Below are 121,896 nucleotides of genomic sequence, written 5' to 3' on the forward strand. Positions count from 1 at the left end.
TTGCAGTACTTTGCCGTACTTTGCGTACTTTGCAGTACTTTGCCGTACTTTTCAACTACTGTGCAGTACTTTGCCACTACTATGCAGTACTTTAGCGTACGTTGCCATTACTTTGCAGTACTTTGCCACTACTTTGCAGTGCTTTATCAATACATTGCATTGCTTTGCCATACTTTGCAACTAATTTGCGGTACTTTGCCACTACTTTGCCGTACTTTGCCACTACTTTGCAGTAACTTGCCGCCCTTTGCAACTACTTTGCCGTACTTTGCCACTACTTTGCAGTACTTTGCCCCTATTTTGCCGTACTTTGCCACTACATTGCCGTACTTTACGACTACTTTGCAGTACTTTGTTGTACTTTGCCACTAATTTTCAGTACTTTGCCACTACTTTGCAGTACTTTGCCGTACTTTGCGTACTTTGCCGTACTTTGCCGTACTTTGCCGTACTTTTCCACTACTGTGCAGTACTTTGCCACTACTTTGCCGTACTTTGCCACGACTTTGATCTACTTTGCCACTAGTTTGCCGTAATTTTCCACTACTTCGCAGTAATTTGCCACCAATTAACGGTACTTTACCGAACATTGCCGTACTTTTCCACTACTGTGCAGTACTTTGCCACTACTATGCAGTACTTTGCCATTACTTTGCATTACTTTGCCACTACTTTGCCGTACTTTGCCACTAGTTTGCCGTACTTTGCCACTACTTTGCATTACTTTGCACAACTTTACCGTACTTTGCCACTACTTTGCCATACTTTGCCACTACTTTGTAGCACTTTGCCACTACTTTGCCGTACTTTGTCACTACTTTGCTGTACTTTGTCACTACTTTGCCGTACTTTTCCACTGATTTGCATTCTTTTGTCACTACTTTGCTGTACTTTGCCACTACTTTGCTGTACTTTGTCACTACTTTGCAGTACTTGGCCACCACTTTGCCTACTTTGCCACTACTTTGCAGGACTTTGGCACTACTTTACCGTACTTTGCCACTACTTTGCTGTACTTTGCCATTACTTTGCAACACTTTGCCACAACTTTGCCGTACTTTGCCAATACTTTGCCGTACTTTGCCATTACTTTGTAGTACTTTGCCACTACTTTGCCGTACTTTGCCTCTACTTTGAAGGTACTTTGCCACTACTTTGCAACACTTTGCCACTACTTTGTCGTTCTTTGTCACTACTATGCAGTACTTTGCCTCCACTTTGCCGTACTTTGCCACTGCTTTGCATTACTTTGGCACTACTTTACCGTACTTTGCCACTACTTTGCTGTACTTTGCCACTACTTTACAACACTTTGCCACTACTTTGCCGTACTTTGCCACTACTTTGCCATTACTTTGTTGTACTTTGCCACTACTTTGCCGTACTTTGCCTCTACTTTGAAGGTACTTTGCCACTACTTTGCAACACTTTTCCACTACTTTGCATTCCTTTGCTACTACTTTGCCGTACTTTGCCTCTACTTTGCAGTACTTTGCCACTACTTTGCAGTACTTTGCCACTACTTTGCCGTACTTTGCCACTACTTAGTATTACTTTGCCACTACTTTACCGCACTTTGCCTCTACTTTGCAACACTTTGCCACTACTTTGCAACACTTTGCCACTACTTTGCCGTACTTTGCCACTATATTGCCGTACTTTGCCTCTACTTTGCAGGTACTTTGCCTCTACTTTGCCACTATTTTGCCATACTTTGCCACTACTTTGCAGTACTTTGTTGTACTTTGCAACTACTTTGCAGTACTTTGCAACTACCTTGCATTACTTTGAAATACTTTGCCACTGCCTTGCAACAATTTTGCCACTACTTTGCCAAACTTTGCCACTATTTTGCCGTACTTAGCCACTACTTTGCAGTTCTTTGCCCCTACTTTGCCGTACTTTGCCACTACTTTGCCGTACTTTGCCACTACTTTGCAGTACTTTGTTGTACTTTACCACTACTTTGCAGTATTTTGCCTCTTCTTTGCAGTACTTTGCTGTACTTTGCGTACTTTGCCGTACTTTGCCACTACTTTACCGTTGTTTGCCATTACTTTGCCGTACTTTGCCACTCCTTTGCATTCCTTTGTTACTACTTTGCCGTACTTTGCCATTACATTGCAGTACTTTGCCTCTACTCTACAGTACTTTGTCGTACTTTGCCACTTCTTTGCAATATTTTGCCAGTACTTTGCTGTACTTGTTGTACTTTGCCACTACTTTGCCATGCTTTGCCACTACTTTGCACTAGCTTGCCACTAGTTTGCAGTTTCTTTCAACTAATTTTCAGTAATTTGCCACCAATTAACGGTACTTTGCCGTACTTTGCCACTACTTTGTAGGACTTTGCCTTTTTTACTCTAGTTTGACGTACTTTGCCACTACTTTGACGTACTGTGCCACTACTTTACATTATTTTGCAACTACTTTGTCGTACTAAGCCACAACTTTGCCGTACTTTGCCACTAATTTGCAGTACTTTGCCACTACTTTGTCGTACTTTGCCACTACTTTGCATTACATTGCCACTACTTTACCGTTCTTTGCAACTACTTTGCCGTACTTTGCCCCTACTTTGCCATACTTTGTCACTACTTTGGCGTACTTTACGACTACTTTGCAGTACTTTGTTGTAATTTGCCACTAATTTGCAGTACTTTGCCACTACTTTGCAGCATTTTGCCGTACTTTGCGTACTTTGCCGTACTTTGCCGTACTTTTCCACTACTGTGCAGTACTTTGCCACTACTATGCAGTACTTTACCGTACGTTGCCATTACTTTGCAGTACTTTGCCACTACTTTGCAGTGCTTTATCATTACATTGCATTACTTTGCCATACTTTGCAACTACTTTGCGGTACTTTGCCACTACTTTGCCGTACTTTGCCACTACTTTGCAGTAATTTGCCGCCCTTTCCAACTACTTTACCGTACTTTGGCACTACTTTGCAGTACTTTGCCCTATTTTGCCGTACTTTGCCACTACTTTGCCGTACTTTAGGACTACTTTGCAGTACTTTGTTGTACTTTGCCACTAATTTTCAGTACTTTGCCACTACTTTGCAGTACTTTGCCCTACTTTGCGTACTTTGCCGTACTTTGCCGTACTTTTCCACTACTGTGCAGTACTTTGCTACTACTTTGCCGTACTTTGCCACGACTTTGATTTACTTTGCCACTAGTTTGCCGTAATTTTCCACTACTTCGCAGTAATTTTCCACCAATTAACGGTACTTTGCCGTACTTTGCCTCTACATTCTAGTACTTTGCCGTACTTTACTACTATGTTGCAGTACTGTGCCACTTCGTTGCCGTACATTGCCACACCTGTGCAGTACATTGCCCCTATTTTGCCGTACTTTGCCACTTCTTTTCGTTACTTTGCCACTACTTTGCAGTAATTTGCCGTACATTGACACTACTTTGCTGTACTTTGCCACTACTTTGCATTACTTTACCACTACTATGCAGTACTTTACCGTACGTTGCCACTACTTCGCAGTACTTTGCCATACTTTGCTACTACTTTGTAGTACTTTGCCATTACTTTGCAGTACTTTGCCACTACTTTGCCGTACTTTGCCTCTACTTTGAAGGTACTTTGCCACTACTTTGCAACACTTTGCCACTACTTTGTCGTACTTTGTCACTACTTTGCAGTACTTTGCCTCCACTTTGCCGTACTTTGCCACTGCTTTGCATTAATTTGGCACTACTTTACCGTACTTTGCCACTACTTTGCTGTACTTTGCCGCTACTTTACAACACTTTGCCACTACTTTGCCGTACTTTGCCACTACTTTGCCATTACTTTGTTGTACTTTGCCACTACTTTGCCGTACTTTGCCTCTACTTTGAAGGTACTTTGCCACTACTTTGCAACACTTTGCCACTACTTTGCATTCCTTTGCCACTACTTTGCCGTACTTTGCCTCTACTTTGCAGTACTTTGCCACTACTTTGCAGTACTTTGCCACTACTTTGCCGTACTTTGCCACTACTTAGTATTACTTTGCCACTACTTTGCCGTACTTTGCCACTATATTGCCGTACTTTGCCTCTACTTTGCAGGTACTTTGCCTCTACTTTGCCACTATTTTGCCATACTTTGCCACTACTTTGCAGTACTTTGTTGTACTTTGCAACTACTTTGCAGTACTTTGCAACTACCTTGTATTACTTTGAAATACTTTGCCACTGCCTTGCAACAATTTTGCCACTATTTTGCCAAACTTTGCCACTATTTTGCCGTACTTAGCCACTACTTTGCAGTTCTTTGCCCCTACTTTGCCGTACTTTGCCACTACTTTGCCGTACTTTGCCACTACTTTGCAGTACTTTGTTGTACTTTACCACTACTTTGCAGCATTTTGCCTCTTCTTTGCAGTACTTTGCTGTACTTTGCGTACTTTGCCGTACTTTGCCACTACTTTACCGTTATTTGCCATTACTTTGTCGTACTTTGCCACTCCTTTGCATTCCTTTGTTACTACTTTGCCGTACTTTGCCATTACATTGCAGTACTTTGCCTCTACTCTACAGTACTTTGTCGTACTTTGCCACTTCTTTGCAATATCTTGCCAGTACTTTGCTGTACTTGTTGTACTTTGCCACTACTTTGCCATACTTTGCCACTACTTTGCACTAGCTTGCCACTAGTTTGCAGTATCTTTCAACTAATTTTCAGTAATTTGCCACCAATTAACGGTACTTTGCCGTACTTTGCCACTACTTTGTAGGACTTTGCCTTTTTTTACTCTACTTTGACGTACTTTGCCGTACTTTGCCGTACTTTTTCACTACTGTGCAGTACTTTGCCACTACTTTGCCGTACTTTGCCACGACTTTGATCTACTTTGCCACTAGTTTGCCGTAATTTTCCACTACTTCGCAGTAATTTGCCACCAATTAACGGTACTTTGCCGTACTTTGCCTCTACATTCTAGTACTTTGCCATACTTTACTACTATGTTGCAGTACTGTGCCACTTCGTTGCCGTACATTGCCACACCTGTGCAGTACATTGCCCCTATTTTGCCGTACTTTGCCACTTCTTTTCGTTATTTTGCCACTACTTTGCAGTAATTTGCCGTACATTGACACTACTTTGCAGTACTTTGCCACTACTTTGCATTACTTTACCACTACTATGCAGTACTTTACCGTACGTTGCCACTACTTCGCAGTACTTTGCCATACTTTGCTACTACTTTGTAGTACTTTGCCATTACTTTGCAGTACTTTGCCACTACTTTGCAGTGCTTTGCCATTACTTTGCATTAATTTGCCGTACTTTGCAACTACTTTGCCGTACTTTGCCACTACTTTGCCGTACTTTGCCACTACTTTGCAGTAATTTGCCGCCCTTTGCCACTACTTTGCCGTACTTTGTCGTACTTTTCCGTACATTGCCACTACGTTGCCGTACTTTGCCACTACTTTGCCGTAGTTTGCCACTACTTTGCCGTACTTTGCCACAACTTTGCAGTACTTTGCCACTACTTTGTCTTACTTTGCCACTAATTTGCAGTACTCTGTCACTACTTTCCAGTACTTTGCCGTAGTTTGCCACTGCTTTGCCGTACTTTGCCAATACATTGCCGTACTTTGCCACTACTTTGCCGTACTTTGCCACTACACTGCCGTACTTTGCCACTCCTTTGCATTCCTTTGCCTCTACTTTGCCGAACTTTGCCACTACTTTGGCTTACTTTACGACTACTCTGCAGTACTTTGCCACTACTTTGCCGTACTTTGCCAGTACTTTGCAGTAATTTGCCGCCCTTTCCAACTACTTTACCGTACTTTGGCACTACTTTGCAGTACTTTGCCCTATTTTGCCGTACTTTGCCACTACTTTGCCGTACTTTAGGACTTCTTTGCAGTACTTTGTTGTACTTTGCCACTAATTTTCAGTACTTTGCCACTACTTTGCAGTACTTTGCCGTACTTTGCGTACTTTGCCGTACTTTGCCGTACTTTTCCACTACTGTGCAGTACTTTGCCACTACTTTGCTGTACTTTGCCACGACTTTGATCTACTTTGCCACTAGTTTGCCGTAATTTTCCACTACTTCGCAGTAATTTGCCACCAATTAACGGTACTTTGCCGTACTTTGCCTCTACATTCTAGTACTTTGCCATACTTTACTACTATGTTGCAGTACTGTGCCACTTCGTTGCCGTACATTGCCACACCTGTGCAGTACATTGCCCCTATTTTGCCGTACTTTGCCACTTCTTTTCGTTACTTTGCCACTACTTTGCAGTAATTTGCCGTATATTGACACTACTTTGCAGTACTTTGCCACTACTTTGCATTACTTTACCACTACTATGCAGTACTTTACCGTACGTTGCCACTACTTCGCAGTACTTTGCCATACTTTGCTACTACTTTGTAGTACTTTGCCATTACTTTGCAGTACTTTGCCACTACTTTGCAGTGCTTTGCCATTACTTTGCATTAATTTGCCGTACTTTGCAACTACTTTGCCGTACTTTGCCACTACTTTGCCGTACTTTGCCACTACTTTGCAGTAATTTGCCGCCCTTTGCCACTACTTTGCCGTACTTTGTCGTACTTTTCCGTACTTTGCCACTACGTTGCCGTACTTTGCCACTACTTTGCCGTAGTTTGCCACTACTTTGCCGTACTTTGCCACAACTTTGCAGTACTTTGCCACTACTTTGTCTTACTTTGCCACTAATTTGCAGTACTCTGTCACTACTTTCCAGTACTTTGCCGTAGTTTGCCACTGCTTTGCCGTACTTTGCCAATACATTGCCGTACTTTGCCACTACTTTGCCGTACTTTGCCACTACACTGCCGTACTTTGCCACTCCTTTGCATTCCTTTGCCTCTACTTTGCCGAACTTTGCCACTACTTTGGCTTACTTTACGACTACTCTGCAGTACTTTGCCACTACTTTGCCGTACTTTGCCAGTACTTTGCAGTAATTTGCCGCCCTTTCCAACTACTTTACCGTACTTTGGCACTACTTTGCAGTACTTTGCCCTATTTTGCCGTACTTTGCCACTACTTTGCCGTACTTTAGGACTTCTTTGCAGTACTTTGTTGTACTTTGCCACTAATTTTCAGTACTTTGCCACTACTTTGCAGTACTTTGCCGTACTTTGCGTACTTTGCCGTACTTTGCCGTACTTTTCCACTACTGTGCAGTACTTTGCCACTACTTTGCTGTACTTTGCCACGACTTTGATCTACTTTGCCACTAGTTTGCCGTAATTTTCCACTACTTCGCAGTAATTTGCCACCAATTAACGGTACTTTGCCGTACTTTGCCTCTACATTCTAGTACTTTGCCATACTTTACTACTATGTTGCAGTACTGTGCCACTTCGTTGCCGTACATTGCCACACCTGTGCAGTACATTGCCCCTATTTTGCCGTACTTTGCCACTTCTTTTCGTTACTTTGCCACTACTTTGCAGTAATTTGCCGTACATTGACACTACTTTGCAGTACTTTGCCACTACTTTGCATTACTTTACCACTACTATGCAGTACTTTACCGTACGTTGCCACTACTTCGCAGTACTTTGCCATACTTTGCTACTACTTTGTAGTACTTTTCCATTACTTTGCAGTACTTTGCCACTACTTTGCAGTGCTTTGCCATTACTTTGCATTACTTTGCCGTACTTTGCAACTACTTTGCCGTACTTTGCCACTACTTTGCCGTACTTTGCCACTACTTTGCAGTAATTTGCCGCCCTTTGCCACTACTTTGCCGTACTTTGTCGTACTTTTCCGTACTTTGCCACTACGTTGCCGTGTTTTGCCACTACTTTGCCGTAGTTTGCCACTACTTTGCCGTACTTTGCCACAACTTTGCAGTACTTTGCCACTACTTTGTCTTACTTTGCCACTAATTTGCAGTACTCTGTCACTACTTTCCAGTACTTTGCCGTAGTTTGCCACTGCTTTGCCGTACTTTGCCAATACATTGCCGTACTTTGCCACTACTTTACCGTACTTTGCCACTACACTGCCGTACTTTGCCACTCCTTTGCATTCCTTTGCCTCTACTTTGCCGAACTTTGCCACTACTTTGGCTTACTTTACGACTACTTTGCAGTACTTTACCACCACTTTGCAGTACTTTGCCGTACTTTGCGTACTTTGCCGAACATTGCCGTACTTTTCCACTACTGTGCAGTATTTTGCCACTAATATGCAGTACTTTGCCATTACTTTGCATTACTTTGCTATACTTTGCAACTACTTTGCCGTACTTTGCCACTACTTTGCAACACTTTGCCACTACTTTGCCAAACTTTGCCATTACTTTGCCGTGCTTTGCCACTACTTTGCAGTACTTTGCCACTACTTTGTCGTACTTTTCCACTACATTGAAGTAATTTTCCACCAATTTACGGTACTTTGCCGTACTACTTTGCCACTACTTTGTAGTACTTTGCCGTATTTTACAATTACTTTGCCGTTATTTGCCATTACTTTGCCGTACTTTGCCACTACTTTGCATTCTTTTGCCACTATTTAGCCGTACTTTGCCACTACTTTGCAGTACTTTGCCACTACTTTGCAGTACTTTGCCACCATTTTTTCGTACTTTGCCACTACTTTGCATTATTTTGCATTACTTTACCGTACTTTGCCACTACTTTGCCGTACTTTGCCACTACTTTGTAGCACTTTGCCACTACTTTGCCTCTACTTTGCCACGACTTCGCTGTACTTTGTCACTACTTTGCAGTACTTTGCCACCACTTTGCCGTACTTTGCCACTACTTTGCATTACTTTGGCACTACTTTACCGTACTTTGCCACTACTTTGCTGTACTTTGCCACTACTTTGCAACACTTTGCCACTACTTTGCCGTACTTTGCCACTACTTCGCCGTACTTTGCCATTACTTTGCAGTACTTTGCCACTACTTTGCCGTACTTTGCCTCTACTTTGAAGGTACTTTGCCACTACTTTCTACACTTTGCCACTACTTTGCCACCACTTTGCCGTACTTTGCCACTGCTTTGCATTACTTTGGCACTACTTTTCCGTACTTTGCCACTACTTTGCTGTACTTTGCCAATACTTTGCAACACTTTGCCACTACTTTGCCCTACTTTGCCACTACTTTGCCTTACTTTGCCAATACTCTGCAGTACTTTGCCACTACTTTACCGCACTTTGCCTCTACTTTGCAACACTTTGCCACTACTTTGCAACACTTTGCCACTACTTTGCCGTACTTTGCCACTATATTGCCGTACTTTGCCTCTACTTTGCAGTACTTTGCCTCTACTTTGCCACTATTTTGTCATACTTTGCCACTACTTTGTCTTACTTTGCCACTAATTTGCAGTACTCTGTCACTACTTTCCAGTACTTTGCCGTAGTCTGCCACTGCTTTGCCGTACTTTGCCAATACATTGCCGTACTTTGCCACTACTTTGCCGTACTTTGCCACTACACTGCCGTACTTTGCCACTCTTTTGCATTCCTTTGCCTCTACTTTGCCGAACTTGGCCACTACTTTGGCTTACTTTACGACTACTTTGCAGTACTTTGCCACTACTTTGCAGTACTTTGCCGTACTTTGCGTACTTTGCCGAACATTGCCGTACTTTTCCACTACTGTGCAGTATTTTGCCACTAATATGCAGTACTTTGCCATTACTTTGCATTACTTTGCTATACTTTGCAACTACTTTGCCTTACTGTGCCACTACTTTACATTATTTTGCAACTACTTTGTCGTACTAAGCCACAACTTTGCCGTACTTTGCCACTAATTTGCAGTACTTTGCCACTACTTTGTCGTACTTTGCCACTACTTTGCATTACATTGCCACTACTTTACCGTTCTTTGCAACTACTTTGCCGTACTTTGCCCCTACTTTGCCATACTTTGTCACTACTTTGGCGTACTTTACGACTACTTTGCAGTACTTTGTTGTAATTTGCCACTAATTTGCAGTACTTTGCCACTACTTTGCAGTATTTTGCCGTACTTTGCGTACTTTGCCGTACTTTGCCGTACTTTTCCACTACTGTGCAGTACTTTGCCACTACTTTGCAGTACTTTGCCACTACTTTGCAGTGCTTTATCATTACATTGCATTACTTTGCCATACTTTGCAACTACTTTGCGGTACTTTGCCACTACTTTGCCGTACTTTGCCACTACTTTGCAGTAATTTGCCGCCCTTTCCAACTACTTTACCGTACTTTGCCACTACTTTGCCGTACTTTAGGACTACTTTGCAGTACTTTGTTGTACTTTGCCACTAATTTTCAGTACTTTGCCACTACTTTGCAGTACTTTGCCGTACTTTGCATACTTTGCCGTACTTTGCCGTACTTTTCCACTACTGTGCAGTACTTTGCCACTACTTTGCCGTACTTTGCCACGACTTTGATCTACTTTGCCACTAGTTTGCCGTAATTTTCCACTACTTCGCAGTAATTTGCCACCAATTAACGGTATTTTGCCGTACTTTGCCTCTACATTCTAGTACTTTGCCGTACTTTACTACTATGTTGCAGTACTGTGCCACTTCGTTGCCGTACATTGCCACACCTGTGCAGTACATTGCCTCTATTTTGCCGTACTTTGCCACTTCTTTTCGTTACTTTGCCACTACTTTGCAGTAATTTGCCGTACATTGACACTACTTTGCAGTACGTTGCCACTACTTTGCATTACTTTACCACTACTATGCAGTACTTTACCGTACGTTGCCACTACTTGGCAGTACTTTGCCATACTTTGCTACTACTTTGTAGTACTTTGCAGTACTTTGCCACTACTTTGCAGTGCTTTGCCATTACTTTGCATTACATTGCCGTACTTTGCAACTACTTTGCCGTACTTTGCCACTACTTTGCCGTACTTTGCCACTACTTTGCAGTAATTTGCCGCCCTTTGCCACTACTTTGCCGTACTTTGTCGTACTTTTCCGTACTTTGCCACTACGTTGCCGTATTTTGCCACTACTTTGCCGTAGTTTGCCACTACTTTGCCGTACTTTGCCGTACTTTGACACTACTTTGTCTTACTTTGCCACTAATTTGCAGTACTCTGTCACTACTTTCCAGTACTTTGCCGTAGTTTGCCACTGCTTTGCCGTACTTTGCCAATACATTGCCGTACTTTGCCACTACACTGCCGTACTTTGCCACTCCTTTGCATTCCTTTGCCTCTACTTTGTCGAACTTTGCCACTACTTTGGCTTACTTTACGACTACTTTGCAGTACTTTGCCACTACTTTGCAGTACTTTGCCGTACTTTGCGTACTTTGCCGAACATTGCCGTACTTTTCCACTACTGTGCAGTATTTTGCCACTAATATGCAGTACTTTGCCATTACTTTGCATTACTTTGCTATACTTTGCAACTACTTTGCCGTACTTTGCCACTACTTTGCAACACTTTGCCACTACTTTGCCCTACTTTGCCACTACTTTGCCTTACTTTGCCAATACTTTCCAGTACTTTGCCACTACTTTACCGCACTTTGCCTCTACTTTGCAACACTTTGCCACTACTTTGCAACACTTTGCCACTACTTTGCCGTACTTTGCCACTATATTGCCATACTTTGCCTCTACTTTACCGCACTTTGCCTCTACTTTGCAACACTTTGCCACTACTTTGCAACACTTTGCCACTACTTTGCCGTACTTTGCCACTATATTGCCATAATTTGCCTCTACTTTGTCTTACTTTGCCACTAATTTGCAGTACTCTGTCACTACTTTCCAGTACTTTGCCGTAGTTTGCCACTGCTTTGCCGTACTTTGCCAATACATTGCCGTACTTTGCCACTACTTTGCCGTACTTTGCCACTACACTGCCGTACTTTGCCACTACTTTGCATTCCTTTGCCTCTACTTTGCCGAACTTGGCCACTACTTTGGCTTACTTTACGACTACTTTGCAGTACTTTGCCACTACTTTGCAGTACTTTGCCGTACTTTGCCGTACTTTTCCACTACTGTGCAGTACTTTGCCACTACTTTGCAGTACTTTGCCACTACTTTGCAGTGCTTTATCATTACATTGCATTACTTTGCCATACTTTGCAACTACTTTGCGGTACTTTGCCACTACTTTGCCGTACTTTGCCACTACTTTGCAGTAATTTGCCGCCCTTTCCAACTACTTTACCGTACTTTGCCACTACTTTGCAGTACTTTGCCCTATTTTGCCGTACTTTGCCACTACTTTACCGTACTTTAGGACTACTTTGCAGTACTTTGTTGTACTTTGCCACTAATTTTCAGTACTTTGCCACTACTTTGCAGTACTTTGCCGTACTTTGCATACTTTGCCGTACTTTGCCGTACTTTTCCACTACTGTGCAGTACTTTGCCACTACTTTGCCGTACTTTGCCACGACTTTGATCTACTTTGCCACTAGTTTGCCGTAATTTCCCACTACTTCGCAGTAATTTGCCACCAATTAACGGTATTTTGCCGTACTTTGCCTCTACATTCTAGTACTTTGCCGTACTTTACTACTATGTTGCAGTACTGTGCCACTTCGTTGCCGTACATTGCCACACCTGTGCAGTACATTGCCCCTATTTTGCCGTACTTTGCCACTTCTTTTCGTTACTTTGCCACTACTTTGCAGTAATTTGCCGTACATTGACACTACTTTGCAGTACTTTGCCACTACTTTGCATTACTTTACCACTACTATGCAGTACTTTACCGTACGTTGCCACTACTTGGCAGTACTTTGCCATACTTTGCTACTACTTTGTAGTACTTTGCCATTACTTTGCAGTACTTTGCCACTACTTTGCAGTGCTTTGCCATTATTTTGCATTACATTGCCGTACTTTGCAACTACTTTGCCGTACTTTGCCACTACTTTGCCGTACTTTGCCACTACTTTGCCGTACTTTGCCACTACTTTGCAGTAATTTGCCGCCCTTTGCCACTACTTTGCCGTACTTTGTCGTACTTTTCCGTACTTTGCCACTACGTTGCCGTATTTTGCCACTACTTTGCCGTAGTTTGCCACTACTTTGCCGTACTTTGCCACAACTTTGCAGTACTTTGACACTACTTTGTCTTACTTTGCCACTAATTTGCAGTACTCTGTCACTACTTTCCAGTACTTTGCCGTAGTTTGCCACTGCTTTGCCGTACTTTGCCAATACATTGCCGTACTTTGCCACTACTTTGCCGTACTTTGCCACTACTTTGCCGTACTTTGCCACTTCTTTGCATTCCTTTGCCTCTACTTTGCCGAACTTTGCCACTACATTGGCTTACTTTACGACTACTTTGCAGTACTTTGCCACTACTTTGCAGTACTTTGCCGTACTTTGCGTACTTTGCCAAACATTGCCGTACTTTTCCACTACTGTGCAGTATTTTGCCACTAATATGCAGTACTTTGCCATTACTTTGCATTACTTTGCTATACTTTGCAACTACTTTGCCGTACTTTGCCACTACTTTGCCGTACTTTGCCACTACTTTGCAACACTTTGCCACTACTTTGCCCTACTTTGCCACTACTTTGCCTTACTTTGCCAATACTTTGCAGTACTTTGCCACTACTTTACCGCACTTTGCCTCTACTTTGCAACACTTTGCCACTACTTTGCAACACTTTGCCACTACTTTGCCGTACTTTGCCACTATATTGCCGTACTTTGCCTCTACTTTGCAGTACTTTGCCTCTACTTTGCCACTATTTTGCCATACTTTGCCACTACTTTGTCTTACTTTGCCACTAATTTGCAGTACTCTGTCACTACTTTCCAGTACTTTGCCGTAGTTTGCCACTGCTTTGCCGTACTTTGCCAATACATTGCCGTACTTTGCCACTACGTTGCCGTACTTTGCCACTACACTGCCGTACTTTGCCACTCCTTTGCATTCCTTTGCCTCTACTTTGCCGAACTTGGCCACTACTTTGGCTTACTTTACGACTACTTTGCAGTACTTTGCCACTACTTTGCAGTACTTTGCCGTACTTTGCGTACTTTGCCGAACATTGCCGTACTTTTCCACTACTGTGCAGTATTTTGCCACTAATATGCAGTACTTTGCCATTACTTTGCATTACTTTGCCGTACTTTGCCAATACATTGCCGTACTTTGCCACTACTTTGCCGTACTTTGCCACTACACTGCCGTACTTTGCCACTCCTTTGCATTCCTTTGCCTCTACTTTGTCGTACTAAGCCACAACTTTGCCGTACTTTGCCACTAATTTGCAGTACATTGCCACTACTTTGTCGTACTTTGCCACTACTTTGCATTACATTGCCACTACTTTACCGTTCTTTGCAACTACTTTGCCGTACTTTGCCCCTACTTTACCATACTTTGTCACTACTTTGGCGTACTTTACGACTACTTTGCAGTACTTTGTTGTAATTTGCCACTAATTTGCAGTACTTTGCCACTACTTTGCAGTATTTTGCCGTACTTTGCGTACTTTGCCGTACTTTGCCGTACTTTTCCACTACTGTGCAGTACTTTGCCACTACTATGCAGTACTTTACCGTACGTTGCCATTACTTTGCAGTACTTTGCCACTACTTTGCAGTGCTTTATCATTACATTGCATTACTTTGCCATACTTTGCAACTACTTTGCGGTACTTTGCCACTACTTTGCCGTACTTTGCCACTACTTTGCAGTAATTTGCCGCCCTTTCCAACTACTTTACCGTACTTTGCCACTACTTTGCAATACTTTGCCCTATTTTGCCGTACTTTGCCACTACTTTGCCGTACTTTAGGACTACTTTGCAGTACTTTGTTGTACTTTGCCACTAATTTTCAGTACTTTGCCACTACTTTGCAGTACTTTGCCGTACTTTGCGTACTTTGCCGTACTTTGCCGTACTTTTCCACTACTGTGCAGTACTTTGCCACTACTTTGCCGTACTTTGCCACGACTTTGATCTACTTTGCCACTAGTTAGCCGTAATTTTCCACTACTTCGCAGTAATTTGCCACCAATTAACGGTACTTTGCCGTACTTTGCCTCTACATTCTAGTACTTTGCCGTACTTTACTACTATGTTGCAGTACTGTGCCACTTCGTTGCCGTACATTGCCACACCTGTGCAGTACATTGCCCCTATTTTGCCGTACTTTGCCACTTCTTTTCGTTACTTTGCCACTACTTTGCAGTAATTTGCCGTACATTGACACTACTTTGCAGTACTTTGCCACTACTTTGCATTACTTTACCACTACTATGCAGTACTTTACCGTACGTTGCCACTACTTGGCAGTACTTTGCCATACTTTGCTACTACTTTGCAGTACTTTGCCATTACTTTGCAGTACTTTGCCACTACTTTGCAGTGCTTTGCCATTACTTTGCATTACATTGCCGTACTTTGCAACTACTTTGCCGTACTTTGCCACTACTACTTCCGTACTTTGCCACTACTTTGCAGTAATTTGCCGCCCTTTGCCACTACTTTGCCGTACTTTGTCGTACTTTTCCGTACTTTGCCACTACGTTGCCGTATTTTGCCACTACTTTGCCGTAGTTTGCCACTACTTTGCCGTACTTTGCCACAACTTTGCAGTACTTTCCCACTACTTTGTCTTACTTTGCCACTAATTTGCAGTACTCTGTCACTACTTTCCAGTACTTTGCCGTAGTTTGCCACTGCTTTGCCGTACTTTGCCAATACATTGCCGTACTTTGCCACTACTTTGCCGTACTTTGCCACTACACTGCCGTACTTTGCCACTCCTTTGCATTCCTTTGCCTCTACTTTGCCGAACTTTGCCACTACTTTGGCTTACTTTACGACTACTTTGCAGTACTTTGCCACTACTTTGCAGTACTTTGCCGTACTTTGCGTACTTTGCCGAACATTGCCGTACTTTTCCACTACTGTGCAGTATTTTGCCACTAATATGCAGTACTTTGCCATTACTTTGCATTACTTTGCTATACTTTGCAACTACTTTGCCGTACTTTGCCACTACTTTGCAACACTTTGCCACTACTTTGCCAAACTTTGCCATTACTTTTCCGTACTTTGCCACTACTTTACAGTACTTTGCCTCTACTTTGCCGTACTTTTCCACTACATTGAAGTAATTTTCCACCAATTTACGGTACTTTGCCGTACTACTTTGCCACTACTTTGTAGTACTTTGCCGTATTTTACAATTACTTTGCCGTTATTTGCCATTACTTTGCCGTACTTTGCCACTACTTTGCATTCTTTTGCCACTATTTAGCCGTACTTTGCCACTACTTTGCAGTACTTTGCCACTACTTTGCAGTACTTTGCCACCATTTTTTCGTACTTTGCCACTACTTTGCATTATTTTGCATTACTTTACCGTACTTTGCCACTACTTTGCCGTACTTTGCCACTACTTTGTAGCACTTTGCCACTACTTTGCCTCTGCTTTGCCACTACTTCGCTGTACTTTGTCACTACTTTGCAGTACTTTGCCACTACTTTGCCGTACTTTGCCACTACTTCGCCGTACTTTGCCATTACTTTGCAGTACTTTGCCACTACTTTGCCGTACTTTGCCTCTACTTTGAAGGTACTTTGCCACTACTTTCTACACTTTGCCACTACTTTGCATTCCTTTGCCACAACTTTGTCGTACTTTGTCACTACTTTGCAGTACTTTGCCACCACTTTGCCGTACTTTGCCACTGCTTTGCATTACTTTGGCACTACTTTACCGTACTTTGCCACTACTTTGCTGTACTTTGCCAATACTTTGCAACACTTTGCCACTACTTTGCCCTACTTTGCCACTACTTTGCCTTACTTTGCCAATACTTTGCAGTACTTTGCCACTACTTTACCGCACTTTGCCTCTACTTTGCAACACTTTGCCACTACTTTGCAACACTTTGCCACTACTTTGCAACACTTTGCCACTATATTGCAGTACTTTGCCTCTACTTTGCAGTACTTTGCCTCTACTTTGCCACTATTTTGCCATACTTTGTTGTACTTTGCAACTACTTTGCAGTACTTTACAACTACCTTGCATTACTTTGACGTTCTTAACGTACTTTTCCGTACCTTGCAGTACTTTGCCACTAATTTGCCATACTTGGCCACTACTTTGCACTACCTTGCCACTAATTTGCAGCACTTTTCCACTACTTTGCAGTAATTAGCCATCAATTAACGGTACTTTGCCACTACTTTGCAGTACTTTGCCGTACTTTACAACTACTTTTCCGTTATTTGCCATTACTTTGCCGTACTTTGCCACTACTTTGCATTTCTTTGTCACTACTTTGTCGTACTTTGCCACTACTTTGCCGTACTTTGCCACTACTTTGCCGTACTTTGCCACTACTTTGTCATACTTTGCCACTACTTTGCATTCCTTTGCCACAATTTTGTCGTACTTTGACACTACTTTGATGTACTTCGCCACTGCCTTGCAACACTTTACCACTACTTTGTCACTACATTGCCACTACTTTTTCACTACTTTGCATTCCTTTGCCACTACTTTGTCTTACTTTGCCACTACTTTGCCCTACTTTGCCACTGCCTTGCAACACTTTGCCACTACTTTGCCAAACTTTGCCACTACTTTGAAGTACATTGCAACTACTTTGCAGGACTTTGTCACTGCTTTGCCGTACTTTGCCACTACATTGCAACACTTTGCCACTACTTTTCCAAACTTTGCCACTATTTTGCCGTACTTTGCCACTTCTTTGCCGTACTTTGCCACTACTTTGCAGTACTTTGCCACTACTTTGCCGTACTTTGCCACTACTTTGCAGTACTTTGCCACTACTTTGCCGTACTTTGCCACTACTTTGTATTACTTTGCTACTACTTTACCGCACTTTCCCACTACTTTGCAACACTTTGCCACTACTTTACCAAACTTTGCCACGACTTTAGAATACTTTGCCACTACTTTGCCGTACTTTGCCACTAAATTGCCATACTTTGCCACTACTTTGCAGTACTTTGTTGTACTTTGCAACTACCTTGCATTACTTTGCCGTTCTTAACGTACTTTGCCGTACCTTGCAGTACTTTGCCACTACTGTGCAGTACTTTGCAACTACTTTGCCGTACTTTGCCACTACTTTGCACTATCTTGCCACTAGTTTGCCATACTTGTCCACTACTTTGCAGTATCTTGCCACTAGTTTGCCATACTTGTCCACTACTTTGCAGTAATTTGCTACAAATTAACGGTACTTTGACACTACTTTTTAGTACTTTGCCGTTCTTTACAACTACTTTTCCGTTATTTGCCATTACTTTGCCGAACTTTGCCACTACTTTGCATTTCTTTGTCACTACTTTGTCGTACTTTGCCACTACTTTGTCGTACTTTGCCACTACTTTGCCGTACTTTGCCACTACTTTGCAGTACTTTGTTGTACTTTACCACTACTTTGCAGTATTTTGCCTCTTGTTTGCAGTACTTTGCTGTACTTTGCGTACTTTGCCGTACTTTGCCACTACTTTACCGTTATTTTCCATTACATTGCCGTACTTTGCCACTACTTTACAGTACTTTGCCGTACTTTGCCACTACTTTGCAATATTTCGCCAGTAATTTGCTGTACTTGTTGTACTTTGCCACTAATTTTCAGTAATTTGCCACCAATTAACGGTACTTTGCCGTAATTTGCCACTACTTTGTAGTACTTTGCCTTATTTTACTCTACTTTGACGTACTTTGCCACTACTTTGACGTACTTTGCCACTACTTTTCCGTACTGTGCCACTACTTTACATTATTGTGCAACTACTTTGCCGTACTTTGCCACAACTTTGCAGTACTTTGCAACTACTTTGCAGTACTTTGCCACTATTTTGCCGTACTTTGCCTCTACTTTGAAGGTACTTTGCCACTACTTTGCAACACTTTGCCACTACTTTGCATTCCTTTGCCACTACTTTGTCGTACTTTGTCACTACTTTGCAGTACTTTGCCACCACTTTGCCGTACTTTGCCACTGCTTTGCATTACTTTGGCACTACTTTACCGTACTTTGCCACTACTTTGTTGTACTTTGCCACTACTTTGCAACACTTTGCCACTACTTTGCCGTACTTTGCCACTACTTTGCCTTACTTTGCCATTACTTTGCAGTACTTTGCCACTACTTTGCCGTACTTTGCCTCTACTTTGAAGGTACTTTGCCACTACTTTGCCGTACTTTGCCACTGCTTTGCATTACTTTGGCACTACTTTACCGTACTTTGCCACTACCTTGTTGTACTTTGCCACTACTTTGCAACACTTTGCCACTACTTTGCCTTACTTTGCCATTACTTTGCAGAAATTTGCCACTACTTTGCCGTACTTTGCCTCTACTTTCAAGGTACTTTGCCACTACTTTGCAACACTTTGCCACTACTTGGCATTCCTTTGCCACTACTTTGCCGTACTTTGCCTCTACTTTGCCGTACTTTGCCTCTACTTTGCCGTACTTTGCCACTACTATGCAGTACTTTACCACTACTTTGCCGTACTTTGCCTCTACTTTGAAGGTACTTTGCCACTACTTTGCAACACTTTGCCACTACTTTGCATTCCTTTGCCACTACTTTGTCGTACTTTGTCACTACTTTGCAGAACTTTGCCACCACTTTGCCGTACTTTGAAACTGCTTTGCATTACTTTGGCACTACTTTACCGTACTTTGAAATTACTTTGCAGTACTTTGCCACTACTTTGCCGTACTTTGCCTCTACTTTGAATGTACTTTGCCACTACTTTACAACACTTTGCCACTACTTTGCCGTACTTTGCCACGATATTGCCGTACTTTGCCTCTACTTTGCAGTACTTTGCCTCTACTTTGCATACTATTTTGCGATAATTTGCCACTACTTTGCAGTACTTTGTTGTACTTTGCAACTAATTTGCAGTACTTTGCAACTACTTCGCAGTACTTTGCAACTACCTTGCATTACTTTGACGTACTTAACGTACTGTTCCGTACCTTGCAGTACTTTGCCACTACTTTGCCGTACTTTGCCACTACTTTGCACTACCTTTCCACTAATTTGCAGCACTTTTCCACTACTTTGCAGTAATTTGCCATCAATTAACGGTACTTTGCCACTACTTTGAAGTACTTTGCCGTACTTTACAACTACTTTTCCGTTATTTGCCATTACTTTGCCGTACTTTGCCACTACTTTGCATTCCTTTGCCACTAATTTGTCGTACTTTGCCACTACTTTGCCGTACTTTGCCACTACTTTGCCGTACTTTGCCACTACTTTGTCGTACTTTGCCACTACTTTGCATTCCTTTGCCACAATTTTGTCGTACTTTGCCACTACTTTGCCGTACTTTGCCACTGCCTTGCAACACTTTGCCACTACTTTGCCACTACTTTGCATTCCTTTGCCACTACTTTGTCGTACTTTGCCACTACTTTGCCCTACTTTGCCACTGCCTTGCAACACTTTGCCACTACTTTAGCAAACTTTGCCACTACTTTGAAGTACATTGCCACTACTTTGCAGTACTTTGTCACTGCTTTGCCGTACTTTGCCACTACTTTGCAACAGTTTGCCACTACTTTTCCAAACTTTGCCACTATTTTGCCGTACTTTGCCACTTCTTTGCCGTACTTTGCCACTACTTTGCCTCTACTTTGCCGTACTTTGCCACAATTTTGCCATACTTTGCCACTACTTTGCAGTACTTTGTTGTACTTTGCAACTACCTTGCATTACTTTGCCGTACTTAACGTAATTTGCCGTACCTTGCAGTACTTTGCCACTACTGTGCAGTACTTTGCCACTATTTTGCCGTACTTTGCCACTACTTTGCAGTACCTTGCCACTAGTTTGCCATACTTTTCCACTACTTTGCAGTAATTTTCTACCATTTAACGGTACTTTGACACTACTTTGTAGTACTTTGCCGTACTTTACAACTACTTTTCCGTTATTTTCCATTAATTTGCCGTACTTTGCCTCTACTTTGAAGGTACTTTGCCACTACTTTGCAACACTTTGCCACTACTTTGCATTCCTTTGCCACTACTTTGTCGTACTTTGTCACTACTTTGCAGTACTTTGCCACCACTTTGCCGTACTTTGCCACTGCTTTGCATTACTTTGGCACTACTTTACCGTACTTTGCCACTACTTTGTTGTACTTTGCCACTACTTTGCAACACTTTGCCACTACTTTGCCGTACTTTGCCACTACTTTGCCTTACTTTGCCATTACTTTGCTGTACTTTGCCACTACTTTGCCGTACTTTGCCTCTACTTTGAAGGTACTTTGCCACTACTTTGCCGTACTTTGCCACTGCTTTGCATTACTTTGGCACTACTTTACCGTACTTTGCCACTACCTTGTTGTACTTTGCCACTACTTTGCAACACTTTGCCACTACTTTGCCTTACTTTGCCATTACTTTGCAGAAATTTGCCACTACTTTGCCGTACTTTGCCTCTACTTTCAAGGTACTTTGCCACTACTTTGCAACACTTTGCCACTACTTGGCATTCCTTTGCCACTACTTTGCCGTACTTTGCCTCTACTTTGCCGCACTTTGCCTCTACTTTGCCGTACTTTGCCACTACTTTGCAGTACTTTACCACTACTTTGCCGTACTTTGCCTCTACTTTGAAGGTACTTTGCCACTACTTTGCAACACTTTGCCACTACTTTGCATTCCTTTGCCACTACTTTGTCGTACTTTGTCACTACTTTGCAGAACTTTGCCACCACTTTGCCGTACTTTGCAACTGCTTTGCATTACTTTGGCACTACTTTACCGTACTTTGAAATTACTTTGCAGTACTTTGCCACTACTTTGCCGTACTTTGCCTCTACTTTGAATGTACTTTGCCACTACTTTACAACACTTTGCCACTACTTTGCCGTACTTTGCCACGATATTGCCGTACTTTGCCTCTACTTTGCAGTACTTTGCCTCTACTTTGCACACTATTTTGCGATAATTTGCCACTACTTTGCAGTACTTTGTTGTACTTTGCAACTACTTTGCAGTACTTTGCAACTACTTTGCAGTACTTTGCAACTACCTTGCATTACTTTGACGTACTTAACGTACTGTTCCGTACCTTGCAGTACTTTGCCACTACTTTGCCGTACTTTGCCACTACTTTGCACTACCTTTCCACTAATTTGCAGCACTTTTCCACTACTTTGCAGTAATTTGCCATCAATTAACGGTACTTTGCCACTACTTTGAAGTACTTTGCCGTACTTTACAACTACTTTTCCGTTATTTGCCATTACTTTGCCGTACTTTGCCACTACTTTGCATTCCTTTGCCACTAATTTGTCGTACTTTGCCACTACTTTGCCGTACTTTGCCACTACTTTGCCGTACTTTGCCACTACTTTGTCGTACTTTGCCACTACTTTGCATTCCTTTGCCACAATTTTGTCGTACTTTGCCACTACTTTGCCGTACTTTGCCACTGCCTTGCAACACTTTGCCACTACTTTGCCACTACTTTGCATTCCTTTGCCACTACTTTGTCGTACTTTGCCACTACTTTGCCCTACTTTGCCACTGCCTTGCAACACTTTGCCACTACTTTAGCAAACTTTGCCACTACTTTGAAGTACATTGCCACTACTTTGCAGTACTTTGTCACTGCTTTGCCGTACTTTGCCACTACTTTGCAACAGTTTGCCACTACTTTTCCAAACTTTGCCACTATTTTGCCGTACTTTGCCACTTCTTTGCCGTACTTTGCCACTACTTTGCCTCTACTTTGCCGTACTTTGCCACAATTTTGCCATACTTTGCCACTACTTTGCAGTACTTTGTTGTACTTTGCAACTACCTTGCATTACTTTGCCGTACTTAACGTAATTTGCCGTACCTTGCAGTACTTTGCCACTACTGTGCAGTACTTTGCCACTATTTTGCCGTACTTTGCCACTACTTTGCAGTACCTTGCCACTAGTTTGCCATACTTTTCCACTACTTTGCAGTAATTTTCTACCATTTAACGGTACTTTGACACTACTTTGTAGTACTTTGCCGTACTTTACAACTACTTTTCCGTTATTTTCCATTAATTTGCCGTACTTTGCCTCTACTTTGAAGGTACTTTGCCACTACTTTGCAACACTTTGCCACTACTTTGCATTCCTTTGCCACTACTTTGTCGTACTTTGTCACTACTTTGCAGTACTTTGCCACCACTTTGCCGTACTTTGCCACTGCTTTGCATTACTTTGGCACTACTTTACCGTACTTTGCCACTACTTTGTTGTACTTTGCCACTACTTTGCAACACTTTGCCACTACTTTGCCGTACTTTGCCACTACTTTGCCTTACTTTGCCATTACTTTGCTGTACTTTGCCACTACTTTGCCGTACTTTGCCTCTACTTTGAAGGTACTTTGCCACTACTTTGCCGTACTTTGCCACTGCTTTGCATTACTTTGGCACTACTTTACCGTACTTTGCCACTACCTTGTTGTACTTTGCCACTACTTTGCAACACTTTGCCACTACTTTGCCTTACTTTGCCATTACTTTGCAGAAATTTGCCACTACTTTGCCGTACTTTGCCTCTACTTTCAAGGTACTTTGCCACTACTTTGCAACACTTTGCCACTACTTGGCATTCCTTTGCCTCTACTTTGCCGTACTTTGCCACTACTTTGCAGTACTTTACCACTACTTTGCCGTACTTTGCCTCTACTTTGAAGGTACTTTGCCACTACTTTGCAACACTTTGCCACTACTTTGCATTCCTTTGCCACTACTTTGTCGTACTTTGTCACTACTTTGCAGAACTTTGCCACCACTTTGCCGTACTTTGCAACTGCTTTGCATTACTTTGGCACTACTTTACCGTACTTTGAAATTACTTTGCAGTACTTTGCCACTACTTTGCCGTACTTTGCCTCTACTTTGAATGTACTTTGCCACTACTTTACAACACTTTGCCACTACTTTGCCGTACTTTGCCACGATATTGCCGTACTTTGCCTCTACTTTGCAGTACTTTGCCTCTACTTTGCACACTATTTTGCGATAATTTGCCACTACTTTGCAGTACTTTGTTGTACTTTGCAACTACTTTGCAGTACTTTGCAACTACTTTGCAGTACTTTGCAACTACCTTGCATTACTTTGACGTACTTAACGTACTGTTCCGTACCTTGCAGTACTTTGCCACTACTTTGCCGTACTTTGCCACAACTTTGCACTACCTTTCCACTAATTTGCAGCACTTTTCCACTACTTTGCAGTAATTTGCCATCAATTAACGGTACTTTGCCACTACTTTGTTGTACTTTGCCGTACTTTACAACTACTTTTCCGTTATTTGCCATTACTTTGCCGTACTTTGCCACTACTTTGCATTCCTTTGCCACTAATTTGTCGTACTTTGCCACTACTTTGCCGTACTTTGCCACTACTTTGCCGTACTTTGCCACTACTTTGCATTCCTTTGCCACAATTTTGTCGTACTTTGCCACTACTTTGCCGTACTTTGCCACTGCCTTGCAACACTTTGCCACTACTTTGCCACTACATTGCCACTACTTTGCCACTACTTTACCGTACTTTGCCACTACTTTGCCTTACTTTGCCATTACTTTGCAGTACTTTGCCACTACTTTGCCGTACTTTGCCTCTACTTTGAAGGTACTTTGCCACTACTTTGCCTTACTTTGCCACTGCTTTGCATTACTTTGGCACTACTTTACCGTACTTTGCCACTACCTTGTTGTACTTTGCCACTACTTTGCAACACTTTGCCACTACTTTGCCTTACTTTGCCATTACTTTGCAGAAATTTGCCACTACTTTGCCGTACTTTGCCTCTACTTTCAAGGTACTTTGCCACTACTTTGCAACACTTTGCCACTACTTGGCATTCCTTTGCCACTACTTTGCCGTACTTTGCCTCTACTTTGCCGTACTTTGCCTCTACTTTGCCGTACTTTGCCACTACTTTGCAGTACTTTACCACTACTTTGCCGTACTTTGCCTCTACTTTGAAGGTACTTTGCCACTACGTTGCAACACTTTGCCACTACTTTGCATTCCTTTGCCACTACTTTGTCGTACTTTGTCACTACTTTGCAGAACTTTGCCACCACTTTGCCGTACTTTGCAACTGCTTTGCATTACTTTGGCACTACTTTACCGTACTTTGAAATTACTTTGCAGTACTTTGCCACTACTTTGCCGTACTTTGCCTCTACTTTGAATGTACTTTGCCACTACTTTACAACACTTTGCCACTACTTTGCCGTACTTTGCCACGATATTGCCGTACTTTGCCTCTACTTTGCAGTACTTTGCCTCTACTTTGCACACTATTTTGCGATAATTTGCCACTACTTTGCAGTACTTTGTTGTACTTTGCAACTACTTTGCAGTACTTTGCAACTACTTTGCAGTACTTTGCAACTACCTTGCATTACTTTGACGTACTTAACGTACTGTTCCGTACCTTGCAGTACTTTGCCACTACTTTGCCGTACTTTGCCACAACTTTGCACTACCTTTCCACTAATTTGCAGCACTTTTCCACTACTTTGCAGTAATTTGCCATCAATTAACGGTACTTTGCCACTACTTTGTTGTACTTTGCCGTACTTTACAACTACTTTTCCGTTATTTGCCATTACTTTGCCGTACTTTGCCACTACTTTGCATTCCTTTGCCACTAATTTGTCGTACTTTGCCACTACTTTGCCGTACTTTGCCACTACTTTGCCGTACTTTGCCACTACTTTGCATTCCTTTGCCACAATTTTGTCGTACTTTGCCACTACTTTGCCGTACTTTGCCACTGCCTTGCAACACTTTGCCACTACTTTGCCACTACATTGCCACTACTTTGCCACTACTTTACCGTACTTTGCCACTACTTTGCCTTACTTTGCCATTACTTTGCAGTACTTTGCCACTACTTTGCCGTACTTTGCCTCTACTTTGAAGGTACTTTGCCACTACTTTGCCTTACTTTGCCACTGCTTTGCATTACTTTGGCACTACTTTACCGTACTTTGCCACTACCTTGTTGTACTTTGCCACTACTTTGCAACACTTTGCCACTACTTTGCCTTACTTTGCCATTACTTTGCAGAAATTTGCCACTACTTTGCCGTACTTTGCCTCTACTTTCAAGGTACTTTGCCACTACTTTGCAACACTTTGCCACTACTTGGCATTCCTTTGCCACTACTTTGCCGTACTTTGCCTCTACTTTGCCGTACTTTGCCTCTACTTTGCCGTACTTTGCCACTACTTTGCAGTACTTTACCACTACTTTGCCGTACTTTGCCTCTACTTTGAAGGTACTTTGCCACTACGTTGCAACACTTTGCCACTACTTTGCATTCCTTTGCCACTACTTTGTCGTACTTTGTCACTACTTTGCAGAACTTTGCCACCACTTTGCCGTACTTTGCAACTGCTTTGCATTACTTTGGCACTACTTTACCGTACTTTGAAATTACTTTGCAGTACTTTGCCACTACTTTGCCGTACTTTGCCTCTACTTTGAATGTACTTTGCCACTACTTTACAACACTTTGCCACTACTTTGCCGTACTTTGCCACGATATTGCCGTACTTTGCCTCTACTTTGCAGTACTTTGCCTCTACTTTGCACACTATTTTGCGATAATTTGCCACTACTTTGCAGTACTTTGTTGTACTTTGCAACTACTTTGCAGTACTTTGCAACTACTTTGCAGTACTTTGCAACTACCTTGCATTACTTTGACGTACTTAACGTACTGTTCCGTACCTTGCAGTACTTTGCCACTACTTTGCCGTACTTTGCCACAACTTTGCACTACCTTTCCACTAATTTGCAGCACTTTTCCACTACTTTGCAGTAATTTGCCATCAATTAACGGTACTTTGCCACTACTTTGTTGTACTTTGCCGTACTTTACAACTACTTTTCCGTTATTTGCCATTACTTTGCCGTACTTTGCCACTACTTTGCATTCCTTTGCCACTAATTTGTCGTACTTTGCCACTACTTTGCCGTACTTTGCCACTACTTTGCCGTACTTTGCCACTACTTTGCATTCCTTTGCCACAATTTTGTCGTACTTTGCCACTACTTTGCCGTACTTTGCCACTGCCTTGCAACACTTTGCCACTACTTTGCCACTACATTGCCACTACTTTGCCACTACTTTACCGTACTTTGCCACTACTTTGCCTTACTTTGCCATTACTTTGCAGTACTTTGCCACTACTTTGCCGTACTTTGCCTCTACTTTGAAGGTACTTTGCCACTACTTTGCCTTACTTTGCCACTGCTTTGCATTACTTTGGCACTACTTTACCGTACTTTGCCACTACCTTGTTGTACTTTGCCACTACTTTGCAACACTTTGCCACTACTTTGCCTTACTTTGCCATTACTTTGCAGAAATTTGCCACTACTTTGCCGTACTTTGCCTCTACTTTCAAGGTACTTTGCCACTACTTTGCAACACTTTGCCACTACTTGGCATTCCTTTGCCACTACTTTGCCGTACTTTGCCTCTACTTTGCCGTACTTTGCCTCTACTTTGCCGTACTTTGCCACTACTTTGCAGTACTTTACCACTACTTTGCCGTACTTTGCCTCTACTTTGAAGGTACTTTGCCACTACGTTGCAACACTTTGCCACTACTTTGCATTCCTTTGCCACTACTTTGTCGTACTTTGTCACTACTTTGCAGAACTTTGCCACCACTTTGCCGTACTTTGCAACTGCTTTGCATTACTTTGGCACTACTTTACCGTACTTTGAAATTACTTTGCAGTACTTTGCCACTACTTTGCCGTACTTTGCCTCTACTTTGAATGTACTTTGCCACTACTTTACAACACTTTGCCACTACTTTGCCGTACTTTGCCACGATATTGCCGTACTTTGCCTCTACTTTGCAGTACTTTGCCTCTACTTTGCACACTATTTTGCGATAATTTGCCACTACTTTGCAGTACTTTGTTGTACTTTGCAACTACTTTGCAGTACTTTGCAACTACTTTGCAGTACTTTGCAACTACCTTGCATTACTTTGACGTACTTAACGTACTGTTACGTACCTTGCAGTACTTTGCCACTACTTTGCCGTACTTTGCCACAACTTTGCACTACCTTTCCACTAATTTGCAGCACTTTTCCACTACTTTGCAGTAATTTGCCATCAATTAACGGTACTTTGCCACTACTTTGTAGTACTTTGCCGTACTTTACAACTACTTTTCCGTTATTTGCCATTACTTTGCCGTACTTTGCCACTACTTTGCATTCCTTTGCCACTAATTTGTCGTACTTTGCCACTACTTTGCCGTACTTTGCCACTACTTTGCCGTACTTTGCCACTACTTTGCATTCCTTTGCCACAATTTTGTCGTACTTTGCCACTACTTTGCCGTACTTTGCCACTGCCTTGCAACACTTTGCCACTACTTTGCCACTACATTGCCACTACTTTGCCACTATTTTGCATTCCTTTGCCACTACTTTGTCGTACTTTGCCACTACTTTGCCCTACTTTGCCACTGCCTTGCAACACTTTGCCACTACTTTAGCAAACTTTGCCACTACTTTGAAGTACATTGCCACTACTTTGCAGTACTTTGTCACTGCTTTGCCGTACTTTGCCACTACTTTGCAACAGTTTGCCACTGCTTTTCCAAACTTTGCCACTATTTTGCCGTACTTTGCCACTTCTTTGCCGTACTTTGCCACTACTTTGCCTCTACTTTGCCGTACTTTGCCACAATTTTGCCATACTTTGCCACTACTTTGCAGTACTTTGTTGTACTTTGCAACTACCTTGCATTACTTTGCCGTACTTAACGTAATTTGCCATACCTTGCAGTACTTTGCCACTACTGTGCAGTACTTTGCCACTATTTTGCCGTACTTTGCCACTACTTTGCAGTACCTTGCCACTAGTTTGCCATACTTTTCCACTACTTTGCAGTAATTTGCTACCATTTAACGGTACTTTGACACTACTTTGTAGTACTTTGCCGTACTTTACAACTACTTTTCCGTTATTTTCCATTAATTTGCCGTACTTTGCCTCTACTTTGAAGGTACTTTGCCACTACTTTGCAACACTTTGCCACTACTTTGCATTCCTTTGCCACTACTTTGTCGTACTTTGTCACTACTTTGCAGTACTTTGCCACCACTTTGCCGTACTTTGCCACTGCTTTGCATTACTTTGGCACTACTTTACCGTACTTTGCCACTACTTTGTTGTACTTTGCCACTACTTTGCAACACTTTGCCACTACTTTGCCGTACTTTGCCACTACTTTGCCTTACTTTGCCATTACTTTGCTGTACTTTGCCACTACTTTGCCGTACTTTGCCTCTACTTTGAAGGTACTTTGCCACTACTTTGCCGTACTTTGCCACTGCTTTGCATTACTTTGGCACTACTTTACCGTACTTTGCCACTACCTTGTTGTACTTTGCCACTACTTTGCAACACTTTGCCACTACTTTGCCTTACTTTGCCATTACTTTGCAGAAATTTGCCACTACTTTGCCGTACTTTGCCTCTACTTTCAAGGTACTTTGCCACTACTTTGCAACACTTTGCCACTACTTGGCATTCCTTTGCCACTACTTTGCCGTACTTTGCCTCTACTTTGCCGCACTTTGCCTCTACTTTGCCGTACTTTGCCACTACTTTGCAGTACTTTACCACTACTTTGCCGTACTTTGCCTCTACTTTGAAGGTACTTTGCCACTACTTTGCAACACTTTGCCACTACTTTGCATTCCTTTGCCACTACTTTGTCGTACTTTGTCACTACTTTGCAGAACTTTGCCACCACTTTGCCGTACTTTGCAACTGCTTTGCATTACTTTGGCACTACTTTACCGTACTTTGAAATTACTTTGCAGTACTTTGCCACTACTTTGCCGTACTTTGCCTCTACTTTGAATGTACTTTGCCACTACTTTACAACACTTTGCCACTACTTTGCCGTACTTTGCCACGATATTGCCGTACTTTGCCTCTACTTTGCAGTACTTTGCCTCTACTTTGCACACTATTTTGCGATAATTTGCCACTACTTTGCAGTACTTTGTTGTACTTTGCAACTACTTTGCAGTACTTTGCAACTACTTTGCAGTACTTTGCAACTACCTTGCATTACTTTGACGTACTTAACGTACTGTTCCGTACCTTGCAGTACTTTGCCACTACTTTGCCGTACTTTGCCACAACTTTGCACTACCTTTCCACTAATTTGCAGCACTTTTCCACTACTTTGCAGTAATTTGCCATCAATTAACGGTACTTTGCCACTACTTTGTTGTACTTTGCCGTACTTTACAACTACTTTTCCGTTATTTGCCATTACTTTGCCGTACTTTGCCACTACTTTGCATTCCTTTGCCACTAATTTGTCGTACTTTGCCACTACTTTGCCGTACTTTGCCACTACTTTGCCGTACTTTGCCACTACTTTGCATTCCTTTGCCACAATTTTGTCGTACTTTGCCACTACTTTGCCGTACTTTGCCACTGCCTTGCAACACTTTGCCACTACTTTGCCACTACATTGCCACTACTTTGCCACTACTTTGCCGTACTTTGCCACTACTTTGCCTTACTTTGCCATTAATTTGCAGTACTTTGCCACTACTTTGCCGTACTTTGCCTCTACTTTGAAGGTACTTTGCCACTACTTTGCCTTACTTTGCCACTGCTTTGCATTACTTTGGCACTACTTTACCGTACTTTGCCACTACCTTGTTGTACTTTGCCACTACTTTGCAACACTTTGCCACTACTTTGCCTTACTTTGCCATTACTTTGCAGAAATTTGCCACTACTTTGCCGTACTTTGCCTCTACTTTCAAGGTACTTTGCCACTACTTTGCAACACTTTGCCACTACTTGGCATTCCTTTGCCACTACTTTGCCGTACTTTGCCTCTACTTTGCCGCACTTTGCCTCTACTTTGCCGTACTTTGCCACTACTTTGCAGTACTTTACCACTACTTTGCCGTACTTTGCCTCTACTTTGAAGGTACTTTGCCACTACTTTGCAACACTTTGCCACTACTTTGCATTCCTTTGCCACTACTTTGTCGTACTTTGTCACTACTTTGCAGAACTTTGCCACCACTTTGCCGTACTTTGCAACTGCTTTGCATTACTTTGGCACTACTTTACCGTACTTTGAAATTACTTTGCAGTACTTTGCCACTACTTTGCCGTACTTTGCCTCTACTTTGAATGTACTTTGCCACTACTTTACAACACTTTGCCACTACTTTGCCGTACTTTGCCACGATATTGCCGTACTTTGCCTCTACTTTGCAGTACTTTGCCTCTACTTTGCACACTATTTTGCGATAATTTGCCACTACTTTGCAGTACTTTGTTGTACTTTGCAACTACTTTGCAGTACTTTGCAACTACTTTGCAGTACTTTGCAACTACCTTGCATTACTTTGACGTACTTAACGTACTGTTCCGTACCTTGCAGTACTTTGCCACTACTTTGCCGTACTTTGCCACAACTTTGCACTACCTTTCCACTAATTTGCAGCACTTTTCCACTACTTTGCAGTAATTTGCCATCAATTAACGGTACTTTGCCACTACTTTGTTGTACTTTGCCGTACTTTACAACTACTTTTCCGTTATTTGCCATTACTTTGCCGTACTTTGCCACTACTTTGCATTCCTTTGCCACTAATTTGTCGTACTTTGCCACTACTTTGCCGTACTTTGCCACTACTTTGCCGTACTTTGCCACTACTTTGCATTCCTTTGCCACAATTTTGTCGTACTTTGCCACTACTTTGCCGTACTTTGCCACTGCCTTGCAACACTTTGCCACTACTTTGCCACTACATTGCCACTACTTTGCCACTACTTTGCCGTACTTTGCCACTACTTTGCCTTACTTTGCCATTAATTTGCAGTACTTTGCCACTACTTTGCCGTACTTTGCCTCTACTTTGAAGGTACTTTGCCACTACTTTGCCTTACTTTGCCACTGCTTTGCATTACTTTGGCACTACTTTACCGTACTTTGCCACTACCTTGTTGTACTTTGCCACTACTTTGCAACACTTTGCCACTACTTTGCCTTACTTTGCCATTACTTTGCAGAAATTTGCCACTACTTTGCCGTACTTTGCCTCTACTTTCAAGGTACTTTGCCACTACTTTGCAACACTTTGCCACTACTTGGCATTCCTTTGCCACTACTTTGCCGTACTTTGCCTCTACTTTGCCGTACTTTGCCTCTACTTTGCCGTACTTTGCCACTACTTTGCAGTACTTTACCACTACTTTGCCGTACTTTGCCTCTACTTTGAAGGTACTTTGCCACTACGTTGCAACACTTTGCCACTACTTTGCATTCCTTTGCCACTACTTTGTCGTACTTTGTCACTACTTTGCAGAACTTTGCCACCACTTTGCCGTACTTTGCAACTGCTTTGCATTACTTTGGCACTACTTTACCGTACTTTGAAATTACTTTGCAGTACTTTGCCACTACTTTGCCGTACTTTGCCTCTACTTTGAATGTACTTTGCCACTACTTTACAACACTTTGCCACTACTTTGCCGTACTTTGCCACGATATTGCCGTACTTTGCCTCTACTTTGCAGTACTTTGCCTCTACTTTGCACACTATTTTGCGATAATTTGCCACTACTTTGCAGTACTTTGTTGTACTTTGCAACTACTTTGCAGTACTTTGCAACTATTTTGCAGTACTTTGCAACTACCTTGCATTACTTTGACGTACTTAACGTACTGTTCCGTACCTTGCAGTACTTTGCCACTACTTTGCCGTACTTTGCCACAACTTTGCACTACCTTTCCACTAATTTGCAGCACTTTTCCACTACTTTGCAGTAATTTGCCATCAATTAACGGTACTTTGCCACTACTTTGTAGTACGTTGCCGTACTTTACAACTACTTTTCCGTTATTTGCCATTACTTTGCCGTACTTTGCCACTACTTTGCATTCCTTTGCCACTAATTTGTCGTACTTTGCCACTACTTTGCCGTACTTTGCCACTACTTTGCCGTACTTTGCCACTACTTTGCATTCCTTTGCCACAATTTTGTCGTACTTTGCCACTACTTTGCCGTACTTTGCCACTGCCTTGCAACACTTTGCCACTACTTTGCCACTACATTGCCACTACTTTGCCACTACTTTGCATTCCTTTGCCACTACTTTGTCGTACTTTGCCACTACTTTGCCCTACTTTGCCACTGCCTTGCAACACTTTGCCACTACTTTAGCAAACTTTGCCACTACTTTGAAGTACATTGCCACTACTTTGCAGTACTTTGTCACTGCTTTGCCGTACTTTGCCACTACTTTGCAACAGTTTGCCACTGCTTTTCCAAACTTTGCCACTATTTTGCCGTACTTTGCCACTTCTTTGCCGTACTTTGCCACTACTTTGCCTCTACTTTGCCGTACTTTGCCACAATTTTGCCATACTTTGCCACTACTTTGCAGTACTTTGTTGTACTTTGCAACTACCTTGCATTACTTTGCCGTACTTAACGTAATTTGCCATACCTTGCAGTACTTTGCCACTACTGTGCAGTACTTTGCCACTATTTTGCCGTACTTTGCCACTACTTTGCAGTACCTTGCCACTAGTTTGCCATACTTTTCCACTACTTTGCAGTAATTTGCTACCAATTAACGGTACTTTGACACTACTTTGTAGTACTTTGCCGTACTTTACAACTACTTTTCCGTTATTTTCCATTACTTTGCCGTGCTTTGCCACTACTTTGCCGTACTTAGCCACTACTTTGCATTCCTTTGCCACTACTTTGTCGTACTTTGCCACTACTTTGCCGTACTTTGCCACTGCCTTGCAACACTTTGCCACTACTTTGCCAAACTTTGCCACTATTTTGCCGTACTTTGCCACTACTTTGCATTACTTTGCAACGACTTTGCCGTACTTTGCCACTACTTTGCTACTACCATGCAGTACTTTGCTGTACGTTGCCACTAATTTGCAGTACTTTGCCACTACTTTGCCACTACTATGTAGTACTTTGCCGTTCGTTTCCACTCCTTTGCCACTACTTGGCCACTACTATGCAGTAATTTGCCGCACGTTGCCACTGCTTTGCAGTACTTTGCCACAACTTTGCTGTGCTTTGCCACTACTATGCATTACTTTGCCGTAGTTTGCCACTAATTTGCAGTACTTTGCCGCTAGTTTGCGGTACTTTGCCGTGCTTTGCCGCTACTTTGCCGTACTTTGCCACTGCCTTGCAACACTTTGCCACTACTTTGCCACAACATTGCCACTACTTTGCCACAACTTTGCATTCCTTTGCCACAACTTTGTCGTAGTTTGCCTCTACTTTGCCGTACTTTGCCACTGCCTTGCAACACTTTGCCACTACTTTGCCAAACTTTGCCACTATTTTGCCGTATTTTGCCACTACTTTGCATTACTTTGCAACGACTTTGCCGTACTTTGCCACTACTTTGCTACTACCATGCAGTAATTTGCTGTACGTTGCCACTACTTTGCAGTACTTTGCCACTACTTTGCCACTACTATGTAGTACTTTGCCGTTCATTGCCACTCCTTTGCCACTACTTGGCAACTACTATGCAGTAATTTGCCGCACGTTGCCACTGCTTTGCAGTACTTTGCCACTACTTTGCTGTGCTTTGCCACTACTATGCATTACTTTGCCGTAGTTTGCCACTACTTTGCAGTACTTTGCCACTAGTTTGCGGTACATTGCCGTACTTTGTCACTACTTTGCCACTACTTTGAAATAATTTGCCACCACTTAACGATACTTTGCCACTACTTTGTACTACTTTGCCACTACTTTGCAGTACTTTTCCACTGCTTTGCCTTACTTTGCCAATACTTTGCCGTACTTTGCCACTACTTTGCCGTACTTTGCCACTATTTTGCATTGCTTTGCCACTACTTTACCGTACTTTGCCACTACTTTGTCGTAATTTTCCACTACTTTGCCATTCTTTGCCACTACTTTGCAGTACCTTGCCACTACTTTGCCGTACTTTTCCACTACTTTGTAGTACTTTGCCGTACGTTACAACTACTTTGCCGTTATTTGCCACTACTTTGCCGTACTTTGCCACTACTTTGCAGTACCTTGCCACTACTTTGCCGTATTTTTCCACTACTTTGCAGTAATTTGCCACCAATTAACGGTAATTTGCCGTACTTTGCCACTACATTGTAGTACTTTGCCCTACTTTACCACTACTTTGCTGTACTTTGCCACAACTTTGCAGTACTTTGCCACTACTTTGTCGTATTTGCCACTACTTTGCAGTACTCTGTCACTACTTTGCAGTACTTGCCACAACTTTTCAGTACTTTGCCACTACTTTGTCGTACTTTGCCACTACTTTGCAGTACTCTGTCACTACTTTGTCACTACTTTGCAGTACTTTGCCGTAGTTTGCCAATACTTTGCCGTACTTTGCCAATAATTTGCCGTACTTTGCCACTACTTTGCCGTACTTTGCCACTACGCTGCCGTACTTTGCCACTACTTTGCCGTACTTTGCCTTTACTTTGCCGTACTTTGCCACTACTTTGCATTTGTTTGCCGCCTTTTGCTACCAATTTGCCGTACTTTGCCATACTTTGCCACTCCTTTACCATACTTTGCCACCACTTTGCCGTACTTTGCAACTGCTTTTCAGTACTTTGTCACTACTTTGCAGTACATTGCCACTGCTTTGCCGTACTTTTCCACTACTTTGTAGTACTTTGCCGTACATTGCCACTACTTTGTCGTACTTTGCCACTTCTTTGCAGTACTCATCCACTACTTTGCAGTACTTTGCCGTACTTTGCCACTACCTTGCCGTGCATTGCCAATACTTTCCCGTAGTTTGCCACATCGTTGCCGTACTTTGCCGCTACTTTGCCGCTACTTTGCCGTACTTTGCCACTACTTTGCAGTATTTTGTCACTACTTTGCAGTTCTTTGCCGCCTTTTGCCACTACTTTGCTGTACTTTGCCACCACTTTGCCGTACTTTGCCACTACTTTGCAGTACTTTGCCGTACTTTGTCACAACTTTGAAGTAATTTGCCCCACTTAACGGTACTTTGCAGTACTTTGCCGCTACTTTGTACTACTTTGCCTTACTTTGCCACTTCTTTACCGTAATTTGCCATTACTTTGCCGTACGTTGCCACTACTTCGCCGTATTATGCAACTACTTAGTCTTTGTCGAACTGTTCCTCTACTTTGCAGTAATTTGCCACCAATTAACGGTAGTTTGCCACTACTTTGCATTACTTTGCCACTACTTTAGAGTACTTTGCTACTACTTTCCAGTACTTTGCCACTACTTTGCCATACTTTGCCACTACTTTGGCATACTTTGCCACTATTTTGCCGTACTTTGCCACTACTTTGCAGTACTTTGCCACTACTTTGCAGTAATTTGCCGTACGTTGCGTAGTTTGCCGTACTTTGCCCTACTTTGCCACTACTGTGCAGTACTTTGCCACTACTTTGCAGTATTTTGCCGTACGTTGGGTAGTTTGCCGTACTTTGCCGTACTTTGCCACTACTGTGCATTACTTTGCCACTACTTTGCGTACTTTGCCACTACTTTGCAGTACCTTGCAACTAGTTTGCCGTACTTTTCCACTACTTTGCAGTAATTTTCCACCAATTAACGGTAGTTTGCCGTACTTTGCCTCTACTTTGTAGTACTTTGCCCTACTTTACCACTACTTTGCCGTACTTTGCCACTACTTTGCCGTGCTTTGCCACTACTTTGCCGTACTTTGCCACTACTTTGCCGTACTTTGCCACTACTTTGCCGTACTTTGCCACTACTTTGCATTACTTTGCAACGACTCTGCCGTACTTTGCCACTACTTTGCCACTACTTTGCCACTACTTTGCAGTACTTTGCCGTAATTTGCCACTACTTTGCAGTTCTTTGCCTTGCTTTGCCACTACTTTGCAGTGCTTTGCCACTACTTTGGAGTATTTGCCACTACTTTGCAGTACTTTGACGTACTTTGCCACTACTTTGCCGTACTTTGCTACTACCATGCAGTACTTTGCCGTACGTTGCCACTACTTTGCAGTACTTTGCCACTACTATGCAGTACGTTGACGTACGTTGCCACTACTTTGCAGTACTTTGCCACTTCTTTGCACTGCTTTGCCACTACTTTGCCGTACTTTGCCAATACTTTGCAGTACTTTGCCACTACTTTGCCGTACTTTGCCACTACTTTGCATTACTTTGCAACGACTTTGCCGTACTTTGCCACTACTTTGCTACTACCATGCAGTACTTTGCCGTACGTTGCCACTACTTTGCAGTACTTTGCCACTACTTTCCTACTACTATGCAGTACTTTGCCGTTCGTTGCCACTACTTTGCCACTACTTGGCCACTACTATGCAGTAATTTGCCGCACGTTGCCACTACTTTGCAGTACTTTGCCACTACTTTGCTGTGCTTTGCCACTACTATGCATTACTTTGCCGTAGTTTGCCACTACTTTGCAGTACTTTGCCACTAGTTTGCAGTACTTTGCCTTACTTTGCCACTACTTTGCAGTTCATTGCCTTACTTTGCCACTACTTTGAAATAGTTTGCCACCACTTAACGATACTTTGCCACTACTTTGTACTACTTTGCCACTACTTTGCAGTACTTTGCCACTGCTTTGCCTTACTTTGCCACTACTTTGCCGTACTTTGCCACTACTTTGCCGTACTTTTCTAAGATGCAAAATAGTAGAAAAATGGTGCAAAATGAGAATATAAAATGCAAACTAGTGGAAAAGTGGTTGAAGATGTGAAACTTGATTGCACAATAATGGAAAACTGGTGCAAAGTGTTAAATTTGAGTGCAAATTAGTGGAAAAGTGGTACAAAGAGTGAATCGAGAGTGCAAAGTAATGAAGAAGTGATGGAAATTGTGAAACTGGGGTGCAAATTAGCGGAAAGTGTGAATCTAAGGTGTTAAGTACTGCAAAAGTGGTGCAAAGTGTGAAACTAGAGACCGAAGTAGTGGAAAAGTGGTGCAATGTGTGGAGCTAGAGTGAAAAGTAGTGGAGAAGTGGTGCAGTGCAAAGTGTGAAACAAGGGTGCAAACAAGTGGAAAAGTGGTGAAAGATATGAAACTGAAGTGCAAATTAGTGGAAAAGTGGTGCAAAGTTTGAAACTAGAGTGAATATAATGGAAAAGTGGTCGAAAATGCGAATCTAGAGTGCAAAGTAGTAGACAAATGGGTGCTATTGTGACACTGGATGGCAATGTAGTAGAAAAGTGGTCGAAAATTTGAATCTAGAGTGCAAAGTCGTCGAAAATGTGAATCTAGAGTGCAAAGTAGTAGAAAAGTGGCTGAAAATGTGAATCTAGAGTGCAAAGTTGTTGAAAATGGGTGCAATTGTGACACTGGAGGGCAATGTAGTGGGAAAAGTGGTCAAAATTGTGAATCTAGAGTGCAAAGTAGTAGAAAAACGGGCGCAATTGTGACACTGGAGGGCAAAGTAGTGAAAAGGTGGTCGAAAATGTGAATCTAGAGTGCAAAGTAGTAGACAAATGGGTGCAATTTTGACACTGGAGGCAATGTAGTGGAAAAGTGGTCGAAAATGTGAATCTAGAGTGCAAAGTAGTGGAAAAGTTGTCGGAAATGTGAATCTAGAGTGCAAAGTAGTAGAAAAGTGGTTGAAAATGTGAATCTAGAGTGCAAAGTAGTAGACAAATGGGTACAATTGTGACACTAGAGGGCAAAGTAGTGGAAAAGGTGTCGAAAATGTTAATCTAGAGTGCAAAGTAGTAGAAAAATGGGTGCAATTGTGATACTGGAGGGCAAAGTAGAGGAAAAGTGGTGCAATGTGCGGAGCTAGAGTGAAAAGAGCTAAACTAGATGGCAAATTAGTGGAAAGTGGTACAAAATGCAAACCGAGAGTGCACAGTAGTAGGAAAGTGATGCAAATTCTGAAACTGGGGTGCAAATGAGCGGAAAAGTGGTGCAAAGTTTGAATCTAAGCTGCAAAGTTGTAGAAAAGTGGTGCAAAGTGTGAAACTAGAGTCCAAATTAGTGGAAATGTGGCGCAAAAGGCGAATTTAAGGTACCAAATAGTGGACAAATGGTGCAAAATATGAGATTTGAGTACAAACATGTGGAAAAGTGGTGCAAAGTTTAAAACTAGAGTGAAAAGTAGTGCAAAAGTGCTGAAAGTGCGAATCTAAGGTGCAAAGTAGTGGAGATGTGGTGCAAAGAGTGAAACTTGAGAGCAAAGTAATGGAAAAGTGGTGCAAAGTGTGAAACTAGAGACCAAGGCAGTGGAAAAGTGGTACAATGTGTGGAGCTAGAGTGAAAAGTAGTGGAGAAGTGGTGCAGTGCAATGTGTGAAACAAGAGTGCAAACAAGTGGAAAAGTGGTTGAAAATGTGTATTCAGAGTGCAAAGTAGAAGAAAAATAGGTGCAATTGTGACACTAGAGGGCAATGTAGTGGGAAAGTGGTGCAAAGTGTGAAACTTGAGTGAAAACTAGTGAAAAAGCGGAGCAAAGAGATAAACTAGAGGGCAAATTAGTGGAGAGTGGTACAAAATGCAAATCGAGAGTGCAAAGTAGTGGCAACATGATGCAAATTCTGAAACTAGGGTGGAAATGAGCGGAAAAGTGGTGCAAAGTGTGAATCTAAGCTGCAAAGTTGTGGAAAAGTGGTGCAAAGTATGAAACTGGAGTGCAAATTAGTGGAAAAGTAGTTCAAAGTCCGAATCTAAGGTTCCAAATAGTAGAAAAATGGTGCAAAATATGAGATTTGAGTGCAAACATGTGGACAAGTGGTGCAAAGTTTAAAACTAGAGTGAAAAGTAGTGCAAAAGTGGTGCAAAGTGCGAATCGAATGTGCTAATTAGCAGAAAAGTGGTGAAAATGCGGATCTATAGTGCAAAGTAGTGCAGAAGTGGTGTAAATTGTGAAACTTAAGAGCAAAGTAGTGAAAAGTGGGTCCAATTGTGACACTAGAGGGCAATGTAGTGGAAAAGTAGTGCAAAGTGTCAAACTTGAGTGAAAACTAGTGGAAAAGTGGAGCAAAGAGCTAAACTAGAGGGCAAATTAGTGGAAAGTGGTACAAATTGCATATAGAGAGTGCAAAGTAATGGAAAAGTGATGGAAATTGTGAAACTGGCGTGCAAATGAGCAGCAAAGTGGTGCAAAGTGTGAAACATGAGTGCAAACTTGTGGAAAAGTAGTGCAAGTGGAAACTGGAGTGCAAATTAGTGGAGAGTAGTTCAAAATGCGAATCTAAGGTTCCAAATAGTGGGAAAGTGATGCAAAATATGAGAGTTGAGTGCAAACATGTGGAAAAATAGTGCAAAGTTTGAAACTAGAGTGAAAAGTAGTGGAAAGAGGTGCAAAGTGCGAATGTAAGGTGGAAAGTTGTGCAAAGTGGTGCAAAGTGCAAATCTAAGGCGCAAATTAGTAGAAAAGTGGTGCAAAATACGAATCTATTGTGCAAAGTAGTGGAAAGGTGGTGCAAATTGTGAAACTTGAGTGAAAACTAGTGAAAAAATGGAGCAAAAAGCTAAACTAGAGGGCAAATTAGTGGAAAGTGGTACAAAATGCAAATAGAGAGTGCAAAGTAGTGGGAAAGTGATGCAAATTCTGAAACTGGGATGCAAATTAGAGGAAATGTGGTGCAAAGTGCGAATCTAAAGTTCCAAATAGTGGAAAAGTGGTGCAAAATATGAGATTTGAATGCAAACATGTGGAAAAATGGTGCAAAGTTTCAAACTAGAATGAAAAGTAGTGGAAAAGTGGTGCAAAGTGCAAATCTATGATGGAAAGTAGTGGAAAGTGTGTCAAAATGCGAATCTATAGTGCAAAGCAGTGGAAAGTTGGTGCAAATTGCGATCTTGGGTGCAAAATAGTGAAAAAGTGTGGCAAATTGTGACATTTGAGTACAAACTAGTTAAAAGTGGTTCAAAGTGTGAAACTAGAGAGTTAGTCGAAAAAAGTGGTTCAAAATGCGAATCTAGAATGCAAAGTAGTGGGAAAGTGACGCAAATTCTTAAACTGAGCAGCAAATGAGCGGAAAAGTGGTGCAAAGTGTGAATCTAAGCAGCAAAGTTCTGGAAAAGTGGTGCAAAGTGTGAAACTAGAGTCCAAATTAGTGGAAATGTGGTGCAAAGGGCGAATCTAAGGTACCAAATAGTGGACAAATGGTGCAAAATATGAGATTTGACTACAAACATGTGGAAAAGTGGTGCAAAGTTTAAAACTAGAGTGACAAGTAGTGCAAAAGCGGTGCAAAGGACGAATCGACGGTGCTAATTATTAGAAACGTGGTGCAAAATGCGGATCTATAGTGCAAAGTAGTGGAGAAGTAGTTCAGAGTGGGAAACTTGAGAGCAAAGTAGTGGAAAAGTGGTGAAAAGTGTGAATCTATGATGCAAAGTAGTGACAAACTGGTGCAAAGAGCGAATCTAACTTGAAATGTAGTTGGAGGGTGGTGCAAAATTCAAATCTAAGTTGCAAATTGTTAGAAAAGTGGTGCAAAATGTGATCCGGTGTGTAAAGTAGTGAAAAAGTGTAGCAAATTGTGACATTTGAGTACAGACTAGTGAAAAGTGGTTCAAGTGTGAAACTAGAAGGTAAGTCGAAGAAAAGTGGTCGAAATGTGAATCTAGAGTGCAAAGTAGTAGAAAAATGGGTGCAATTGTGACACTAGAGGGCAATGTAGTAGAAAAGTGGTGCAAAGTGTGAAACGTGAGTGAAAACTAGTAGAAAACGGAGCAAAGAGCTAAACTAGAGGGCAAATTAGTGGAAAGTGGTACAAAATGCAAATCGAGAGTGCACAGTAGTGGGAAAGTGATGCAAATTCTGAAACTGGGGTGCAAATGAGCGGAAAAGTGGTTCAAAGTGTGAATCTAAGCTGCAAAGTTGTGGAAAAGTGGTGCAAAGTGTGAAACTAGAGTCCAAATTAGTGGAAATGTGGTGCAAATGCAAATCTAAGGTACCAAATAGTGGACAAATGGTACAAAATATGAGATTTGAGTACAAACATGTGGAAAAGTGGTGCAAAGTTTAAAACTAGAGTGAAAAGTAGTGCAAAAGTGGTGCAAAGTGCGAATCGAAGGTGCAAATTAGTAGAAAAATGTTGCGAAATGTGGATCTATAGTGCAAAGTAGTGGAGAAGTGATTCAAAGTGTGAAACTTGAGAGCAAAGTAGTGGAAAAGTGGTGCAAAGTGCGACTCTACGATGCAAAGTAGTGAAAAAGTGGTGCAAAGAGCGAATCTAACTTGACATGTAGTTGGAGGCTGGTGCAAAATTCAAATCTAAGGTGCAAGTTATTAGAAAAGTGGTGCAAAATGTGATCCGGGGTGTAAAGTAGTGAAAAAGTGTAGCAAATTGTGATATTTGACTACAGAATAGTAAAAAGTGGTTCAAAGTGTGAAACTAGAGGGTAAGTCGCAGAAAAGTGGTTCAAAATGCGAATCTAGGATGCAAAGTAGTAGAAAAATATGTGCAATTGTGACACTGGAGGGCAATATAGTGGAAAAGTGGTGCAAAATGCGAATCTATAGTGCAAAGTAGTGGAAAGGTGGTGCAAATTGTGATCTGGGGTGCAAAGTAGTGAAAAAGTTTGGCAAATTGTGATATTTGAGTAGAGACTTGTGAAAAGTGGTTCAAAGTGTGAAACTAGAGGGTCAAGAAAAGTGGTTAAAAATGCGAATCTAGAATGCAAAGTAGTATAAAAGTGGTCGAAAATGCGAATCTAGAGTGCTAAGTAGTAGAAAAATGAATGCAATTGTGATACTAGATGGCAATGTAGTAGTAAAGTGGTGCAAAGTGTGAAATGTGAGTGAAAACTAGTGGGAAAGTGGAGCAAAGAGCTAAACAAGATGGCAATTTAGTGGAAAGTGGTACAAAATGCAAATTGAGAGTGTAAAGTAGCAGGAAAGTGATGCAAATTCAGAAACTGGGGTGCAAATGAGCGGAAAAGTGGTACAAAGTGTGAATTTAAGCTGCAAAGTTGTAGAAATGTGGTGCAAAAGGCGATTCTAAGGTACCAAATAGTGGACAAATGGTGCAAAATATGAGATTTGAGTACAAACATGTGGAAAAGTGGTGCGAAGTTTAAAACTAGAGTGACAAGTAGTGCAAAAGCGGTGCAAAGGACGAATCGACGGTGCTAATTATTAGAAACGTGGTGCAAAATGCGGATCTATAGTGCAAAGTAGTGGAGAAGTAGTTCAGAGTGGGAAACTTGAGAGCAAAGTAGTGGAAAAGTGGTGAAAAGTGTGAATCTATGATGCAAAGTAGTGACAAACTGGTGCAAAGAGCGAATTTAACTTGAAATGTAGTTGGAGGGTAGTGCAAAATTCAAATCTAAGTTGCAAATTATTAGAAAAGTGGTGCAAAATGTGATCCGGTGTGTAAAGTAGTGAAAAAGTGTAGCGAATTGTGACATTTGAGTACAGACTAGTGAAAAGTGGTTCAAGTGTGAAACTAGAAAGTAAGTCGAAGAAAAGTGGTTCAAAATGCGAATTTAGAATGCAAAGTAGTAGACAAATAGGTGCAATTGTGACACTGGAGGGCATTGTAAGTGAAAAAGTGGTGCAAAGTGTGAAACTTGAGTGAAAACTAGTAGAAAGAGGTGCAAAGTGCGAATGTAAGGTGGAAAGTTGTGCAAAGTGGTGCAAAGTGCAAATCTAAGGCGCAAATTAGTAGAAAAGTGGTGCAAAATACGAATCTATTGTGCAAAGTAGTGGAAAGGTGGTGCAAATTGTGAAACTTGAGTGAAAACTAGTGAAAAAATGGAGCAAAAAGCTAAACTAGAGGGCAAATTAGTGGAAAGTGGTACAAAATGCAAATAGAGAGTGCAAAGTAGTGGGAAAGTGATGCAAATTCTGAAACTGGGATGCAAATTAGAGGAAATGTGGTGCAAAGTGCGAATCTAAGGTTCCAAATAGTGGAAAAGTGGTGCAAAATATGAGATTTGAATGCAAACATGTGGAAAAATGGTGCAAAGTTTCAAACTAGAATGAAAAGTAGTGGAAAAGTGGTGCAAAGTGCAAATCTATGATGGAAAGTAGTGGAAAGTGTGTCAAAATGCGAATCTATAGTGCAAAGCAGTGGAAAGTTGGTGCAAATTGCGATCTTGGGTGCAAAATAGTGAAAAAGTGTGGCAAATTGTGACATTTGAGTACAAACTAGTTAAAAGTGGTTCAAAGTGTGAAACTAGAGAGTTAGTCGAAAAAAGTGGTTCAAAATGCGAATCTAGAATGCAAAGTAGTGGGAAAGTGACGCAAATTCTTAAACTGAGCAGCAAATGAGCGGAAAAGTGGTGCAAAGTGTGAATCTAAGCAGCAAAGTTCTGGAAAAGTGGTGCAAAGTGTGAAACTAGAGTCCAAATTAGTGGAAATGTGGTGCAAAGGGCGAATCTAAGGTACCAAATAGTGGACAAATGGTGCAAAATATGAGATTTGACTACAAACATGTGGAAAAGTGGTGCAAAGTTTAAAACTAGAGTGACAAGTAGTGCAAAAGCGGTGCAAAGGACGAATCGACGGTGCTAATTATTAGAAACGTGGTGCAAAATGCGGATCTATAGTGCAAAGTAGTGGAGAAGTAGTTCAGAGTGGGAAACTTGAGAGCAAAGTAGTGGAAAAGTGGTGAAAAGTGTGAATCTATGATGCAAAGTAGTGACAAACTGGTGCAAAGAGCGAATCTAACTTGAAATGTAGTTGGAGGGTAGTGCAAAATTCAAATCTAAGTTGCAAATTGTTAGAAAAGTGGTGCAAAATGTGATCCGGTGTGTAAAGTAGTGAAAAAGTGTAGCAAATTGTGACATTTGAGTACAGACTAGTGAAAAGTGGTTCAAGTGTGAAACTAGAAGGTAAGTCGAAGAAAAGTGGTCGAAATGTGAATCTAGAGTGCAAAGTAGTAGAAAAATGGGTGCAATTGTGACACTAGAGGGCAATGTAGTAGAAAAGTGGTGCAAAGTGTGAAACGTGAGTGAAAACTAGTAGAAAACGGAGCAAAGAGCTAAACTAGAGGGCAAATTAGTGGAAAGTGGTACAAAATGCAAATCGAGAGTGCACAGTAGTGGGAAAGTGATGCAAATTCTGAAACTGGGGTGCAAATGAGCGGAAAAGTGGTTCAAAGTGTGAATCTAAGCTGCAAAGTTGTGGAAAAGTGGTGCAAAGTGTGAAACTAGAGTCCAAATTAGTGGAAATGTGGTGCAAATGCAAATCTAAGGTACCAAATAGTGGACAAATGGTACAAAATATGAGATTTGAGTACAAACATGTGGAAAAGTGGTGCAAAGTTTAAAACTAGAGTGAAAAGTAGTGCAAAAGTGGTGCAAAGTGCGAATCGAAGGTGCAAATTAGTAGAAAAATGTTGCGAAATGTGGATCTATAGTGCAAAGTAGTGGAGAAGTGATTCAAAGTGTGAAACTTGAGAGCAAAGTAGTGGAAAAGTGGTGCAAAGTGCGACTCTACGATGCAAAGTAGTGAAAAAGTGGTGCAAAGAGCGAATCTAACTTGACATGTAGTTGGAGGCTGGTGCAAAATTCAAATCTAAGGTGCAAGTTATTAGAAAAGTGGTGCAAAATGTGATCCGGGGTGTAAAGTAGTGAAAAGTGTAGCAAATTGTGATATTTGACTACAGAATAGTAAAAAGTGGTTCAAAGTGTGAAACTAGAGGGTAAGTCGCAGAAAAGTGGTTCAAAATGCGAATCTAGGATGCAAAGTAGTAGAAAAATATGTGCAATTGTGACACTGGAGGGCAATATAGTGGAAAAGTGGTGCAAAATGCGAATCTATAGTGCAAAGTAGTGGAAAGGTGGTGCAAATTGTGATCTGGGGTGCAAAGTAGTGAAAAAGTTTGGCAAATTGTGATATTTGAGTAGAGACTTGTGAAAAGTGGTTCAAAGTGTGAAACTAGAGGGTCAAGAAAAGTGGTTAAAAATGCGAATCTAGAATGCAAAGTAGTATAAAAGTGGTCGAAAATGCGAATCTAGAGTGCTAAGTAGTAGAAAAATGAATGCAATTGTGATACTAGATGGCAATGTAGTAGTAAAGTGGTGCAAAGTGTGAAACGTGAGTGAAAACTAGTGGGAAAGTGGAGCAAAGAGCTAAACAAGATGGCAATTTAGTGGAAAGTGGTACAAAATGCAAATTGAGAGTGTAAAGTAGCAGGAAAGTGATGCAAATTCAGAAACTGGGGTGCAAATGAGCGGAAAAGTGGTACAAAGTGTGAATCTAAGCTGCAAAGTTGTAGAAATGTGGTGCAAAAGGCGATTCTAAGGTACCAAATAGTGGACAAATGGTGCAAAATATGAGATTTGAGTACAAACATGTGGAAAAGTGGTGCGAAGTTTAAAACTAGAGTGACAAGTAGTGCAAAAGCGGTGCAAAGGACGAATCGACGGTGCTAATTATTAGAAACGTGGTGCAAAATGCGGATCTATAGTGCAAAGTAGTGGAGAAGTAGTTCAGAGTGGGAAACTTGAGAGCAAAGTAGTGGAAAAGTGGTGAAAAGTGTGAATCTATGATGCAAAGTAGTGACAAACTGGTGCAAAGAGCGAATTTAACTTGAAATGTAGTTGGAGGGTAGTGCAAAATTCAAATCTAAGTTGCAAATTATTAGAAAAGTGGTGCAAAATGTGATCCGGTGTGTAAAGTAGTGAAAAAGTGTAGCGAAATGTGACATTTGAGTACAGACTAGTGAAAAGTGGTTCAAGTGTGAAACTAGAAAGTAAGTCGAAGAAAAGTGGTTCAAAATGCGAATTTAGAATGCAAAGTAGTAGACAAATAGGTGCAATTGTGACACTGGAGGGCATTGTAAGTGAAAAAGTGGTGCAAAGTGTGAAACTTGAGTGAAAACTAGTAGAAAAGTGGAACAAAGAGCTAAACTAGAGGGCAAATTAGTGGAAAGTGGTACAAAATTAAAACCGAGAGTGCAAAGTAGTGGGAAAGTGACGCAAATTCTTAAACTGAGCAGCAAATGAGCGGAAAAGTGGTGCAAAGTGTGAATCTAAGCAGCAAAGTTCTGGAAAAGTTGTGCAAAGTGTGAAACTAGAGTCCAAATTAGTGGAAATGTGGTGCAAAGGGCGAATCTAAGGTACCAAATAGTGGACAAATGGTGCAAAATATGAGATTTGACTTCAAACATGTGGAAAAGTGGTGCAAAGTTTAAAACTAGAGTGACAAGTAGTGCAAAAGCGGTGCAAAGGACGAATCGACGGTGCTAATTATTAGAAACGTGGTGCAAAATGCGGATCTATAGTGCAAAGTAGTGGAGAAGTAGTTCAGAGTGGGAAACTTGAGAGCAAAGTAGTGGAAAAGTGGTGAAAAGTGTGAATCTATGATGCAAAGTAGTGACAAAGAGCGAATCTAACTTGAAATGTAGTTGGAGGGTGGTGCAAAATTCAAATCTAAGTTGCAAATTATTAGAAAAGTGGTGCAAAATGTGATCCGGTGTGTAAAGTAGTGAAAAAGTGTAGCAAATTGTGACATTTGAGTACAGACTAGTGAAAAGTGGTTCAAGTGTGAAACTAGAAGGTAAGTCGAAGAAAAGTGGTTCAAAATGCGAATTTAGAATGCAAAGTAGTAGACAAATAGGTGCAATTGTGACACTGGAGGCCATTGTAAGTGAAAAAGTGGTGTAAAGTGTGAAACTTGAGTGAAAACTAGTAGAAAAGTGGAACAAAGAGCTAAACTAGAGGGCAAATTAGTGGAAAGTGGTACAAAATTAAAACCGAGAGTGCAAAGTAGTGGGAAAGTGACGCAAATTCTTAAACTGAGCAGCAAATGAGCGGAAAAGTGGTGCAAAGTGTGAATCTAAGCAGCAAAGTTCTGGAAAAGTGGTGCAAAGTGTGAAACTAGAGTCCAAATTAGTGGAAATGTGGTGCAAAGGGCGAATCTAAGGTACCAAATAGTGGACAAATGGTGCAAAATATGAGATTTGACTACAAACATGTGGAAAAGTGGTGCAAAGTTTAAAACTAGAGTGACAAGTAGTGCAAAAGCGGTGCAAAGGACGAATCGACGGTGCTAATTATTAGAAACGTGGTGCAAAATGCGGATCTATAGTGCAAAGTAGTGGAGAAGCAGTTCAGAGTGGGAAACTTGAGAGCAAAGTAGTGGAAAAGTGGTGAAAAGTGTGAATCTATGATGCAAAGTAGTGACAAACTGGTGCAAAGAGCGAATCTAACTTGAAATGTAGTTGGAGGGTGGTGCAAAATTCAAATCTAAGTTGCAAATTATTAGAAAAGTGGTGCAAAATGTGATCCGGTGTGTAAAGTAGTGAAAAAGTGTAGCAAATTGTGACATTTGAGTACAGACTAGTGAAAAGTGGTTCAAGTGTGAAACTAGAAGGTAAGTCGAAGAAAAGTGGTCGAAATGTGAATCTAGAGTGCAAAGTAGTAGAAAAATGGGTGCAATTGTGACACTAGAGGGCAATGTAGTAGAAAAGTGGTGCAAAGTGTGAAACGTGAGTGAAAACTAGTAGAAAACGGAGCAAAGAGCTAAACTAGAGGGCAAATTAGTGGAAAGTGGTACAAAATGCAAATCGAGAGTGCACAGTAGTGGGAAAGTGATGCAAATTCTGAAACTGGGGTGCAAATGAGCGGAAAAGTGGTTCAAAGTGTGAATCTAAGCTGCAAAGTTGTGGAAAAGTGGTGCAAAGTGTGAAACTAGAGTCCAAATTAGTGGAAATGTGGTGCAAATGCAAATCTAAGGTACCAAATAGTGGACAAATGGTACAAAATATGAGATTTGAGTACAAACATGTGGAAAAGTGGTGCAAAGTTTAAAACTAGAGTGAAAAGTAGTGCAAAAGTGGTGCAAAGTGCGAATCGAAGGTGCAAATTAGTAGAAAAATGTTGCGAAATGTGGATCTATAGTGCAAAGTAGTGGAGAAGTGATTCAAAGTGTGAAACTTGAGAGCAAAGTAGTGGAAAAGTGGTGCAAAGTGCGACTCTACGATGCAAAGTAGTGAAAAAGTGGTGCAAAGAGCGAATCTAACTTGACATGTAGTTGGAGGCTGGTGCAAAATTCAAATCTAAGGTGCAAGTTATTAGAAAAGTGGTGCAAAATGTGATCCGGGGTGTAAAGTAGTGAAAAAGTGTAGCAAATTGTGATATTTGACTACAGAATAGTAAAAAGTGGTTCAAAGTGTGAAACTAGAGGGTAAGTCGCAGAAAAGTGGTTCAAAATGCGAATCTAGGATGCAAAGTAGTAGAAAAATATGTGCAATTGTGACACTGGAGGGCAATATAGTGGAAAAGTGGTGCAAAATGCGAATCTATAGTGCAAAGTAGTGGAAAGGTGGTACAAATTGTGATCTGGGGTGCAAAGTAGTGAAAAAGTTTGGCAAATTGTGATATTTGAGTAGAGACTTGTGAAAAGTGGTTCAAAGTGTGAAACTAGAGGGTCAAGAAAAGTGGTTAAAAATGCGAATCTAGAATGCAAAGTAGTATAAAAGTGGTCGAAAATGCGAATCTAGAGTGCTAAGTAGTAGAAAAATGAATGCAATTGTGATACTAGAGGGCAATGTAGTAGTAAAGTGGTGCAAAGTGTGAAACGTGAGTGAAAACTAGTGGGAAAGTGGAGCAAAGAGCTAAACAAGATGGCAATTTAGTGGAAAGTGGTACAAAATGCAAATTGAGAGTGTAAAGTAGCAGGAAAGTGATGCAAATTCAGAAACTGGGGTGCAAATGAGCGGAAAAGTGGTACAAAGTGTGAATCTAAGCTGCAAAGTTGTAGAAATGTGGTGCAAAAGGCGATTCTAAGGTACCAAATAGTGGACAAATGGTGCAAAATATGAGATTTGAGTACAAACATGTGGAAAAGTGGTGCGAAGTTTAAAACTAGAGTGACAAGTAGTGCAAAAGCGGTGCAAAGGACGAATCGACGGTGCTAATTATTAGAAACGTGGTGCAAAATGCGGATCTATAGTGCAAAGTAGTGGAGAAGTAGTTCAGAGTGGGAAACTTGAGAGCAAAGTAGTGGAAAAGTGGTGAAAAGTGTGAATCTATGATGCAAAGTAGTGACAAACTGGTGCAAAGAGCGAATTTAACTTGAAATGTAGTTGGAGGGTAGTGCAAAATTCAAATCTAAGTTGCAAATTATTAGAAAAGTGGTGCAAAATGTGATCCGGTGTGTAAAGTAGTGAAAAAGTGTAGCAAATTGTGACATTTGAGTACAGACTAGTGAAAAGTGGTTCAAGTGTGAAACTAGAAAGTAAGTCGAAGAAAAGTGGTTCAAAATGCGAATTTAGAATGCAAAGTAGTAGACAAATAGGTGCAATTGTGACACTGGAGGGCATTGTAAGTGAAAAAGTGGTGCAAAGTGTGAAACTTGAGTGAAAACTAGTAGAAAAGTGGAACAAAGAGCTAAACTAGAGGGCAAATTAGTGGAAAGTGGTACAAAATTAAAACCGAGAGTGCAAAGTAGTGGGAAAGTGACGCAAATTCTTAAACTGAGCAGCAAATGAGCGGAAAAGTGGTGCAAAGTGTGAATCTAAGCAGCAAAGTTCTGGAAAAGTTGTGCAAAGTGTGAAACTAGAGTCCAAATTAGTGGAAATGTGGTGCAAAGGGCGAATCTAAGGTACCAAATAGTGGACAAATGGTGCAAAATATGAGATTTGACTACAAACATATGGAAAAGTGGTGCAAAGTTTAAAACTAGAGTGACAAGTAGTGCAAAAGCGGTGCAAAGGACGAATCGACGGTGCTAATTATTAGAAACGTGGTGCAAAATGCGGATCTATAGTGCAAAGTAGTGGAGAAGTAGTTCAGAGTGGGAAACTTGAGAGCAAAGTAGTGGAAAAGTGGTGAAAAGTGTGAATCTATGATGCAAAGTAGTGACAAAGAGCGAATCTAACTTGAAATGTAGTTGGAGGGTGGTGCAAAATTCAAATCAAAGTTGCAAATTATTAGAAAAGTGGTGCAAAATGTGATCCGGTGTGTAAAGTAGTGAAAAAGTGTAGCAAATTGTGACATTTGAGTACAGACTAGTGAAAAGTGGTTCAAGTGTGAAACTAGAAGGTAAGTCGAAGAAAAGTGGTTCAAAATGCGAATTTAGAATGCAAAGTAGTAGACAAATAGGTGCAATTGTGACACTGGAGGCCATTGTAAGTGAAAAAGTGGTGTAAAGTGTGAAACTTGAGTGAAAACTAGTAGAAAAGTGGAACAAAGAGCTAAACTAGAGGGCAAATTAGTGGAAAGTGGTACAAAATTAAAACCGAGAGTGCAAAGTAGTGGGAAAGTGACGCAAATTCTTAAACTGAGCAGCAAATGAGCGGAAAAGTGGTGCAAAGTGTGAATCTAAGCAGCAAAGTTCTGGAAAAGTGGTGCAAAGTGTGAAACTAGAGTCCAAATTAGTGGAAATGTGGTGCAAAGGGCGAATCTAAGGTACCAAATAGTGGACAAATGGTGCAAAATATGAGATTTGACTACAAACATGTGGAAAAGTGGTGCAAAGTTTAAAACTAGAGTGACAAGTAGTGCAAAAGCGGTGCAAAGGACGAATCGACGGTGCTAATTATTAGAAACGTGGTGCAAAATGCGGATCTATAGTGCAAAGTAGTGGAGAAGTAGTTCAGAGTGGGAAACTTGAGAGCAAAGTAGTGGAAAAGTGGTGAAAAGTGTGAATCTATGATGCAAAGTAGTGACAAACTGGTGCAAAGAGCGAATCTAACTTGAAATGTAGTTGGAGGGTGGTGCAAAATTCAAATCTAAGTTGCAAATTATTAGAAAAGTGGTGCAAAATGTGATCCGGTGTGTAAAGTAGTGAAAAAGTGTAGCAAATTGTGACATTTGAGTACAGACTAGTGAAAAGTGGTTCAAGTGTGAAACTAGAAGGTAAGTCGAAGAAAAGTGGTTCAAAATGCGAATTTAGAATGCAAAGTAGTAGACAAATAGGTGCAATTGTGACACTGGAGGCCATTGTAAGTGAAAAAGTGGTGTAAAGTGTGAAACTTGAGTGAAAACTAGTAGAAAAGTGGAACAAAGAGCTAAACTAGAGGGCAAATTAGTGGAAAGTGGTACAAAATTAAAACCGAGAGTGCAAAGTAGTGGGAAAGTGACGCAAATTCTTAAACTGAGCAGCAAATGAGCGGAAAAGTGGTGCAAAGTGTGAATCTAAGCAGCAAAGTTCTGGAAAAGTGGTGCAAAGTGTGAAACTAGAGTCCAAATTAGTGGAAATGTGGTGCAAAGGGCGAATCTAAGGTACCAAATAGTGGACAAATGGTGCAAAATATGAGATTTGACTACAAACATGTGGAAAAGTGGTGCAAAGTTTAAAACTAGAGTGAAAAGTAGTGAAAAAGTGGTGCAAAGTGCGAATCGAAGGTGCAAATTAGTAGAAAAGTGGTGCAAAATGCGGATATATAGTGCAAAGTAGTGGAGAAGTGGTTCAAAGTGTGAAACTTGAGAGCAAAGTAGTGGAAAAGTGGTGCAAAGTGCGAATCTATGATGCAAAGTAGTGAAAAAGTGGTGCAAAGAGCGAATCTAACTTGAAATGTAGTTGGAGGCTGGTGCAAAATTCAAATCTAAGGTGCAAGTTATTAGAAAAGTGGTGCAAAATGTGATCCGAGGTGTAAAGTAGTGAAAAAGTGTAGCAAATTGTGACATTTGACCACAGAATAGTGAAAAGTGGTGCAAATGTGAAAGTAGAAGGTAAGTCGAAAAAAAGTGGTTCAAAATGCGAATCTAGGATGCAAAGTAGTAGAAAAATATGTGCAATTGTGACACTGGGGGCATTGTAGTGAAAAAGTGGTGCAAAGTGTGAAACTTGAGTGAAAACTAGTGGAAAAGTGGAACAAAGAGCTAAACTAGAGGGCAAATTAGTGGAAAGTGGTACAAAATTAAAACCGAGAGTGCAAAGTAGTGGGAAAGTGACGCAAATTCTTAAACTGAGCTGCAAATGGGCGGAAAAGTGGTGCAAAGTGTGAATCTAAGCTGCAAAGTAGTAGAAAAATGGGTGCAATTGTGACACAAGAGGGCAGTGTAGTGGAAAAGTGGTGCAAAGTGTGAAACTTGAGTGAAAACTAGTGGAAAATGAGGCAAAGAACTAAACTAGAGGGCAAATTAGAGTAAAGTGGTACAAATTGCAAATAGAGAGTGCAAAGTAATGGAAAAGTGATGGAAATTGTGAAACTGGCGTGCAAATGAGCGGCAAAGTGGTGCAAAGTGTGAATCTACGCTGCAAAGTTGTGGAAAAGTGGTGCAAAGTTTGAAACTGGAGTGCAAATTAGTGGATAGTGGTTCAAAATGCGAATCTAAGGTTCCAAATAGTGGAAAAGTGACATTTGAGTGCAAACATGTAGAAAAATGGTGCAAAGTTTCAAACTAGAGTGAAAAGTAGTGGAAAAGAGGTGCAAAGTGCAAAACTAAGGTGGAAAGTAGTGGAAAGTTCTGCAAAATGCGAATCTATAGTGCAAAGTAGTGGAAAGTTGGTGCAAATTGTGATCTGGTGTGCAAAGTAGTGAAAAAGCGTGGCAAATTGAGACATTTGAGTACAGACTAGTGAAAAGTGGTTCAAAGTGTGAAACTAGAGGGTAAATCGACGAAAAGTGGTTCAAAATGCGAATCTAGAATGCAAAGTTGTGGAAAAGTGGTTGAAAATATGTATCTAGAGTGCAAAGTAGTAGACAAAAGGGTACAATTGTGACACTGGACGGCAGTGTAGTGGAAAAGTAGTGCAAAGTGTGAAACTTTAGTGAAAATTCGAAAAACTAGAGGGCAAATTAGTGGAAAGTGGTACAAAATGCTAATCAAGAGTGCAAAGTAGTTGGAAAGCGATGCAAAATCTGGGGTACAAATGCAAAGTGGTGCAAAGTGTGAATCTAAGCTGCAAAGTTGTGGGAAAACTGGTGCAAAGTGTGAAACTAGAGTTCAAATTAGTGGAAAAGTGGTGCAATGTGTGGAGCTACAGTGCAAACTAGTGAAAAGTGGTGCAAAGTATGAATACAGAGGGCAAATGCGTGAGGTAGTAAATGCAAAGCAGTGGAAAATGATTGTCTGGTGCAAAACTAATGTGTAAAGTCATGAGAAATTGGTACAAATTGCGAATGTAAGGTGCAAAGTGTAAACTTAGAGTTCAAAGTAGTGTAAATGTGGTGTAAATTGTGAAACTAGTGTACAAATTAGTGCGAATGTGGAGCAAAGTGCGAATCTAAGGCGCACAGTGTGAAAATAGAGAGTAAAGTCGAAGGAAAGTGTTGCAAAATGCGAATCTAGAATGCAAAGTAGTGGAAAAGTGGTGCAAAGAGCTAAACTAGTGGAAAGTGGTACAAAAAATCCAAAGTGCAAAGTAGTGGAAAAGTGGTGCAAATTGTGAAACTGGGTAAAAATTTCTGGAAAAAATGTGCAAAGTCGAATCTAAGATGTAAAGCACTGGAAAAGCAGTGCAAAAAGTGAAACTAGATAACAAAGCAGAGGAAAAGTGCTGCAATGTGGGGAGCTAGAGTGAAATGTGGTGGAGAAGTGTTGCAAAGTGTGAAATAAGAGTGCAATGTAGTGGAAATTAGTGCAAAGTGCGATTCTAAGATTCCAAATAGTGGAAAAGTGGTGCAATATATGCCATTTGAGTGCAAACATGTGGATAGGTAGTGCAAAGTGCAAATCTAAGGTGAAAGGTCGTGCAAAGTGTGAAACTAGAGTGCAAATTAGTGGAAAAGTGGTGCAAATTGTGACATTTGAGTGCAGACTACTGAAAAGTGGTTAAAAATGTGAAACTAGAGGGTAAGTCGAAAAAAGTGGTTCAAATGCGAATCTAGAATGCAAAGTAGTGAAAAAGTGGTCGAAAATGTGAATATAGACTGCAAAGTAGTAGAAGAAAAATAGGTGCAATTGTGACACTGGAGGGCAATGTAGTGGAAAAGTAGTGCAAAGTGTGAAACTTGAGTGAAAACTATTGGAAAAGTGGAGCAAAGAGCTAAACTAGAGGTCAAATTAGTGGAAAATGGTACAAAATGCAAATCGAGAGTGCAAAGTAGTGGGAAAGGGATGCAAATTATGAAACTGGGGTGCAAATGAGCAGAAAAGTGGTGCAAAGTGTGAATCGAAGCTACAAAGTTGTGGAAAAGTGGTGCAAAGTGTGAAACTAGAGTGCAAATTAGTGGAAAAGTGGTGCAATGTGCGAATCTAAGGTGGGAAGTAGTGGAAAGTGGGTGCAATTGTGACACTGGGGGGCAATGCAGTGTAAAAGTGGTGCAAAGTGTGAAACTTGAGTGAAAACTAGTGGAAAAGCGGAGCAAAGAGCTAAACTAGTGGGCAAATTAGTGGAAAGTGGTACAAAATGAAAATCAAGAGTGAAAAGTAGTGGGAAAGTGATGCAAATTCTGAAACTGGGGTGCAAATGAGCGGAAAAGTGATTCAAAGTAGTGGAAAATGGCGCAAAGTGTGAAACTGGAGAGCAAAAAAATGGAGAAGTGGTGCAATGTGTTGAGCTCGAGTGCAAAGTAGGGGAGAAGTGATGCAAAGCGTGAAACAAGAGTGCAAACATGTGGAAAAGTGCTGCAAAGTTTGAAACTAGAGTGAAAAGTAGTAGAAAAGTGGTGCAATGTGTGGAGCTAGAGTGCGAAGTAGAGAAGAAGTGGTGCAAAGTGTGAGGTAGAATGCAAACTAGTGGAAAAGTGGTTCAAAGTGTGCACTAGAGTGCAAATTAGTTGGAAAAGTAGTACTAATTGCAAATCGAGAGTGCAAACCAAGGCAGTGGTGCAAAGTGGTGGAATAAGAGCGCAAAGAGGTGAAATGTTGGTTAAAAGTGTGAAACTACAGAGCGAATCAGTGGTTTATTAGTGCAAAGTGAGGAATTAGAGTAAGAGGTGGTCCAGTAGTGGTGCAAAATGTGAAACTATAGTTCAAAATAGCGGAATAAGGGTGCAAAAGTGTGAGACTAAAACACAAAATAGTGCAGTAGTGGTGCAAAGTGTGGAACTAGAGTGCAAAGTGGTGGAGTAGTGGTGCTAAGTGTGAAACTAGAGTGCAAAATAGTGGACTAGTGGTGCAAAGTGTGAAACTAGAATGCACAAGCCATGCATGGCACAGTCCCCGTTAGTTATCAAATTTAAGATATATAATTTTGTTTATAGTAATATAGCTAGAATATAACCATGTCAGGAATATGATTTTTTTTAAATGATTGACATTTGTATCTGATCGTCAAAAAAGCACTTGTCCATATTAAGAGATATTGCTCTGAAACAGCATTCAAAATCAGCCATTTTCATTAAAACCCAAGCCCAATCATTAAAACAAAATGGCCACCAGTCAGCCATTTTGAATCCAATCCAATGACGTGCATCAGGAACCTGTAATGTCTAATGTATGTACCAAAGTTTGAACAAAATCCATTCATAAATGCCAGAAATGCTTGATATATGATGATTTTTTAGCACAAAAATGGACACCATTTGGCCATTTTGAATAGGATCGTCAAACCAATATATCTGTCTATCTATGACATGATATATAATGAATATTTAAAATTTGAACATAATCAGTGAAAACAAGTCAGAGATATGGCACGGGAACCACATTCATTAAAACAAAATGTCATTTTGAATCTTATCTGAAAAACAAAATTATTTGCATCAGAGTCCCATAATGTATAATGTATATACATGTACCAAGTTTGAACAAAATCCATCTGTAAACAGCCGAGAAATGCTTGATTTTTAGGATTTTTAGCACAAAAATGGCCGCCATTCGGCCATTTTGAATCACATCGTGAAACAAATTGATGTGCATATGTATAATATCATGTATGATGTATGTGTAAAGTTTGATTGTGATTGGTCCAGGCATTTCTAAGATACAGGTTCGGATGTACGCACAGACGCACGCACACACACATACAGGTGTCCCATGAATTGTGGAGCCACCATTGAATTAACTTTTAATATAGCTGAATTAACTTTTAATATAGTTGCGATATGAACTCGATTAAAACGCGTTCCTATATAGGGTTGCGTTTTAATTGGAGTTTAATTAAACTCAATTACAATGCAATACAATGGAGAATTGCACTTTAATTAAGTTTAATTAAACTAGAGTTGAATATCCCGTGACTGAACATAGAAATGTTTGCGAAGCTTAGGTTTAGCATCGGGGTAAGGTATGGTATATTTATATTAATATTAATATTAATATTAATATAACGTGAACCATACCTTCCCCGATACTAAACCTAAGCTTCGCAAACCTGACTTAAATTCGATTAAATATTAATATAAATTATGAAACATTGTGGAGCCACCAATTTGCGGCTCCACTTGTACAAAGGGCTCCACTTTGTTTGTGTGTGTCTGGTCTACTGGTTCTACTTCTACGTCTACACTTTGTTTTAAACAGCAAACAATGTGGAGCCCGAGTGCAAGGCTCCACTTTCAGGAGGGGCTTCACACCGTTGGTGTGTAAACAGGCTAATGGCTCCACATTTCATGGTTTACCAACGCACACACACACATCCACACACACGCACGCACGCACGAACACACGGAGGTCAAAACATAAGTTCTCGTTTTCGCACTGCGTCCGAACGGGGACTAAAAATAGTGGACTAGTGGCGAAAAGGACGTAACTGAACTGTGGGGTACTGGAATAGTGGCGCAAATTGTGAGAGGAAAGAAGAGGAATAGGGGTGTAAAGTGCAAAACGACAGTGCAAAGTACTGGAATAGTGGTGGAATAGTTAAGAGTGAGACTAGAGTGTAAAATAGTGGAATAGTGGAGCAAAGAGTGGATTTAGAGTGCAAAGTGGTGGAGTGGTGGTACAAACTGCGAAACTAGAGTGCAAAGTGGTGGAGTAGATAAGTGTTAAACTAAAGTGCAAACTTGATTGCATTTCAATGTCACTTTTCATACTCTGCAGACGACGCTCATGACGCTTGAGACTATTTTCCCCACCCTCCGAATCACTGTTTTCGTCTTCCAACTTGACTTTTTGAATTTTGTAAATGACTTTCACGACTTTTAAGGCAACCTTCACATTTCATAACGTCTTTACATACTTTGTAGACAAACGTGACGACTTTTCAGGAAACTTTCCCGCCCTCCAAACCACGTGTTCAAACATTGTAAACAACTATAACAACTTTTCAGACAACTTTATCGCATTTCAATATATACATCGCATCGCATCTAATTTCTTTATATACTTTAGACGCAACACTAGCGATCTTTCAGGCTAATTTCCCAAACTCCAAATCGACTTTTAGAAATTAGTTGATAACATTTACGTTCTTTCATGGACCTTCCTTATATTTATAATCGACTAGAACATTGCAGGTGACTTTCACATCCTTTCAGCATTTTAAGATTACTTTTTATACTTTGCAGACGACGATCATGTTTCTTTAGACAATTTTCCCGCCTTCTAAATCAAAGTTATTTCAAATTAACTTTGGCAACTTTGTGGATGACTTCACATCTTTTCGGACAACTTTCTCGCATTTCAATGCGACTTTTCTTACCTTCCAAACGACAATCGCGAATTTTCAGGCAATTTTCTCATCCTCCAAATCAATTGTAGACAATTTTTCAGAATTATTCAGACAACTTTATCGCATTTCAATGCGACGTGACTTTACATAGTTTGGACGCAACACTCGAGATTTTTCAGGCTATTTTATCGCACTCCAAATCGATTTTCCGGATTTTGTAGATAACATTTACGTTCTTTCATGCAACTTCGTCATATTTAAAATCGACCTTTTGAACTTTGCAGGCGACTTTCACAACTTTTTAGGCATCTTTTCCTATTACAAAGTGATTTTTTAATACTTTGCAGACGCTCATGACCCTTGAGGCAATATTGCTGCCCTCCGAATCAACAAATTGACATGTTGAACTTTGTAGTTGATTTTCACAACTTTTAAAACAACTTTCTCGCATTTCAATGCGACTTGTCATACCTTGTAAATGATGCTCACCACGCTTCATGCAACTTTCCCGCTTTTCAAATAAAATATTCGAACTGAATAGACAACTTTATCACATTTCTATGCGACTTTTGATACTTTGGATAGGACGCTCAAGATTTTAAAGGCTACTTTCCCGCACTCAAAATCGACTTTCCGAACTTTGTAGACAACGTTTACATTTTTCACGCTACTTCCCCACATTTCAACCCGACCTTTTGAACTTTGCAGGCGATCTTTACAACTTTACAGGCAACATCTCAAAGCGACTTTTCATATTTTGCAAACTACGGTCACAACTTTAGAAGCAACTTTCCCGCCTTTTATACAACTTTTCATCCAACTGTATTGCATTTTATTACGACTTTTCTTTGCTTGCAGACGACGCTCACGACACTTTCCCGGGAGAACTTTATATTTTACACGCTTTGGGCAAATTTCCCGCCGTAAGAATCAACGTTTTGGCTTTCCAATTTGACTTTTTGAACTTTGTCGATGACTTTCACAACATTTAAAGAAACTTTCTCGCATTTCAAAGCGACTCTTCATACTTTGCAGACGGCGCTGGTTTCGTCTTTTTCGAATTTTGTAAATGAATTTTACAACTTCTCATACAAATAGCTCCATTTCAGTACGCCTCTTTATCGTCCGCGGACGACGCTCACGACCTTTCAGGCAACTTTCCCGCCCTCCAAACCATTTTTTCGAAATTTGTACAAAACTTTTCCGACAACTTTATCCCTTTTCAATGCGACTTTTCATACCTTGCAGACGACGCTCATGGCCCATTATGCAAATTTCCTGCCCTCCAAATCAAATGTTCAAACTTTGTAGACTATTTTAACAACTTTTTAGACAACTATATCGCATATGAAAGCGACTTTATATACTTTGGACTCGTCACTCGCTATCTTTCAGGCTAATTTCCCGCACTCCAAATTGACTTTCCGAACTTTGAAGATAACGTTTACGTTTTTCACGCAACTTTTTTTTCACATTTCAAATCGACTTTTTGAACTTTGCAGGCGACTTTCAAACTTTTTAGGTAACTTTCTCGTATATCAAAGCTTTTTATAGTTTGCAGGCGGCGCTCACGATTTCCCTGTTTTCTTCTTCCAAATCGAGTTTTTGAATTTTGCTAATCTTTTCACACGACTTTTTCGCTTTTCAAACCGACTTTTCATATTTTGCAGACGACTATCACATTTTTCTCATTTTAAAAATGAGACTATTCGAACTTTGCAAATGCTTTCTTAATTTTTGGGCAACTATTTCGCTTTTCATATCGACTTTTCAAACTTTTGATACAAATTTCATGATTTTATGCTATTTGTCGAACTTTGTAGACAACGTTCATGCCTTCTTAAGCAACTCTCTCGCATCTCAAATCAACTTTTTGAACTTTGTAGACGACTTTCACAACTTTTCAGGAAACTTTCTTGATTGCAAAGCTACTTTATATTTTGCAGACGACGTTCACATCTTTTCATTTAACTTTCTCGCATTTCAAAGTGACTTTTGAACGTTTTTGAACGAGCAAATACTTTCGTGAACATGCAGGCAAATAATTCGCCTTCGAAAGCATCATTTCGAATTTTGCTATCACATTCATCATTTTTGGGGCGATTGTCTTCGAAAGCATCGTTTTAATGGCAGATAGTTATGACTAAAGTGATAAATTGATAATACACCACCAAACAACTTCATCACTATACATTGGCATGCATTTGATACTGGTACAGGGCGCAATTCAATATTGGACCAAGCCGCCATTTTTGTGGGCCTACGTGTGTTTTCTGAACATTTTCTCTAAGCTTAATCAATTGAACAATATTTCTAGAAAGTTATTTGAAAACATGTTTTATCTACCAGTTATGTACATTCAGTTTCATCTTGGTAACTGTAGAAAGATGTTATTGTTAGCTAAGGTGTCAAGTAGGTATAAGGATTAATTGATCCATTAAATGTTTTATAATTCAAATTATGTTTGAAAACAGCAAATATGAAGTAGGTCTGAAATTGGAATGAAGGAAATTAACTTTGTATACACTTCATTTTGTTTTTGTACAATAAATTATAGTCGGCTGGTAGCCATTTTTTCCTCACAAATTAGCCAAATTGCAAAATTGAATGTGGGATGCACTGCCACTCTGGATTCTCGTAGAACAGAGTGAGTTCATCCCTGTGGCACTTGACACAGTAATAATGTTTCACCTGTGCGTAAAAGTTTGTTTTGTATTCAAACAGCGCCCTCATAAAGTATCAGTACTGCCTATAGGTTCATGTTCCTATACAACCTGTTCGTGGATAACCTGGTTTCTGGTTTTAAAGACCATGCAGGGCTTATAATAATTAATAATATTAATATTATAATAATCGAATTGCTTTTCATTGGTTTTAAGGATACTACAAAGCCAAATTAGATAGATGTGACTGTGAATATTATCGCAATCACCTTCACTACAAATAGAATTAAAGACTTACATTTACAAGAGCCTGTAATTAAGTAATTAAGTTTGTCAGGTACATTACAGTCATGTTTGCCTGTGGGATAAGACTCTTCCTCCAGTACCCTAAAAAAAATGTGTGGGAAAAGTGAGATACATCACATTAACTTCCACAAACATTTTTTAACTTGTTCTACAAAGGATTTTTCACAAATTGGCAAAGTTGGAATGCAATAATAATCAATATTACCCACAATTCATGAGAAATTTGAGGGAATTGAGAGGAATGCTAAAAATAAAACAAAGCAAACAAATAACACATTTCTTGATATAAGATGTTGTAAGCTAGTTTATTTATTGCAAATTTAGTGATTTATCAGTTAAAGCAAACATACTCTATAAACATCAGCATAGACAATTATGTACTATGTTGATGTGCAGTGTTGATATTAACAATAAATGGTGTTGAACCATCTGACATACCTTATACTTTACAACCATTATGGCAGTATTAAACCAGCAAGGTTAAAGACGCAATATGGATGAAAATATGTATTTTGAGGGCAGCACAGACTTTTAACATGAACTAAACATGTAACTTTTGCTATACACTGTATGCAGAATTTATTCTTTGAAAAACACGATGCATGTGCAGTGACTGAGTTATCGAATGAATACTGTAAAATACTTTACTTTCGCTTGGAAATAATTTTTGCTATTTTCGCAGGAGTGATTCAATGAAAATAAAATTCAGCAAATATACCTTTTTTTCTATATTTTACATTCAACTCGCCAAAAATCAGTGAAAATATATTCCATACAAAACACCCAAAAAGTCTTTTCAGTGAAAATTAATTCTAGCTAAAATAAAGTATTTTACAGTATTCAATTTTGTGCAACAAGAATGGTGTTTTTAGTTCATAATAAACCACAAATAAAAACACCAATATACAGCATTCACCGTATGTATTAATAAGTTTTCTACCATATTGCATGTTTAACCTTGCTGGTTAAATATTGGACTTTTTATATTTTGAACATGCTTGATATAGAGCTATTTTTTTTTTAATGATTAAACTACCCACCTGCCAATTTTGAAAACTCTCCTCATTGTGTTTAAGTGCAACTCACTTCAAAATGTATTTTCAAGATCATGTTATAAATGACCTTTATATAATATAATCTGTAAACATACAACAAAACTATGATTGTATGGTTAGCACATATCTAGATTTCTCCCTGATATCTACAGCATATATGCATCATTGATGGATGGTCTCACTTATTAGCTATTCTACATAATGTAGAGATTAGTTTTGCAACAGAGCAATATCAATCAATTTTATGTGCTGCATGCTGGGAAATCCTCCAAATCTTAGATTTATGACAGCATTTTCAATTGACCAATCAAATGTGACGGCCTTCATTCAATTCTAGGTGCTCGTTGTAGAGGTCTGGTAGATCTCAGAAAGTGAGACTTGTGTTATAAAATGATTAACAGACTCACACCAAAAATGTAATTTAACTTTTTTTCATCAATGAAGTGAGTGCACTATGCAGAACATTTGATTGTTTTCTGTTTCAGAAAATTAATTCAAATGATCTTTTAATTGTATGTTTTTCAAAGTATTATTCAGTAAAGGTGGTGTGGAATTAATAATCTCAATACATAGAATAAAAAACTGTCAAAAAAAATTAAAATTGCATTATTGCATTTTATTTTGGGCTTAGATTTTCATATTGTGGATAATATTTCACTGTTCAGTGCCTAATAAAATTCACTTTCATCTTAATGCTTTCATCATCAATATTTGGTTTCAGTCACATTGTCTCCATGGTGATGTGGTGATTAAACAGACTCTAGAGGGCAGCAGTTCAAAGTCATTATGGAAACGAGAAGAAGTCAATGCTTTGTGTTCAAGTGTTTCAAGAGAGATGTTATGGATGGTTTGTCAATATTTCTAATCAAAAAAATTTAATCATGGGTGATTACAAAACACAAAACTGTACTCTTAAATATAAAACACTATCAACAAAATAATCAATTAACACATTCTACAAGTAATACTGCAACTGACCAGAGGCAATGTTACCATGGCAACTTGTAATTGATCCTATTACGAGTGATGGATGTAGTAACAAATGTTGGTATGCATATAGGCATAGTAAATTCCCCACTAAGATTATTAAAAACAAATTTAAATAAAAACGAGCATTTACAATCAACACAACAAACCCATTCTCTTCATTGTTATAAATATTTATTTTAACAGCAGTTGAAATCAACCAGCCAATATACAGTGTAAGAGCCTGCCATGTTATTTGAAAACGTTTCAAAGTTATTTCATTAGCCAATGGAAACATCTCAGTTCAGTTAGAATATGCAATTATTTTATGATAAATTTGAAGAGAATGGGTTTCAGGAATAGCACAAAAGTTGAAAATTTCAATAAATTTTGTTTTACCTATATTAAATACAAACTAAGTTAATTGTATAAATTATTTTATAACTTTTTATCCATCGTTTATAACTACTGTAAAATATTTTATTTTTATTTAGAAATAAAATTTTCGCTGAAGGAATAATTCAGTGAAAATAAAATCCAGCAAATATACCTTTTGTCCTGTATTTTACATTCACTTGTCAAAAATCAGTGAAAATAAATTCCACACAAAACATCCAAAAGGTTTTTTCAGCAAAAATGAAGTCCAGCTAAAATAAATTATTTTACAGTATTCAGCATATAATGAATGCAATATCGGAGTTGATGTGCAGTTTTTAAATACCATGATAAATTTCTCAAAAACTGTACAGTTTTAACATAAAAAAAAAAAGCTGTTTTATCGTTCCTATAATGTTGAGTTTTTATTTCAATGCACCTCACCTCATCACTAGAGGACGTAGTTTATTGAAATGATATATTTCCGTGCACTGAATTACAAATAAATACAGAATGACAGTTTTGATTTCAACAAAACTGTCGCCAGCATTCTTAAAAGACAATGGTCGTTGCGTCACACATACATGTGATATGGGTCTTATATAAACAAAGTTGGTGACTTTGACTTATGCAGACCAACGAGTCTAAACGGAGATGTCACCAAGTTTTAAGTAGATAATTTCTTTGGTGATTTAAAGGTATCCAAGTCACCAGCAGTAATTACTACATTTCACATCCAGGTCAAAACTCGTACTCGTGATTTAATTAGAAAAGCGCATTGGATTGTGGGAAAATCAATGTTTATCAACATAAATGTCGCACATGTGCGGAGCAACAACTGCCGCCCTTTGACATTAGTTTATATTCTGTCATACTAGTTAGTATTTTTATCGTGCAAATTCTGTGGAAACTGAACTTTGCACCAAGAATGATACAAATAGAAACTAACATTGTTTGCAACTGTTCTTTTGTAGGTAAGGGGTCATCTGTATTAGAAACTCTTGCAGAGATGGGAAAATTGAGGTAGAAAAAATATATTTCATTTTTTTTTTGCTGTTCAATATCAAATGTGATTTTTTGTTATTCATAGTTTATAGTCACTTTCTGTCATAGTCCAAGGATGCAGATTTCTTTCTCCTTCACCAGTTTCTAATGGTCTTCCCTTTATTGAACTGAGAATTCATCACTTCATGAAGTAATCTATTTACAAATGTGAATACAAACAATTTTGTATTTGCAGAGTTGCATTCAGTTGCCATGGTTACCAATACAGATGTGTCTCACCTTGCCCTCATCTACCAGAGGCAACCAATGGCCATTGTGTCATACAAGTTTCGTTCTCATTGAAAAAATTGAAGCAATGTTTGATTGTTTTGCTTTGTATATAACATAGCTAGGGATACCCCTGTCTAAAACATCATAGCTAGGGATACCCCTGTCTAAAACAACATAGCTAGGGATACCCCTGTCTAAAACATCATAGCTAGGGATACCCCTGTCTAAAACAACATAGCTAGGGATGCCACTGTCTAAAACAACATAGCTAGGGATACTCCTGTCTAAAACATCATAGCTAGGGATACCCCTGTCTAAAACAACATAGCTAGGGATGCCACTGTCTAAAACAACATAGCTAGGGATGCCCCTGTCTAAAACATCATAGCTAGAGATACCCCTGTCTAAAACAACATAGCTAGGGATGCCACTGTCTAAAACAACATAGCTACGGATACCCCTGTCTAAAAGAACATAGCTAGGGATACCCCTGTCTAAAACAACATAGCTAGGGATGCCACTGTCTAAAACAACATAGCTATAGATGCCCCTGTCTAAAACATCATAGCTAGGGATACCCCTGTCTAAAACAACATAGCTAGGGATGCCACTGTCTAAAACAACATAGCTATAGATGCCCCTGTCTAAAACATCATAGCTAGGGATATCCCTGTCTAAAACAACATAGCTAGGGATGCCACTGTCTAAAACAACATAGCTACGGATACCCCTGTCTAAAAAAACATAGCTAGGGATACCCCTGTCTAAAACAACATAGCTAGGGATGCCACTGTCTAAAACAACATAGCTATAGATGCCCCTGTCTAAAACATCATAGCTAGGGATACCCCTGTCTAAAACAACATAGCTAGGGATGCCACTGTCTAAAACAACATAGCTAGGGATACCCCTGTCTAAAACAACATAGCTAGGGATGCCACTGTCTAAAACAACATAGCTACGGATACCCATGTCTAAAACAACATAGCTAGGAATACCCCTGTCTAAAACAACATAGCTAGAGATACCCCTGTCTAAAACAACATAGCTAGAGATACCCCTGTCTAAAACATCATAGCTAGAGATACCCCTGTCTAAAACATCATAGCTAGGGATATCCCTGTCTAAAACAACATAGCTAGGGATACCCCTGTCTAAGTACATGTGACACATTAGGAATACATATTTGGCACATGAAAAACAAAGGTGGATTAATTGGACAAAAAAATATCACTTCAACCTTTTTGAATCAACTTGTATTTTCTATTACAACCTAAACTTATGAAATATTGTTTTAAAAATGGTGATCAAGATACTAAAGAATTATACCCACTCAGTGCAAAATTAATTAATTAACAATAAAAATAAAAAACAAACAAAAAACACAAAAATGTGATAATCGATGAGAAATATTATGCTTTCAAAGAGTTACATGTAAATGTTCTTACATGTCCTCACACTGGGTGTATATGCTGTATCTTTGATGAAATTTATCAGCCAATTAAAGCCCACCTAGCTGAAATCATGATACTAATCTGTGCAATCCACTGACCTCTAAATTTATATTTTTAAAATTAGACATCGCTATGTTCATATTCACAGTCAATTAATTAGAGTATTTAAAGGGAAACCTGGTTATGATACCAAAGTCCTGATCATGATTTTTTGGTGATCTGAGTAATTATGATAAACGAGACATATCTGTGAAAGCCCTTAATTAATTCAAGATAGTATATGTGCACATTAATCAAAAATTGCTTTTATTGGGCATTTTAATGAATCATTAAAATATGACTTATTTTGACCAATGACACACCTCTGTCATTTTAATACATAAGAGCATCGAGTGTAACCTCTCCCAAAGGAATATAAAGAGATTTCAAACAAAGTACAGATATATTGCATTCAATGTTTCCCATCCTCTGGAAGTATGGGGGTATTGTACTTTCTCCCTCATCTGGAAATATAGATATATTTAATTTATTCCTCCCATGGATATTGAGTTCAATGTTGCTCTTCCCCTAGAAACATAGGATTATTGTAATTATTGCAAACCCATACCCATAGAGATACACTAAAAATCTGTAAAACATGCATTTTTATCTAGCATAATATTTTAGCTAATTTTACTAATCTGTGATTTTTCTGATTCAAAATGTAATCAATTTAAAATAAAGTGTAATCACACAATAAGATTGTTGGCACTTTAGTTAAATTAAGATTCTCTTAATAAATGCATTGAATCAAATTCGCTAACATTTCAATGTGTTTTACCAAAGTAGGCCAAAATAAATTGTAAAACCAACCCAAAAGATGTTTGGATTATAAATGTATTCAAAATGTCTGTTTCTTTTCTTCCCATTGACCTGTTAACATCTACACAAATTAAAATATAAACATCTGGCTTGTATATCACATTTGTGGCTGGCAGTATATAATAATAAAAAAAACATCTATAAGATGCAGCAATCCCACAATGCATTGCTCCATTCTGAACTAGTACAAACATGTCAAGTTTACAATAAACAGTTCCACATTTCTCCAAGTGCAGAAATATGCCAATCATGAGGACAGTTAAAATAGATGAATAAACCTACAAATTTCAGGGATAAGTTGCCCCAGTCATCTGTTCCATTATTTGCCACAAGCGACGACGAGTTTTAATATCGTATGAAATACTTGCTGACGACGTGTCCTGGAGTTGAACGAAGTATTTCCCCGTTACACCGGTGAATTTTGGATCGGTGGCAAGGTAGAATTCGTTGTCAGCTTGTTCAATTGGAATGCCAATCGGTCCGTAAGACTTCATCAACATGTTAGTGTTAACAGTTCCCGGATCGCAGCAGTTGACGATTATCCCCAAAGGCCGTAGACGATCACTGAGTTCGTAGCTAAACACTATATCGCATAGTTTAGATAATCCATATGCAGCAAAGCCGCTATAATCCCGTTCGAATTGTAGATTGGAAAAATCTATGTTATAAGCCTGTGTCATTGAACTGACAATTAATATGCGACTGTCGACACGACCTTTTGGAATGAGGTCAAGCAACAGAGAAGTCAGTAAAAATGGGGCTAGCACATTAACAGCGAGCGTCATTTCGTAGCCTTCCTGTGACAGAATTCGTTGGTTCTCCCAAACCCCGGCATTGTTGATAAGCACATCAATTCTACTATGTCGCTCGTGTACCTCTCTCGACATCTGTCGTATGTGGTCCAGAGATGAAAAGTCAGCCGTAAAAAGCTCTATATTTGGGTTACCGGTAGCAGTTTTGAGTTCTTCCACCACTTTTTCGCCTTTTGCTCGATTACGCCCGTGCACTAAGACAGTACCACCAGCCTGGGCCAGACGCAGTGCAGTATGCTTGCCTATTCCATCAGTCGACCCAGTAATCAAGTAAACGCGGCCTGACAACGACATTTTCGGAGAGCGAGGCGACGAAACACCGATACCAAATAATAAAGCATAACAGTTCAGGAAGCCATATTTTTGATCTATTTGTTTGCGGTCTTTTCTCCACATGCCAGGGAAGGGCGGCTTATTGACCTTTGGCCGACCTATCAGAAAAAGGGTTGGGCAAAGGTCGGCTGAGTGCGTGCCCTCACATGAATTTACTGTATTTCCTTGCATTTTCGTATTTATTTAACACAGACAATTATCATATTTTGCACATAAAAAATATTCACTGTTTTGTTTGCTCGTTAAAAGTTGTATGATAAAAAAAATAATTTTTAAAAGATCATCAGTTAAAAATTAAACCAGTACCTTTTTATTTAATATACTAATATATCACAAAAAAATGTATATTCTAGAACACATTTCAGACTGAAATAGAAACCGGAATATTTATCATGTTTGTAGTGGCAGACAAAAAATATTAATTTCAATATTACAGCAGTAATACATTAGTATCTCTAAATCATCCATGTTTTTAAGAAATAAATTATATTATAATTACACTGAATTTTATGAAGGCATGAATATGTTTTATGGAAATTTATAAAATATTTTTAAAATGTTCATTAATACGCATTCATTAGCTATATAAGCCATTTTAATGGTAACACCCATTACCCATGATTCTTTGCAGGTTCCCTTTCATGCATCTGCTAAACACACTGTGTCTGGTAAAATTGTCATTTAAAATTTTATATTAAAAACATTCATGCCTTCCTCAATTTAAAGAAAAATTTAGATTCATCATTGGCGCATTTTGTATTCAAGGTAACTTATTTAGTCTTAGGTTTTAATGCTTCCTTTAATATATTAAATTCCATTGAGCAATTGTTTCTGATTTTACAATGTTATTGTGAAATTTTTTTTTTTGACTATCAGGAGTGTGTATATTCTTTGTGATGCCAAGTAGTTTTTTTTTTTATTTCCAAGTTTCTAATAATCGACCCTAATTTTCATCAAGCTGACTCTAAACAGGACTATTAAATGAAAAGTGTAGACTTACATCCAGTCTTTTGTTTTTTGGTGTTTTTTCAATAAAAAAAAATATTATGGTGCAACCCAGGTTACCGCAAAAGCCAGGTTACCGTGAAACAAATTGTTTCATGGTAACCTTGTATTTTCCATTTATACACTCACATCATATTTTAGTGAAAAAACACCACAAAATGTATACAAGTCTAATAGAAAGTGATGTAAGTGGCTAAAGGTGAAAGATTAAGAAAATGATGCAGACAAGACAAAACTATTCAGTGTTGTGTTTAGCTATCAACTCGGTGACAATCTTTGACCTTTCAGTACCATTAATTTCTGTCACAAGTCTAAGGGAAATTAAAACAGTTTTTGAAATTAGCAGATGTAAAAAGTTAGGATGGGGAGAATATGGGTATTGGGGTACTAATAATGCAATGTGATTGGCTTATAGCATACCTACAAAAACAGCAGATATGCCTTAACTATAATTTCTCATCTCACCCCCCAATATAAAGTCAATTCACTTAAAAAATTATTAAAAATACATAAAAGTGAGTATTTCCCCCAAGGCAACATATAATGTCTTAAACGCATGTACCAGTATACAGATTACATCTCAACTCAACTCACAAAGGTGTTCCATTCCTTGCAATTCATTATTTAAATTCTGCCCCCCCCCCCCACCAGAATTCATGGTCTGTCCCTAATGAGGTCTAGAACATCAAGTAACAAAACACATTCACACAGCAAACATTTCTCCCCTTAATTATTTTATTCCATATTTTTTTTTTAAATTGTAGAGAAATTGCAGTAAAATTACAGTAAAACAATGAATAAAACAATGTATAATAATTGAACCATGATTTTTATAATATCAGAAATACATTATCTAAGATTAAACCAGCAACTAAATCGGTCTTCAATACAATACATCTCAGTTTGTTAATTTAGCATGAAATGTTGGTGCCAGTCTGCTCTCACTTAACTCAGACTTATCATCAATGATACATTTAGTGGCAGTTGCTCTTAAACAACCTTTGACCAGCAACCCAGGTGACAGATTTGATCTGTTTACACAATTGAAATAAAAATCACTTTAATAGGTGGGGGGTAACATTTCTGAAATTCGTTAACCATGTCAGTACTGGATGGTGTTCATGCTAACATGGTTTGCTGGTTTTAGCAATTAAATGGATGGAGAAATGTCAACTCGATCACTGACAACCATCAAACAAAACTCCTGATAGCAACGTAACATCATATTTTTAGATGAAGCCCCAATACATGTAGTTGTAAACCTACTGAAAGTGCACAAACCACATGTGACTCTAAAATTATACCGGTAGTAGGTAGGTTGCAGGCAGCAACAAATAAAACTCAATATAACTGAATATCTGATTGTCCTCTTTGGGTAAGTTTGCTGTTTTTGTTTTTCTTTATCTGTGTTGTATAATTTGTTTCCATGAATATTTTTTTTCTGTGATTATTCATGTAAATTTTTTTTTTAGCAATTAATTTTTTGGCGGAAATTTGTTTTACAAAATCTACCCACAAGTTTAGAATGGTCAACTCCATAGTGATTAAAGCCACATATCCACCAACCAGAAATAAGATGACAAGTCTAATGAGAGTAATTGTGATAAAGCTAAGAACTGGATTTGTCTTTCAACATAAAATATTAGTTTCATTCGATGAAATATTGCACTTTTGGGGGGCCATATACATGATATGGAAAATAAATAATATATAATTGATTTAAAGAAGTCAGGTGATACAGTGAACATGCAATGCATCCTGGGATACATATGAAAATAGGACACATGTGTGCTATTGTACACATCGTTCATTATATACAATTAATTATTCATTGCAAAGACAATATTAATGTTAATTAATAACGATAAATCTTGCATAAACCTAATTTATTACACCCAGTAATATTATTTTTGGTTTAAAAAAATGTATTTGTCTATTATCGGTAGTAGGACATGCACTCTCACATAAATACTAAATTTTTCTACAATCAAAATAATTTAAATATTGAGTATGGAGCAAATATACATATACATTTATATTCACTTCTATTGGGGATGTGCTTTTAATACTGCAAATATAATTTTAATAACAATATTTCCACAAGTTCTTTATATATTTTATATAGAAAGAGAGAGTCAATAACCAGCTGTTACAATATAGATTGTTGAACTCAGGTCAGGTCAGGTCAGGTCAAATTAATACAATGTATATAATATATTCCATAATTAAATTGACTACACCACTTAACCCGCATATACAAGATACCAGCAAATTTTTAATTCTAAAACGGTAAAGGTATGGTCTTTAGTAGCTCATTTTGCAGCTACTAAAATCATTCTAAAAACATTCTAAGGTTATTCTATGTTTGAGAATACATGAACTACACTGCTTTGTTATTATACAAAAGAACAGCTCACTAATATAAGAAAATATCATTTTTTTTAAATATTTAAAAACAAATGATATTTCACCTAAATTTAGCTGCTAGTAAATCCAGGATGCAGTCAAATGCAATAAAATTACATTTTTCATAATTAATTCATATAATACAGTACAGAAATTAAAATCCACTTTTCGAGTTAAACCATGGAATTTTCTAACAGTGAAAAATTCACAGCAAATTGTGAATATTCCTAGTGCCCAAAGTGAAAAGTGAATAACACTTTTACTACGAAGGATACATGGATACAGCTACAAATCTAAATACAAACTAGGGTAATTATGTAATATGACCCCCAGGAGGTCACTCATCCTGGTACTTTTGGTTAGCAATAAACTAGAACACTACATTCAAAATAAATTCTTCAATGTATAAAAGAATCAATTTGATAAGAAAGTCAAATGCGAGAAAGTACCAGGATGTGTGACCTTAATTAGGTCGTATAATAACTTATCATGAACATATCTAATCAAGTGCTGGTTATTTCTCTATATATCCTGTACGTCTAATTAACAAGGGACAGACCAATAACTTATCATGAACATATCTAATCAAGTGCTGGTTATTTCTCTATATATCCTGTACGTCTAATTAACAAGGGACAGGCCAATGAAATAAGGGACATTACAAAATCATTCTTGGACGGGGTTGGGTAAATAAATTTAATGGACAAATGTTATATCATATGCAGTAGTAAACATTGCTACAATGCTGTAAATGTAGGTAGGAAGGAGAAATCATTGACAATAGAGTAGATATGTGTTTGTAAGCTACTACCTGATTGGACAATGAAATATACATGAAGAACTTAAAAATGATATGATTGGTTCCTTAAGTCTTGTAAAGAATTTCATTTTGAAATGCATGTTTCCATGATTAGAAGTAATTCTTTGTTATGATAAGAAAACATGGCTTGACGTAATTATGTTTTAGTTTGCATAAAAACTGTTTAAACAAATTGGCGATCACAATCTCAGTGATTGGATAAAATATCCACAATTGAATACATTGTATCAAAATCATAGTAAATGCAATTCAGGGTAGCACTGTATATACAGTGAATAGAACAATGGATTCATGTTACAGGGACTGAGGAGAGCTTGGTAAATTCAACTACAGGGTGCATGCATCAATGGGCCTTAAACACAAATGGTTGCTGTGGTTACGTCAAGGTTTTGTTGAGAGCAAAAGAACATGTTTTTTCCCCCTAAATAGTGTTCCATCATAACATCTGTAAAATTTGTATTAGAAGCAGAGACCACTCAATTGGCACAATGCAAGAGAAAGAATGTGTCTTTTATTGGAGCATCTACACATATGAGAAATGATGAATTTTTAGTTTTCAATTGTCCTAAAAAAAGTGGTTGTGGCTTCTAACTGTGGTATTTGAAACATTGGCTGTAATGACAAGAAAAAATGGGACAATATTTGAGGGGGAAAAAAAGAGTCATGTTTCTCTCAAGATCTACGTGATCTTGGTGATCTTTTTTGTTGAAGGTTTACTCCACAGAATGCACAAACATGAATAAGGATTTCATCAGAATGGCTAGTGATATATTGTTATAATGCATGTATCACCAGATGCTGTTATCCAATCACTGAAAAGACCCAGGTGATAAAAGATACTAATATGCTAATTATTCAACACCTGGCTGTGTTGGCATAGTAATTCAAAACAGGCCAAAATTACTAATTTTTAATAATCTATATTTAATATTTAACTAAACCTTAATTGAAGATAAATATAATATGGAAGACGTTCTTGAAAGTTATTGCTAACAGAGATCTAATAATATTAAACTTAATCAAATTAGTTTCACCTGCATATATAAAATAATATTAGCAAATCATAGTTGTTTTCAAGATGGCGATTTCTTTTTGAAACACTTCTATTGATTGGACAATAATGAGTACAACTGACCAATGACAAAGAAGGTTGTTTCAAGCATTGTATCTGACCAATCAGCATGGTGGACACATCAAACAATTAAATCAGTCATGATACAACTTGATAATCTGTACCACTTAACCTTTCACCCTCAAGCCTGTACTGCTTTAACAACCTATATTTATGCAAAAATTGCCTGCAATTTAATCGGCTGAGATTTTAAATGAAAAAAATTATTGAAGCAATATTTCAGCAAAAAATATTTTCAGAAATCACATTCTGTGATTATTGTTGCTTGACCTTCTTCTTTCTTCTGCGGATACAGACAACAGCAACAATGACAACTACAGCACCAATGACGAGAGATGTTCCAACACCAAGCTTCTTTTGAGTGTCTTTATCTTCAAGTAATTCCTAAAGTGAATAAAAATAAATAAATAAAAATGTTTAGTGATAACTTCAGTGTTACATGGAACATTAAATAAATGTCTCTTTCAAGTTTATACCAAGAAAAAAAAGACGTGTTGGTTAAAATCGTGCATGTCACAGCTGTTTTTTAAGTTTTTAATAATCTAATTTAAGCGTCAGACGAAAGTAAAAACGCAAGCTATGGGACTTCCGTCACAAGACTTCAGGCTGCAAAAGCCATATGCAGTCCATAAAGGTTTTACCATATACCTTATAGGTGTAATTATAATTTTACCATGGCGTGACCTCAAACACAACAACATAATTTAGAATGACCTGTTTTGTTTTGATTGATGAAAGCCAGGCGTGATACAGAAAATTATTGCTCTGATGTGAGGGCGCACTTCCCAAAGAGTTTCGAGGCTGGGCAATACAAAGTATATGATAATGACACTTTTGTTTAAGTTCAGGGATTGAAATAGAATTGTTTTCCCTGCATGCATAGTGTGCATGTTGAATTTAAAATTTACCTAAACTAACTTGTTGTGAAATGCATTACTTTTAAAGTTTAAATAAAATTTACGGGTTCTCGATTGATGCGATCACGAAAGAATTGGTTTATTTTTAGTTGTTTCACAATGTTAGTTAAACTTAATTTAGGCTTAATGAATATAATGAAAAAATGTTGTTTCTACATGCACAGCGTGCACATTATATTTTGAGTTTGTGCATAGTGCAGTGTGCACAAGGGTATTTAGATTCCTGAAGTTCCACATAAATAATATATATAGTATCTAAAGCATCAAGTCATGACATTACAAAGTCATTTTTGGTTAATAGAAAACTAAAATTAGTCAGCCATTGCGATAAATCAATGGTATGTCAGGGACATGGCCTTAGAGCTTGTTTAAAACTGATCTGAAAAAAACGTTATGGTCCCACAATATAAATACATATATATATGTTCAATGTATGTAGCAAGATGGAAAATAGCTGTCTATGTAAAACTGAGATCTTGATTCATAATGGCAGAAATGCTTGATTTTGAAGCCACCATTCAGCCATCATGAATCAAATTGTGCATCAAGGTCCTATGATGTCCAATGTTTATACCAAGTTTGAACAAAATCCATCCATACTTGACTAAGATCTGGTTCCAAAAAAAAAATAAATGTGCATATAATATACGGGTATATGAAGTTTGAAAATGATTTGTCCAGGCATGTCAGAAAACAAAACAAATGGACTAACATATGTGTATGTGTGAAGTTTGAATGTGATCAGTCTAGGCATGTTGAAGATACAGATGGAGATGCTCGCATGCACAAAACACACAAGTTTTTGTTTTGGACTTCATCCAAACAAGAACATATACACTGTATTTTTAAATTATCATACGTGACTATAAAAAATATATATGTACAAAACAAAACAAAATATTAAAAAAATATTCAAAATAAAAAGCACTTAAAAGACAATTTTAAAATTAAAATTTCCAATTAACACTTGCCCAATATTTTTACAAGATGGAGGTCTCTGCAGGATTTTGAAACACTTTCATTGATAATGGGCTAATAATGGGAATGAAAAAAAATTCCCACTTCGGAGCCTTAATTTTAAATTTTTTTTTTTCAACAATTTATAACTTGCTAAGTACACTCAGTTGACCTCACCTTAGCTTTCCTGGCTCCCTCCTTCAGCTTTTCACGTGCCTTGGCTGCGCTCTCTTTTAGCGAGGCACTCGCCTGAGCTGCACTCTCCTTAATTTTTTCTTGAGCTTTTCGAGCACCTTCCGTTAGTTTAGTCTTGGCATCAGTTGCAAACTGTTTTGCTCCATCAGCAACACTTTCAGCAAGTCTATCACTGCAATTAATAATAATCTCATGTCATTTACAATAAAACTGTCTCCTTTAAAAATATTATTCGTACCATTATTATCATTTTTTCCATTTTTTATTTATAATATTTGGATATTTAATTGACTGCTATAATGTACTTGAATACTAATACTACCTAATATTTATTTTAATTGTTATGCAAAATAAATACTCAGGATAACCCCCCCCTCCCCTCCCATTTCTAATATCTGTATATTTATACGAGGAAAAGTACAATGAATACAATTACACAATATAGTAAAGTTGGTAAAACTATTCCCAAGTCTGCTGCCCTCACAGTTGAAAAATATGATTCAAATTGGTTCTGGATTCACTACATGCGAATGAGTAGAACTGCTTAAATCCAAGGGATCTCACGTCATCTGCTGTACAACCTAAGTTAATACTGCTATATCATAAGCATACACCATTACGTGTAAAAGGTGTCAATTACAATTATGGACTGCAGTTTACTAGATGTTTTTCTGTGTTCTTCATAGAATTTCAATACAGGATCAGACTTTTTACGGCAATGGCTATTGAGTGAATGACAAACAATATATATACAGGAAATAATTGTTTTTTATCATTTTATAAATGTACTATTCTTTTCTATAACATGTATTTATTCTCACTATCATGGAAAATGGTTGACCAGACTCAACAGTAAAAATTAACACTTTGTATCCATATGGAGATGGTGAACCACTATCTGTATCCATATGGAGATTGTGAACCACTATCTGTATTCATATGGAGATTGTGAACCACTATCTGTATTCATATGGAGATTGTGAACCACTGTCTGTATTCATATGGAGATTGTGAACCACTGTCTGTGTTCATATGGAGATTGTGAACCACTACCTGTATTCATATGGAGATTGTGAACCACTATCTGTATTCATATGGAGATTGTGAACCACTATCTGTATTCATATGGAGATTGTGAACCACTATCTGTATTCATATGGAGATTGTGAACCACTATCTGTATTCATATGGGAGATTGTGACCCACTATCTGTATTCATATGGGAGATTGTGAACCACTATCTGTATCCATATGGGAGATTGTAAACCACTATCTGTATTCATATGGAGATTGTGAACCACTGTCTGTATTCATATTGAGATTATAAACCACTGTCTGTATCCATATGGGAGATTGTGAACCACTGTATCCATATGGAGATTGTAAACCACTATCTGTATTCATATGGAGATTGTAAACCACTATCTGTATTCATATGGAGATTGTGAACCACTATCTGTATTCATATGGAGATTGTGAACCACTATCTGTATCCATATGGAGATTGTGAACCACTATCTGTATTCATATGGGAGATTGTGAACCACTGTCTGTATTCATATGGAGATTGTGAACCACTATCTGTATCCATATGGAGATTGTGAACCACTATCTGTATTCATATGGGAGATTGTGAACCACTGTCTGTATTCATATGGAGATTGTGAACCACTGTCTGTATTCATATGGAGATTGTAAACCACTGTCTGTATTCATATGGAGATTGTAAACCACTGTCTGTATTCACATGGGAGATTGTGAACCATTGTCTGTATTCATATGGAGATTGTAAACCACTGTCTGTATTCATATGGAGATTGTAAACCACTATCTGTATTCATATGGAGATTATAAACCACTGTCTGTATTCATATGGAGATTGTGAACCACTACCTGTATTCATATGGAGATTGTGAACTACTATCTGTATTCACATGGAGATTGTGAACCACTATCTGTATTCATATGGAGATTGTAAACCACTGTCTGTATTCATATGGAGATTGTAAATCACTGTCTGTATTCATATGGAGATTGTAAACCACTGTCTGTATTCATATGGAGATTGTGAACCACTATCTGTATTCATATGGAGATTGTGAACCACTATCTGTATTCATATAGAGATTGTGAACCACTATCTGTAACTATATGGGAGATTGTGAACCACTGTCTGTATTCATATGGAGATTGTAAACCACTATCTGTATTCATATGGAGATGGTGAACCACTGTCTGTATTCATATGGAGATTTTGAACCACTATCTGTATCTATATGGGAGATTGTGAACCACTATCTGTATTCATATGGAGATTGTAAACCACTGTCTCTATTCACATGGGAGATTGTGAACCACTATCTGTATTCATATGGAGATTGTGAACCACTATCTGTATTCATATGGGAGATTGTGACCCACTATCTGTATTTATATGGGAGATTGTGAACCACTATCTGTATCCATATGGGAGATTGTAAACCACTATCTGTATTCATATGGAGATTGTGAACCACTGTCTGTATTCATATTGAGATTATAAACCACTGTCTGTATCCATATGGGAGATTGTGAACCACTGTATCCATATGGAGATTGTAAACCACTATCTGTATTCATATGGAGATTGTAAACCACTATCTGTATTCATATGGAGATTGTGAACCACTATCTGTATTCATATGGAGATTGTGAACCACTATCTGTATCCATATGGAGATTGTGAACCACTATCTGTATTCATATGGGAGATTGTGAACCACTGTCTGTATTCATATGGAGATTGTGAACCACTATCTGTATTCATATGGAGATTGTGAACCACTATCTGTATTCATATGGGAGATTGTGACCCACTATCTGTATTCATATGGGAGATTGTGAACCACTATCTGTATCCATATGGGAGATTGTAAACCACTATCTGTATTCATATGGAGATTGTGAACCACTGTCTGTATTCATATTGAGATTATAAACCACTGTCTGTATCCATATGGGAGATTGTGAACCACTGTATCCATATGGAGATTGTAAACCACTATCTGTATTCATATGGAGATTGTAAACCACTATCTGTATTCATATGGAGATTGTGAACCACTATCTGTATTCATATGGAGATTGTGAACCACTATCTGTATCCATATGGAGATTGTGAACCACTATCTGTATTCATATGGGAGATTGTGAACCACTGTCTGTATTCATATGGAGATTGTGAACCACTATCTGTATTCATATAGAGATTGTGAACCACTATCTGTATCTATATGGGAGATTGTGAACCACTGTCTGTATTCATATGGAGATTGTAAACCACTATCTGTATTCATATGGAGATGGTGAACCACTGTCTGTATTTATATGGAGATTTTGAACCACTATCTGTATCTATATGGGAGATTGTGAACCACTATCTGTATTCATATGGAGATTGTAAACCACTGTCTCTATTCACATGGGAGATTGTGAACCACTGTCTGTATTCATATGGAGATTGTAAACCACTGTCTGTATTCATATGGAGATTGTAAACCACTATCTTTATTCATATGGAGATTATAAACCACTGTCTGTATTCAAATTGAGATTGTGAACCACTATCTGTATTCATATGGAGATGGTGAACCACTGTCTGTATTCATATGGAGATTGTAAACCACTATCTGTATTCACATAGAGATTGTAATCAACTATCTGTATTCATATGGAGATTGTGAACCACTGTCTGTATTCATATGGAGATGGTGAATCACTGTCTGTATTCATATGGAGATTGTGAACCACTGTCTGTATTCATATGGAGATTGTAAACCACTGTCTGTATTCATATGGAGATTGTAAACCACTGTCTGTATTCACATGGGAGATTGTGAACCACTGTCTGTATTCATATGGAGATTGTAAACCACTGTCTGTATTCATATGGAGATTGTAAACCACTATCTGTATTCATATGGAGATTATAAACCACTGTCTGTATTCATATGGAGATTGTGAACCACTACCTGTATTCATATGGAGATTGTGAACCACTATCTGTATTCATATGGAGATTGTGAACCACTATCTGTATTCATATGGAGATTGTAAACCACTGTCTGTATTCATATGGAGATTGTAAATCACTGTCTGTATTCATATGGAGATTGTAAACCACTGTCTGTATTCATATGGAGATTGTGAACCACTATCTGTATTCATATGGAGATTGTGAACCACTATCTGTATTCATATAGAGATTGTGAACCACTATCTGTAACTATATGGGAGATTGTGAACCACTATCTGTAACTATATGGAGATTGTAAACCACTATCTGTATTCATATGGAGATGGTGAACCACTGTCTGTATTCATATGGAGATTTTGAACCACTATCTGTATCTATATGGGAGATTGTGAACCACTATCTGTATTCATATGGAGATTGTAAACCACTGTCTCTATTCACATGGGAGATTGTAAACCACTGTCTCTATTCATATGGAGATTGTGAACCACTATCTGTATTCATATGGGAGATTGTGACCCACTATCTGTATTTATATGGGAGATTGTGAACCACTATCTGTATCCATATGGGAGATTGTAAACCACTATCTGTATTCATATGGAGATTGTGAACCACTGTCTGTATTCATATTGAGATTATAAACCACTGTCTGTATCCATATGGGAGATTGTGAACCACTGTATCCATATGGAGATTGTAAACCACTATCTGTATTCATATGGAGATTGTAAACCACTATCTGTATTCATATGGAGATTGTGAACCACTATCTGTATTCATATGGAGATTGTGAACCACTATCTGTATCCATATGGAGATTGTGAACCACTATCTGTATTCATATGGGAGATTGTGAACCACTGTCTCTATTCATATGGAGATTGTGAACCACTATCTGTATTCATATAGAGATTGTGAACCACTATCTGTATCTATATGGGAGATTGTGAACCACTGTCTGTATTCATATGGAGATTGTAAACCACTATCTGTATTCATATGGAGATGGTGAACCACTGTCTGTATTCATATGGAGATTTTGAACCACTATCTGTATCTATATGGGAGATTGTGAACCACTATCTGTATTCATATGGAGATTGTAAACCACTGTCTCTATTCACATGGGAGATTGTGAACCACTGTCTGTATTCATATGGAGATTGTAAACCACTGTCTGTATTCATATGGAGATTATAAACCACTGTCTGTATTCAAATTGAGATTGTGAACCACTATCTGTATTCATATGGAGATGGTGAACCACTGTCTGTATTCATATGGAGATTGTAAACCACTATCTGTATTCACATAGAGATTGTAAACAACTATCTGTATTCATATGGAGATTGTGAACCACTGTCTGTATTCATATGGAGATGGTGAACCACTGTCTGTATTCATATGGAGATTGTGAACCACTGTCTGTATTCATATGGAGATTGTAAACCACTGTCTGTATTCATATGGAGATTGTAAACCACTGTCTGTATTCACATGGGAGATTGTGAACCACTGTCTGTATTCATATGGAGATTGTAAACCACTGTCTGTATTCATATGGAGATTGTAAACCACTATCTGTATTCATATGGAGATTATAAACCACTGTCTGTATTCATATGGAGATTGTGAACCACTACCTGTATTCATATGGAGATTGTAAACCACTGTCTGTATTCATATGGAGATTGTAAACCACTGTCTGTATTCACATGGGAGATTGTGAACCACTGTCTGTATTCATATGGAGATTGTAAACCACTGTCTGTATTCATATGGAGATTGTAAACCACTATCTGTATTCATATGGAGATTATAAACCACTGTATGTATTCATATGGAGATTGTGAACCACTACCTGTATTCATATGGAGATTGTGAACCACTATCTGTATTCATATGGAGATTGTGAACCACTATCTGTATTCATATGGAGATTGTAAACCACTGTCTGTATTCATATGGAGATTGTAAATCACTGTCTGTATTCATATGGAGATTGTAAACCACTGTCTGTATTCATATGGAGATTGTGAACCACTATCTGTATTCATATGGAGATTGTGAACCACTATCTGTATTCATATAGAGATTGTGAACCACTATCTGTAACTATATGGGAGATTGTGAACCACTGTCTGTATTCATATGGAGATTGTAAACCACTATCTGTATTCATATGGAGATGGTGAACCACTGTCTGTATTCATATGGAGATTTTGAACCACTATCTGTATCTATATGGGAGATTGTGAACCACTATCTGTATTCATATGGAGATTGTAAACCACTGTCTCTATTCACATGGGAGATTGTGAACCACTATCTGTATTCATATGGAGATTGTGAACCACTATCTGTATTCATATGGGAGATTGTGACCCACTATCTGTATTTATATGGGAGATTGTGAACCACTATCTGTATCCATATGGGAGATTGTAAACCACTATCTGTATTCATATGGAGATTGTGAACCACTGTCTGTATTCATATTGAGATTATAAACCACTGTCTGTATTCATATGGAGATTGTGAACCACTACCTGTATTCATATGGAGATTGTGAACTACTATCTGTATTCACATGGAGATTGTGAACCACTATCTGTATTCATATGGAGATTGTAAACCACTGTCTGTATTCATATGGAGATTGTAAATCACTGTCTGTATTCATATGGAGATTGTAAACCACTGTCTGTATTCATATGGAGATTGTGAACCACTATCTGTATTCATATGGAGATTGTGAACCACTATCTGTATTCATATAGAGATTGTGAACCACTATCTGTAACTATATGGGAGATTGTGAACCACTGTCTGTATTCATATGGAGATTGTAAACCACTATCTGTATTCATATGGAGATGGTGAACCACTGTCTGTATTCATATGGAGATTTTGAACCACTATCTGTATCTATATGGGAGATTGTGAACCACTATCTGTATTCATATGGAGATTGTAAACCACTGTCTCTATTCACATGGGAGATTGTGAACCACTATCTGTATTCATATGGAGATTGTGAACCACTATCTGTATTCATATGGGAGATTGTGACCCACTATCTGTATTTATATGGGAGATTGTGAACCACTATCTGTATCCATATGGGAGATTGTAAACCACTATCTGTATTCATATGGAGATTGTGAACCACTGTCTGTATTCATATTGAGATTATAAACCACTGTCTGTATCCATATGGGAGATTGTGAACCACTGTATCCATATGGAGATTGTAAACCACTATCTGTATTCATATGGAGATTGTAAACCACTATCTGTATTCATATGGAGATTGTGAACCACTATCTGTATTCATATGGAGATTGTGAACCACTATCTGTATCCATATGGAGATTGTGAACCACTATCTGTATTCATATGGGAGATTGTGAACCACTGTCTGTATTCATATGGAGATTGTGAACCACTATCTGTATTCATATGGAGATTGTGAACCACTATCTGTATTCATATGGGAGATTGTGACCCACTATCTGTATTCATATGGGAGATTGTGAACCACTATCTGTATCCATATGGGAGATTGTAAACCACTATCTGTATTCATATGGAGATTGTGAACCACTGTCTGTATTCATATTGAGATTATAAACCACTGTCTGTATCCATATGGGAGATTGTGAACCACTGTATCCATATGGAGATTGTAAACCACTATCTGTATTCATATGGAGATTGTGAACCACTATCTGTATTCATATGGAGATTGTGAACCACTATCTGTATCCATATGGAGATTGTGAACCACTATCTGTATTCATATGGGAGATTGTGAACCACTGTCTGTATTCATATGGAGATTGTGAACCACTATCTGTATTCATATAGAGATTGTGAACCACTATCTGTATCTATATGGGAGATTGTGAACCACTGTCTGTATTCATATGGAGATTGTAAACCACTATCTGTATTCATATGGAGATGGTGAACCACTGTCTGTATTTATATGGAGATTTTGAACCACTATCTGTATCTATATGGGAGATTGTGAACCACTATCTGTATTCATATGGAGATTGTAAACCACTGTCTCTATTCACATGGGAGATTGTGAACCACTGTCTGTATTCATATGGAGATTGTAAACCACTGTCTGTATTCATATGGAGATTGTAAACCACTATCTTTATTCATATGGAGATTATAAACCACTGTCTGTATTCAAATTGAGATTGTGAACCACTATCTGTATTCATATGGAGATGGTGAACCACTGTCTGTATTCATATGGAGATTGTAAACCACTATCTGTATTCACATAGAGATTGTAATCAACTATCTGTATTCATATGGAGATTGTGAACCACTGTCTGTATTCATATGGAGATGGTGAATCACTGTCTGTATTCATATGGAGATTGTGAACCACTGTCTGTATTCATATGGAGATTGTAAACCACTGTCTGTATTCATATGGAGATTGTAAACCACTGTCTGTATTCACATGGGAGATTGTGAACCACTGTCTGTATTCATATGGAGATTGTAAACCACTGTCTGTATTCATATGGAGATTGTAAACCACTATCTGTATTCATATGGAGATTATAAACCACTGTCTGTATTCATATGGAGATTGTGAACCACTACCTGTATTCATATGGAGATTGTGAACCACTATCTGTATTCATATGGAGATTGTGAACCACTATCTGTATTCATATGGAGATTGTAAACCACTGTCTGTATTCATATGGAGATTGTAAATCACTGTCTGTATTCATATGGAGATTGTAAACCACTGTCTGTATTCATATGGAGATTGTGAACCACTATCTGTATTCATATGGAGATTGTGAACCACTATCTGTATTCATATAGAGATTGTGAACCACTATCTGTAACTATATGGGAGATTGTGAACCACTGTCTGTATTCATATGGAGATTGTAAACCACTATCTGTATTCATATGGAGATGGTGAACCACTGTCTGTATTCATATGGAGATTTTGAACCACTATCTGTATCTATATGGGAGATTGTGAACCACTATCTGTATTCATATGGAGATTGTAAACCACTGTCTCTATTCACATGGGAGATTGTGAACCACTATCTGTATTCATATGGAGATTGTGAACCACTATCTGTATTCATATGGGAGATTGTGACCCACTATCTGTATTTATATGGGAGATTGTGAACCACTATCTGTATCCATATGGGAGATTGTAAACCACTATCTGTATTCATATGGAGATTGTGAACCACTGTCTGTATTCATATTGAGATTATAAACCACTGTCTGTATCCATATGGGAGATTGTGAACCACTGTATCCATATGGAGATTGTAAACCACTATCTGTATTCATATGGAGATTGTAAACCACTATCTGTATTCATATGGAGATTGTGAACCACTATCTGTATTCATATGGAGATTGTGAACCACTATCTGTATCCATATGGAGATTGTGAACCACTATCTGTATTCATATGGGAGATTGTGAACCACTGTCTCATTCATATGGAGATTGTGAACCACTATCTGTATTCATATAGAGATTGTGAACCACTATCTGTATCTATATGGGAGATTGTGAACCACTGTCTGTATTCATATGGAGATTGTAAACCACTATCTGTATTCATATGGAGATGGTGAACCACTGTCTGTATTCATATGGAGATTTTGAACCACTATCTGTATCTATATGGGAGATTGTGAACCACTATCTGTATTCATATGGAGATTGTAAACCACTGTCTCTATTCACATGGGAGATTGTGAACCACTGTCTGTATTCATATGGAGATTGTAAACCACTGTCTGTATTCATATGGAGATTATAAACCACTGTCTGTATTCAAATTGAGATTGTGAACCACTATCTGTATTCATATGGAGATGGTGAACCACTGTCTGTATTCATATGGAGATTGTAAACCACTATCTGTATTCACATAGAGATTGTAAACAACTATCTGTATTCATATGGAGATTGTGAACCACTGTCTGTATTCATATGGAGATGGTGAACCACTGTCTGTATTCATATGGAGATTGTGAACCACTATCTGTAACTATATGGGAGATTGTGAACCACTGTCTGTATTCATATGGAGATTGTAAACCACTATCTGTATTCATATGGAGATGGTGAACCACTGTCTGTATTCATATGGAGATTTTGAACCACTATCTGTATCTATATGGGAGATTGTGAACCACTATCTGTATTCATATGGAGATTGTAAACCACTGTCTCTATTCACATGGGAGATTGTGAACCACTATCTGTATTCATATGGAGATTGTGAACCACTATCTGTATTCATATGGGAGATTGTGACCCACTATCTGTATTTATATGGGAGATTGTGAACCACTATCTGTATCCATATGGGAGATTGTAAACCACTATCTGTATTCATATGGAGATTGTGAACCACTGTCTGTATTCATATTGAGATTATAAACCACTGTCTGTATCCATATGGGAGATTGTGAACCACTGTATCCATATGGAGATTGTAAACCACTATCTGTATTCATATGGAGATTGTAAACCACTATCTGTATTCATATGGAGATTGTGAACCACTATCTGTATTCATATGGAGATTGTGAACCACTATCTGTATCCATATGGAGATTGTGAACCACTATCTGTATTCATATGGGAGATTGTGAACCACTGTCTCTATTCATATGGAGATTGTGAACCACTATCTGTATTCATATAGAGATTGTGAACCACTATCTGTATCTATATGGGAGATTGTGAACCACTGTCTGTATTCATATGGAGATTGTAAACCACTATCTGTATTCATATGGAGATGGTGAACCACTGTCTGTATTCATATGGAGATTTTGAACCACTATCTGTATCTATATGGGAGATTGTGAACCACTATCTGTATTCATATGGAGATTGTAAACCACTGTCTCTATTCACATGGGAGATTGTGAACCACTGTCTGTATTCATATGGAGATTGTAAACCACTGTCTGTATTCATATGGAGATTATAAACCACTGTCTGTATTCAAATTGAGATTGTGAACCACTATCTGTATTCATATGGAGATGGTGAACCACTGTCTGTATTCATATGGAGATTGTAAACCACTATCTGTATTCACATAGAGATTGTAAACAACTATCTGTATTCATATGGAGATTGTGAACCACTGTCTGTATTCATATGGAGATGGTGAACCACTGTCTGTATTCATATGGAGATTGTGAACCACTGTCTGTATTCATATGGAGATTGTAAACCACTGTCTGTATTCATATGGAGATTGTAAACCACTGTCTGTATTCACATGGGAGATTGTGAACCACTGTCTGTATTCATATGGAGATTGTAAACCACTGTCTGTATTCATATGGAGATTGTAAACCACTATCTGTATTCATATGGAGATTATAAACCACTGTCTGTATTCATATGGAGATTGTGAACCACTACCTGTATTCATATGGAGATTGTGAACCACTATCTGTATTCATATGGAGATTGTGAACCACTATCTGTATTCATATGGAGATTGTAAACCACTGTCTGTATTCATATGGAGATTGTAAATCACCGTCTGTATTCATATGGAGATTGTAAACCACTGTCTGTATTCATATGGAGATTGTGAACCACTATCTGTATTCATATGGAGATTGTGAACCACTATCTGTATTCATATAGAGATTGTGAACCACTATCTGTAACTATATGGGAGATTGTGAACCACTGTCTGTATTCATATGGAGATTGTAAACCACTATCTGTATTCATATGGAGATGGTGAACCACTGTCTGTATTCATATGGAGATTTTGAACCACTATCTGTATCTATATGGGAGATTGTGAACCACTATCTGTATTCATATGGAGATTGTAAACCACTGTCTGTATTCATATGGAGATTGTAAACCACTGTCTGTATTCACATGGGAGATTGTGAACCACTGTCTGTATTCATATGGAGATTGTAAACCACTGTCTGTATTCATATGGAGATTGTAAACCACTATCTGTATTCATATGGAGATTATAAACCACTGTATGTATTCATATGGAGATTGTGAACCACTACCTGTATTCATATGGAGATTGTGAACCACTATCTGTATTCATATGGAGATTGTGAACCACTATCTGTATTCATATGGAGATTGTAAACCACTGTCTGTATTCATATGGAGATTGTAAATCACTGTCTGTATTCATATGGAGATTGTAAACCACTGTCTGTATTCATATGGAGATTGTGAACCACTATCTGTATTCATATGGAGATTGTGAACCACTATCTGTATTCATATAGAGATTGTGAACCACTATCTGTAACTATATGGGAGATTGTGAACCACTGTCTGTATTCATATGGAGATTGTAAACCACTATCTGTATTCATATGGAGATGGTGAACCACTGTCTGTATTCATATGGAGATTTTGAACCACTATCTGTATCTATATGGGAGATTGTGAACCACTATCTGTATTCATATGGAGATTGTAAACCACTGTCTCTATTCACATGGGAGATTGTGAACCACTATCTGTATTCATATGGAGATTGTGAACCACTATCTGTATTCATATGGGAGATTGTGACCCACTATCTGTATTTATATGGGAGATTGTGAACCACTATCTGTATCCATATGGGAGATTGTAAACCACTATCTGTATTCATATGGAGATTGTGAACCACTGTCTGTATTCATATTGAGATTATAAACCACTGTCTGTATCCATATGGGAGATTGTGAACCACTGTATCCATATGGAGATTGTAAACCACTATCTGTATTCATATGGAGATTGTAAACCACTATCTGTATTCATATGGAGATTGTGAACCACTATCTGTATTCATATGGAGATTGTGAACCACTATCTGTATCCATATGGAGATTGTGAACCACTATCTGTATTCATATGGGAGATTGTGAACCACTGTCTGTATTCATATGGAGATTGTGAACCACTATCTGTATTCATATAGTGATTGTGAACCACTATCTGTATTTATATGGGAGATTGTGAACCACTGTCTGTATTCATATGGAGATTGTAAACCACTATCTGTATTCATATGGAGATGGTGAACCACTGTCTGTATTCATATGGAGATTGTAAACCACTGTCTGTATTCATATGGAGATTATAAACCACTGTCTGTATTCAAATTGAGATTGTGAACCACTATCTGTATTCATATGGAGATGGTGAACCACTGTCTGTATTCATATGGAGATTGTAAACCACTATCTGTATTCACATAGAGATTGTAAACAACTATCTGTATTCATATGGAGATTGTGAACCACTGTCTGTATTCATATGGAGATGGTGAACCACTGTCTGTATTCATATGGAGATTGTGAACCACTGTCTGTATTCATATGGAGATTGTAAACCACTGTCTGTATTCATATGGAGATTGTAAACCACTGTCTGTATTCACATGGGAGATTGTGAACCACTGTCTGTATTCATATGGAGATTGTAAACCACTGTCTGTATTCATATGGAGATTGTAAACCACTATCTGTATTCATATGGAGATTATAAACCACTGTCTGTATTCATATGGAGATTGTGAACCACTACCTGTATTCATATGGAGATTGTGAACCACTATCTGTATTCATATGGAGATTGTGAACCACTATCTGTATTCATATGGAGATTGTAAACCACTGTCTGTATTCATATGGAGATTGTAAACCACTGTCTGTATTCATATGGAGATTGTAAACCACTGTCTGTATTCATATGGAGATTGTGAACCACTATCTGTATTCATATGGAGATTGTGAACCACTATCTGTATTCATATAGAGATTGTGAACCACTATCTGTAACTATATGGGAGATTGTGAACCACTGTCTGTATTCATATGGAGATTGTAAACCACTATCTGTATTCATATGGAGATGGTGAACCACTGTCTGTATTCATATGGAGATTTTGAACCACTATCTGTATCTATATGGGAGATTGTGAACCACTATCTGTATTCATATGGAGATTGTAAACCACTGTCTCTATTCACATGGGAGATTGTGAACCACTGTCTGTATTCATATGGAGATTGTAAACCACTGTCTGTATTCATATGGAGATTGTAAAACGACTATCTGTATTCATATGGAGATTATAAACCACTGTCTGTATTCAAATTGAGATTGTGAACCACTATCTGTATTCATATGGAGATGGTGAACCACTGTCTGTATTCATATGGAGATTGTAAACCACTATCTGTATTCACATAGAGATTGTAAACAACTATCTGTATTCATATGGAGATTGTGAACCACTGTCTGTATTCATATGGAGATGGTGAACCACTGTCTGTATTCATATGGAGATTGTGAACCACTGTCTGTATTCATATGGAGATTGTAAACCACTATCTGTATTCATATGGAGATTGTAAACCACTGTCTATATTCACATGGGAGATTGTGAACCACTGTCTGTATTCATATGGAGATTGTAAACCACTGTCTGTATTCATATGGAGATTGTAAACCACCATCTGTATTCATATGGAGATTATAAACCACTGTCTGTATTCAAATTGAGATTGTGAACCACTATCTGTATTCATATTGAGATTGTGAGCCACTGTCTGTATTCATATGGAGATTGTAAACCACTCTGTATTCACATGGGAGATTGTGAACCACTGTCTGTATTCATATGGAGATTGTAAACCACTGTCTGTATTCATATGGAGATTGTAAACCACTATCTGTATTCATATGGAGATTATAAACCACTGTCTGTATTCAAATTGAGATTGTGAACCACTATCTGTATTCATATTGAGATTGCGAACCACTGTCTGTATTCATATGGAGATTGTAAACCACTATCTGTATTCATATGGAGATTGTAAACCATTGTCTGTATTCATATGGAGATTGTAAACCACTATCTGTATTCATATTGAGATTGTAAACCACTATCTGTATTCATATTGAGATTGTGAACCACTGTCTGTATTCATATGGAGATTGTAAACCACTGTCTGTATTCATATGGAGATTGTATACCACTGTCTGTATTCATATTGAGATTGTAAACCACTGTCTGTATTCACATGGGAGATTGTGAACCACTGTCTGTATTCATATGGAGATTGTAAACCACTATCTGTATTCATATGGAGATTGTAAACCACTATCTGTATTCATATGGAGATTGTAAACCACTATCTGTATCCATATTGAGATTGTAAACAACTATCTGTATTCATATGGAGATTGTGAACCACTGTCTGTATTCATATGGAGATGGTGAACCACTGTCTGTATTCATATGGAGATTGTGAACCACTGTCTGTATTCATATGGAGATTGTAAACCACTATCTGTATTCATATGGAGATTGTAAACCACTGTCTATATTCACATGGGAGATTGTGAACCACTGTCTGTATTCATATGGAGATTGTAAACCACTGTCTGTATTCATATGGAGAATGTAAACCACTATCTGTATTCATATGGAGATTATAAACCACTGTCTGTATTCAAATTGAGATTGTGAACCACTATCTGTATTCATATTGAGATTGTGAGCCACTGTCTGTATTCATATGGAGATTGTAAACCACTGTCTGTATTCATATGGAGATTGTAAACCATTGTCTGTATTCATATGGAGATTGTAAACCACTATCTGTATTCATATTGAGATTGTAAACCACTATCTGTATTCATATGGAGATTGTAAACCATTGTCTGTATTCATATGGAGATTGTAAACCACTATCTGTATTCATATTGAGATTGTAAACCACTATCTGTATTCATATTGAGATTGTGAACCACTGTCTGTATTCATATGGAGATTGTAAACCACTGTCTGTATTCATATGGAGATTGTAAACCACTATCTGTATTCATATGGAGATTGTAAACCATTGTCTGTATTCATATGGAGATTGTAAACCACTATCTGTATTCATATTGAGATTGTAAACCACTATCTGTATTCATATTGAGATTGTGAACCACTGTCTGTATTCATATGGAGATTGTAAACCACTGTCTGCATTCATATGGAGATTGTATACCACTGTCTGTATTCATATTGAGATTGTAAACCACTGTCTGTATTCACATGGGAGATTGTGAACCACTGTCTGTATTCATATGGAGATTGTAAACCACTATCTGTATTCATATGGAGATTGTAAACCACTATCTGTATTCATATGGAGATTGTAAACCACTATCTGTATCCATATTGAGATTGTAAACAACTATCTGTATTCATATGGAGATTGTGAACCACTGTCTGTATTCATATGGAGATGGTGAACCACTGTCTGTATTCATATGGAGATTGTGAACCACTGTCTGTATTCATATGGAGATTGTAAACCACTATCTGTATTCATATGGAGATTGTAAACCACTGTCTATATTCACATGGGAGATTGTGAACCACTGTCTGTATTCATATGGAGATTGTAAACCACTGTCTGTATTCATATGGAGATTGTAAACCACTATCTGTATTCATATGGAGATTATAAACCACTGTCTGTATTCAAATTGAGATTGTGAACCACTATCTGTATTCATATTGAGATTGTGAGCCACTGTCTGTATTCATATGGAGATTGTAAACCACTGTCTGTATTCATATGGAGATTGTAAATCACTATCTGTATTCATATGGAGATTGTAAACCACTCTGTATTCACATGGGAGATTGTGAACCACTGTCTGTATTCATATGGAGATTGTAAACCACTGTCTGTATTCATATGGAGATTGTAAACCACTATCTGTATTCATATGGAGATTATAAACCACTGTCTGTATTCAAATTGAGATTGTGAACCACTATCTGTATTCATATTGAGATTGTGAACCACTGTCTGTATTCATATGGAGATTGTAAACCACTATCTGTATTCATATGGAGATTGTAAACCATTGTCTGTATTCATATGGAGATTGTAAACCACTATCTGTATTCATATTGAGATTGTAAACCACTATCTGTATTCATATTGAGATTGTGAACCACTGTCTGTATTCATATGGAGATTGTAAACCACTGTCTGTATTCATATGGAGATTGTATACCACTGTCTGTATTCATATTGATATTGTAAACCACTGTCTGTATTCACATGGGAGATTGTGAACCACTGTCTGTATTCATATGGAGATTGTAAACCACTATCTGTATTCATATGGAGATTGTAAACCACTATCTGTATTCATATGGAGATTGTAAACCACTATCTGTATCCATATTGAGATTGTAAACCACTGTCTGTATTCATATTGAGATTGTAAACCACTGTCTGTATTCATATGGAGATTGTAAACCACTGTCTGTATTCATATGGAGATTGTAAACCACTGTCTGTATTCATATTGAGATTGTAAACCACTGTCTGTATTCATATGGAGATTGTAAACCACTATCTGTATCCATATGGAGATTGTAAACCACTATCTGTATCCATATGGAGATTGTAAACCACTATCTGTATTCATATGTAGATTGTAAACCACTATCTGTATTCATATTGAGATTGTAAACCACTGTCTGTATCCATATTGAGATTGTAAACCACTGTCTGTATTCATATTGAGATTGTAAACCACTGTATTCATATGGAGATTGTGAACCACTATCTGTATTCATATGGAGATTGTGAACCACTATCTGTATTCATATTGAGATTGTAAACCACTATCTGTATTCATATGGAGATTGTAAACCACTGTCTGTTTTCATATGGAGATTGTACACCACTATCTGTATTCATATGGAGATTATAAACCACTGTCTGTATTCAAATTGAGATTGTGAACCACTATCTGTATTCATATTGAGATTGTGAGCCACTGTCTGTATTCATATGGAGATTGTAAACCACTGTCTGTATTCATATGGAGATTGTAAATCACTATCTGTATTCATATGGAGATTGTAAACCACTCTGTATTCACATGGGAGATTGTGAACCACTGTCTGTATTCATATGGAGATTGTAAACCACTGTCTGTATTCATATGGAGATTGTACACCACTATCTGTATTCATATGGAGATTATAAACCACTGTCTGTATTCAAATTGAGATTGTGAACCACTATCTGTATTCATATTGAGATTGTGAACCACTGTCTGTATTCATATGGAGATTGTAAACCACTATCTGTATTCATATGGAGATTGTAAACCATTGTTTGTATTCATATGGAGATTGTAAACCACTATCTGTATTCATATTGAGATTGTAAACCACTATCTGTATTCATATTGAGATTGTGAACCACTGTCTGTATTCATATGGAGATTGTAAACCACTGTCTGTATTCATATGGAGATTGTATACCACTGTCTGTATTCATATTGAGATTGTAAACCACTGTCTGTATTCACATGGGAGATTGTGAACCACTGTCTGTATTCATATGGAGATTGTAAACCACTATCTGTATTCATATGGAGATTGTAAACCACTATCTGTATTCATATGGAGATTGTAAACCACTATCTGTATCCATATTGAGATTGTAAACCACTGTCTGTATTCATATTGAGATTGTAAACCACTGTCTGTATTCATATGGAGATTGTAAACCACTATCTGTATTCATATGGAGATTGTGAACCACTGTCTGTATTCATATGGAGATTGTAAACCACTGTCTGTATTCATATGGAGATTGTAAACCACTATCTGTATTCATATGGAGATTGTGAACCACTGTCTGTATTCATATGGAGATTGTGAACCACTGTCTGTATTCATATGGAGATTGTAAACCACTGTCTGTATTCATATGGAGATTGTAAATCACTGTCTGTATTCATATGGAGATTGTAAACCACTGTCTGTATTCATATGGAGATTGTGAACCACTATCTGTATTCATATGGAGATTGTGAACCACTATCTGTATTCATATTGAGATTGTAAACCTGTCTGTATTCATATGGAGATTGTGAACCACTATCTGTATTCATATGGAGATGGTGAACCACTATCTGTATTCATATGGAGATTGTGAACCACTATCTGTATTCATATGGAGATTGTGAACCACTATCTGTATTCATATTGAGATTGTAAATCTGTCTGTATTCATATGGAGATTGTGAACCACTATCTGTATTCATATGGAGATTGTGAACCACTATCTGTATTCATATGGAGATGGTGAACCACTGTCTGTATTCATATTGAGATTGTAAACCACTGTCTGTATTCATATGGAGATTGTAAACCACTGTCTGTATTCATATTGAGATTGTAAACCACTGTCTGTATTCATATGGAGATTGTAAACCACTATATGTATCCATATGGAGATTGTAAACCACTATCTGTATCCATATGGAGATTGTAAACCACTATCTGTATTCATATGTAGATTGTAAACCACTATCTGTATTCATATTGAGATTGTAAACCACTGTCTGTATCCATATTGAGATTGTAAACCACTGTCTGTATTCATATTGAGATTGTAAACCACTGTATTCATATGGAGATTGTGAACCACTATCTGTATTCATATGGAGATTGTGAACCACTATCTGTATTCATATTGAGATTGTAAACCACTATCTGTATTCATATGGAGATTGTAAACCACTGTCTGTTTTCATATGGAGATTGTACACCACTGTCTGTATTCATATGGAGATTGTAAACCACTGTCTATATTTATATGGAGATTGTGAACCACTATCTGTTTTCATATGGAGATTGTGAACCACTGTCTGTTTTCATATGGAGATTGTGAACCACTATCTGTATCCATATGGAATTGTGAACCACTATCCGTATTCATATGGAGATTGTAAACCACTGTCTGTTTTCATATGGAGATTGTGAACCACTATCTGTATCCATATGGAGATTGTGAACCACTATCTGTATCCATATGGAGATTGTGAACCACTGTCTGTTTTCATATGGAGATTGTGAACCACTGTCTGTTTTCATATGGAGATTGTACACCATGCACTGTCTGTATCCATATGAGAGATTTTAAACAAACTAATCACTGGATGTAAGATCTGGTTTTGATAGAAATGACAGTTTTTCCTTAGATACAGAGATACATATACACTGTAAGCCACAGCTTAACCGTGGTAGGTAGAGTCTCAGATGCGTGTAGCATTGTGAATTCCATTGGAGAAATGATAATTTAGCTTTTCTATTTCATGTAAATAAACCATACCAGTGAAATATTTCAAGCTAGTAGTGTGGAAGGGAGGACAGCAGTTTCAGTCAAAAATATGCAGTTATTTGCTCATTATGGTACAAAATCAGTAATTGTAAGTTAGGTCCTGTGAGTAAAAACTTAAATATTGCTTTGAAACTGAAAATAAAAACAAACTGTTTCTGTTGATTCCAAAATTAAGGTTCATTTCCAGAAATATTGAGAATATAAGAAAAAGTTCAGAATAATGTGGGTGAGAATGTCTTGTGGTAAAAAGGTTAGTCAATTTTACTTTTTGACTGTTTTGAGTGGTATTAATGATAGCTATTAATTGCATGCAATGTTTGTAGATATCAGCCATCTTGATTCATGATGAATAAACTGTAAATACAACCCATGCAGGAATACCATAGTACAACATGTATGGCAAAAGTCTTACAGTTTTTCCTTAGTGTTTACAGTGGTGCCACCCTTGGCTGCTTCTTCTTCTGCTATGAACGCCAAGATGGAGTCTAGAGTAAGATCCTGTTCAAATCCAGCCCACTCATCACTCTCTTTTCTGTAGCTGTGAATTAATTCAACAAGTTAAGGGGGCAAGTCTACTTAACTACGCGAGGTAAACTAGGGCTATGTCACATGGTAGATTGATGGGTTTCAAAGTTATTAGGAAAATCTGTCATTCCAGTTCTGTTACTATAACCAGGCTTATTAATTCATCCAATTTAGTTTTTTATTGTACTTTTGTCAAAAAATGCCAAGTATGAAATGGTTCAATTGTTGTGCCATGTGAATCCAAAATTACACCACTATAACCATTAGCTAAAGTAGCAGAACATTCATCTTTGGATATGGTCAATTGAAAGAAATTGTGAATATGGGCACATATCAGATTAAACAAATATTAAAATTCAATTTTTTTTATCAAAATGCCAGATTCCATCAACTGTGTTTCCCCAGCAACCAATAGGTGACTTAGCACTAACGTTACCTTCATGCGTCATAGGCTTACGTAGAATGAATTAACTTACAATGGTGACTTGGGAACGGCAACAGGAATAGCACGAGAATTTTTATACCAGCCGGTAGCAAAAGACACCACAGAGGAGACGTCAAACTGAGGAAGGTGAAAACCGTACATACGACCCAGTCGGAAGCTGCAATTAAAGTAACAGAAAGAAAATACAAAACATGCATTGCAAAGAAAATGGCTAACATGCAGATGAATTATTACAATTATGAAAATAAATTTATGACAGGATGAAATGAAAATTCCCCATTAAGTGAAAGTTAAAAAAAAGATTTCTTAAAAATATGTTTTCATGTCCTTTTGTGGATGATAACCATGCAGAAAAATGATTTAAAAATGATAAAAAAATGATTTTAAAAAAAATAATTAAAAGTGGGTTTTGTGGCAACTAAATTTTTACTAAATTTGTAAAACAGTGTGAAAGATACTTTATGCAGAATTTTTGTTTTCGATATGATAAGGTCAGATTTGATAATAATTAAAAACTAATAAATTTATTCTTTATTGTTGGCAATAAGTTGTCTATCCATGTGGCATTTTTTTTTAATCAATCAAAAACAACAAATGAGTTCCGTTGAGTCGTCATTCATAATAATATATAGTAATAAACAAATAGTTACCAAAGCGGAGATCTAATATTATTTATGGGATAGATACAGCTTTTGCGGCCCGAGGGCGTGTGGCAGAAGCTTGCAAGTGTGAGTGTAAGCCGTACAACCGAGGGCAGCAAAAGCCATATTCATTCCATAAAGGTTTTATGATATATGTTATAAGGGTAATTCTAATTTTACTACAGCATGACCTCAAACAAGCGGCGTAATTTAAAATGACGCATTTTGTTTTTAAGGATAAAAGCCAATCTTGCTAGAAATGATTGCCCTGATGTGAGGGCGCACTTCCCATAGTGAAACAAGGCCAGGAAATACAAAGCATATGATAAGGGGAGATTATTGACTGAGAATTAAAGTCCTTGAAATGAACGGAACAATTTTGTCAATCAGGTTTCTCACATCAGCCCCAAAGAGATTACAATAATTACATACTTCAATGAATTTTGTTTACTCCAGTATTCATTTAATTTTGTGCCGAGAAAAGTTGGCTAGACGTTATCTTGATTATCTGTCTTAATTTGCTTGTTTTCCCTTCAAAGTGCTGCATATTTATGTGTCCAACTGATCATTTTAAAAAAACGGGAGCCCTCACAGTTCCCTGTTGGAGAGGCCTCTAAGATGAACTCAGAAAGAGGCTCCTGGGTGAAGACGTGTTTCTCCGTATATACACACATAAAAAAAAAACACTCTTTAAAAAGAAAGAAACACTTTCTTGTTTCTTTTTAATTTAACCCATCAGTGTGTTCAACTAAGATGTTAGTGTATTACATTCTAAGTAATATTTACTCAGAAATTTTGAAAAATCAGCTGGAAGTTAAAATATTTAATTTAATTGAATAAACTGAGAGTTAGATAAACACACTGATGGGTTATGGATTAAAAGATACAAAAAAATGGTTCTTACCAATGGAAAAGCGGTTTACTGTATGCCGGAAGGCCTCTCCCAAAGGTAACTGTGAGGGCTCCCGACTTATGAAAAGGGTCTATGAAATGGGTCTTCAAGGCTTAAGAGTATATAATGTACTATGGATTTAGAATTAAAAATATACTCAGACGAATTCTGATATCCAGTTAAACTGATCTCTTACTCAACAAAAAACAACTTTGTGATGAAAAAATTGAGAGGAACTTTAAGTTCCTATTTGTTGTGTTTATTAAATATTTAATGAGACATGATGCATTACCAATAGATCCTTATCACCTTTAGCAATTCACTAGGGGGATAGGAAAACATGGGATATATTTGACAATATATAACAATACACTAGCTATGGTTACACTGGAGTGTACAACACAAAGCAATTGTTGCTGTTCCAATGGGTTCATTAACAAATAATTCCTGACATTAATACACATAGTACAAATGTCAGCACAAATATCAGTTGGTTGGCTTGGTTGGCTCTTGGTTTTATTTGCATTCTGATTGACTACTTACCAGTAAATAACTGGTGTTTTATTTGCATTCTGATTGGCTATTTACAAGTAAACTGGTGTTTTATTTGCATTCTGAATGGCTACTTACAAGTAAACAACTGGTGTTTTATTTGCATTCTGAATGGCTACTTACAAGTAAATAACTGGTGTTTTATGTGCATTCTGATTGGCTACTTACAAGTAAAACAACTGGTGTTTTATTTGCATTCTGATTGGCTACTTACAAGTAAACAACTGGTGTTTTATTTGCATTCTGATTGGCTACTTACAAGTAAACAACTGGTGTTTTATTTGCATTCTGATTGGCTACTTACAAGTAAACAACTGGTGTTTTATTTGCATTCTGATTGGCTACTTACAAGTAAACAACTGGTGTTTTATTTGCATTCTGATTGGCTACTTACAAGTAAACAACTGGTGTTTTATTTGCATTCTGATTGGCTACTTACAAGTAAACAACTGGTGTTTTATTTGTATTCTGATTGGCTACTTACAAGTAAACAACTGGTGTTTTAGTTGCATTCTGATTGGCTACTTACAAGTAAACAATTGGTGTTTTATTTGCATTCTGATTGGCTACTTACAAGTAAACAACTGGTGTTTTATGTGCATTCTGATTGGCTACTTACAAGTAAACAACTGGTGTTTTATTTGCATTCTGATTGGCTACTTACAAGTAAACAACTGGTGTTTTATTTGCATTCTGATTGGCTACTTACAAGTAAACAACTGGTGTTTTATTTGTATTCTGATTGGCTACTTACAAGTAAACAACTGGTGTTTCATCGACTTCAAATCTTTCAGCTAAAAATGGTTCTTGGATTACATCAACGGTTGCAACATTCACTTTGTTCTTTAAACTGCAGGCAAAAATAAAAATACGTTAAGCGGGTGATAGCTAACCGCAAAATTGCCGTGTCCATGGAAACAATTGCCATGAAAAAAATACTTTAAAATAAACAGACAAACAAAAACTCTCGGAAGGAACTGGTGGTGAAATGGTGGTTAAATCTGATATCTGGGAAATGTCATTTAATTTGGGGGTATTTTGTATTGTGTGTTATGTGTCAAAATTGCAATAAGAAAACTACACAAAACACTGACAACAAATGAGTGAACATACAACATTGTACATGCAATAAAATGAAAGGAAACGTATTGTACAAAGTGGAAATGTACGTAATAATGTGAATTAAACTTTCACATTAAGAAACTTTAGATTTTGGAAGATCGAAGGAGGAAAGTCAGCACCACTTACGAATAATTTAATACATGTTTCCATGCATAAATTTTAATAATCAATGACTTTTTAATTGTCTCGAACAGAAGTACAATAATTCCTATGTGCATACTGCATATTATTACTAGTATACAGCTTTTTTCTTCTTGTAGTAATAATTTAATGAGGGATTATAGCTCAAAATGGCAACCAAAAATGTTTTGCACTGTGAGATGATTGCGTTCAGGAACATGATTCTATTTTGGTCGCATATTGTAGTGCTTCTGTGTCCAAAGTAAACAAGTGTTCAAATGTGATGTCATTAACCTTGAATGTTCTATTGTTTGTTGCATATTATGTTAAGCAGAATTTGATTACTAATAGTATTACAATGGAAAACAAATAAACAATTATTCCATAATTCCATGGTGCAATCCCAGTGATTGAGAAGCAGCACTTGAACTTGGAAGAAAAGGCACATTTTTTCCTTTTATTTTAAATTACCAAATAAGTAGCTAAGGCTGTGTGGGTGAAAGGCGACATTAAGAGACAATGTAACTTGTATACTGGTACAAATACCAGTAATACTTATAATGTATTTATAGCAATCAAACAATTAGTTCACAGAAAGGTTAGACATGGACAGTAATCTTAATGACATGTAGAACACAGCATGCTGCCATGTGAAGAACATCTAATAATAAATCCATTTGATGACATCACTGTGCTAACAACATAATATGTTGTTACAAGGTAGCAAACACACTATATCCTTTATTTAAACAACATGATTGAGTAAAGTATAAATTGTGCAAAAAAAAATTATTAATTTAGGCACAGTATTCACATCCAAGAGGTGTGTACCTATGTTGAAATAGGCATATTGCGAGTGGTTAGTTCGAGTAATAATCAGAAATAGAACTAGATCTAGGAGTAAAACGGCACTAGATCCAGGGCCACTCACACTGTGTACATTTTAGCACTAGATCTAAGTACTATTTTACACCTAGATACATGTATAACACTATTTCGGTGAAGTGCTACTCGTAGTATGCCCATGTCAACACATACACGTGTACATGTATTCAACCGGCCTAGTACCTATATTTCTGTCAAGTTGGAAGATTTCTGAAATAATGATATTTTGTATGTAGGTGCAAATTGGAGGAACGTGTGAGAAATTAAATCTAGTTTTCATCATTTCACATGTATCTACAAGACTACTTTATTTTGATGAATCAATGTATGCAAAGTGCTGCCATCTTTAAAACTCCCATGATGCATCATACCAAGTAGATGTAACTGGCAGAGAGCCGTTTTTCAAAAACAAATGAAATATGAGCCAGTACAGCATCTAGGCCGCTTTATTGTAATTTTCCTACTGTATAATGTAACGTTGCATTTGTTGATTATGTTACCAATCATTTTTTTAAATAGAAAACGTTCTAAGTATGTGTCTGCTGAATAAAGAGTGACAGTTATTCATAGTTTTAGGTATTTTGAAATTACGATATAAAAGGTCAAACTAAACTGAATGCTATCACAATAACAAATATTCTGTTTTTGAGAATAAATAGATTATACATTATTATTTTTATTAAACACAGAGATATATACATACAACAGCTGTGTTAGTATTACATGTACATGCATTATGTCTGTTTCATTCATTCGCATAAATCACTAACAAAGGTTTACAAGCCAATGTTACTTGTGTGATTGCATCACTGTAATAACAACTCTGGTGTTTTTCAGATTATTTTTACCCAAATACTGGTAATAATTCTTTTTAAACCAAAACTCTGTCTGAACTCAAAAAAAGGGACGAGCACACACTTTTTAGGCAAGGCAGATAGAAAGAAAAAACTTGTTGTCCAACATTGCTCGATAAAAACAATTCAAATTGTGCATTGTCTCTTTGGGTAATAAAAAGTTGGTAAACACCATCAACTTTAGAAAATTGTCAAAAATAGAACCTTGCAATGATAGCTATAAAACTGTTTGACCTGCTACTTAATAACACTAGAATGATGGTTCTGAACTCTTCTATAAATGACAAGATAGACACTGACATTTAATATAATATTCCTGAGAAATAATTCCACAACGAAAATAGAGTACCGTAAAATCTGTATTAGAAGCCGCATCCCTAATAGAAGTCGCACCCATTCTTTTGGGCTAATCTGCACTGGCTCGGAAGGTTGTAAATGATTAGCTAGTTTGAATTTGCATAACAATACTGACAATGAACGTGCATTCAACGCCACATGTTTTTTTGTTTTTTTAGCCAATCAGAATTCATCTTCCGAGCCAGTGCAGATCAGCCGATTCTTTTTGAATAATTGAGAATCTAAAATTCACCATTTCTCATATGTGTAGATGCTCTAATAGAAGCCGCATTCCCTCTGTTGCATTGTACCATTTTAATAGAAGCCGCGGCTTCTAATACAGATTTTACAGTATTAAAATTAACCCTTTGAGCACCATCAATTTTCCAACATTGTATTTCCAATAATATATTTTATCATTTTGTACCAAATTGACATAATTTTCAATTAGTACAGGGTCTAGATCAATATTTTAAAAAAAAATCTTGAAAATATAACATTTTATTTTGTGACTGGTAACGAATATTGACTTTGGCCACTCTAAATGCTAAGATGTACCATGTTTTCATTATTACATTTTTTCATTACTGTCTGCCTAATAAACAGTCACTCCAAAAATGCAATATTAATTTCAGTATTATTAATATGAATATTAATACATTTAGCAGTATTAATATTAATGATGTGAATATTCAGAGAATTAATACATGTAGTTTATTTAAAGGTATATTAAAGGTCTTCACTAAATGTCAGGAAATTGCAGTCACTGCTATTTTTAAGAGAAATCAACATTTTGTTAGATTGTTTGTTGTTTACTTACACTTCCGCAGCTGCTTCTAATGTTGGAATTAACATCAAACTTTCTTCCTGATTGTGATCAAGACTAAAGAAAAAAGAAAAAAATGAGAACATTTCATAATTTGACAATTTATGGGCATACAAAAGTTGCTTCCTGACTAAAGTTGAACTATGAAGGATTCATAAAGATATATTGTAGTCATGTGACTTATGTGCAAACATCAATGGGTAGATGAGATTTTAATATTCAAACTAAATTTATTTTTCAAAGATTTTTAGTGGGTTTGAATGTTGCTGATCGTTTTAGCTTTCTGTTTGATAGTTTGTTCAAATTTCATTTGCTATCACCTTTAAATATTGTTCTGACTTGCATTAGTTGGTTTTCATCCTCTAACTGTACTAAAAGTAAAGAGCTAAGTAAATCATGCAATGTATTGTTTCCTTCACAAAGCAATGCATTTAAAACCTAATCAATATTCCTGCAACATCAAATCTGCTAAATTTAAACTAAATTTTCCTATCTATAGTGTATATGCTGAAGTCAAGGCACCGTGTTTTCTCTATTAGAAGCGCATCTCCACTAGAAGCAGATATAAACTAGAAATAACATTCATTGTATGCTAGATCTAATCATCATCATTGAAATGTGTTTTATATTGTCCACAGACACACTGCTGTCATTAAGGTGCATGCACTACTAATAGAGCAAATACGGTATATTGTATTTTATTATTGAATCATACTTACAAAAGGACAAGCCAGTCTCCTGTAGTAGCACCAGTAGCAGCCTGGGTAAGATGTTCAAATGAATCATCAGTCAGACTTTTAGTGAAAGCAGATTGGCTGTTTTGTACAAAGTTCACAATATGGTCTGCTTTCATCTCATCTGAATAAAAACAAAATATGATTTGATTAGTTTTGTCATTATCATTGAGACCAGAATATTTTTGTTATTTTGAAAAAACAAATAAACTAACAGTTTTAAACCATTGAAAAACAAAGACAAGTTGATTGCTGTGGTAGCAGGGGTGGGACGGGACAGGTAAACAGGGCCATTTGACGCACACGCAGGTGACGACTCCCTCGCTTTAAGTTTAATATGCTTATGATGTGCATGTGCGGGCGCTGTTTATATTTCTCTACTTCAAGTGAATACACAGAACCATGGTTAATATTGTTAGTAAACCATCAACTTTATCTCAATAATCCAGTTATGGGAATATTAAAGTAGAATTCATTCACAGAAAAGACTAAATAAATCAGAATAAAAATAAACCTCAAAGCAACATTAAAACTAGGGTTTAGGTAGCATCAATATAAGAACAGTAATTATTTGAAAAAAAAAAAAACATTTATATCCTCCCTCTTGCTGCATGTCTGTACAAAGGCACCACCATCTTGGTGATTCATAACTGTATCCAGAATTATAGCCAGATAACTGAAAGCTGTCTGTCTAAAAACTTGATCAAAATAAAAAATACTGATAGCAATTTCTAGGCTGTAGGCATATATTTGTACATGTACTCTATTTTTTACCTTGCCCATACCATCAAAGATGGAAGGGAAAGGTATATTAAGGGAAAAATTTTGTCCGGCGTTGTCGTCGTCGTTGTTGTTGTTGTCGTCGTCGTTAATAATTGTTATTGTGTGCATAATAACTTTACTAATTCTATTCCAAACTTTATCAAACTTGGTCACCTTATTCATCAGTATAAAGTCTTCCCTGAGTTTGAACAACAGATGTCCTGTATGAAAATATCATGCAAAAATAGAGAAAATCTGATAAAATATTTTGACCGTTTCTACTTGACTGATCACTGGTGATACGCATCAAAGGTCACTGATCTCAGTGGAAATATGCATTGTTGTATGTGTTCAATGAAGCAAATGATTTATCTTGTAATAATATCCTTGGTAATGTATCTCAGAATCCCATACTGGGTTTCAAAACCAACTCATGGAGAGATTGCACAGTCTGATACACATTTGCAAACCTACCAATAAAATCTTTACAGAAAACAAGATGTCAGAAAATCAATATAAGCACTCCTATGAACTGGGTGCCTAACTTTGATCAAGATCTGAAGCTAATAGAAAATCTATTTAGTTCAAAGTTATCAAATCAAAAACAATACATAAAAAATACATTAAAAGCAAAACATTTCATCCACATTTTAAAAAGAAAATTATTCTAAAATATATGTATTCTGTATTTGACAAACAGTTCATTCGACAAATGAAAACTCACAGGAATATGTTTCAGCTATTAGAACAGAATGATAGAGTTTTTATAATACTAGTTTAAAAACGCACTTCAAAGATTGCAGTGTTTGAAGATGTAGATTCTCAGGAGGCAACAGTACTGTTGACTTCTCCCTCCACTGGACACCAACTAACTATTTAAGTTGATTTACATACAAAGCAGAGCTTGCAACATGATAGCTATTCATAAAGGGTGTTTTTTTTTTTACTTCATATAATACAGTAGTCACACAATGAGGCAGTTCATATTTGTCTCAGTGAATCATTAATTTTTGACAGACACCTGTACAAAATACTTATACTAAAGCCAGCTAAAATTTTCTGTTATCTTGCATGTTTTATGAATCTATTCACATCTAAATGCAGCACTTTTTTTTTTCAATGAGACATTTGTTTTTATACTAAAATATCTGAATTACTTTGAAGAAAGCTGGAAATTATGTCCCTTAAAATAATTAAACAAATAAGGCACCAATGTTTTTGTAAGATATTTACATCTTTTAATGACATTCGGTAGACTGATTCCCCACTGTTGGTTCAACCCCAAAACTTGTTTGTATTCAAAATTAATTATGACAATGCATATTTATATTGAAACAAACTATGATAAAGGAAATGATATTATATAACAAAGGGCAAGGTCACCAGAGTTCAACTATGTTTGTTGATTATTTATGTTCATTTTGTAATTTACAATGAAAAGGTTTGTAAAAAATGTGCTTGTCAAATGAAATATTTGCACCTGTCTAAAATAGCAGGTTGACAGGTTTATATCTATATTATATACTCATCACTTCCTTCACTGCATATCAAATCCATATTCCATACATTATTACTTTCTGAAATATTATCATCACAAGAAAAATGAGTATAAATTCTCATAAATATTAGGATATTGAAGACAACTGCCTTATTAAACGTTGTATTTCCGTGATGCCCATATTCCATACTTTCTGAAATATTATCATCACAAGAAAAATGAGTATAAATTCTCATAAATATTAGGATATTGAAGACAACTGCCTTATTGTTATTAAACGTTGTATTTCCGTGATGCCCATATTCCATACTTTCTGAAATATTATCATCACAAGAAAAATGAGTATAAATTCTCATAAATATTAGGATATTGAAGACAACTGCCTTATTGTTATTAAACGTTGTATTTCCGTGATGTCCAGAACAGGAAGCCATTTAATTTCCCTCTATAGAGCAGTGCTTGCTATAATTTTTGCATATCTCTTTGTAATTTCAAAATTGTATAAATATTTTGTGGATAATTAATTTATTATCATCCCAGTACAAATAATTTGATGACAAAATTAAGAAAATATTAATCATTATTCACTCTAAATTAAATATTAAATGGCCGTAGAATATAGTGAAAGTTTACTGACACTGCAGTCATCATTAAAGTAGTCGGCTACAAATAATCAGATTTACTTGAATTTTTACAATATGGTTTTATTTTATGCTGTTGTTCATAAAACCCAGATATAAACATATGGTTACTATACTACTATTACTAAAGGTCAAACATCCATAAAAAGAGAGAGGTCTACATGTAGTACCTATATATATATAATATCAAAGCAATTGGACTTGCTGTTTTCAACAAGAAGTCAAAAACGGCACTTTTTAGCAAAAATGACAAAAATATTCACTAAAATTAGAGAATTAAAGATAACATCACAAAATGAACAAATCTGAGAGAGGTCCACATGTAGTGCCTAAAATCAATTGGACTTGCGTTGTTTTTTTTCAAGAGAGGTCGAAAATATCACGGACGCCGACAGACAATCACTCATATGATAAACAAAGCTTTTCATTATTATTTTAATTGGAGTGTATCACCAATAATACAAATATGGTACCATGTCCGTTATTACTATTCTTGTATTACATACAGCTGGTAAGAAAAGTTAGAAGGAGTGTGATGTAATGCCATGCACCATTGTAAGCCATATGTCTTAGCAATGATATCAATAGATACAGCATCAATTAACGAGCAAATAGAATAGAATAGAATAGAATAGAATAGAATAGAATAGAATAGAATAGAATAGAATAGAATAGAATAGAATAGAATAGAATAGAATAGAACAAACACTAGATTACAACACTATACATGTACTTACCTGTAAAAAGAATAGGTGTCTTTTCTCTAAAATAGAGAATGGATGGAGTTGTTGAAACACCATGTCGTATATGAACATCCTTGTCTTTCACAAGCACAAACTCAACATCTTTATCATCAACTAGTTTGGATGCTGCTTTGAGGAATTCAGGCCCAAACGTTGCACATTTGGGACAGTTATCCTGAACTGAAAGAAGAGGTAAAATATTGTCAGAACTTGGTCAGGAGTAATAAATTTAAACCTTCAACTTTGAATTGTGACTTCAGGTAAATTTTTTAAGAGTTTTAAAGAAGAAAAACTTCCATAAAGTTAATTTGTTTTGTTTGGTTGAAATCTTTGTGATTCCAATATTTCTTGTTTACACTGATAACTTATACATGTGTACACAGTCTATCTCTCAACAGTTAGTATAAGATGTACATGTAATGTATGATGTTTGTGTATACTGTCAAATACTTTATTTTCACTTGGATTTTATTTTCTCTATTTTCGCTGAAGGGTTGATTCAGTGAAAATAATATCCAACGAATATACGTTCTTTTCATATATTTTACTTTTAACTTGTCAAAAATGAGTGAAAATAAATTCCATACAAAACACTCAAAAAGTCTTTACAGCGAAAATTTATTCCAGCTTAAATTAAGTATTTTACAGTAGTATGGAACCTAAGTGTGTTGCAGATTTAATCCAATGTACAGTACAGTTTGAGAGTAACTTAACTTCCAAGCTGGCTTTTCATAAAAACTTGTATAGTATCATTTTCATCAATAATACTCAATTTACTCTTTGTAGTATTTGCCTGTATTACATGTATGAGACATATTTAGACAGATTAGTTAACTACTCTTCACAATTTTGATACATGTATATACTGTAAAATCTTTACTAGAAACTGCATCCTTAATAGAAGTCGCACCCTTTTTTTCGAACAATTGAGAACCAAAAATTCATCATTTCTCATATGTGTAGATGCTATAATAGAAGCCGCATCCCCTCTATTGTATTGTACCATTTCAATAATAGAAGCCGCATCCCCTCTGTTGTATTGTACCATTTCAATAGAAGCCATGGCTTTACAGTAGTAATTTTAAAAGCAAGCTAAGCTAGATTTACACAGAATGCTTGCTAAATGTTTAGTTATGTCCAAAGTATACTATGTTAATATAATACACTTGAATCCCAATAATTAGTTCATAATTAGATATGCAGCTAATTAATATGCAAGTCATGGTACAAAATCTGATCTTGTATAGCATCTATTCATGAACCGATTTTAAATTGCATGTACAGGGTCAATAGAATTGCATGTCAGTCAACCATAGTTTGTACACTGATGGAGAAAACAAGAAACCTTTTTATCTGTTTTTATTTTTAAATTTAATTTAATTTAATTTAGCTCTAAAGAATTATTTTTTGATAAGAAAAAGTCACCAATTATCCCATGTCATTTATTCCCATGTAAAGATTGAATATTTGGATATTTTGATTTCTGTGAAAGTAACAGTTTGTATTGTTGCAATCTGAAAGAAATTGTACTTTAATTTCTATATTAAGAGAAAAATCAAGGTATCTAAGCCATCATAGCCCTCCTTGTACAAAATATATCCCTCTAACCACTGCATTATGGATGTATTAAAGTAGATCTTCTATGTCAAATTGTTTTAGAAAAAATGATTTCCATGTAAAACATACATGTTAATATTATTAACGACCAAATTTTTTTATTTTTAAAAAAATGTTAAGCACGAATACCTCACATTTTGAATACGGTTTATGGTTCATTATACTATGGTCATTATTTCCAGCCAATTCCCAGAATAGTATTCCCATGGTAACATCAATAAAATTCTGAATTTGACATGTATGACCCACATGGGAGTACAATGATGGTTATCTTAGTGTTTATTTCCATGATTAGTGAAATCTAGAGAAAACATGTATACACAATATATAACTAAAAGCAAACTTTTGTCATGATCCACAAAATTCATTTTTTTTAATTCTTTTATATTGGTTCCAAAATTTGTATTAACACCTATAGCCAATAGAGAATGAACTCCATTTGTTCCAAAATATCAAAAAAAAAATTGAAAAATATATAAAAATAAGCAAATTTGAGAGTTAAAAGTTGAAAAACTTTTTTATTGATATGATAAAATAACAGTTGTTTTAAATCACTGTAGATTGAAATGAATTTTGAACAAAGTGACTGTCAACATTTGATCATGCTGCAAATCATTTAACCCTAATCCTACCAGCCCAATGTACTTTTACATTGACGTGACCAGTTAAGGTAGCAAGAAGGTTTTGTGATGTTTTTAAATAAAACATTCTCTGTCTGTTGTCTCGTTCAGAACAGTAATTTAGGTTATATATATCAAAAGACTAAGTATAGAGGTACAAGTTCGCACAAACTGGACAGACATTGTTTACATAATTATCACGTGACATCAAAAATGGCGAACCTTGTAAAAATGACTAAGTCCGCGATTGTGAGAGCACACTGCGGAATTTCCTGGTGAAATTTAAGTTATGCATTGTCCATAATCAAGTCCATTGAAATGCGTCTCCGATAATCAAAAGACCTATTATTCCGATTTCTATGCAGGTTTGTTTTTTTGTCCCCAAATTATTTCATACTTGACACCTTTAACAGACTATTATTCTGTGACAAAGCATTTTAAAACCCAGACATATTTCGCACCATTATTATCTTTTGAACGATAACTGCGAGTTTAAATGTCCTAGTCCGAACGCACTTGATTTGGCAGCGGTCCCAATGAGTCGTACTCGATCAAAACTTCAACTCGAGAAAAACGCGAAAAACAGTTTTGGTTAATAAAACACTGTAGATTTGCTGCATTATTATAAATATACACTAAAAATGGCCAAACATATTAACCACTGATATCATAGAACTCATAAAGAGTGTCAGATAATGAATAATTTCAAGCTCGAGCGTGAAAAATGAAGAAAACTGCTAGCATTTGAGTCCGTACTCCAGGAACGTTTGGATTTTCCATTGTTATGCAAATGATCAACGAGGGATAATCCTCTGACAAACATTACTGTCCCACTGTAAACGCTGACAGTTTACAAACAAGCTAATCCTCAAGTGTCTCTGATAAGACATCTAATAAAACGGTTTTCATGGTGAAACAAAATGGCCGATGTTTGAAAAAAAATTGCTGTGTCAGAGTGCGACACTGAGTGGCAGATTTTTCTTTGCCTCGTTTGTCAACGCTTTCTTTCTTTTCTTCGCCATTGTGTTAGAAAAAAATGTATTAGTAAAATAGAATATTGACTTTGAAAATAAAACGATTTAAAAGAAAGTTGTGCAAAGTTACAGTACTCCTTTCGCACAACCTCCCGCCCGCTTCCGCTTTCCAATCACCTTTTTCTCTCGCTTTTGCGACCGCTTGTTGAATTCAACCGGACAATTTCCGCTTTATTTTTGACCGCACAAACCCCAAAATATCACTGCCCACCTGCTCGCTCGCGCGCATTTAAAATTCGGACTAACGGCATAATTTCCGAGGTTCACATTGTCTTATAATTGTTTTATATAGATGTTGAACAGCTGACAACAGTTCAAATACTTTTTGTTTTAACTATATATAATTATATGCACGCAACCTGACCCTTTGACCTCGATTTGGCTTGGACTGAATATTTTATTTTAAACAATATTCTGACGTGAAATACAAAATGTATTTCAACACAAGTACGACATGGTTGTCCGGGGATTCTTTCCTGATTGTTGAGTCTTCGCAATGTGTTTTGTATAATTATTGTTGTTTTCCCCCGATGCTGAAGGACCGTAAAGCTAAATGGCAGTTACATGCATGGGCTGAGTGAAAGAAAATATTCCTAAGCCTAAAATAAAACCTAATATTACACCTCTTTGTGTATTTGTTAATTTTACATAATTATGTTTGTCATGACAGTATGTTTGTAAATATCTAGAAAAATCTCGTCTTTCGTTGATAATTTCGATTGTTTGTTTGGAATGTCGATCCCTGTTGGTTTCTCCATACTGAGTTTAAGAAGGGCGTCGATCAACACCGTGACAATCAGCCGAGAGAAAACAAACATTGACCGTAATTCATGGGGATCATGTCCGTAATTTGTGGGCTGAAACCCCAAATAATTAATCAAGTATTATTATTTTAATATATATTTTATTTTACATCGCAAAACTAAACCATGCCCAAAACAGAGCTAGAGTTGTTCGCGGTGAAACAACCGCATTGAAGACAATGCAACTAGCCATTTCTTACCTTGAAATAAAAAAAATAAAAATTCGAAGAGCATCGGGGAAAATATTACCGGTAATAATCATCCTTATCAATCGCTTGCTTTATTTTATTCGAATCCATTTGTTGGCAACTTCCGCGCTAAAAAGAATTGAAAATGTGGGTGTGGTTATTTTGCAAAGTCCTGTTGATAATACGGACAAATATGGTTCTGTGACCCAGGTCATGCTCCTATCAGGTGACTCTCAGCCAATCAATGATGTTGTAACAAAGCATATTTGACGCTAATTGAAGGGTCTTCGTACAATCCAATCGCCGGCGTCGATTCACATAGTTTTTTGTGCTGTGACAGGCTTCAAAATTATTCGCTGAAAAACATATATTTTGACAAACTGATGGAATTTGACCTTAGTTCAAAAAGAAAATACTAGGCTAAGATACATTAAAGTTCACGCAAATCAGTTTTCTCTGCAAGTTGTGAAATAAAGTAAACCAGATAGGGTCGATGATTTTCAGCCTTGAAGGACTTCCGTGTGAATCCTGAGTTTTGAATTGTTCATCGTCTGGCCACCAAATAGTTATGGCTATAACTAAATTTGACACGTTTTTCTTTTAAGCTCAATAAATTATTCATACATGTCAAGCTCTGTTCAATTTTTTCATGGCATGTGGTCGTTTTTAGTCGAAAATATTTTTTGTGGGAACACTTTTGCGGTACGTATACGGTATAGACCGAGCTCATTCAATGATCGAGACTTAATTTTAAAAATTGAATGTCAAATTTTACCAGACGTGGACCGATGTGGATTCGATATAGTTATTTTTGGAATTAATCACTAACATTTCCTCGTTTCTCTGCTCTGTCAAAAGGAGTTACCTAGGCTTTTTACACGTAACTGTCTCATTAAAATAAAAAAAAATATTACATCTAGAACAAGCACCAAAAACACGTAACAAGAGGTCCCAGTTCAGTTGCTTTCACGATACAAGTGTAATACAATTATTAGATTTGAAGTGTCGTTCAGAATTTAATAATAGTTAATACTAGTTGTATGTTCACACTTTACTATCAAAACCACCATTTCGACCACCAATGTGCCAGTTTTCAGTGATTGGGCGAGCGGTCAATGTTTTCAATGAGCGAGCGAGCGAAAAAAAAACGTGATTAAAATGCAGTCGGTTTCCGGTCGGACAAGACCGCGTGGTCGGAAATTAAGCGATAAGCGTTCGATGTAAAAGCAGAAGGTTGGGCGAAATGAGTACTGTATGACCATGTTTCTCCGACGAAGTCTCGACTGACAATAATGCTGACAATGGACGTTAGATAAACACGCATTGTTTGCAACTGGAAGCTTATCACCCGTTATATCAGAATCGTCAACAACAGAGTATACAGATAAGATGTTATCATTTAAACCCTTTCAAAGATAAACATTATGCAAATATCCACGAAACGCCAGTTGTAGTCTTTTCTGCTAATGTTTTAAAACACTGATTTGAGCAACGTTATTTCGCAATTTCGATCTTTTGTAAACCTGGGATGATGTATCAAGGTCTAAAGTTACCGTTTTATCAATTTTTGAAAAATCAAGAAAAAGGTGAAAATTTCCCTCCTCGCTACCTTAAAAGTTGAATTTAAATGTTTACTATCGGTACATATGTCCAGCAATTCAAACCATAAATATTACACATACATGTTGTAATAGTCCCAAGGTATATTTCTAATCACAGAGTACAACTTCATTGTATACAATATTCAACATTTAACAAATAACAACAATTTTGCTAAAATGCAAATTAACTAATTAATATGCAAGAATTAGGCAGAGGGTTCTCTTTCTAAATATCTCCGTCAGTGGCAGAATCGCTGATTAATGCCTATAGTTCAAAATAGTCATTTTGACTGACCAGAGTCTATGGTGGGTAATTGAGCGTAGTGAATTTGCATTATCTTATTCAATACATGCAAGTACAGGTACTAGGTTGCTCACAACATCCTGGAGTTTGTCTCAAAGCAGGTGATTACTCCAATTCCAGACACAGAAGAGCTTTATTATTACTTTCAAAATCCATACTATTTTTGAGAGATTTTATTAGCAAAGCTCCCCTAATCATTCATGTTTCTGCGTTCAGGAAAGCCATTTTTACCCCCCAGCCTATTCAGGGCAAGGCCTAAACCAGGAAGGTCACTCTTATGAGAGAAAACTCTTGCAGCAATCACTGATGTCTGCTAACGTCAAACTAAGATAACATAGTGTGTGGTTATGTAATAATATATGACCAATCACTAATGTTATAACAAACATTTGTACAGGTATTACATTACAGGAATACAAACAAAGTGTGTTCAGACTATAAATCCAAGACGGTATCAAAGTGAATCTTGTGTCAACACACACTAATACAATTGTAAAACTGTATTCTGATATCATCCCTATCATATATTGTATTATTTTTAGCAATAGTTAAACTTTCAACAGCTGTTTTTTTCAATATTGGAAATATCCAAGTGATAAATATATAATTCCCGATATTTTCTCTCTATAATAGAGTGACGTCAGCACACACATACATTTATGTATACTGTCTAAGTAGCATCAATCAATACTAAAACTCTGATGCTCAGCACTCTGTTGGCATGGGAGAAAATATTATGGGATAATATATAAATACACTATACAGTACTAGATGGGTGTCCTACACATCCATTATAGAACATCCCATATAGTACACTATACAGGACTAGATGGGTGTCCTACACATACATTATAGAACATCCCATAGTACACTATACAGGACTACATGTAGATGGGTGTCCTACACATACATTATAGAACATCCCATAGTACACTATACAGGACTAGATGGGTGTCCAACATATCCCTTATAGAACATCCCATAGTACACTATACAGGACTAGATGGGTGTCCTACACATACATTATAGAACATCCCATAGTACACTATACAGGACTAGATGGGTGTCCAACATATCCCTTATAGAACATCCCATAGTACACTATACAGGACTAGATGGGTGTCCTACACATACATTATAGAACATACCATAGTACACTATACAGGACTAGATGGGTGTACAACATATCCCTTATAGAACATCACATAGTACACTATACAGGACTAGATGGGTGTCCTACACATACATTATAGAACATCCCATAGTACACTATACAGGACTAGATGGGTGTCCTACACATCCATTATAGAACATCCCATAGTACACTATACAGGACTAGATGGGTGTCCAACATATCCCTTATAGAACATCCCATAGTACACTATACAGGACTAGATGGGTGTCTTACACATACATTATAGAACATCCCATAGTACACTATACAGGACTAGATGGGTGTCCTACACATACATTATAGAACATCCCATAGTACACTATACAGGACTATAGGTGTCCTACACATCCATTATGGAACATCCCACAGGAGTATACTATACAGGACTACAAAAAATGTAAATGGGTGTCCTACACATCCATGATAGAACATCCCATAGGAGTACATTATACAGGACTAGATGGGTGTCCTACACATACATTATAGAACATCCCATAGGAGTACATTATACAGGATTACAAATTGGCATTCCACATATTAATTATAGAATATTCTATAGGCTACACTATACAAGTCTACAGGTGGGTGTACGAAAAATCCGTTATAGAACATCCCATATAATACACTACACAGGAATATAGGTGTCCAACACATTCATTATAGGTGGGTGTCATAGAACATCCCATAGTATACACTATACATTAACCATAGATAACATGACAATATTTTGGATACACTATGCAATGTTGTTACAACACATACTGTAAAATCTGTATTAGAAAACGCAGCTTTTAGTAAAATGGCACAATGCAACAGAATGGCTGTGGCTTCTATTGTTTCAGGTCTCAATTGTTTGAAAAAATCGGGTGTGTCTTCTAATACAAATTTAATGGTACAGATAGAGATTATATTTCAAAACTGCTAGTGGCAGATAATGCTGTACATGTTATACCATAAATACACTCATTGAACACTTCTTATTAGTGTACTAGTACTGCTGTGTACATTACTATTACAGATACATCATCACATTCTGTACACTCAGATGTTATAAATGCATTGAAAGATGAATCAACAACTGCAATATGACCCCCTACGATCAATGACATGTGACGTCAATGGGACCAGCGAAAAAGAACTTGTTATTAAATATAGATTCAGGAATGGGACTGAAACAATAGTATTTATAGATTGCAACGATTTTATAGCCTTTTTTTTTTTAAATTATTTAGAGCAATGTTCAAAACAAAAATGGTTTTCATAATTTGAATTAGCTTTTGTATTTTGGCTTCACAATTGATGTAAACATATGCATTCCTGCACTCTCAATATTACTAATTTATATTTCTCATTTGTATAGCTAGAGTATTGACATAAAGTATAATTTATTGTTAATTAGGGAATAAACCGTCCTTGCAGTCAGGGATACAGCAAGGTATTGCATAATTCATGTCATATGCATAACACATAGGAGAGTGCATAAATAGTGTGAATTGGTATCTTGACTGATGCGACAGTTTATTCTTATTATAACAACTTCATAATTCTGAGACACAAAAATAACCCTAAAACACCAAAAACCATGTACAATGTGATACAGCATGCAACCATGATTAAATGAAATGGCCTTGGAACTAGCATACAGAAATTACGGATACATTGAGTGGTGTCATACATTTTCCCCCATATTTATTCATGTAGTTTCTGTTTTATTGGCAATGTACATTATGTAAATTCATCTCAATTAACATAATTTCAATTTTCATTGACCTTGGGAAACTTGCCCCAGATGACATCAAAAGCAATTAGACGTAACTAATTTACATACCATACATACCAATAATTAGGACAGACTATATAATGGTCAACATGACTACATAATCCAATTAAGTTTTTTTTATCAAAAACAATAATTTAAAAGTCCTATGTACATTATGAATTATCAATCATACAACTTACATGCAAATGAATTTGATATCTTAATTTGTGAAAGCATAGTGTTGAAGTTGAAGCAGTTCACGTTCAATTCAAATTTTGCATTAAAACATGTTACTGCATATATATGCAATGCATTATGGGAGAGAACTTTCCCATTTTATGTAACCGAAAATTATTATGTGGCGGGAAATATTTTAATAATGTTTAGATTCATATCAATAATATGACTTTTTCATCCTAGTCATCAAGCATAATTTCAAGTAAAACCAGTAAAAATATGCATTTTTTATGATATTTCAAAATTTTATTAAAAACAGTCTAGTTACCCCAATTTTTGTTTTAAATTTTGGTGTCACAATGGTATTAACACATGTTGTAATAATTAAAGCGCGGTGGTCGTCACGCAGTGCATGTTCAATTTCATGTAAATAAACAAAGTATTTTACACGCGTTGTATACATCGCTCTGAGTCCCATATCGAACAAGACGCGGCATGACGACTGTCGCCCTTTAAAGCATCTTTAATTTGGCCAACTCTTATTAATATGTAATAGTATACATGTTTAATAAGTTATTTCTTGCCTTGATGTTTTATTGCCGTGCTGTGTAATGGAGTAATGTGTAAAGCCAAATCAAATAGTGAATTAGTATTCATTGAAATTGAAAATTACTTCCATTAATGAATATCATTATGGGATGGATTAATTTCTGACAGATTGGTTTGTTAAATACTATATCATTACATGAAATTTATGCTTTGCTGATTCTCAGATCAATCACATGTTTGGATGCCATGCGTGGAATATACTTGAAACACGGACATGTATTGAGATGAATAATGACCTAAATATGGTGTCCCATAACTACAAAGTTCTTCAGATGCACAGTGAATTACAATGTAGTTGAATAGGCAAAAACATTAGTCATCCCACTGCAAAATTGTGTGGCAGTGAACATTTCACTGCAGTTCTTTTAAGACAGCGAGACACAGTGACAATCAAGCTTACCGGTAACTTAACTTAAGCTCGCTTTTAGGTTGCTTAAAGGTGTCTTAGTTTACTTAACCCTAAGTATTCTCTAATGAGTTAACGGAGGATAATACTACAGAGAATAAGTTGAAATTACTGATGACAATGATACTCACTTTAAAAATTGTTTGAATGAAAAGGCAAAGCCAGTTGATAGCCGACGTAGAAGTAAAGTCACTCCCAGACTGTCTGTATGTACAGTACTCCTCCGACTTAGCATCCATGCTCCACTGAGCACCCAGCCTCATACTTTTAGGGCATTTTTAAGGTCATGTTCAGCTAAGAGCCCATTCCTTCAAAAATGCATTTGATCATTGATAATAGTTTGTCGGTAAGCAAAGTTATACATGTATAATACAATGTGGATACTGACCACTGTAAATGCAATGTACTCTTGCCTAGTTTGTTAAAATAAAACCTCTCAAACTGTGACAAATGTCCACGACAGAAAAAAAAAACTAAAGTTAACATACATGTACATGTAATGTACTTAAATTTAGAATCACACATATCCTGCCAAAAAAATATGAGACAACATCTCAAACAAAAAATAAATAAATTTCAAATGTTTTGCTACATGATTTTTTTTGGAACCTATTTTAAAAATAAAATATTTTGGACCAAATAAGCATAATTTACTATTGGCTATAGATCATGATCAAAATTTTAGAAACAAAAATTTAAAAAAAATTGTGGATAGGTGACAAGAGCTCATTTTGGTGCTCAGAAGGTTAACCAGCTCAGAGGGTTAACCAGCTCCCTGCTTACACTTTGCCAGTTGTAAATTTCACTTATTAAGTATATGTGTAAGAAAGCATCCCAGGTTATGCCATGAGATCTGATTACATTCAAATTTATGAATAATTCATGAATTGAATAAATATTCAGCACACTATATGTATTATGCATGCATGTGTGGATATGAAAGGAAATAAAACATCCATCAAATCATGTGTACCATACACTTTACCTTTAACAGCTGCTTGTATACCTGACAGTTTATCATCACTTGAAAGTTAAAACTCACATTTGTCTTATATGCAATAATCATGTACCTGACCTTTGTACAGACTAGGTGGACAGCGTTATTCAGAGTTATTATACGAATGCAAAACACAAAACTAGATTTTTCAACTTATCCAATTTTTTTTTAATTTTTGTTTTTTGCTTTACAACATGCTGTTAGGACATGGCATAATTCATGGAATTATATTGATAATTTTAAATCACACAATTTGTTGGATCACTTTTGGTTTGATGTGCCCCATGCAACATATACAACACTGTTTGTTGTTCAAACAAAATTAAAATGTGCACTGTACAACATTTCAAAACTAAATTTTATAGATTTTTTGGGAAATCAATTAAACAAAACATTTTATCCAAAGAAAATTAATTAACATCACATCAATGTAAAATAATTTCATAGAATCTGTCTACCACATGACAATATGTATTCTCACTAGTTATCAAAATATTACAATCCATTAAACCTTGAATTTGATTAAAACTCTGTATATACTAAATTAAATTCAACTTTTGTGACCATTTACAAAATAGACCTTAAACATTTGTTTCATATTTGTTTCAGAATTTGGAAGCATATGGGATATTATGTTCATTTGGCCCAGACTCACCGAAAAAATTTATTGAACAATACCAGTACATACAAATGTGATATTTAAAGAGTCGTGTTGCTGTAAAACTCAAATTGCAAAACAATGGATTGCAATTACATACATGAATTAAAAGAACACCCCTTGATAATATAAAGAGCAAGTATTTGCAATTTACTCTTGAAAGTTAAATGATAAATTACAAATAAAAAATATATAAAAATGTTTTTAATAAATTTTTAATTTTAAATTGTCGTTTAGACAAGCGCTAACTACTCAGTTATTCATACTATATCAATTTAAAAAAAAACAAAAAAACTATTATTTACAAACCACAGAAGAATTGTAATTTCTTTATGGTTAGGATAAAGATTATTATCCTTATTATAACATGCACATAAGCAAATAATCCCAATAATGTTAAGAAAGCACCATGGAAACAATGAATTGTTGCATATGTACCATGGAGCTGAAAATAATTCTATTCTTAGCGCCATGCATATATATACTGTATAACAATACACTTCCCAACGTCCAGGCACCACAGCTGTTACAACTATTTAAAATTAATTCCAATTTATGCTGGGTGAAGGAATTATTTTTAGTAATGAAATATGTAGAAACGTATGCCATTTGAACACGGTAAAATTCCCAGGCCAGCGCACATTGAGTTATCCATCGAACATCGAAAACCAGGTACAAAACACATCTACGCAATATCAGATATTAATACCCCCCCCCCCCTCACCCACTCGTTTTGAAAGTTGTATTCCAAACACAAATTACCTTCCCCGGTAGCATAGTTGGTACATTAGCAATATAAAAATAATATTTAAGTAAATGGTAATCTTCATTAAACTAGACGCGGATCTTGGGGCTTCTCCCCGTCAGTAATTTAACATTCCCGACAGACCGTAGAAAACAAAAACTTCCCACGCGAACCGACAAACGTCGTTGTGCATACGAGACACGTTGATGATCGAAACAAGGGATCACTCAACGCCGGATTGCTGCCGTATGTGCCGGCGATTTCTATATACTTACCAAAATTTGCGACGACACGTTTCCCTTGGTTGACTAGCTCATCAAGCTCACTCTTGTTGAGAAGTTTTGGGGCATCACCTGCAACGAAGACAGCTAAAAACGCGATGGGAAGGAGCCCACGTAAAACTTTGAAATTCGCCGCCGCCATGTTATTAATATGTAATGCGCATGCCCTGTTCTCAACACTTCTGACCTCTGACCTCAACGTTTAACTTGCTCCACATGTTACTCCCTGGATGATGATTGTCATTCATTGTTCCCAGCTTTAAACTAAATTTTAATATTTACAGAAAAAATGTTTGTTATTTTTATCATTTGATGAAAATATACGTGTTGAATGCACCACACACGGTCTGAAGTGGGGGGGGGGGCAATCTTTAAAGGGCGGTAGTCGTGCGCCGCGCCCCGTTCGATGCGGGAATCATCAGCGACGTACACAACGCGTGTGAAATACATTGTTTGTTTACAATGAATTTCGAACACGCACTGCGCGACGACCATTGCCCTTTTATCTTGGAAAAGACATGAGTATTTGTTTTCAAAACACTAGAAAAAAAATCACAGCACTATCACGAAAAGAAACCAAGAAAAAAAAACTTGAATTACACCGACGACTAGTTTATATTTGTACCAATAGTTTATAAAGCTGTAAAAAAGAAGTTATCGAATTATTGAAATAAAAATAATATCATTATAGTCAATTTGAATATTGGACGGACATGTGTTCAACCAAATTGCAAAAATATTTGTCACAATCTAAAGCATGTTAGTAATACCCCGTGTAGAAGTCATTCGATGCAAAACAAACAAAGCATATGAGGTCGGATTATAATTGTCCGTTTCTTCCTTATTCTTTGTGATAAGGTATTTAATATTCAGAATAAAAAAATCTTAATTATAATTATAATTGTCGTACGCCATTTTCTGTCTGTTGGACCAGATACTGTTAGCACGCACGTAAAAATGACCATATATAAACGAAAGTAGTGAGGATTGAAGGCGACACAAATCAATTAGATATTTCTATCGAATACTTGAATATTTTCAGTCATTCATTGAAAATCAACTGTCACGTCTTCTAATTGGCCAATGAGTC

At 37.4% G+C, this 121,896-nt stretch overlaps 2 protein-coding genes across 3 annotated transcripts; both read right to left on the reverse strand.

Annotated features, from left to right (window-relative positions):
• Positions 1-61,696: 61,696 nt before the first annotated feature.
• Positions 61,697-68,616, reverse strand: LOC100371441 (retinol dehydrogenase 13-like). The gene is made up of 2 exons (XM_002742179.4): positions 67,689-68,616; positions 61,697-65,016 (listed from the first exon to the last, which is right to left on the reverse strand). Exon 1 carries the CDS (start codon positions 68,612-68,614, stop codon positions 67,694-67,696), a length of 921 nt encoding a protein of 306 aa, XP_002742225.2. The 5' UTR covers positions 68,615-68,616; the 3' UTR covers positions 61,697-65,016; positions 67,689-67,693.
• A 1,657-nt stretch (positions 68,617-70,273) lies between these two features.
• On the reverse strand, positions 70,274-120,955 carry LOC102803488 (uncharacterized). 2 transcript variants are annotated; one of them, XM_085495173.1, is made up of 8 exons: positions 120,801-120,955; positions 107,828-108,013; positions 104,175-104,313; positions 103,450-103,512; positions 100,067-100,162; positions 96,670-96,795; positions 75,966-76,155; positions 70,274-74,298 (listed from the first exon to the last, which is right to left on the reverse strand). In XM_085495173.1, exons 1-8 carry the CDS (start codon positions 120,946-120,948, stop codon positions 74,170-74,172), a joined length of 1,077 nt encoding a protein of 358 aa, XP_085351299.1. In that variant the 5' UTR covers positions 120,949-120,955; the 3' UTR covers positions 70,274-74,169. The 2 variants fall into 2 exon arrangements, with proteins under 2 accessions (XP_085351299.1, XP_085351301.1); XM_085495175.1 differs by lacking the exon at positions 96,670-96,795 and adding an exon at positions 97,259-97,384.
• Between the last annotated feature and the right edge of the window lie 941 nt (positions 120,956-121,896).

The sequence above is a fragment of the Saccoglossus kowalevskii genome, chromosome 21 (assembly GCF_978046115.1).
Source record: "Saccoglossus kowalevskii chromosome 21, keSacKowa6.1, whole genome shotgun sequence".
Classification (NCBI taxonomy): Eukaryota; Metazoa; Hemichordata; class Enteropneusta; family Harrimaniidae; genus Saccoglossus; species Saccoglossus kowalevskii.

What these genes read in the sequence shown, in the direction of transcription:
- LOC100371441 (XM_002742179.4), bottom strand. Translation starts at nt 68,614, where the DNA reads ATGTGGAGAAAAGACCGCAAACAAATAGATCAAAAATATGGCTTCCTG.
- LOC102803488 (XM_085495173.1), bottom strand. Translation starts at nt 120,948, where the DNA reads ATGGCGGCGGCGAATTTCAAAGTTTTACGTGGGCTCCTTCCCATCGCG. An exon ending in GGAGACTGGCTTGTCCTTTT is followed by an intron (nt 103,513 to 104,174) that starts GTAAGTATGATT and finishes TTTTTTCTTTAG; the next exon opens with TCTTGATCACAATCAGGAAG. An exon ending in GTAAACACTAAGGAAAAACT is followed by an intron (nt 76,156 to 96,669) that starts GTAAGACTTTTG and finishes TATTAATTGCAG; the next exon opens with TGATAGACTTGCTGAAAGTG.